This window comes from Paralichthys olivaceus, chromosome 19, assembly GCF_024713975.1.
Source record: "Paralichthys olivaceus isolate ysfri-2021 chromosome 19, ASM2471397v2, whole genome shotgun sequence".
NCBI classification, from domain to species: domain Eukaryota; kingdom Metazoa; phylum Chordata; class Actinopteri; order Pleuronectiformes; family Paralichthyidae; genus Paralichthys; species Paralichthys olivaceus.
In genome coordinates this window covers 10,512,466-10,635,585 of record NC_091111.1, presented here as the reverse complement: position 1 = coordinate 10,635,585, position 123,120 = coordinate 10,512,466, and the positions used below count along the sequence as shown (strand labels likewise).

Genomic DNA, 123,120 nt, shown 5'->3' with positions numbered 1-123,120 from the left:
TAATTTTCCACATGGTTTAAAAGTTATTTTCAGCTTCTGGATATTTTTAATATGTGTCCAGGACCTGGTCCAAGTGTTCCTTCCGACCCTATAAATCTGCCTCAATACTCCAGGGGTGTAATTGTGTGGTCAAGACTAAAGCCTTGTGGGTCTGCACTGCACCTTCCTCGTCCAACAAAAACAGTCTGATTCAGCTCTTATTTCCGCACCATTAAAAATGTGTCATTGCTTGTGAGATGTTTCCCAGAAAATCACTAATGTTAGTCAAGGAAAAGTCTCACTTTGCAAAGGGTCAGAAATGAGGGAATTTTGTCATCACGTCGTCTAAGTAGATCTACAATTACTGCATTTTCAACCTCCGGCATCTATTTATTTAATCTTTCTCTGGACTGTAGCGTTTTCTTCTCTAACAGTTTCATGCTTGAAGTCAATCTTTGCCGAGGTGTTATGTACCGAGACACTCCTACACAAAGACGCGGTCTGAGATGTAGTCTGGGATTCTCGCCAGTTCACCTTTCTGACGTTCCAGTCAGCCAATCATGCTTGAGCGAGCAGCTCAGCTCAGTCATGGTGAGAAGTGCCTCTCTGTGGTGTCACATCTGTTATATTCCTGCTACAGAATAACACCTACATTTGTGAACATCAGAAGAAAAAAAACCTGTTGGGAAGACGAACGGTAAAGACAGCATTTCAGTGAATGCATCTCAGGAGGAAAGCACTTGCACTGCATTGAATTACCCTAAAGCTGCTCCTTATTTAAATCCCCATCATGACCTCATTCTGGCTCCAGGGCTGCGGACACTGGTACAGTATGGTCTCCATGCTTCCACAGCAGAGATAGCGCTCGATTTCAGGCCTGTCAAGTAATTTTGTCATGCAAATGAGATGATCTGGGCATGAAATTAATAAAGCGGTAAACTCCAGGGACAGCTGTTGCTGGCAGAACTGCAGTATACAAACCACACAAAGAACTTTTTGTTTTTCCTTTTCTGTGGAACAAACTGTTTCTGGAATAAAAAAAAGGAACGCTTCATGGCACTAAATTCATTATAATGGTCGCCACATCAGCAAAAAGAGTAATCAAAAACCACCTTGATTACCAGCAGCTTGTTACAAAATGTATGTGATGGCCTCTTTGGCAGCCTTTCAATCAAGAGGCGCTGCGGCTTTCAGCGGCAGTAAGCCTCCATAAAGCTGGAGCTCATGCATGAAAATCTCAGGCTCAACAAAGTCATTCATTACATGCCACTTCAGGCTATCTGGTTTGAGAGGGACACAGGGATCAGCGAGTGGGGGTACACTGATGCGCACATGCACAATCCCATGACCCCTGTGCTCATGTCTTCACACGTACACCAATCTGTGGGACTGGACCCCAGGCCCAACTGTTTACACAGGTTCTTCTTGTTGAGTGTGCACAGACAGAACAAAGGCATCGGAGCAAAAATGACAAGAGGCTCATTTGAAGGGAAGAGGTGGGACAGCAGATTCATGTCGTGTTTCAAAGATTAGAGGAATAATTCAACACTGCGTTAGCATATAACATCTACATCACTGTTATATCTGATATGAAGCTACAGCCAGTGTCCTGTTCACAGAGGGAAACCTGGGTTTGGTTAAAAAACTAAGTGGAAAAAAACAAGAATGGAAATTGTCCTTTTCATTTCTCTTTTACAGTTTCGCTGTTGTAATATTCTGTTTGCAAATACTTATATTAAGGGTTATCTCATCTCATAATGTATTATCATATTCCATCACTCATCAGAAATCTCCTTTCATTTCATCCAATCTCATTTCTCATCTTATCTTATATTTTATCTCCTCATATCTCATTTTTCTCATACCTCATCTAATCTCATATCTCAGTTTATCTCTCATCTTATTTCATTTTATCAATTCTCATTTTGTCTCCTCTTATCTCACCTGTACTGTAAACATATATGGTTTCATATTCATATTCAATGTACAGTCATTAATCTTCTAGTCAAAGTCTCTCAGTATTTGCCAAAAAGTCAAAATATTCCTGGATATGTGTGAGTAATGTTTCTGCCATGCCAGAGGAAACTAAAACAAAATTTTAGGAGCAGAATGACAAAGATAATCCGTTCAGACATTTTGTCAAAACCCCTCAAAGCCATGAAGAAGCTCATTAGTAACTCAAGGTTCTTTCCATAGTTCAGTGAGCACTTTAGCACATAGTGTTCTGATAACAGATTTATCCTACGAAACACAAAGATCCATTGATAGAATTAAAAGCAGAACATATCCACTGTCTTGGATGGATTATTTATTTCCTGTACAGTTGTACAAACAAATTAGCACTAACAACGACCCACTCAGGGTATCATGTTTGTCCAAAACCGGTTTAAAGGTACAGTTTGTTCCATTAGATTATAGGATTATTAACGCAAGATCAAGTCAACAGAACAAAGCAAACTGAGACAGAGGCCAGCGTGTCGTGTTGGTAGAGAACACTGATGTTGGAATACCACGATGCCGATACACACATCGGCATCATAATCATAATATCAGAGGTTGATGTAAGACTTATCTGTTCTGTCTGTACTGTTGTTGAAAACGTGTAGAGCTCTGATCAGATTGTATTACAGCAGATCAGGAGGAGCATCTCAAACCCTGAAACTCATTTTCCTAGTGCTCGGTCTGTGCGTGACAACGGCTGACTCGATTCTCATGTGCTTACATTTCAAATGCAAGGCCCCCCCCCCCCCCCATGTCCTTGTTATGAAAATTAGCACATGTCCGATGTTATATCCAATTATACAGTAAATACCAACATAGATTATTACTTTCTGGCTGGAGTTTAACTATTAAAAAGGCAAAGCTCAGGATTTTGCAAGACATCCTTATTTATTACGACTGGAAACCATCATGACTGCAGTTGCTATTGTGCAATTTTTTAGTCATCATAATCATTATAAAGAACATATGATTTCCTTCATTCTGTACAATTATGCAGCTCCCTAAATAATTGGTACTACTTAATGCTGCATTATATATATATGGTATATTGTGAATCCATAAAAAGGCATCTTTTTAAAAGCACAAAACATTTAGATTAAGATCCGGGACAAATGATACTCAATGAAAGCACCATATAAAAGTTTATATGCAGGAAACATATGGTTAAAAATGGAGAAATATATAAAGTAACAGGTAACAGTAAGACTGATAAGGCTTAAAAACGGACTGGAACAAGCTTGAGATGTAGTTTAAAAGCTGCAGGTATTGTATTTAAAGTCACGCTGGCCAAAAGGTTTTAAAACAGAGAGGTTGCTGTATATAGCTGCCGTGTAGCTTAGAGCCATAAACTTATAAGTACTAACTAAAGTCAAACTCTATCCCTAAATCTCTTTGATTTAAAAGAACTGGCTTCACCCCCACAAAAATGCGATCAAGCCCTGCATTAAGAGTTTCACTACTATCAAACATGGCGGACTAGTATTGAGTTTTGTGTTCAGGAGCCACTAGCAGAGCGAGAACCGGCGAGAATTAATGTTCATCTTCGTGACGCCGATGAGTCTCAGCGGGGCCGAGAGGCCCAGGCCCGGGGTCACCGGGCACTCGAACAGCAGGTCGGACAGCTCGTCCTGCTCCTCCAGGCCGAAGGTGGCGTCATTGAGCATCCTACGGTGCAGGTGGCACGTCTGCTCGATCTTCAGCTTGTTGATATCGTTGCGGAGCCGCATGAGCTGCCTCGCCAGCTGCTGGTCCTGCAAACGCATGTCAGTCTGCAGAAGAAAACAGACAGAGAGGACGGGGGCACAATGACTGAAACACATAATCAAACCCCCTTTGATTGGTCAATAAACTAGCTAGAATGATTAAATGAAAATATTATTTCATGTGCTCAGTTGTCATGGAAATAGGTTTGATCTTAATAATTCGGTCACATAACAGGTGAACAAGATCTTAATCTTATTACAAGATTTTTGTCAAGTTAATATTTTTAAGATTTAAACATTTGTTGTGATGTTTGATAATTAACAAAAAATATTTGGAAACTACAGCTAGTTAGCTTAGCTTAGCATAGGAAACAACTAAACTTGCTCTGTGAACACCAACATCTCTAGAGCTGTAACAACTAGTTGATTGACTAATTTGTATAACTTTTATTATCAAAGCAGATTTTTATTCTAAACTTTAGACAGAGCCATGTTACCTGTTTTTCTGCTCTAGATTCATACTCAATCTCAAAACTCGTTTTTTAGTTAAGTGGGTAAAAGATAAGTAGTGCCTATTTTTTATTTGTGCAAGTCAGTGTACATTGGTATTTTTTGGGGTCATAATTTAATGTTCACAAATTAATGTACAACTTTTTTTATTATTAATTTCTAATTATTGGTAATTTTCCAACAACACATTAAACACGATCCAAACATTTTTTAGATTCCCTGGAGGTCCTTGCCCTCTGTCCTTATTGTCTGACAAAATCTAAAAAGAAATCTCACAGTGGGGAATCCAGAAACAACATCCTCTCAGTTTTTTCTCTTCCTTCACTGTGTATGTGCAGAAATTTTAGATGATTACAATCATCTCTCTTGTCCAGTGTCTTTGTGCAGAATGTTTGCGGCCATACACTGTGTGAATATGAGTCGGCTTCCTCTGCCAGTGCCTCTTTGCGTGCTCGGTCCAAGCTTCTGAAGCATGGGCCACTGTGCAGACTAATTGAGCAGAGTAAAATGATTAGACTTGCAGAAACTTGTGTAAGAAACATCTGATGCTGCTGCCTGAGACCCAATCAATCTCTTTCACACATTTGAATGGGGCTCTTCTGGGGAGTAATTGGAAATTGTGTGGATTGTGGAAGTCTAATTAGTTAAGTAGCAGGACGTTAGCGCAGGTTCTTCTCTGGCCTGTAACATACATCTTAATAATAGAATCTCAGCGATATGTTGGACAGGATGTCTCACAAAGGTGCATTAATGGAAAACACGAATGCCACAACGTGGATTCAAATGCCACTCAACGGAAACACAACCACAACAGAAGTGAGCGAGAATGGATGTTGACCATGATGAGTTACTTGCCACAGTGTATGGTGCCTTCTTCCTTTTTGGATGCTCCCATCACAGACACCGTAACACCTCAAATAGAAAAGCATCTCATTTTAAGCAGCGACTGATTAGTTCAGGTTTTCAACGGCAGCTCACTTGACTGTGGGAAATAGCTCTGCTCATTTCATGGTCAACATTCATTCTCACTCACTTCTGTTGTGGTTATGTTTTCCATTAATGCTCTTGACCACCATACTGTCTTCAACATGCAAAGAAATGTATTCATATGTACGTGTGTGCGCATGTGTGTTGTTTATGCAAAGGAATGTCTCACCAGTTCTCTCCTGAGCCAACTGAGAGCCTCGTCAATATTCCCAAATCCTTTCAGAACACCCGAAGGCAGCTTGCACTGAATCACGTCAGGGTTCACCGCACCCTCCTTGGGTGCACCTAGTTTCCCTTCAGGTTCCTTCAGAATCTGGCTCTTCCTGGTTCCTGACTCTTTGAATCTGTCCACCTCCAGCCGGGCTTTCCACTCCAAGTACGAAGGTCTCCTGGTCTCCAGTCTCAGCTTCTCCGTCAAGGCCTTCAGGGTCATGAGATGATCGTCTGTTGGCTGCTCCTCATCTTCCCCACATTCCGGGACACCAACCCCAGCCACCGTGATCTGAGGTGGCGTGGAGACGTCCATCGTAAATGTGCCAAATAAAAGTTTCTTTAAAAATTTGTCAAATTAAGAAAATGAAAATATCTAGCTTTCATCTGACAAAAGAAAAAAAAAAGTTTCTATCCTTCCTGCTTTTACTTTCTCTGCTTTTTGTTCTTCAAAGGATTTTCGGCAGATCCATTGGTGTTTCAGAGGCTGATAATATTAGGAGCTGCAGAGAAGAGAGGAAACAAGTTAGGAAACATTTGCTGACGATACCACTGACCATCTTCAAACGATGAGCATCAGGCTTTGCACGTGTCGAACATTAAAGGGGCAGCACTCTGAGGTAACACATCTCCGTTTCCATAGCTACAACACAGGCACTGTCAATGAATCAGCAATTTTCCAAATCCTGTCCTCAGGGCTTATTGCCTGAACCAACCTTATGTGAAAAACGACAGGCAGTGGGACACGATGGCCGGTAGTTCTGTTCTCTAAGCTCAGAACTTAGTTACCTTTACTATTTTGGACCATAGACTGTAAAGATGGACGACATGACTGCTCCCCAAAAAGTCAAGCCAAACTCTATCTGGATCATAAACCTTGCCTCATCCATGTTAGAGTATGGGACATGGACCAAAATAAAGTCAGAGGACACCTCAAATAAAGTTTTCTCAGAGATGGTTTCTGTCATTCTAGGTAGTTATTATCACAGTGAAGTGCAAATCTTTCTGCTAAGGTGGATTTTAAATAGTTATGTGAAGCTTTAAAAACGGGTGAAACGGAATGATTGACAGATGAGACTGATTAGTGATCGATGGAGCGCGTATTGACGGGAGCTCACAACTCTGGCTCCATCCCCCGATTGCTACTCAGCAGTCTCTGGCTCCAAATACATGGCAGTGCTCTGAGATATTTTGGTTTTATTTCTGGATAGTGGAAGGAAGTGGAGACGTGTCGTCCATCTTTATATACGGTCTAGGATTTTGACAAAAACACATGATCAAGATCAATATTGATAACGCATGCAGATGATGTGCAGGTATAATGTTTAGTGTATACTCCATCTTTGTTTAGCGTGTTAACATGCTTATCTTATAAGCACTGGACACAAGCTACCTGAGGCTAATCATGGGACTATCATATGGGTTTGCATGAATCGTCATGAACAAAAGAAATGGACAGAGGGAAATTTTGACCTGTCAAAGTCAGTGGATGACCAAATCGTCTCTCCAATCAGTACTATAAGAAGAAATGAACGTTTGTGCAAAATTTCAAGGCAATCCGTCAAGTAGCTATAAAACATTAACTTAAAAACCATAAAGAAAAGGCTGGCTGCTATAGCACGGCTTAAAAGTTATGTGACATTACAGTTTTACAAGGAGCTGCGCTAAATCTTTAATGCAGCCTTTTAAATGATCGAGCAAACACACACTTACAGGCCAACAGAGCAGCCCCTCTGCCAAGCTTCTCCTTACAAACTCAAACACTCAATAAGTGGTTAGTGCTCACTTATTCCATAATGGGTACAGCAGAGCAGCAGTGAAGTCATTGCCCTTGTATGTAATGATAGGCTTTGGCTGTTTTTGCAAGGTAAAATCAAAATAGACCTCTGAATGTGCAGAGTAGCTGACTTATGAACGCGCAGGGATGGATCCTCAGTGAGAGACCACATTGTTACAGGACACCGAGAAGGAAAATCCATGCCCTATGCATTTTTAAAGAGTCGGTATAGATCATACATGTACAGCAAGGAAGTCATTTGAATTGTGAAAAAATGGAACAGCAGGGCTCAGAGGATTAAAAAGGTGGGGAAAGTGTGTGTAAGCAAATATTACATCATGATTTATGGTCACAGTTATGAAGGAATAAAGGGTTTAAGGTCTATTCAAAAGTGGCTGCTTGAACCCAACTGCTTTGAATAGACCAGCAGGAAATCTTCATCAAGCAGAGCAAAAATTTGCTTCCTGAATATCAAATGCAGCGTGGGACAAGTAGAAACACTGAAGGAGGAAAAAGAAAATGTATCCCCATTATCCAAATATCTAAAAGCTGGCATGCAAATCTTAGAGCATCAACCACACACTGGTTTCAAAGCTGCAGAGATTGAACATCCAGTTGCAGAGGTGCTGCACCAATAACATTTATTTTTGCCGTGTTGGAAATAAAAATCACCAAACAACCTCGTCTGGCCAAAGAGCTTGGGAAGCCTGGTGCTCTGCATAACAAACATGAATGCAGAGTAACGGATCAGCATCTGGTTTGTGTATCTCTACAATCTATAACATAACCCTGTGTGTGAGACACTCCCATTCAGAAGTGCTGAGTTTCAATCTGCAGGGGCTTTAGAGACATTAGAGAATATCAGCATTATCTATGGAAATCATTGGCAGGATCAGAGGTTATAGCTCAAAGAGATGAATGGCCTACATTAACACAAAAGCTATTCATACAGATATAAACACCAAATTACTGTGGCATATTGGATTCCTGCATTATGGCAACAGAAACTTAATAACACAGTGTTTAGTTCACAGCGTACCACCTTTACGGGCTGAACCAACCACAACAGAGGGAGGGAGAGAAGAAAACATGTTGGCTATCTGTATCAACAGGTACTTTTTTCTGATTGTAGAGAAGAAGGGATGAATTTAAATTAAAAAACATAAACCAGACCTATCTATGATACAGTATCTAGAAGTGTCAGGTAACGTAATTCTTTCTATCTTCATTTGATTTCTTAAACTTTATTAGTATAACACAACCAGAAATTGTAAGTGTGCTCATTTTTGATGGAACAGCAGTGGATCAGGAGATAGTATATGTTGATATATGTTGTATATATATACATATATATATATAAATATATTTGTGTGCAAACAATAAAACTGCAATAAAGATAAATTTTGTGTGATTTTATAATGATGAGTTAGTTTTCAGTCTAAATTAAAAATTGTCCCTGTTGTTTTTATTCACTGTTATTTTTTCTCCTGTCTTTCATTGTTTTGCTGTTTTATGTACAGAACTTTGTAACTTTGTTTTGAAAAGTGCTATATAAATAGTTAATTTAATATATAAATCGTCCATGTGATTATGTAAAGTTATATTTAAACCTATATAAATAATAAGTCATATACATAACCCATGCTTGTGTCATAACAACAAAAAAACTGCAATAAAAGACACATTTTATATATTTTCATAATAACAGTTACCCATCATAAAGTTGTGACCAAGTTTATTTATTAATGGATAATTTCATGCAGCACATTTGGTCCTTTTTAATATACTCACATACTCGTAAAAAAATTACTTATTTAATTTGACTGAATTTACTCATTTAAATTGGGTGGTGATACTTCAGCATACAGTGCACATTCACTTCAGCCTCCTCTGGTTTTCCTGCTGCAAGGTGAGAAAACTAACCTGCACCATGTGAAATAGACGGAACACAAACTGCGTAAAGGCTCATTTACCTTGTGAAGAGTCTCTCAGTGGAAACATGTGCTCAGCCTCCCTGGATGAGTGCAGATCATCTCCAGCTCTAAGTCTGACTAACCCAGGCTGTGCTGCTCCACGGTCCACTTGTTTTTGAGCAGGAGGAGGAGGGAGGAGGGGCGGAGATGGAGCTTGCGTCAGGTCGTGGTTGCTTGGAGACGCCCCAGGAATCTCTATGAAGACTCATGAATATCACTGCAAGTGCGCCACCACAGTCTGACAAGCAGCAGGAAGCAGTTTCCCTTTTTAACCATCATTTATTTTCATTCATACAACAATACAACACATTTTAAGAACTTCGTGTTATTTAAAACATTTAATACCACTGGACAGAAAGTAGAAAACATGAAAAATTCAGAATACGAAAAGTGACGGACAAAGTTTTCATTGGTTACATGAAAATGACTATATAACAAAACTGCTCCTCAAAACTGTGTCAAAACTGAGAAATCTGAATAAAATACACATTTTACACGTTGACTCTTCATTTTATAAATACAACATTATATACTAAATAAACAGATATATAAATAGAGCATGGTAGCTTCTCTTGGTGGTTTGTATTTGTCCTGATTGTTGGCTCAGTGTACCCATGCAAACAGAGTCATCAGTGCAGGGGACATGAGACCTTGGAAGATACCAGGAATTAAGGGTATTCAAAATGTAACAGTTTTTTTTAGTGGCACTCCTATAAATAGGCCAAAAGAAAGCAATATCAATGAAATAATTCTATTAACAGAGATAAACTTGCGGGAAGTTCCAAAAATAGCCCATTTTGTGTGAATGTCAGATTTTCAGAAAGAAGTCTACATATAGTATGATTGTCATATCCCTTGATGGTATATTACTGTGTCTCAGAGAGGACCAAAAGTTCATGGAATACATTTTGTCAAAGAAAGGTACACACAAAAAATAAATAAATCTCTAATTACATATGAGCACAACAAAATATGGCAAAGCGCTGAAATGTGAAACGTATTGAGACGATTTTTATCCAGTTTCAGAGTCTGTAATTCTTGTGTTTGGTCTTTGTGTTTATTGGACAAGATGCAGGGATCGTGTGTGTGTGTGTGTGTGTGTGTCTGTGTGTCTGTGTGTCTGTGTGGCTCTGCTGACTTTGTGTTTCTCAGATAAACTGCCAGGAAATCTGAACTAAAGCTAGTGAAACACGTCTTCAAATTGTTTAACAAATAAAAGAAAAGTCTGAAAACTATAATGAAAACACATTTTCTGTATCACCACTTTCAGTTACATATTTCCTACATAATGACAATTTTAAGACAAATAAAAAGCTGAAATATATTATAATTTATAAAGTCATATAGTACTTTTTATACTTTGCAGTTTCTTCCCTTCTATGTTTGTTTTTTTGTTGATAATGGTACTTATTTAATTTCACCCCGTGTCGTTTCTACGTGTGGCTGACAGACGTGACGGCCGACTGTGTGACTGACTACCACCCGGCGAAATGACTTTCATAAAGTCAGTTCCTCTATGTCGTCATCGAATGAGGGAATGGCACGGATGGCAGGTCTGCTATCGGCCACATGTAGGATGCTGAAAGAGGATGCAGGAGGAGTGGAAGACCCTGAGTTGAAGCTGTGCAGTTTGTCCCTTCTTGAATGTACCCCATTGGTAGTTGGAGGACTACTGAGGACCCCCATTTTATTGGAGGAGCTCACACTGTCACCAGCGGGTGTGGCTATTGCTCCAAATAGCTGCTGCATGAGACTGGACTTTCTATCCTTGCCTGTCCCTTTTTCTGTGTCCTCTTTTTCTGTCTCCACCCCTCTGAGACTAAAAACACCTATTGCCTCTAAAGCAGAGTCCCTGTCCTCTCTGGATGGAGGTGGAGGGAAACCAAAAGATCCGCGGGAAGTTGAGAGCCCGAAAGAAGGTGCGTAGCTTCCGAACGCCAAATTGTCATTGGAGATTTGAGAGCGTAGTGCTCTCCTCCCTACCCCTGTTGTCGCTGCTCCACCCTCTATACCTGCAATTCTCCTTCCACCTACTCCACTTCCATCACCAGCGCCCAAACTGGCCAACTCCTCTGGTGCCGTGAGGCTGAAAATCGACGAGTTGTGGTTCCTGTGCTCAGGAGCACGAGGAGAAGAATGGTCACTGGAACTTTTGTTGGACTCCGAAAGACTCGACTCAGCAAACATGGAGTCCTGGCCACCCTGGTTTTGACGATCTATATCGCGCATCTTGGCCAGCAGCTGCTCTTTTTTCTGACGTGCTTCCTCTGCTGCTTGCTGATTGCCCAGAGACTCCTGATTCCACCTCTCCACCTCCTCCTGGACATGACCACGCTTCCTGTTGTTCTCATTCTCCCTCAGGTTCAACAGTGAACTTGTCTTCTTTCTGTCTTCCTCAGATTCTTTCTCACCGCCTGTGAACACAGATGGTTTTGAATTTACATTTAAGTTATTTTCATACAATAAGTACATGTTCTGTGTGTATCTTGTCTTTACCGTCTCTTAATCTCGCCGCCTTCTCTTCATGCACATTCATCTTCTGGTTGAGTTGCTGCTTGTCTTTCTCCCTGTCTCTTTCCTTTTCCTTGTCACTCATCTTCTGTCGTTCCCAGTTTTGATTCCTGTCTTCAGTCTTCGCCTGTCTGTCCACTCCACCAAGCTCCTGTTGACAGAAAGAGTTACCACAGGTGAATGACAGACTGTGTGCTGCATCAAAAGATGAAATGTGGATGGTGAGAAAGGTGAGGAGGAGACACTCTGCCTTGAGTGATAGGTATTCATCAGGTCCCTGCTCACTGTAATCATTGACATCAGTGATGGCGGGGGGAGGTGTGGGGAAACCCAGACTGGACACCCTGTCTTCAGTCTGCACTGCCTTGCTGCTGTTCCTGCTGGGGACTATATGTGAAATAAAAGCAGAATATATATCAGGGTAAACATTGCTGTTCATAAGCACCGAACAACCAACCAGCACCAAAAACAGAATAACAATTAGCAAACTGAAGATCACATACAAATGTCCATATGTATGAAAATGCACAACAACACAAAATCTTTGAAATGGTCTTCATTTTCAAGTGTTACCTTTCCGCTTTGTGCAGCTGTCAGCATCTGTTCCACGTGAGGATTTCATCATGCGGTTGGCATAAATGTTCTTGGTGTCTAGCTCTCTCTCCTTCTCCTGATAAGAAATAAATAAACCAAATGTAAATTTCATACATGGGCCATCCCGCTTTTAATGCACAATCATAAAACATTTTGTTTCAGCTATTATTTAAAGTGCATTTCTGTGTATATGCACCTTAAGTTTATTGGTCAGTCTTTCCAGCTCCTCCTGCAGGGTCCTGATCTCCTCCTGGGCACTGATGGTCTTCTTCCTCTCTGCAGCCAACTGCCTCTGGTAACTGCTGTTGCTCAGCTCCATGCTGCGCTCCAGCTCCTTCAAATACACACAGATTCGAAAAATCTGTCAAAACTCTGAATTGCATCTCAAGAAGACATGGGAGAGCTCGTATTCAGAAATTAAAAATGATTGGTTGTTTTCTAAATTCTATCACAGCTGCTTTATAAGAAGTTATTAACTGTAAATTATTGTTGTTGTTTTTGTGTCAACAGTCAATAAAGTGCATAACTTATTCACAAATTGAATATCAAAGAAAAATCTTTAATTCATAGAAAATTTCTATGAATTGAATATCAACAAATAACCAGGTTTTACATTTACCTTAATCTTGCGATCTGCCTCCTGGGCTCTTGTCTTTTCTTCCTCCAGCTTGCGGCTCAGCTCGTCCCTGGCTCCTAACTCTCGCTGGTCGACCAGCTTCTTTAGCCGGATGATGGTCGCCTGACTTCTCTGCAGCTGCTCCTCGCTGTCTTTCAGCCTCCGCTCAGCCGCGCGTTCACGCTCTTGAGTGCGTCTGACTCGTTCGCGCAGCACGTGGGTCTCGTTGGAGTGGCGTGACAACAACTGGGAAATCTCGCTTTCTGTGTCATCATAACGCTGCAGGGCTTTCTCTTGACGAAACTGCAGCTGCAGAATAGAAAAGAAGACATTTTGATCTTGGGATGCAACAGATGTTGAAGAAATAAACCCAAATACCATTCCGAGTCTCATACACTCAATCCCAACCAAACTAGAGAATAAGGCCTACCTGTCTGAGAATTCGGTTTTCTTTCTGCAGCTCATCAGTGCGCTGCTGCAGCTCAGAAAGCGCGTTGCGCAATTCATTGATCTTTAGCAGGCGGGCCGAAAGCATCCTCTTGGTCACAAGATCCAGGTCTTTTGGAGTTGTGGACTCGTTGCTTTGTGATCGCACTCCCCTCCGATGCTGCTGCGTCAGGGGTTGGCGACCTAAACGCTGTGGACGGGACATACCCTTACGCCCCAATCCACCTATGAGACAGAAATACACATGATGGAGAAATTATATAAAAGTAAAGCAGTAGAAACTGCTAATAAACGTCCTGATTCATACATACATACATTCAAGTTTCATTTATTGGTTATCCATACTTGATCACTTGCTCACTTTACACACCTGGTTTGTAGAGGGGGCTGACAGAAATCCTCTTTGCACGCACCCCTTTTTGAGGAGTAGGGGATGGCGTCCGGGATTGGGAATGAGGTGAGAGCGAACGCTCTGAAGGAGACTCATTCTCATAGTCCTCTGAGTAAAAGGACCCACTACTTCTCCGACCCTCACCATCTGATACCTGGTCCCGATCAGGATCTGAACGCCAGGTTCTAGTTTTCGATCTACCGTCAGCACAGGAATCTTTTTCATCCTTATCCTGGATCTTGTCCTTGAATTTGCTTTTGTGTTTTTGGATGGATGATGCTCGGGAATCTTTACTTCTACTCCGGTGGGACTGGCGACTTCCTTGCTGGTTGTTTTCATATTGGTCAGTGGCATTATCAGGCTCCATGTTGTCACTTTGAGGGAAAATGCAGTGTTCAAATTAAACACAAAAAGTGGGAAAGAAACAAATCAGACATTGAGTCATATTAGGATTTTCTGACTTACAAGTTAACAGTAACAAATGCCTACTTTTGCAAGTGTTACACCTTACATGATTTAAATAAAAAATTGACTGGTGACATGACATGATATAGCATTTATAACTAAACTGAAAATCCTCAAAATTCCTCTTTAACTGGAATAAGAAGTTCGGCCCGTAGGTTTCTCTCAGGTTGTCTTCACTGTGTGTCCTGGTCACTAAGCAACAATACAAATGAGGTGGAATTTTCCATGAGGCTGAATGATGTATTATATCACTATTCCACACAACCGTTGCTACGAAAGCAATACCAGCCTGCCCCTGTCTGCATGGTGACTTATTAAACAGCCAGATTGTCATTACAGTTAGCTGTGCTACATAGATAGATAGATAGATACTTTATTAATCCCGAAGGAAATTCAAAAAAATTCAAAAAAATTTGAAATATACATTTTATCGCCACTAAAAACATTGTCTCTTTTTAATGTAAGATATCAAATAACCTCATTCATTTTAAAGAATAAATGTATTATTTAACCCTATACTGGGGAGAGAGTATTCTCCATAGTGTTTGTGTTAACTGTACATAAAGGTCATCCATTAATCTATCTCCTTCATCAACTCTACAATAATAGAATCACTTGATGGACAAGTAGCTATGGCAACATCTACCCCACACATCATCAGGATCACCATAAATGGACAAGAGCATCATTATAACTCAAGTAGGGCAGAAAGGTTGCACACCTGAAAACAAACCTATTTCTTAAACCCAATGTATAATCACAGGGAATATATACACACACTATACTTCAGAAAGATCATTCATTCAGATTTTGATAAATATTAATATTCTCTTAAATTATCTGTGATTTGAATTTAATTGAATTGACGAATTGAGTTTAGATGATAAAAACTCACTACTGATGATTAGATCATGAGTACTTTTATCTTATTCTCATTAGGAACTCTAGCAGAAGCTGAAGAAAAGGATGATAGATGTTGAAACTCACCACATACATCACACCCCAGTCGCCTCTGTCTTCTAAACCATATTTGATCGTCTCCAGGCTGCTGTTCTGTTGGCTCCTCTCAGTCTCTCTGCGGCGAAAACAAATGCACAAACAGCTGCTTGTTACCAGAGGCTTACCTCAGCGGAAGTGGCAGCTATACTTGACCGGCTCTCTCTGACACGGACAGATTGGATTAAAGAAGGCCGTGTGCTGTTGACAGGTGCTGTGCCATTGTTGACTGCCTGTCAAATAAGAGCATCAACACAACAGCACCTGAAGGCAGCATCGGGCCCGTTACTCATATACAGCACGATCAGATGCATGTAAACAAAACAGAAAAAATAAACTTTGGGAGAGGATTGCAGGAGCATGTCAGTGTTAGCAAACATCATCAGTTAAGTATCTCCACAAAGCTAACGGTGCTAGGTGAGCTACCTGATATCACAAGCATGGCAACAACAAAGCTAGCATCAACAGGTGGGGTGGGTTGTAGCTTCACGGTTCAGGACATGCTGAACGACGTTAACGCGTTCACGTTCAAATAAACATTTCTAGCGTTTGCTGGTTTCCGGTCAACTTTAGCCTCCCCTGGCTAATGTTAGCTACATAGCTTCGATTGTTAGCACGCTAACTAGCATGGACTTTAGCGAGCGCTGCTGCGGTTACATAAGAAGCGGAGACGTCTCCGCTCGTTTGGAGGAGAACGCTCGTGGCTGTCATTTTAAAAACGCACCGACCTGTAAACATCCACCGGGAAACAGGAGGAAGTCTGTGGGTCAGAAACCTGTTGGTCTGTTTGCGCTCCACGTCTGTAGCTTTGATTCAGTCCAGCGACTGACGCCGTACCATGGCAACCGCAGTACTCCCTGCAGTTACACTACACCCCCAGAGGGGCGCTATAATGCGGTCCACATTCACAGCTTCTATATATAGAACTAATACTTTCTAATACTATTATACATACCTAAAGTTATCATGTAGTATCTATAATATCATTATTACTTACATATATATGTATAAGTACAGTAAATCAATTCCATATATAGACCTAATACATTCTAATAATATTATAGATACTATCAAGTTATTATGTAGTATATATATCATTATTATTTACATATATATATATATATATATATATATATGTACAATACAACACTTCAATATACAGGCCTAATACATTCTAATAATATAGATACTATAAAGTTATCATGTAGTGTATTTTACTATTATTATTATTATTATTAATAATATTATTTAGTAATAGGGCAGGAGGCATGGTGGATGCATGTTTATCTAGGTACTTCAGCTAAACCTACATGTCCAATGAAAGGCTGCTCATAAATATCTGTGGGTGGGTTCATTTATGTCACTCTCTCTCTCTTTTCTAGTGCATTTCTCAGAAAAAGGGGTAGACGCCCACATCCCATGTTTGAACAACACAACAACAAGTGTTATTTTATTGAACATATAAGTTCTGTTGCTATGGTTCTGATGATAAACATAATTTAAGCTCCAAGATGTTTTTCAGGTCCAAATCATAGGCTGCATATAAAGAGGTCCAAATGAAAGTGTAGGAGACATAATACAGCAGAAAGGACAATAGTGCCCTCTAGAGGACAGAGAAGGGGGTTATTCGTTTTAAGGAGCCACAACAGTGATTTTTGATTCTTGATTTGAAGAGCTCAGTCCTTTGGATTGAACTAGTTCGGTGCACTTTACTGTTAACATTGCTTGTCTAGTAAACCCTGCTTGTTTTTGACAAATATTCAAAGAATTTCCAAATTTCTTTACGTCCAAGTTTGGCTGCACAAAATTTCAAACACTTCTCTATGTTTCCATTGTTGAAAATAAGTCATCCTAAATAGCAGTTATTATTATTATTATTATTATTATTATTATTATTATTATTATTATTATCAGTGCTTTACACAAATGGGCAATCAAATAAAACAAGAAAACAATCAAAATCAAAGATGAAAATGATTCTGAGTTGTATCAATTTGAATGTTTATCAATAGTTGTAATTTTTTACAGTGTACTTGGTTTAAAATGTTTCACAATTAGCCGTGTCTAACATATTGTAGTTTGATTTAAATGTATATGTGGAAAATTAATGGAATACTATGCTACCAACTGACCCACCAGAAAATGATTAGTGTTCAAGTTTAATGTTATGAGACATTTACTCACTTATTTGTTAGTGACGATATGGTCTCTTACTTCTGCTGTGCAACGCATATTGGAATGTGCTGTTGTTTCTTAAACGAATGACCCAGACAAATACATACATGTCATTTCTCTTACTGAAAGTAAAAGGAGAAAAAAAGGACTTTTTATGGTTTTGGCATACAGACAACATGTTTGTTTAGATAAGAAATTCATACTTTTCAATACGTTCTTAATGCTGTATTTGATTACAACAGAAATGTGTACAGGCCTTGGTTTGTGGGACCTATTGATGATATGGACAAAATTTAAACACAATCTGTACCATGACCTCCATCATTGCTGCATATCATCTAAATTAGGTCAATATTTTAATCTGCATTTTAATCTCCATCTGGATCCAAATCTGTACCAAAATGTGCACAGCAATCAACACTCACTGGATCACATTGACAGATTTTTGTTTATACAATTATGCAATAATTTATGTTAAATTTGAAAATTCTCCAAAACAATCAACACCACAAACAAATGCATAAATTCTCAATTCCTGAGATTTGCTGCAAATAAAAATTGAATTCAACTGGAAACAACGTGATCTGACAGAAACTACAGAAGAACTACATTTCCCTGCTCACCTTAGTGCGCCCACCTAAAAGTTTACCTGTGTCAAGTAAATATTTTAGGCAGTAATAATACACTTTCTTATTTTCACAATAAAAGCACGCTAATATAATTTATGTTTTAAAACAATAAATCAAAATTGGACTCGAGCTATTTGTTGATTATTTGCATGACTAAGCTTTCGAATGTGAACAATGAAGTGCCATGTTGACAGCACGTTGTTTATTATTGTGAAACGTAGCGAGCGGAAGTCCAGGCTTGCGTGTGTGTGTGTGTGTGTGTGTGTGTGTGTGTGTGTGTGTGTGTGTGTGTGTGTGTGTGTGTGTGTGTGTGTGTGTGTGCAGTGAGCGTCAGTCTGGAGCTGCAGCAGCTGAGCGCCTTGTTTTACGCGATCATAATTCAGTGTAACTGTTGCAGACGCGTGTTTCCTCTCATCTGATGCACAGGCTCTTCTCTCAAAGTCTCCAGCTTCAATCCAGGGAATACACGGAGGTCGCTGCCTGCGGTCAGATTGCTGTGGAACTGCATGACATATATTCAGGATTAAAATGGTCATCAAGGTTTACATCGCGTCCTCGAGTGGCTCTGTGGCGGTGAGTGCTCGATGCAACCACTCAGATGCGTGTGTTCCTTCAGCCTGTTGCATTTGCATTTCAAAAACAGGATTGTGTTTAATAATCCAGCTCGTGTTGCAGCCACCTCACCTGCATTGGCTTTAAAAATGCAGGAGCAAATAGTAAATCCTTGTAAAACTTCTTTCTCCAATATATGCAGAGCAAAATACAGTGTTTGGTGTGAGTACTCTTAGTACTTTACACTCCTCCAGGATGTGAAACAAAAATCACAACTGTCAGATGCATAAACATTTGAAACATGTATTTGTGTTTTATTGTGTATTAGAGTAAGAAAACCCTGAGGCACATATAGTTTTTGAAGTGTTACTGTATTTAGTGTTTACTTTTACACTGGGACTATCATCAGGAGCAGAAAGAGGACTCAATTCCAATTTAGTCTTGCATTTGTTAAATAACAGTGGGTCAACCTTTGAGGATGTTCAGTCAACTTGTTCAACCTCTGAGTAATGCAGCAAGTTTAAATCTCAACACATAAGACTGATTAGCGTCAGTATCTATAGTAACTATCAAAAAACGATTCGATCAATTAAAATGTTGTGAATATGTTATATTTTAAGCTTGTCTTGATGTAAGTGAGGAAACTTAGGAAGAAGTGTGTCGACGTTTACATGAATCTGACATGGGAACATTTTTTGGTTTCAGCTTCCCATATGTGTGGATCAGGTGATTTTCACTGTTTTTATTTTATGAATTAAATATGTTTGTGGATTTGGATCATTGGTCGAAAGAAAAAAAGCTCCTTCTGACATTTCATAGAATTAACAAGTAACAGTTTCATTGATGAAGTAAAACAATCCTTCAGCTCCATTGTTGCAGTGCAGAACAACCTCCACATTCCACAGGGAAAGTCCAGCTGATACTGAGTTTGAGCAGAAAATCATCAAACAACACTCACACTCGGATGCTCAGAGTCTTAGGTAATGGGACAAATGAGTAATATATTTATTTTATCATCCTGTTGGAAGAGGGCAGCACAATCTCTGAACATTTACAAAGGAGTTATTTTTAAACCTATGACACATACATTTAAAACATAGACACACACAATCTCTCTGTATGACACACACACACACACACAAAAATACACACACACACATTCATACACGCTTGAAGAGCTTCACCATTTGGGTCAGTTATGTGAGTGTTGAGCTCATGTGAATGTAATTCACTGTGAATTGAGTTACAATAGATTGAATCAAGAAGAGTGGTGAGGCCGGATCCCTGCCTAGATTTAAACTGATGGGTGTGTGTGTGTGTGTGTGTGTGTGTGTGTGTGTGTGTGTGTGTGTGGAGAAAGTAAAACCCTTCACTGTGTGGGATGTAGAGATGGAGGATAATACAGTTGAATAAAATGAAAGGGAATGTGGAAAACAAAATGCAAGATATATGAGAGGAAAAAGAGACTCGTGGGAAAAGCATCAACAATTGAAGGACAAAAGTGTCCCCATAAAATGAACAGTACACATATTTACAACAGGCGGATTAGTAGGGCGGAAATGATCAACACAGAATGAATAGAAGTGCAAATTAGGTTATCCCCCACTCCTCAATAGATGTGTGTTGGGTTCAGCCTCATCAGATTTTACATTTTGTAAATCCCCTTGTCCTAATTTCAAATGTCAGGTTAATGCTTATGATTAAACACAGCCACATGCTTAAATGGTAAAATGTCAGCATTATTGTTCTCTGCAGGTGGAATTGATCCATTTTGGTTTATTTGATATTGATTATCACAAGTCCTCCCTTGCTGTCTGTCTCTTTCTGCCTGTGACTAAAGGATTATGTTCTCTCTCAACCTAAAGCTAATCCCTGCATTTCGGAAAGGGCCCTCAAATAATCTACTCCCATACTGTAATTTGAGTGTGTGTTTGTCTTTAATTCCAAGGGGTGCATACACACAACAATCTGTACAATTCCCTCGATACACACACCCAAACACACATTCACTGGGGGCACCTGTTTCATTATTTAGACCCATGCAGCCTTTCAGCTCAGAGGAAGACCCAGGTGATCACCAGCAATGTTCATACAGTATACACTCACTGTAAACAAATGGTTCCTTATAAAGTTTTACCATCTGACAGACATTTTTCTCTTCAAAGACACTCAGTATTCTTGCAATAAATTATTAACTTTACTTGTGAGCCACAAGATGAAGCCGTTTGAAGGCCACACACACAGAGATTCACTGTTTGAGAGACACAACAAACTTGTCTGGGTGTGTGTGTCCATAACTGTCTGTCTAGAACAGTCCCTTATTGTCTTAAAGGTAGAACAATGGCTCCACTGGGGGTGATCAGGATCCGTAAACTTAAGGGCACACAGGCACATCTATATAAATCCTAAACACATAGGAAAGACATAATTCTGTATTTTTTAAAATCTCATACATCAAAGAAAACATTTGCACCAAACAGTTTTCAGGATACTGGATTATACACTACAAAATAAAAGTATTTGTTTATATTGAGTCACACTGTAACAGGAATGGATCCAATCTCTTTGAAGTACACAATGTACTTGTACAAAAAATGAGTTTCTAAATATATGCAATTATATGTGACAGATGTTGGACATGTAATTGTCCCCTCTGTGTAACATGTTGCCCTTGATCCCTTAAAAAAAAAAAAAAAAAATATATATATATATATATATATATGTATTCACATACAAGGTAGATGTGAATGAAAAAGAACATCAAATAAAAGTAATATGTATTGTTTTCCTCTGCATCCAGGCGACTTGTGCATTAAGTTCAAAGAACAGAAAGACACACTGTGCAGCTTCACGACATTTGAACTGTGGATTTAGCGTGGGAGATCCTCTGCCTTTCTAAAATTATCCTTGGATTGTTTTTCCGCAGAATTCATAAACACTGTAACTCAATATTACACACACACACACACGCACGCACGCACGCACACACACACACACACACACACACACACACACACACACACACACACACACACAGAACCATGTTGTCCCAGAGTACATCAGGACAGCACTACAGCTGGGAGCTGTTACATCCATCTCATAGACCTTAGCTGGGAAAGTTGACTCTTAAATATGGGTTTTGTCTGTTTGCTGCCGCTGGCTTTGTCATTCCTCTCAATTCTATCAAATGTACCTCTTTATCCCCTCCCTCATTTTCTTCACCATCCCTCCCCTGCTGTACTCCGTCCTTCTCCTTTCATTCCCCTTTGGACCGTCCCAGGTAAAAAAGCATCAGCAGGCCATTGTTGGTTTCCTGGAGGCCAATCGTATCAGCTTCCAGGGAATAGACATCACAATGCTGGAGGAGCAAAGACTCTGGATGTACCGCAACATTCCCCGGGACAAGCAGCCAGAGAAAGGCAACCCGCTCCCTCCTCAGATCTTCAATGATGACTACTATTGCGGGGTATGATGGGCGGGGTATGGGTTGATAATGTTTATAATAGTGTTGTGATTTTTAACGGACCCTTTTACAGTTTTTATGGTCCCACGCTAAAATGCATTTTATATATATATCATACCCATGGATTAAAAACACATTAAGTGCATTTCCAATGTCATAACTTTACATAGATGATGGTTAAATTTTGAAAAATAATGCCAGAAAATGGGTCACACCATTTGAAGTTAGCACAAAGCTAAACTATCTATATGCTGGTGAATGAGTTCGATCAGTCGGAGGTTGCCAGTTTCTGTCCTCTACTGGGATTGCACACTTCTCTGTAATCCCGTCGTAATCCAGTTTCATGGACGAGGCAGATTATCCGCTCTGCCTGCCGTTGCTCTCACTGGCCAAGGTAATCCACCATTACTCTGCAATGTCATGGTCACTGAATTATATGCAAAGCAACAGTGGGAGCATATGGAGCATTTAGCATGTTTACGTCCACCATTCAAATTGTAGAGATTATATAACACTCAACAGACTTTTTTTTCTTCCTCCTCCCTCAGGACTATGAAGACTTCTTCCAAGCGAAGGAGAACAACACTGTGGTTTCATTCCTTGGCCTCAGTTCCAAACCCTCAGTGAAAGTGAGTGAACGTGCATACACAAAAACGCACACAAACTGCCACTGTGCTGTGAGTCATACATCCACCCAACTTCCTCAATCAACACTGCCACCATCTCTCCATGATGCTGGGTCAGCAGCTCCAGATCCCGCAAGATGCTTTTGAACTAAGCGTTTGATTGATGACTCAGGTTGTTGCTGTGAGAAAAGGAGAAGTCATTATATCTAGATTCAGCAGCTTTGTCTCCTCATATCCGTCTGTTTAACAAATATCATGAGAAAAAAATCCTCTTGATCATACTTCCTGCACAATCTCAGAAAATCCAGGAATAAAAATAAGGCTGTTACTCTATTGTGGGTATTTTTTTGTGAAAAAATGCTTTTTCAAAAATATTAGTGTCTAGATAACAACTCAAAATGACTACAAACACTCAAACGAGCATGCTGGGCCAGTAGCTGGCAAAAAGTCTCCATCAAGTCTCCATGCTCAGGGAGCTTACTGTGCATTCATGTGGTGTCCAAATAATGGGAAAACTTAGTTCCTGACTGGGAAAACTGATCTTATTGCCACCTCATCTTGGATCCTTGTCATCCTTGATGCAAATAGGTGCACACAAATACAACTTGTTTGTTTACAACGTAAACAAAGCCTAAATTGGCCGAGGCAGGCCATTCTTGAAAGTCTGCACTTTAGAAGACCCAAATGTATCTTTCACTTTCATGTTAGAGCTGGAACTACATTGTTGCTTTTGGAAAAATACAACTGTCACAACAGTGAAGGAGCTTCCAGGAGTGTTTATTCGATTTTCCAACAGCCATATCCTTTTCCTGCTCTCTTTCTTCTTGAGGTCCATTAGATAATTCAGTTAGAGAAGATACAATTATGTGTAAACCAGCAGCATGTAGTCTAGTCAGCATGTTCCTGATGTTTAGCAGGGATGCTCTGATCTTGCTATATCATAGTCATAGTCTTAAAGAATTTTTGAGGACACATTTCATGAAATGCAGATACTGTAATTCGATTTTAACTGTTGTTCTATTTTTTCCCCCTCAATTTGTCCAGGATTCGGAGTCATAGATCAAACTGCAGGTGGTGCCACGTCCCAGTGACCTTCAAAGATTAGGACACGAACCGTTTCGCTCCCTGTGTTGCATCACGTCCTCCAACAGTGATCCTCCTGATTAGATGCCAGCTTTTTGCCAAACCTCACCACCCCCTTGAGGGCTTTTCCCTACTGACTTTAAAAAAACAGTTTAAGCAACATTCCACCATCAGTGAAGTCCCAGAGACGTGTCTGACTCCCAAGAGGCCACTTTATCTTGGAAGAAGAGTCACCTTATGATGGAAGCAGCTTGTGTTTCCTACTCGTCTTTAACGCACTGTGATAGTAAAATGCAGTAGCATGAATTCGGTGCAGACTACACGACAATGCATCAGTGCTTCAATTATCAGGTGCAGTAGTGCAGCACAAGCCACCTGAATACACACCTGTATTGTGTGTGCATGCCTTAGTATGTGTGTGTGTGTTGTGGTCTGTATCAGCAGCTGTTAATGAAGGCTGTGTTAAGTGAGGGGGAGCTGAGAGGTAGCACTTCACGCAACCTGAAACAACCCGAGGTCGACCAATTATATCTGTGTGTGTGTGTGTGTGTGTGTGTGTGTGTGTGTGTGTGTGTGTGTGTGTGTATGAGGATGCCTCCCCAGAGGTGACAGTGACACTGCAGCTTAACACAAAGCAGAAGAGACCATCCTCTTATTCTGATTATACATCGTATCGTTGCCAGCGTCTATGTTGAGTGTGTAGTTACTGTCATCAAATAAACACACAACTTCTTTTTTTTATCATTCCACTGCCACCTTGACTAAAGTAGGGTGGTCAGAGACATCCCACATATGCAGAAGCCACAACACAACCACAAAAGCCACAACACAACTGCAATAGCCACACAACAGAAACTCAACCAGTTGTGTTGTGGCTTTTGCATTTTTGTTTTCTGTTGATGCGCTTTTTTGAGAAATCTTTGTCAACGTTTTGAAGCACAAGGTCAGCATGTTTTTCCCTATGTCTGCAAAATGTAAATCTTTAAAAACAGTTTTGAAACATAGAGTTAATTAAAAATAGCTGATCATCATTTTTTTTAGCAAACATGGCTAAAACAGGGAAACAGCAAAACACACAGCAGTTCCCAGGTTTATAATAATGAAGGAACATGTCACTCAGAGCAACAGTGCGGCCCACTGACTGTGTTTCTGAAAACAGTGGCACAGAGAAATAATCCACATCAGGCTATGACAAAGGCAGACAGCACTTGTTGTGGTATTTGTTGATAACAATAAAAAAAATTGGCAGCTTCAGACTCTAATCAAAACAACAATAGACCGAGAGTAATAGATTACTCCAAGTGTTGCCACAGAGGATCTAAGAGATTGTTGTCGCTTCGAGGTCAATGAGTGACAAAGCTCCCAGCCTCTGCTGCCCTTTTCTGTGCCTCCACTTCTCACTCCATATATTTCCAATGTCTGAGTAAATAGTTGCAAAAATATGAGCAAACATCGTCCTCCTTCCTGCAGCCCTGTTGTTTGCATGCTGTGTCTTTCTTTAATGTCAACACGAAGCGTTATCTCCACCCTCACAAACCATTTCTCCTGAATGTTGTGCCATCTGAAAAAAAGAAGGATACGCCCTCACCCTTTTAATAGTTTCAATTCAAACAGGACATCACATTGTTGCCGTGGATACTGACAGCATTCCTATTTTTACTATTGTTAGATCATGACTTGAATTTCTTGCAAAGTTTTTGTGAGATATTAACATCTGTTACACCTCTGTCTGTGACTGTTGTGGTTAACTGTGGCATTTTGTTTTAGTTTCATGAGAGCATCACACTCACTGACACCTCACTGTGTGGTTATTTTGCACAACAAAGCCAATTAAAGTACTTTTGAGTATTTTTTTGCCTCAGTGTTTTTTTATGTGTCTAATTGTTTACATAGTGTTATTTCTTTGCATAATTGATTAGTCCATCTAAACTGCTGCAAGTAAAAACTACAACCTGACGATCTAAGAGGCGGAGATCGTGTGTCATGTTAAATTCTGTGTGAGAGCACCGCATGTGTTTATGTTCATTTAGAACATTAGCTCACTGCAGACGTCTGACTTCATGACAATTGATATGATGTCAACAACAGCACGATAAATCTAGCTGTGGTGACGTTACTTATCACTACGATGGGAAAATTACTGCCGCAATTCAAAACACACAACAGCAACATGTGAGCCAGTTTTCTTGTTTGCGACATGATCGTCCTGCCCCCTTGCCCTGTGGTGTAAAGTCATTTCCCATCAGACAATCGTGCCTATCTTTGTGTCTGTAATCATTTACTCAGACATCAATATGTGTTTAGCCCACTGTCCTCTCCAAACCTCAGTGCTCTGTTCTGCCATGGCTCTTCTCAGTGTTAGAGCTGTTATTAATAAGAAATTGTGGGTTTTCTGTCTGACTGAACTGTAAAGCTGGAAAAATTGGATATGTAAGTTCCAATTAGCATCATAAGTGTAACTTAAAGTGTCGATCATGCTGTCACAGGCTGTTACGGCTTACAAGGCACACTTAAATAGAACAGAACCGTCATTCATTTTATTAGTAGAGCTGTCAAAAGTAAAAATTACCTAGTATAAAAAAGGTATCGAGCTGAAAATAAGTCAAAAAGCCCATCGATGAACAGCATGGTCCATGTGTGACGTCCCTTGTGAACAGGCATTTCTATGAGATTCCTTCAGAGCGTGATTGCTAAACATAAACTTAAGGCCTAAACTGAAACCTAGTTCTATTCTAAGTCACTATTCAACATTGATATTTTGGAGAAAGCTTTAACGTCAACCTCTAAGAGAAAATATTTGAAGTTTGAAGTTAAAGTGACTCAAACAGCATCAAGGGAAGTTCCAGATTTGATGTTTTTGTGAGGAAGTAGTGAATTGCATCTGGGGCATATAAAGGAAAGTCATCAAACTCACTCAAACAGATGGTCAAACCAGGCGACTCAAACTGCTGAATAGACAAGTCAGTTATGCAACATCCTGTACCTGGAAACTTTCATGTTATTGGACAGAATTCTTTTTATAAACAACAATCAAAGGAACAACATCTTGAGGAAATAGCCAAGGTGACTTTTATCCACTCTTTAAAATACATTTATCATAGTTTTTTCTTTATTTGACAGGGATAGTGTGTAATGATTACCAAAAGAAATATCTTATTTTCATAACTTTATTATCACGTACAATAGCACGGACCACTTCCACCAATTCCACAGTGTCCACAGTGTCTCTATGTATAAATCCCCATATCTTCCGCTGGTTAACAGTTTGTAACAGGTGATAAATGATGGTGAAACATTACATCTCTTATTTTGCATGTCATCGCTCCACATATAATTTCAACTGGGGCTCCAAAGATGCAGTAGAAGTAATATAAGCAGATTCTTGTTGCTCCCACCAGAAAACAATGTAGGGTGGGTAATATTTTAAGATCCCTAACAAGAACTGAATGAATACAGAAAAAAAACGTACTGTTGCTCAAAGCTTTGCAAGGGGAAGTTATGCTTCATTCCCGCAGCCATTGAGAAAAGGTGCGGCACAAGAGCTGGATCTGTCGAGATCAATGTTACTCTGGTGAGCACAAAACTGTCAACTCAGTTTGTAAGGTAAGAACATTTAAATTATTGTGACATATTATTATTATTATTATATGACATAATATGATGAGTTTAAATAGGTAATAGGTAAATAGATATGCAAAGTAATACTTACTTTAGATATAAAGCAAAAGGCTCACATAGTGACAACCAAATGTAAGATTTACATTAATTAGGAGGACCATTTAAGGGCATGGTAGAATTTAATGTCATTTAATTATTTTGTTTAATTCTTCATTGTTCTGCAAACCAATGCTCATATTTACAGGACGATGCAAAAATAATGTGGAGATGATTCTGCCTTGATCATTTTTTCAGATTGTAAACACAAAAGTGAGGCATAATTCTGTGAATGCAAAATCTGTCGTCTGCCCTGTATGTTTATATGTGTTGTATTAAGACTATAACACAAGAATGAGGAAATGGCCTTGCCGCAAAGCCAACATGCAAAGGGTTTGAAGTGAGTAATAACCAGAGGTGGGTGAGGATGAGGGCAGCGTTAGGAGTCAGTGGTCAAGTTCACCTCTTGACATTCGCTCATAACAACTCCCCTTTTGATCTGTGTTACCCTTTTTGTTTTTCCACATCTCGCCTGTAAATCACTTTTTTTTTTACCCATTATATGAAACCTATTGCTTGTGTTATGTTACATTTTGCAGTGTTTTCCTGATGAATATGTCTCCAAATATAGAAACTGTTTAAAAACTAAATGAAATCTCCTTCTGATCCTCCGCCTTTAATGATTGATCAAAATGTCAACAAGCATTCAGTTTGCAGTCCAAGTCCAGGCAGTTCCCTTTTTATTCAATTACTGGAAGTGTACATGGGGACGTCTATCCTCTGGTGATTTATTTTTTAATTGTGAGTTTGTTTATAAGAGCTGCCCACACTGCTTGAATTTAAAAAAGGTAAGACCTGCTGCTAAAACAACAAGTTGTGTTTTTTTGCTATACAAAAAAAGGCTATACAATACAACACACATTTAACAATACTTTTTTATTCTGCCATGAAAGCTACTCTACTCTGCTCCGAAGACACAAAATGGTCTTCATTTCTACTGACAATCTCCATTTTGTTCTTTATTTGTCAATAGGTGAGTCTATTTCATCTATCTGTTGTACAGTTGTTTGGTGGGTTCTTCAAAACTACAAGAGAGATAAACAGAAGTGAAAGTCAGAGAATCTGTATAAGATAATTTTTTTTTCACTGTGTCAAAGTCGATGCTAAACGATTGTGAGTCACTTGTTTTGAGCAATCTTGAAAATGAAATTGTAGATCTCACAGGGGCTCCTCATGAAATATGACAGAATATAGCACTGACTGTTATGTAGGATATTGAGAGCATAAGTCTACTTAAAATGTCAGTGACTGTGAGCATTTTATTTCTGTATTTCTGCTGTAGGTCTCCTGAGTGTTCTGCCACTTACAGGTCAGTAAGTTTAATTTTGTCACATCTGAAAACCCTGTAATATTGTTTAGATTTTTATATTTCTGCACCACGATAGAAAATAAATTAACGTTTTGCTTTTTCATGATGGGGCAGCCTCTGGTTATTTGTGCTTTCATATTTTTGATTTCCAGAATGTGGTCAAATTAGGCTTATCGGGCCCACACGCTGCTCTGGTAGACTGGAGGTCTTCCACCAAGGCACATGGGGAACAGTGTGTGACGATCACTGGAGCATAAATAATGCTGACGTGGTGTGTCGAGAGTTAGATTGTGGGACGTCCCTTGAGGTGAAAAAAGGCGCCTTCTTCGAACATGGGAAGGATGAAATCTGGTTGGATGATGTGCAATGCACTGGCCATGAGAGTTCCATCCTAAAATGCCCCCACAGACCACTCGGAGAAAGTAATTGTGGCCACAATGAAGATGTTGGGGTTATCTGCTCGGGTGAGACGAAGTCCATTCGTGCATCTCAGTAATGTTTGCTTCACTTGACCCACTTTTGCTTAATCAAACAAACATTTTTTAAATCTACATAAGCAAAAGTTGTACAAACTAAAACACAAATAAATATGGTATGGAAGACCAGTCAGTGAAAGAAAAAATGAGACAAAAACTATGGAATTAAAAATGAATAGATAGTAAATCGCTAAATTTTAAAAATATTAAGTCATAATTATGAGATAGTAAATCAAAGATTAAAAAGTCAAATTTAAGAGATAGTTAAGTCATAATTATGGAATCTTTGCATTTTCTTTACGTTGTCTGACCATATTGTTCACAGATAATGTGAGGGTGATCAATGGAAGCAACCGTTGCAATGGCAGAGTGGAAGTCTTTTATGATGGCCACTGGAGTCGAGTGTGCAGCAGTGACTGGGGCACCCTCGAGGCCGACATTCTGTGCAAAGAGATTAACTGCGGCACTCCTGTTGCTGCAGTTGTAATGCCACATTTTGAAGGGACACATGACAGAAGTGGTGTCAAAACCTCCTGTTTCGGAAATGAGAGCACTATTGCACAGTGCGCACTTCAAGAACTCAAGCAGTCCTGTGAAGACGCTACTGTTTTCTGTTCAAGTAAGTGATCCTTGTGATCAAATTATCCATCCACTAGACCAAGACAAACAACCTACACTCACATTCATACGTATGGAAAATTTGGTGTCGCCAATTCTAACCTGCATTCCTTTGGAATGTGGGAGGAAACCGGAGGCACAAGGAAAAATCTTCTGTGGTGAAATCAAACAAACTGACTTTTCTTTTTCACCCTAACAGACAGTAAACCAATTCGATTGATGAATGGGACTAATAGGTGCTCTGGTCGAGTGGAAGTCTACCATGATGCAGTGTGGGGAACAGTTTGCGATGACAAATGGGGGATACAGGAGGCCTCCGTTGTATGCCGAGAGATGAACTGTGGAAATTCCCTCGGAGTCAAGTACAAGGCGTTCTATGGGAGAGGCCATGATCAGATTTGGCTGGATGATGTTGAGTGCCTCGGTCATGAGAAGTCGCTCTCTGACTGCCCTCACAAAGGTTTTGGAAACAATGACTGCGATCACAATGAAGATGCTGGTGTTGAATGCTCAGGTAACATTCTAATCTTCTTAGATTAGTCAAAGCCTGGATGAGACCCTAATTTTCAAATGCCAAACTGAAAAAGCAGGTTGTAGAACCCGTGCCTGAAATTGATACTGAAGTGAAAATCCAAGAAAATCCTTTATTTACATGGTCCAAAGGTGATAGATAGCCATTTCTGGAAAATGGGAATGCTAGTTTCCCAATGATGTATGTTTGTAAACATATATAGCATTAATATAATGTCTAAACTAAACAGTACCATCTGTTCTCTTTGCCACAAAGCCTGTGATCCCAAAAGGCAACTGAAAATGTGCTATTGCTTCAACATTAAATTTCTCTCATATAATACCTCTTCTTTTAACAAATTATTTTCTAGAGAATCTCAGATTGACCAATGGAACGGACCAATGCTCCGGCCGAGTGGAGCTCTTTCACAATGGCCATTGGGGGCCAATTTGTAATAATAACTGGAGCCTTAGAGAAGCTACATTAGCGTGCAAGGAACTTGAGTGCGGAGCTCCCAAAAAATCCCAAGAAAAAAGTTTTGGTCGAAGTGGAATGAAAGGCTTTACAACTACATGCTCTGGAGATGTGAGCTCTATCACCCAGTGCGAAATTCATGAGTCGGGGGCATGTGATGGTGTTTCTCTTTCATGTGCAGGTAAGAAACAAGGAATAGACATATGTGGCAGCACTGCAATAGAATAACAAAGGTTGTATGGTAGTTGAAAGTAAAGATTGGAAAAATGTGCATTAAATTTGGCAATATTCTAGATATCAGTTTTAGAAAACAGTAGTGTAAAACACTTTGATTGGATAATAAACGTATAGTAAATAACCAGACTTATTTTGCCATCTCTTGATATTACAAGTATGGCAAAATATGTATGAGACAAATATAAAATTGTTTCAGGCAAACCATGATATTTCATATTTTAGCTGAGGTTGTGTCTATTTTCACAATATTCAGATTCTTCCTCAGGTATTCCACCACTCAGGCTTGTCAATGGCACTGGCCGATGCTCTGGCAGAGTTGAAGTTCTGCAAAATGGCTTGTGGGGAACAGTGTGCGATGACGAGTGGGACTTCAAAAATGCTCAGGTGGTTTGCAGGGCCATGGACTGTGGAACGGCTCTAACAGCCAAAACTAATGCCTACTTTGGTAAAGGCCATGGAGACATCTGGCTGGATGATGTCAAGTGCATTGGGAATGAGACGTCCCTTTTCCACTGTCAACATCCCAGTTTAGGAGACAATAACTGTGGCCATGAAGAAGATGCTGGTGTGATTTGTTCAGGTATCATCTCAGTTATTATTATACTGTGTGGATCACAAAGCCTGGAAGGCCTGAATTTATCTATCTCCTCTAAAACCTCAGATGGATATTTTGTTGATTATTGTTCAGGATTAAACAGGTAGATCACAGTTATTTCAAGTAAAGTTTATCCATCAGAATATCACATTCAGTGTGAATCAGCATTGCTTTGAAATGTGTCCAAATACCAAATGACTAACAGCTGATTCTCTCTGCATTGCTTCACAGATACCATTAGGCTGATCAATGGGACTGACCAGTGCTCAGGCAGGGTGGAAGTCCACTATGGTGGCCACTGGTCTCCAGCATATAACCTTAACTGGGGAATGAATGAAGCTACAGTGGTGTGCAGAGAGATGAATTGTGGGGATCCTGTGAGGGTCACAGGATCATTTGGTCAAGGCAGTGATATGAGAGGGTATAAGATCAGTTGTGGTGGAAGAGAGAGCTCTATAGTACAGTGCTCGCTGAGAGAATATGTCAGAACGAGCTTTGATACCATTGAAGAGGCAGCGGTTGAATGTTCAGGTAAGACTTGAAGTAGAACTGGAAATTATATCTTGGGTTTACAGAGAATTAAGCAATGTTACAAACTATATTTTAGAATGTGCAGTCATATACATTGGGCCAATCAAATTACAGAACTCATATCGAAGGAAACACAATGCAGGCAAACATGCAAAACTAAAACCAAACAAAAATGTCCATAATCCCAACACCATCATGGCAGAGAGGTTTATAGAACTTGACTTTCTTGTTTTAGGTTATTTCTTAAGTCAAGAAAAATGGCAAGCATGTGTATAGCATAATTCATTTTTTAGCCAAAATAAATTGTAATTTCAGTTAAACCTTGAAACACCTAGAGTTGGACTGAATGCACATTAATATATAAACTCTCCTTTCCAGGCAATGTCAAATTGTCCGGTGGGTCCAATCGTTGTGTTGGAAAAGTGGAGTTTTACAACAAAGGCCAGTGGGGGACTGTGTGTGGTGACTCCTGGGATAGGAATGATGCTGCAGTGGTATGCAGACAGCTGAACTGTGGTGGGGCTCATAAGATTACCACCTTCACCGAATATGGACACAGCACTAGCCATACCTGGACCGATCAAATTGGATGCAATGGACAAGAGTCTACCCTGAGTCAGTGCACACAAACCCCATTTATAGACAAAACCTGCAACATCACCTCAGTTGCCGGTGTTATCTGCACAGGTAAGACTAAGCCTTTACAATAAAATGACCTGAATCACACTTTAAGGATCAATAATGACCTCTGAAGCCAAACATACGTTTTCCAGTGCTCTCAGTATGACATTAGTTTCCTTCTCTGACTTAATTACTTTTGAGTCCATCATAAAGTGCGAGAGAAAACATTTTTACTTTAATGTTTTAATACAGTTTTAATGTTTTATTTTGTTTGACTTCACAGGAAGTTTGGAGGTCCGATTGACCAACGACAAGGACGACTGCTCTGGTAGAGTAGAGGTTCGTCAAGGTGATGTGTGGCAAACAGTATGCGATGCAGACTGGACCCTGAGTAAAGCTGAGGTTGTGTGTGAGCTGCTGGAGTGCGGACGTGCCATAAACGTATACGGTGCTGCCCATTTTGGCCAAGGCAGAGGACCAGTAGTGGAGGCCAGCAATTTGTGTTTTGAAAATGTGACATCTCTTCAGCAGTGCTCACTCAACGGTTTCAGAGCAGCAACATGTGGGCATGACCGTGATGCTGGAGCTATTTGTGCAGGTAAGTGTTCAAAATCCTCACGTGTAGTTGGACGATTGATTCCAAGTAAAAGCAATGGAACAGGAAATCATTTTATTTACTTTTTTCAATCAAGTGCAAAAACACTCTAAGCTTTGTTTCATTGTTCAATGAAAAATTTAATTTAAGTTAAATTTGGAACTAGAGCCAGCAGGTGGTTGTAGTGGGACAATGTGTAAGATGCATTTACGTTCAGTTTCTTTATGTGTATGGATGCACTCACGTCTGAAATAAAAAAATAGGTGTCAAATCAAAATTGCATGTAAATGTATGTCTCCAGGATTTTCTTCTCACTCCATTTCTGCTTTCATATGCAGCACAGCTTCGTCTGGTCGGTGGCTCCGGTGAATGCTCGGGACGAGTAGAGATTTTGTATAAAGGCATGTGGGGAACTGTGTGTGATGATGAATGGGAAATGCCAAATGCCGATGTGGTGTGTAGACAGCTTGGCTGCGGTCACGCTGTTTCTGCTCCTGCAAGTGCTCACTTCGGTAGAGGATCTGGTCCAATATGGCTGGATAACGTGGAGTGTTCAGGTCAAGAGACTGCTCTGACATACTGTACTCATCCTGGGTTTGGAGAAAATAACTGCGGGCACGGTGAAGATGCTGGTGTCATATGTTTAGGTAAGAGGATCATTCTGCTTTGGCTGTGACCATAGACTCTATATAAAAGTAAACTTGAAAGCAACCAAAAGTGAAGGCAAAACATTTCAGTCACCCCCTGGTGGTGAGCTGCAGTATAAGTCATAAACCCTGCCTCCCCATTGTTACCAAAAAAATAAACTCATGCTAAACTTTTGCAAAGATGGTTTTACGTAGTTCTTATCACACTCAATTGTGTATGTTTCCATTTTGTTTGATTTAATTAGTTTTTTGATGATAATCCAAGTCAAACCTAATGTCATCGCCATTTCAAGATATTTGGCTTCATTATTGTACAGTGGGAGGAAGTGGAGACATGGTGTTCATCTTTATATACGTTAATTTGTTATGACACACCAAACTAATTACAATTTATTATCAATTTCAGGAGCTCTACAGAAACCTGAAATCTCCATTAGTCCTGGGTCAGAGGTTAACTGGGGTGACAGAGTCGAAATCACCTGCAGGATCGTAACAGAACAAATGGGTGGGACATTCGCCCTGAAAAAGCTTCAAGGATCGTTTAAAATGGAAAAATTCTCAGAAAATGAAGCGGCAACCTTTGCTTTCCCGACGGTGGACTTCAACCAAAAGGGATCATACTTCTGTGAATATCAGAAGAAACTGGTCGGTCAACTCATCTATTATCCTCAAGGAAATACTGCAGAGCTCTCTGTTACCGGTCAGTCATTTTTCCCCCTGAACATAAATGTGTGAAGTAGGGATTTCAGTTCTTCCAATTTCAGCAAATTTGATATGACACACGATTCGTACAGTTTTGCTCCATTTTCATTGCAAAACAATGTAACATTACTGGCTTGCTCAAGAGGGCACAATGGCCGCCCTCTGCTGGATCAGGAGACAAACTGCTTCAGACATTTTGATGAAGCGCTTATAGACTGAATATTTCTGATTTTGAACAGCTCATTACAGACAAAATACAGACTTCACCACCTGAATAAAAAGTGACAGACCTATAGTGAGAAATGTTTGTAGTGTGAGATTGTAAAAATAATGTGTTTCTGTTCTTTAGTGAAACTGGAGACACCGAGCATCTCGCTGACTTCCCCTCACGCGATGGTGATCTACAGCCCTGTCAAAATATCGGTCCCCGAAGGCAGCAGCTTCTCTGTCACTTGCTCTACTCATTCCAAATATCCCGCAGGTGTCTTCTATCTGGCAAAGTCCAACAAGAACACCACCGAGATGAAGCCAGCATTTGGCCACTCTGTCTTCTACCTTGCATACTTTGAATTTCCTGCAATAGATTTTATACACCAAGGAGAATATAGCTGTGTCTATGCTGTTAACCTCTCCTCTGTGGTCTTCACTTCCCCGCCTTCAAAGTCACTTGAAGTTGCTGTAATTGGTAAGATTTGATTAATGTTTGAACAGAAACTGGAGCCACATTTCTCCTTGGCTATACCTACTAAATGATCGTTCATGCCTACAGCATCTTCATCATCATCGGTCGTCACAGGAGTTGTGGTCAGTCTAGTGGTGTTGGTAATTGTGCTGGCTATAGGCTACATGGTTTGGAGAAGGAGATGGCGCGGTGCTGGTAAGTGGCAAACCTATTACATACAAGGTATGTGAGTACTGTGTTTATAGCTAATTATTATGCTGCCCTCAAGTGGCCAAAAAACCCAACACATTCTGAATTAAATTCATGTCAAACCTGATTAAAGTTTGACTTTCGGAGTTATGATGATGTTACACTCACTTTACAGGTACCATGGTTCAGTTTAGTAACAGGTTTGGTGGAGCGATAAAACAAGATGCAGAAGACAGAAGCAACGGAGCACCTAGTGGCAGGTGAGGAAAATGCCAAAACATACACAGTCTGCTACATTTTATTATAGATCGAACAACACTTGTGACCCTCCCTGTCTCTGCCAGGGGCCACAATACCCTGGTGAATGATGAACCTGCTGGACACAGTCATAGCCCGGAGGAGAAGATTGCAGATGTGGACTTTGATGACTCTGTTGAAAAAGTCCCTGAAGACCTGGCTGGGAGAGTGTGTTACGAGCTTGAACCACTCGTTAACTCATGATAACAAAATGACTCCTGGGACAACCTGCGTTATGCGGTTTCGATAGATTTGAACACGCAACGTTGTTCTAAAAAAAGCAGTGTTACTCTGTGCAGGTTACACTTCTGTTGCACCTGTAGCCACAGCTAACAGTGATGTTACAGTGTACTGGTACACTCTGGGGTACACGTCTACATCACAGCAGCAAAATTTAATTGTTAGCGCTCAGAAAAAAACAATCAGCTGGTGTTATGTTGCTCTTACTGTCAGACCATAGGAACATTAAGGAACTGGGTTAATTGTGTTTTTAATCCTCTTTTTATGTAAACAAATGATTCAGAAATGCACAGACTTCATATTTCCTCAAATACATGATTTCTTCCTCAAATTTAATTTCTCTATAAAACATATTTTCCTCGTCTTGAAGCCATTTTTATTTTTCCAGTAGATGCAGCCGATCACAAAGCACAGTTTCATGGACCTGTTGGAATGTACCCATATGGATACGACAAAAAATGCTTCAGTTTTTACGTCTTTTTACTGCATGGAAATTTATCACCCCATTTTATCATTATTTGTTTTGGTGTAAATGCTGATCAATAAATTTATATTTCATACAACACTTTCTCCTTTTCATTTGTAGAGTTTTTGATCCTGGTCACACTTGCCAATTACATCCTCCTGGATAGGAAAAAAACCTCTGCACAACATTTTTTTGAAGACTCTTAAAATGTAATACATGGAAGAACATAATATACATACACCCCTCTGTATATATACCTACACCTATATTCATATACACACCCACAGACATATACATGTAAACATCCACAAACATGACACTTATTCACATATATTAATATTTGTATGCATACATACATACATGTAGGGATAATAAGCCTATTTTACTGCAGACATTTTTATTTTTCATAGTAGGAAACACAGTTATTGTTAATAACATACACAGTGATTCTATTAAAGTGTCACAATAACAACAAGAAACCTGGCAGTTTGACACCAGATAATAAATTCTACACATTGTACCTATAGACTTAAAGGTACAGTATGTAGAATTTAGTGACATCTAGTGGTGAAATTGCATGTTGCAGCTGAATACCCCTCACATCACCCAAATATGACAGAGAACCTGTGGTACCCTTCAGTTGTCATAGAAACTTAAAGGTGTTTAGTTTGTCTTGTCTGGACTACTGTTTAAAACATGGCGGCCTCCATAGAGTGGACCCCTTCGATGTAAATATAAAGTATTTAAATATAAAGGGCCTCTTCTAGGGTGAACAGTCCATACAATTTTGATGAAACACACTAGTGAAAACATCATGAGGATAATTTTATATTCAATTTTTGCCAAAAGATCCCTTTCACCTAAATCATACACACTGAACCTTTAAGCAGTGCAATATGGTTCACAGGGCATTAGCACTTATTATTCCAGTTCCATTGTTTGAATGCTGGGTGGTTTCCGACCAGTGTACATCCCTGTGCGTCTTGAAGCCTGCCACTGTACAGATATGGTACTACCACCTTTAGAGAAGGGCTCCCCCCCATCACTCGTCCACACTCTGTACAATAAGACTTGGTGCCGTCCAACAAATTAGTTAAGACGGGCGGTTGGACTCTGATTATTTGGGTTTTCCTTTTAAGTCTTCTGTTATTTGCATTTCACATTACAATATCTGATCTTATCTAATTTTCAGTTATTGGTGTGTCTTTGCTCCATTATTGTTATTACTATTTATTTATTGTTAGTACCAAAATGTGTCCTAGCTAGTATTATGTCATACATGTCTCCAACCAATCTAGTTTCCAATAATCCACTCAACGTCTTTTGCAAAGTAAAAAAAACCTCTTAAAACGTTTATTTATGAAGAGTTTTATTATTAAGAGTCATAAGCAGCTGTTGATCCAAAGAATCGTCTTTGCTGTATAAACAACTATGACAGGATATGGTATGAAAACCATGTGACTCCACAGCTGGTCTAGCAGATTCCCCCGCTCAACCCCACATGCCGCAGGCTGTGCTCCATTAATTAAAGCAACACTATGTATTTTTCAAGGACTAAAGGAACATTACACGGTTTTCAAGACCTTAATGAAAAAGCTGTTAAATAGCTATTAACTCAAAGTCAAATTCAATGGAAATCATTTTGTTTTTATTAATCCACTGTAAATATTCCAAATATCCAAAAGCTACAACTGAAAGTATAGATCTTCTAAGGATTATGTTAGAACAAATATAACAATATTCAACAAAGAAAGTGTCCAAGTCTTGACAGTGTCACAATGAGCCACAAGAACAATTTTATCTTTTACTTTAATTGCAACAATAAAGAAGAACAAATCGTTACGTCTAGTGCCAAGTGCACTAATTACTTTCCACCACTGTTATGTGAATGTCTGTAATTTCACAATCGTTGCAGTCAGACAGGTTGTGACTGGAATGGTAGCTCAGATGAGTGGGTGTGCCCATGCAGGCACGTAAGCCCTGTCCAAACCTGCTCACCTTGTCTGCTGCTGCGACAGCAAACCAGCAGCACATTCCCACATGTAGGACATTCTCCGTCTGTCTCCTCTTCTCTCTGCACCTCTCTCTGACTGTGTCTTTACAAACCTGTTATTGTGTCGACGTTAAGGGGTTACCATTAAAATAGCAGATATGCCACTCAAGGTGTATTATTCCAGCGTGAGCAGCTCCTTGGAGGTAAAGTAACTTACTTCCTTCTTTAACTTGATGCCATATATTTGAGACATTAAGCAAAATCTTGTGAGGTAATTTGAACATCATAATCTTTGTTAATCTGTGTGCACGCAAACAGGAGCTGCTCATTGTGAACAGTCTTAATTGCTAGACAGTGCTTGATTTTGAATGTGCATGTCAAGGCCATATGCATGAATTTAACACTGATTCAAAAACTTTTTCTCCAGATGAAGAAAAATCAGCAGTTAATCTTCTCTGTCCTGGACTCCAAGAGTATCCTTTATGAAAGTGTCGACATTTCTCAGAATGTGGACGATAAGAATAAAATGAGGAAGATTGCAGGAAACCCAACTGCGCTGCCACCGCAAATATGCAATGGTGACATCTATTGTGGAGTAAGTCTTGAGCAATAACCCTCATTCACACCCTCTACATGTGTGACACGGGGGGAAAAAACCTGTGGTAGTCTGTCATAAACTGTTTTTAGGAATTTCTTTCCGACAAAAAGCCTAACTATAACCACTAGGCCTTCATCTTATACAAAGCCTTGTCCCAACATTAACTAAGTAACCAACTAATTAACTAACTACTATGAACGAACTAACGACCTAACTCAACCTCTGTGTTTTGACATACAATCAGCATTTCGCTCAGACTTCCCTACAATGGAAAAATTGCTCTGGGTTTTATTGTAGCGCCACCTGGAGGTTGACTTTTCTTGTTCAAACAGAAATATCTTGACAGTTATTTGATGGACTGAACCACCACTCAGTACAGACATTTATCAACTTCCCTGAGGAATGAATTTAAATATCTTTTCAGGTCAAACTTTTTATCTCCAAATAGCTAAAATGATAAAACATTCGCATCAGCTTCTGCTACATTTTTGTTTAAAGGATCAAAAATGCTAGGACAGGACCTTTTAACACTGAGAGGTGGTATAATAGTTGTTAACTCTTCTTCTTTCAGTGTCAATGTTATTGTATTTGCATGTGAATTATTGCATAGACTGCCTGTATGAGCCTCAACACAGGACACAAGCTGTTGAAATATATTAAAACATGTTCAGCAGGATATATAACATATTAAAAAATATCTAGAAACTAACTATTTTTCTCTTTTCTTCTGTCTCTCTGACCCACTCACCTGTTCTTTCTCTCAGGACTTCACTGCTTTTGAGAACGCAATCGAGATGGAACAATTAGAGCAATTTCTAAAACAGTGACGGCTATGGGATCAACCACATCACCTTGCACACTGGAATATCTAAAAATATCCAGTTAAATATGGATTGACAGATGTTGTGTTTGGTCTGAACTATAAGTTTAAGGATCTGTAAATGAAAAATGCATTTTTAATTTGTGAGATTAAATCAAATCTTTGAATCTCTGAATCTACCTTTGTCTTTTCTGATTTTTGGTTTGAAGTGGTTTCTATCTACAGGTTTAACAGTGAGGAGGTCAGCACAACCTTTAAAATGTTATAGACTTGTAACAATCATGTAAATACATTATCAAAGAGGTGATGATGTCAGAAACAGACTCAACATGGAGCTTGATTTAGACCAGAACATGAATAACACAAATATAAAAAGTGTCACTAAACAATGTAATCTCATGAAACGGTTCATATGATATGTTATGAAAAGTAATGCTCACATATTTGTGTATAATCCTGTGAAAATGTTCAGCAATACAAACGATGAGTGCACCTGCAAAAACCTGACATCATATTCTTGATGGAAAATTTAATAATTTAAGAAGGAAATTAGTTCTGATGATTTACGTTGATTTTCGGACTAAAATGAAATGAAATAGAATATAATACTGCTGCAGAAATGTCCTAACTTGGTGCTTGGTAGGAGCGGTTTGAAGTAATCTACCCATCGGTTAAAGTTCAAATTCAAAGTATTTTATTAAGTTATACTATTACAATAATAAGCATTTATCAAAGTACTTTAAAAAGCACAAGCACTTCAGATGAAAAACAGCACTGCTGTAATACCAAATTATTTCTTTTGAATTTTCTTTCCTTTTTTTATAGCCCTGTTTTGTGTGCCACGTTGTTGTGGTCCTTTGTACGTTTGTGTTTTATGATCTAAAGCAAAAATTCTTGATGACAACAAAAAAAAAGCAAAAACACATAGACTATCCAACACAACCCTGTATCAGTAACAGTTCCAAATATACACTGATAGATTAAAAAAGGTAAATAGTGAATAGATGTATTAAGCTCTTATAGTCTGTAAATTGTGAAATGAATCAACTGAATAAAGTGAGTTTTTTAAAAAATATATAAATATATTGCAACACTTCATATTGTTGATATATTTATAATTATTTTACACTTTACATTTGTATAAACTACCCAAAAGTGTGTGTGAATGAAAATTCTGCACAACAAACAAACTGGTTCAGGCAGCGCGCCGGCCGCCACCGGGGGCCTGCTGCTGATAAAGGAATGTCGCGCACTGGTGACGTCCTCTTTACCCGCTGCCCGAGAGGAGGATCGGGTGCGTTCACTTCTTCATCGGCTCAATCTGCCGGATTAATCAAACATCTCAGTTTATAAAGTCATCGCGGTGACATGTGCGACATGAATAATGACTCTCCTCTCATATCTGTTCTTCATTGCAGAACTTTAAGTCCCCCATCCATCGAAATTCTACAATGGCCGAGGAAGGGTGAGCATGATGCTTCTGTCCGCCATAACGTTTTAATATGAACCCGATACTCAGCAGGGAAATGTGTACACTACTTTACAGATTGTTGGTCGGCTTCATTGTTTGTGCTAAGTTTTAGTCTTGTCTCTGAACCTGCGCTACTTCAACTCATGTGAGATGAAGTAGCGCAGGTTCAGAGACAAGTGGTTAGCTTCGCTGCAGGTTAATTGTTTAGCTAGCATCTTTGCACACGTGAGAAGTTCATCTCTTTCATACATCGATAACAAATGTTGTATAAAGTTATGTTAGCTTGTTGTGCTTCTCAACATCAAGAGAAATCCATCACTTCACTCTTGATGTCAATGTTAGCTAAAGTAACGGAGGGAGAAGTGTGTCTGATCTCTAAAATGTAATGTGCCGGTTATCTTTTGAATAAACTGAATGTAGCACAAGCAGAGTTTAGATGGTGTACTGTGTATGTTAGCTAGGATACTGCTAATGATATACAAATGCTACAGGTACACCTTGTTGCAGGGATGTCAGGTGTAGCAGATCTCTCTGCTACTGGGGGAAACTTAGTTTGAAATGTCCACCTGTGTAATTATCACTATCACGTTGTGTTGCACTTGTTTCTCACTTACTGTCTGCTGATCCTCGTATTGTATTTGACTTGCGAGTGTTTTTACATACTTGCCTGGTCCTTTACAACCGAATGAACTGTAAATGCAGATTGTTTTTGGCATCTGGAGTTAGTGACTTTCAAGGGAAAAAGTATGAAATAAGAAATTCTGACTTGAATCAATTCTGAACATGTAGTTTGCCTGTTGATTATGATCTCAACATGTATAACTGCATAGTTGCGATGGTGGGAATCATTTCAAACCATGGGTACATTTTATCTTGAATGTCCTGCATTGATAAGAGTCCTTGTTTTCATGAGAAAATAGTTTAAATGTTGCTTTGTTTACAGATGTGAATCCTTTTCCTCAATAAAACAAGATCACCTCAGTGGTATTGAAGGGTCAGCTGTCTGTAGAAGTGAATTTTTGAATGTTAATGCCAAACCTTTCCTCTAAATGAGCTCTCCGGTGCTTGAATGATGACTTACATTCTTTTGTCGGATACCCCTTCACTCTTCAATGAGTGAGATCCCCAGTCTGACGTGCTGGAAGCTCAAGTGAAATACGCTTGAATTCTTCATTGCCATTTTTTTGTCAAATATTAATCTTTTTTCTTTGTCCTCAACCATTTTCCATAGCATTGCTGCTGGAGGTGTGATGGATGTCAACACCGCTCTCCCAGAAGTGCTCAAGACCGCACTTATCCACGATGGCCTTGCTCGTGGTATCCGTGAAGCCGCCAAGGCTCTGGACAAGTACGTATTTTAAAATGATTTCATTTGATAAATACTTTGTCATTGATGGGTGGATCGCTGATGATTTTTTGGCTCCCTCTACTGAACTCCATGTGGAAGACTGCCATTGTTACCCAATTTTTGTCTGAGATGTGCCTTAAGATTTTTCCCCCCAAAAAACTCAAATGTTGCATAGCCCCTGAATTAATGAGCGTTGTCCCGCAGGCGTCAGGCCCATCTGTGCGTCCTTGCAGCCAACTGCGACGAGCCCATGTACGTCAAGCTGGTGGAGGCCCTCTGCGCTGAGCATCAGATCAACCTGATCAAGGTAACAAGCTTCATGAACCTGGGCATTGCACCAGTCATGTGTTTACAAAAAAATCCTTTCACATTTAATGTACTGACACTGGAGTCGAAGGTATCATGCCACATACTGCTGTATCGCTGATGATACTATGGCTCCCTCTACTGAAAACCATGAGGAGATCGCCACTGTTACCCAATTTCTGTCTGAGATGCAGTCAACAGTCCTGGCATTGCTACCTTCTAATTTCACAGAAACAAACTGGATAGAAAAGCATTGCACTATAAATATTCTATCACACAAGTGATTCTTGATTAATATCATGTTAACATTAAAACTAAGATCCTTCACCTATTACTTTTTCCCAGGTTATCAACATTTTAATTTTCTGAAAGGACGTTAAGCAGATGTTTTATTCGTCATTTCTCTTAACTTCAAGGTTGACGACAACAAGAAGCTCGGCGAGTGGGTTGGTCTATGCAAGATCGACCGTGAGGGCAAACCCCGTAAGGTGGTGGGCTGCAGCTGCGTCGTGGTCAAGGTACATTTTGCCCTTTTTAAAGTTTAAAGTAAAGTCTATACCTTATTTATATTTAACAAGTCCGAACCTCGTGTGCTGTTAAGTAGATTGCACTTTTTTGCCAGTCAAGTCCAGGTGCTGTGCCTCGTGCCATGCAGCTGTTTTTTTACTCCTGGCTAAATGACAGCCTGGGTACGAGCCCCTTCATCTATCTGTGGTGTCTGGGGTCCCTGAGAATGGCTACAAACATGACATGGCAGCACTTGCCATTATTTGATAATGGGACATCCTGTGATTAACCTTTTATACTCCTCATAACATGTTGCTTTGGAGTCTGTATTTTGAGAAAGAAATTGTAATGGTTCGGTAATTTCAACATGCTTTGATACTGACACACGACGCAGCAGGTTTAACTTTTTAGAACATGAGAACATCCAGAGTTTGAGGATAATTGTGTTTATACAATGAACTGGTTATGAGTGTTTCAGTGTGACACTAATGTTGATGCTGAATCAGATTTAACATTCAAAGGTGTGAGCAAATTGTGTGCACATTTGGAACAATATATGCTTTCTGCTTCAGGACTATGGCAAGGAGTCTCAAGCCAAGGATGTGATCGAGGAATACTTCAAATCCAAGAAATAAGGCCTCAATAAAAGTTTGAAATGAAGCTGTTGTCTCAGTGTCATTTTTTATCCTTTACACATTTAACTGACCACTAAGAAGTTTGTCCAACTAAAGTAATTGACTGTTCAGTCCATTCAGTCAGAGATCCCATCCTAAGTGGTCGGGGGGGGGGGGGGGGGGGGGGGTATCGGATCTCGCATCTCCTCTCGATGCAAAAACTCCTATTCGACTAAAAACACATCATATTCACTGTTTTTATCGACAAGTTACTGCTGCAGGTGGTGTAACTGATGTCGAATTTGAATGTCTGGTTACGATGACGCCACAGGAGCATTATGGAGGAATTTTATGTTTGACGATTTCGCGGCAACACTGTTTACCCCCGACACTCAAAGTGTAATGTCTGACCACTGTTTGTGAAGTTAAAGAACATTTTACTGTTAATTATTTAAGAAATTTAAAGGTGAATTTGCTACTTTTATATTATGGCATGTGTAACTATTATACTCATAAATAACAAATCCTTGAGAGGTGACAGATATTTCACCTCACCTTGGTTCATGGTGACCTCCACTGAGTGTGAAGTTTCAGAACCTTTTACTGTGGAATTTCTGAGAATTCAAAACAAAGTTTGTTACTTTTTATTATGGCACTCATAACTTGCCCATATTAAATATTAAAAAAAAGACAAATGACAGAAAACGGAGAGGGCTGGCTTCAGGCCTGGGTGTGTTATGTGCATGAGACTGGATTTTACCATGTGCTCTGTCAAAAAACAATTGTTTACAGTAATCAGAAAAATGCACTGGGTTCAGCATTATGCAGTACTGCATTAGTGTAATCAGTGCTAGATTTCATCAGGGACGACAAGATGCATATAGGTCATTTGGATAACGTTTCTCCTTTATATCTACATACATAGACATTTGTTAACAAAGAAAAGACATTCAAACACATAAGGCACAACACATCATTACGCACATTCTCAGTTTCTCAAAAAAGAAGGAAAAATTACAAAAAATCCAGAGGCAAAAAAAAACAAGACCCCAAAACATAAAATATATTTTCCATCACAAAAGCATCCACCACTGCCCTTTAAGTTTTAATGTTAATAATTTACACAAGTTTTCTTGCACAGACTGCATTGTTGTGTTGTGATTATACCACCAGGAAAAAAAAAACACAAAGCAGTTATCCCTGCACACAAACTGCTACCTGTATAGTGACGCCCTCATTGAGTGAGGATGGTTTAACCCCAGGTGACCACGACAGTCCTGAAACTAGCCTGGGTGCTCGAAAACAAACATCAAACTTCCTCCCAGGCCAGGGGAGGTCTTCAGCCTGTGCACACGGAGGTCCGTCCTCAGCTTCAGGGCCAGAGGAGGGGGCCGAGCAGCGGTGTGTTGGATAGCCGAGTCATCTCTTGACACCCACTGTCCTCTTATTCACCTCTGCTTTGCTTCTTAAGACCGTTCAGAGTTTGTAAATCCAGATGTTAAAAAAAAAAAAAAAAATCACAAAACAGTTGCAGTGTATTGTTTGTTCTTAAATAGTTATACAAAAGAAGGGGAGGGGGCGGGTTGCTGCCTGGCTGACCAATGTCCATGGTGACATTGCTTGAGTCCATATTGCTTATAATAGCTACAGGTACTCAAACTCCAGTGCTTGGTGTAACGCCAGCAGGTCAGAGTGACTGGATATCCTCCAAAAAGGCATGTTGTGCTGTGGAGCAAGATACACACATGATTAAAAACCAGCAGCACTCTTGTTAGAATTCAACGCACACCACCACCTGATATCATGCAAGCTACACTACAGTAGCTTGTAGCTGCTTGCTTTGCAGAAGCACTGCAGACAAAATCCATGCAATCCTAAAGGCGTAAAGGAACGGCTCGGCATTTTTCAGGAGAAACACTCATTTGCTTTTCTGCTAGTCGTCTAACTCTGCAAGCAAGAGAATGAGATATTCCCAGAAATGTCGAACTATTCCTTTCACAATCCCAGCACCCAACATTTATATTCAACATCTCCCAGTATATCACTGCCTGTAATCTGCTTTCTTGTGATATAACTTCACCCACATGAACTACAATACCCAGACTCCACACACTGCTGGATTACAACCAGCGTGATAGCTCTAAACCAATGAGATTGCTCAAAGCTTAATTGCTGTGTACATTTGGGCATCCATTCTTCTTCTGAGGACCATCAAATTGATTTTAGAAATACACAATACAAATTGATTGATTTAGATTTTCACTTAAATCTTACAGTGCAAAATGTACAGTTTAAGCCAGGCTTCAATCTCACATTTTCACTTTTAACACTTGCGATCAAAAGTTTCCCGTCACTCCGTAAAAAAAGCAACAGAAAACGATCAAACAACAAAACTGCTACAGCAAAGAAAGGCAGGCTTCGTCCAATCAGAGCTCACACTGTGTGGAGAAGGCGGGGGGGGGGGTTTCACGGTGAGGTTGCGGGTCCATTACCTTTTTGGCCGCCTGCTCCTCTTCCACACCGTCCCCAATAACAACATACACTACTTTCCTGCCAAACCTTTGCATTATGCGTTCAAAGCAACTCTCTTTTCCTGCAAAAAAACAAATAAACAAGGGGGGAGGAAGGAGGAGGGTCACATGGTCAGAGGGGTCAGAGTTCAGGAAGTAGTTTGTTTACCTGGCTGGCCGCATGCTCTTCGTCCTTCCCATCGCCAATCACAACATATGTAATGTTAGTGCCAAAGCGGGAGACTATACGTTCAAAACAGCTCTCTTTGCCTGGAGACAAACAAATGGCTTTCACAGGGTTTTTTTTCTCTTTGTTGTTTGGATGGAAATGAAACACAGGAAGAGGCAGAGCTGTGTGCAACACATGAAAAAAACACAACAACACCAGTTTCCCACAACCCATCGATCACTTTGATTACTCCTGACTGTGCTGCATCCCGAGTTTCATTTTAGGTAAATATAATCAGCCTGGTTGCCACAACAACTCGAGGAGAGGATGGGCCTGTGAGTGATGTCAGTGACCTTTTTTTCCCCTGTACAAATACACATGATGTTCAATACAGATAAAGTAAATCCATATGCAACGTGATGCTTCCAGGAATGTGAGGGATACGGCATCTGTGTCTTAGACCTCAGGTGGTTGTCATGGCAACCACACCGCTATGTCCATTTGAATCAAGGCAGCGTGCGGTTGAATTGGGTGTAACATTCGTTTTTAAACACACACATGCATACACACTTGGCTTGAGTTTTCTTCCCTAAATATTTTGGCTCTGTACCGCCCCTGATCCATAGTTTTTTTATTTCCTGTGGTCAGACTTGATGCTCAGTTATAATATAATTTAACGCTGGCCGCAACTGCAGTACATTGGAATAACCGGCTGAGGTTCGGGCTCACAGAGTGCGTTCAGAACGTGGGCGTCCGGCCTTCAAAGTCCCATGGGTGTCAAAGAGTTGGTTCAAGGACAGATCAGGATTATGTGAGGTGAGCACAGATATAATGTTTAGGTTTGAGTGTGAGCGAAAAGAATTAAGTCTGGGATCTAACAAAGCAGATTTAAAATGGCTTTAACCCCTGAGTGCTCACTTGCAAGGTCGACAACTGCAGTATTTCTAAATAGACATTTTACAGAAGCTCAACCTGAAATGTTTATTTCATTAAAATAACATAATTTATCAACATTTTATGAATGAGGACAACTCCATTTCAGAGATCTGTTGAGCAACCGACACAGTCTACAGACCAAATCACATCCTTTGAAAATCAAAGCTCTGTGATTCAGCACAGTATAAAGCCTTGCAGCAACAAAATGGACATTGTGCTTTTACTTTGAAAACAAAGAGGAAGTGATTCTACGAATGTTGCGGCCATGACAGAGATCAGCACCTGCGACACCCGTAAATAATCAAATTGTCAAAATGATCTGGTTATGATTTTAACACAGGGTTCGGCCCAGTTGTCGACCTCTGCTAATAACAAATAACAGTTGATTAAAAGAGTAACAGTTAATTATATTTAACTAACACAATATAATAAATCATTATGGTCATTTTCATAAACTGAAAACTACACTGCATAGGCTGTGTGGTGGAAAGTGTGACCAGCATGATCAGATTTCCTAGAGCAAAGGTTTACTTTCCCCCCTTTCTTCCTCTCTCTCTCTCTCTCACACACACACACACACACTATAACTGGAAACATCCCGACCAACCGTTCAGTGAACCTGAGCCAAACTAAAGCCATAAGTTAAATATCTGGACAGGGAACAGGATATCAGTCACACATGGAGTAGATGAAGAAACATCAAAATAATGCATAACCAACTAAATACATATGACTTTAGAACTGTTAACATATCATACAATCAAATACATATACAATCAATTACTGTTTCCATTCGCCATAATAACTATTACTTCCACTGATGAGTTGAATGAATATTTATACATTAGATTATTGGTTTATGACTGATGGTGTGGTTGTGCGTTTGTCTTACCTATTTTCGTCGCACTGTAAATATTCTCGATAGGGAAAACAGATCCCAGACTATATAAGAGAACTTTAGCCAGAGCTGGTATGAGCTGCGTCGTGGTCACCAACACATTTACACAGTTACTCCTGCGGGACAGAGACGAACAGAGGGAACAGACCATGTAAAGAAAGAATAAGTGACGGATAAATGGAATATTAATCAAGGTTTGATGCTGATGGATGGATAGCTTCCCACTCTCTTTACTTCTAGAGAGTTGAAAGAATACAGTTAATGTAACACAAAGTGGCACCTGGAACTGATGATGGACAAGGACTTGAGTGCGTGGGTGAGCCAGGAGTCGGTCAGAGCCTCCACCTCCGCTCTGAGCTGCAGCCAGGCGTCTCTCTTGGCGGGACCGAGCAGCCCTGAAACACAGAATAGACTCATTTAATCCTTGGAGCAACACACGTCACTAATCAAAGCACACAAAGCAGAACAGTAGAGGTCAGGACATTATCAACAATTATGTCCTTTGTTTTCATGGGGTCTTAAAACATTTTAATTCAATTATCAGAATCATAGGCCTTAAAAAGTCTTAAATGTGTTAAAATATTAGGTCTTGATTTGGTAGATTATGTTTTTAACACTACTTCTGTCGTACTTTAAGATGAGTCTTCGTGTTGTAGTTCTTTCTCAATGATACAGATATTAGCACTCTAATAAAACTACAAACAAGACCAACGTGGTACCCACTGTTCGGAAGTATCTCAGTACTCAAATGGTTTGCGGGAAAGACTATAGACACCTACTGTCTCTGGGTGTTTGAAAGATAATGTGATGTTTAGAGGTTTATTCTCTACTAGTAGAGTAGTAGTGCTTGACATAGGTCTTACATTTCATTCATTTTGTCTTAAAAAGTCTAAAATACAACTTAACCTGCAGAAACCCTGGTGACCAAAGCAGCTGTAGCGATCATCAACTGAACAAAAACTCGTATTTTCACCACTTGCTCTCTGTTAGCAGCTGCTACATAAAAAAACATGGTGTTTATCCAGTGAGCTCCCATCTGTCTGGCTTACCCCCCACATTGTTTTTGTACGTGCTATACATCTCTTTGACCCGTCGGTAGCGGAAGGCCAGTTTCCTCATCCAGTCGACCCCGCCGCGGACACCCGTAGCCAGGCACAGGTTAGCGCTGGTTGCAGCTGCATGGAAGCCATCAGTTGCAAAACTGTAAGTACTGTCAATAATAATGATATGTTTTATTTGAAAAATCTGCTCTGGTAGAACAAAAAAGATCAAATTGTTATTTTTTTTATGATTCAGTATTATAAAAACACAACTTTGAACTCTGCAATTGCATTCCATTATTTCCGATGAGGGCTAGAGTAAAATATTCACATTTTAATGTTGTAATTGATTTAAGATTACTTTAACAAAAATAAGAGTTGCAAATGATAAAAAACTAGTCATTTATAAGTTTAAACATAAAACATTATCAGTTGTTTATGTTGTATACAAATGCTCACCTTAAGTCCTGGCCATTGTCATCTGATGACACATCATCAATATGTACCTGATCACATTCCTGTTTACACAAATCAAACAAATTAAATGATGCATGGATTTATTGATCAATTTATCAAAAATAATAACAATAATGTTAACAACAACGCACTTAAATGTAAATATAAACAGTACCATGTTTTTCTTTGAATTAAATATTTTATATAAATAAAATCGCCATTGCCATTACAGTATGTTTTACCACATTCACACCACTAGAGAGCAGCAGTAGTGTTTCACTGAATGACTGTGGTGCTTTTATAATGTTCTTGTTGTTTGTGGCAAAATTGAATCATTCAAGGATTGAATTTTTCTAAATGTGGTTTGCGTGTGTGTCTGTTGACATCTGCTCTCTCACCTCCAGGTCATTAAAGAATAAGTGTGTGTCGGCCAAGTTGAAGATCATCTCCTCCATCCTTAAACCCAACGTGACCGCCATTGGAGGGTCCTGTCCGAGGAAGAAGATATCATCATCATCAAGACGTTACCGTGACAACCAATTATAACCATATCTTTTTTACTCTCTTCCAGACTTAATTGATTTCTTAAAAACCAAAATAACACCAAAATCATTCTAATCAGTCTACCCAGATCCATGTCCGCCCCCTCACATTAGCAGAGTTGGTACGCTCCACACATCACAGCAGATGCTGACAGACAGGTTGCACTTGTTCTGTCCCATCAACATTCCTCAAGCTTGGTAGGGGGTTGTGTTAGTGGGGGGTGAGAGGAAGAATGTCTGTCTTCATTTGTGTGTATGGCAGAAAGTAGGTACCCTCAAAGGGACTGATATGTGGTATGTGAATCGTTAGTGTGTGTGTATGTGTGTGTGTGTGTGTATGTGTATGTGTGTGTGTGTGTGTGTGTGTAGAATGTGGTCTATTCTGCCAGCCCCGGGCCTCAGCTGCAAAAACCATCATCTGTGATAGGTCAGCGAGGGTCGACAGCTCGCCCCGCGATTCGCTGACGCTGTCAGAAGACCAGAATAGAAAGACACTAACAGGAAGGAGAGTGAAAGTGAGCAAAGAGGGCACACACACACACAAAGAGAAAGAGAGAGGGAGAGAGAGACGATCGGCATTCCTGAGTGTGAGGAAGTGCCAAAAAAAAAAGTGATTGCCCCTTAAAGTTGAAAGTTGTGAAGTGGGTACGGCTTTTCAAAAGTTAACAGCCGCTAATAGTGATAGGAGCAATTGTGACTGTAGTTCATTCCTTGCTTTTCTGTCAGTCACACAGACAAGAGGCACTTAGCTTTGTCTCTCAGGTAATGATTATGCTGGCTGCCGGCCAGAGGAGAGTTACGGACAAATCCACGTTTGTCAAAACACTTGCAGCTGAAATGCGTTCGTTCCCTCCGCACGGTTGAATTTGGCTGCACTCGGGACTCCAAAAAGGCTGAGGTGGCTTTTAACTGCAACACTTTGCCAGACAAGTTAAATCAATCACGGAGAGTTGAAAATATTACTTTGGTCTGGCGAGGGTCGCCATGAAAAAAAATTCCTCTCTCCACCTCAGCTATTATCAGCCGAGCTCTGGAAACTCAACACTTCTCGATGATGTAGACATTATTGCGAACGGTTATAACAACTCCTGTAGTTTGTGTCTCTGTGAGGTAAAAAAAATACGTCCATATGTGTATTCATGAGAACATCACGTAGAAGAGACATGTCCTCAGATAGCTCCTCGTGGTTGCTATGTCAACAGTGTAAACACTATTTTTGGAGAGGTGTGAACAGACACAGCTGCTACTCCACTTCTTCAGGCCACCGGCAGCAAATGAGGCGAAAAAAATGCCCCAACAAATATTTTAACGAATGAAAACAACTTATTTATAATTAGATTGCATGTAAAGAGAAATGTACAACTTATGACGTATAGTACTACACACACACACACACACACACACAGTTGTGTATCCATGTCCTCAGGGGAATTACGTTGACTTACATTGATTCCTTAACCCATTTTAATAATAGTTACTATGAGTCTAATCCCAACCTAACCCTTAAACCTAAACTTAATCTAAACCTAACTTTGAAAAAAGTCTTCACCTATGTTATAAGGACAATTAGATGGACCACACACACACACACACACACACACACACACACACACACACACACACACACACAGAGTTTTCCAACACACCAGGGTCTTTCTTACACCCATTAAATCCAAATAGCCAAATATTAAATTCCCCAAGTGCAGAGTAACTAAGTTGTGCATCAGTGCCCACAAGCTCTTTCTGTTAAAAGCCTATGTTCCTACAGTTCTATTGTGTGTGTGTGTGTGTGTGCTGGGCCAGTTTTTGTTGCTCTGCCAAAACAACATGTCAGAACAGACGCAAACGCCCGCACAGGCAGGCTGGTGGCGATGCCGGGGCCCACAGGAAACGACGTCACCCAATAAAAATCTGAAGCCCCGGCCACAGAGGATGATCCAAGATCAGAGCCAAGAGCCATTAAAATAAAGGAAACTATAAACAGGGTTGATGTTATGAAGGTGAGACCAGCTAATAGGTCCACAGTGAAGTTTGAAATAGAAAAACTGTCCAGGTAGAAAAATGAGCAGGTTAAAATGTGATTGACTTGAGGGAAGCATGATCGAATTATTAACGGACTTAAGATGTGTTCTTAATAAGTAGTACATTTTAAGACTCATTAATTTTTATTATGTATGTGGTCATCGTCATAAATTGACTATAACCTAGGTGATGTAATGTTAATAATGTACTAAGGAAAAGGAAGCTTTTTGTGAAAGTATAACTTGATAGATACAAATGTACTCAAATAAAAGTAAAATTACAATGTTAACATTTGTACTTGAGTACAAGCAAGTAAGTAATTTTCTTTTAAATATGTATTCAAATTAGAAGTACAGTAAAAAAAAATACTGTATTATTAATGTACTCTCTGTTTATAATCATATTGAGTTCAGTAGTGGAGGATCTTGTTTTGGTATTTTAAGATAACATTTTTGGCCATAAAATATGACTGATGTTGAAAATGAACTTTGAGGACATTCTAAAAAAAAACATCTGAAAAATGATAACAGGATGTGGAAATACTTCTTAAAGCCCTGAGTAATGTTTGCACCTCTGCCTACAGGCGACCCATATGCAGCCTGTAAGACAAAGCCTGGGGCTAAAAAAAGTCCACAGGTCACTCTCTGCAGGAGTAATTGTGAGGCTCATAGTTGTGAGCTCATGGCAAGAACTGGAGGCGAGCAAGATGAGTGTATCAGCAATATTCTCATCTACTCCCCTCTTGTCTTGTTTGGACTTTGGCAGCTGGACAGATAGAGAGCTGTTTAAAGAAAGACATTAAACTCAAACTAAGTAAAAGGAGAGATCGCCCGCCCCTTCACTCTTATTCCCAGTGAGAATTATGCCCTCGTCTCAAAGTGCTCTCTTGGGGCGCTCAATAACAGGCTGTTGCATCACCTCTCCCAGCTTCAGTAGAGCGGCAGCCTTTTGGGATTTTGAAAACTGGATGCTTTGGTTATAAAACAACCATTTTGCCACAGCGTCATTTAATCAACATTAAACCAGTAACCTGGGATTCAACGTTTGACAGGAAGATGGATAGACTGATGGAGATGATGTTGGGTAGATGCCACAGTAAACACAGACAGACAGTGGAGGCACGATGATGATCTTACCTTTCCATATTTCTGTGCGTAGGAGCCGGTGAGCAGAGAGTGGAAGACAATGATCGTCTCGTCCAGATCCCACACAAACACCCTCTTAGAGAGCAAAAAAGAAAAGCAGACGCATTAAAGGAGGCTTTTTTCTGAAATGATACATCCATATGCACATGCAAGTTCGAGTGGACAGTGACATGGGTGGTCCGGCTCTTTATCAGCCTCTCCCCTCTTGTATTTTGAGACTCAGTGAGCAGAGGGGATGAAGACCAGAGGGATGAAGACCAGAGGGAATACCACATATCCACCGAGAATGAATAGAATTGTTGGTCAGTAATGTAAGTGAGCGTTGTTTTACCTCCAGGTCACTATCAGGGGGAGGGGATGGGTTGTTCTTGCGACCCCTGCCCCGGGACTTGGACCCCCCACTCCGGCAGGCCCGGTCGTCCAGCTCTTTGATGGGCGTTGAGGGGCTCTGCACCGTGTCAAAGTCCCCTGAGAGAGAACGCAAACACATACAGGACATTTAAAAACATTTTTGATTTACAAAAAGTTTTGGAGTGTTTGAGCGATCACAAACTACACTTAGCTTCGCTGCATTAAAGCGACAGTAATGATGTGGTTTGTGCTGCTGATCCCGCAGGTGCTCGGGAGGAGTATCCACTTCAGGAAAAAGCAATAACTCAGACTCTGTACACTAATAAGCCATCTTGTCAGGTTTAATAACTCAAGGTAATTGGCAGCACAGATCAACGTAAAAACTGACAGAGAAACCATGAACAAAGGCACTACTGCTGTTCTGAGTGATTCACGTGCACATGTACAGATTTAACGGAGGAAGCAAAGACAGAACTATGCGGTAAATCACAAAACGTGAGGTAATCCATCCTTTTCGCAAAAGATACTGTACCTAGAAAAATTTTGCAGGAGCACACACACAGAGAATAGTGCGCCTGCACACACACACACCCTCATACTTATGCCATATGCTCCCACTGCTGTGTGGTAACTAGAACCAGACTCTAAGCTTCAGCTCTCATATTGTTATGTCTCAATCAGGGAAGGAGGGAGGTGGAGAAACAGGGAGGGAGGTGGGCTAAAGACACAGGGAGCGACCAAAAGAGAAAGATATCGAGCGTAGAAAAAAGAGAGAGAAAGAGAAAAAGTGAGAAAGGCAGAAAGAGGCAGAGCGCCAGTGACAGGAAGAATGATAAGCTCCTTTAATCAGGCTTCCTGAATTACAGCCAAGACAAACCAAAGAAAAATGTGAAAAAATATGAAGCCATATTTCTGCACATATGGGTGCACTTTAGCTCTTTATTATTTTCTCTTTACTCCACTTTCTCTGACTTGTCTCTAAAAGTGCAATATTTAACATAACTCAGCTCTAATCAAAAACCTCTCGGGCTAATGTCAACACACACCGATTCTCCAATTAGCAAGCGTGATGCCAGGTAACTATGGCTACGGCCTGAACTTACTTCCTGTGCTTCATCATAGGCGTAGAAAAGAGGGTGTTGAACTTAGTTACCCAGAATCTGTGGTGTTTATTTCCAAGATTATGGAGCCACGATGCAAGCGGTGAAAATGCTGACATTTTGTTTGCATATTTACAAAGTTTCGGGCGGAAAAGTTGTATCTTCTGAACAATGTGTTTCTGTTTAGCACAAACCTGGGTGAAGTTCAGCGGCCTGTCCAGTCATGGCGGGGGCGGGGTCCTGCAGCTGGTAGGCCGCCGTGGAGCCTGTGCCATCCACGCTGTTGGAGCTCATATATGTCCCGTAAGTGGAGGCGGAATAATACTGGGCGTACTGGTTTTGGCCGAACGTTGTATATGAGGGGTAATCCTGCAGAGAATAACATCAGTTATAAGTAAAGAAGGAAAGAAACAGGGAAACTGAGATGTTTCACTTTTCTGGAAAGGTTCAGTCTGACTTTTGAAGATTTTACAAGTGTTCCCTTCCATTTCTCTAATCTTTTATTCCCTCCATTCTGTATTTTATATCTTTTTAAGACAATTAAAGCCTTGTGTTGCTGCATTTTACAGACCCAGTGGAGATGGGCGCTTTTATGAGTCAGCTCTCTAAACCTGTCACTACGTCCATCTGTACGAGTCCTTATAAACTGGAGCACACCACATGAATGCACAAACACACACACACACACACGCTCACAAACAGTTGGTGTGTAGTCAGCAAAGTGTGTATGCAAATGTGCGTATTCACACATACTGTACACATACTTGCTTTCAATCAGTCACTCAAAGTTTCTGTCACGCTTGCTTTCTCTTTTTCTGTTAAACTCATACACTTGCGCGCACACACACACACACACACTCCACACACACATGTCCAATTTCCCTTAATCCACCCACACGGGCCAAAGCTTGACTTTCTTCCTGTAAACAGCCACATCTATCATGGTGGGACACTGAAATCCCCCTATAAGCATTTTACTACCACAATACAATTCATCATAAGGACGAAGAGAAATATTCAGAACAAAACGCTCTTTCACAAAGACTAATTCTCTGTTTCTCTCCTTAGTTTTTCCCCCATTGCGACGTCACAGTGTAATTACATTTCATTTCTTAAAGCCACCGCGAGCGAGGAAAGTTGTGTGGGTTTTGTGTAACTGCAAAACCACTTCTGGTCTCGAAATGCTATCGCAACTGCTGCGCACAAAATCCCCGGTCTTTTGTGTGAGCCGGCGTAATGAGGAAAATGACGTCCGCTTGACCACTCAGACCAAACATGTGACGTGGTTGATCCGCTATGGCAAGAGCTCCCTTAGGAAATGAGCTGCTCTTATTGGCCTGGGAAAGTGAACGCTCAGGGCTTAAGCTGATGAAGCAGCCAGCGTGCACAAAACTGACACACACAGACACACATGTACCTGCTGTGTGGCAGTGTAGTTGGCGGGGTTGGACACTGAGTTGTTGGTGGTGTAGAGGCCTGAGGAGGGGGTGAAACTGGAACCTGGAGGGGGATACGAGAGTGACAGTCACAGCACAATAAAAGTTAAGATCGTTTTTCATCAGGATTTCAAAACTTGGATGATATTCCCCCAATCTTTTTTTCAACATCAGAAGAACTGCATGAGTTTTCTGAGTTGAGGTGACAAGTGATGCAGGTTTGACAGACCTGGCATCTGATAGGGTGAGTATGCCGTCTGTCCAGGCTGAGGCGTGGTGAAGCCGGGGCTGTAGCTGAGGCCTGTCTGCAGAGGAGACTGACTCTGGGCCAGGCCGCTCTCTGTCTTGATGCCCGGCAGCATCACCCCAAGGTCTAGGACGAGACAGAAATATTGAATATTGTACAAAAGATTCAACATAAAATGAACATGAGAGGAGTTTATGTTTTGTTTGTGTTTGTTTGTCAGTTAGCAGGATAACACAAAAACTGCTGAACTGATGTCCATGAAATTTGTGGAGGGGTGGGGGATGAACAGGGGACAGATCCTGGAATTTGTTTTCACCTTCTTTAACTTTGCGATTTCAAGATTTTCCTAGTTTTTCAGAGAATAATTCATGGATCTTAATGTAAAAATAAAGGTCTGCAAAGGAAAAATCTCCGTTATTGTGTTACATTGTTTTAAAATAACAATTCATTGACTTCAGCAAGACATACTGATACTTGATTAAAAAAACAGGTTATATTTCTAAAATGGGTTAGTTCATCTAATGTATATCACTGTGAGTCAGTGTATGTGTGTGTTTGTTCGTACCGTAGGTGGACAGTCCATAGGCCTGGCCTGTCTGGGAGTAAGCGGTGTAGACGGACGACTGCTGCATGCTGCTGAACTGGGGTTGGCCGGCGTACGTCGGCATGGGAGGGGCCGCAGGCGTGGAGAGGATGTGAGGGTAGGGCCTGGGAAAGACAGAGAGACAGAGAGGTGATGTAGGTACTGGGCAGATTATAGCATACAGGGGCTTTAGAGGGTAAATGGGTGAAATTTGAATCTAGATATCTGATAAGGATTCTCGGAAAGCAGTATGAGACTTACTTTGAGGGGTAAAGCGGAGGTGAGTACTGATGGGCTGAGCGAGGGCTGTATCCACTGCTGGTGATTACTAAAAACAGCAGAATGATCAGAAACAACAAGTCAAAAACAAAGTTCCGGATGGTGTCGACTCAAATCTTCTGTTTTATTTCACAATTCACAAAAACCACTCCTGAACAGCACAATTCAAGGTCCTCGGCTCGTCGGGGCTGAAACTCTGTTCCAGTAAACACAATTTGAATCATTTTGAATGGCGGGGAGCCAAGTTATTTCTCTTTAGAGAGCACTGTCGAGCATGAAACCCTCAGAGTGGGCCTCATGGTAAAACACAATGTCTGTTTGTGGTCATTGAGATGTCAGAGCTCAATACTGACAAACACCCCGCTGCTTTCTAACCCTTGCTGTGTGTTTCTTAATGGTTTTGCAGATCAGAGTCTGTGTGTGTCTCGCAGTGGAAAGGATCACGGGGTCGTGTGTGAGTCTATAAAAAAACGACAAGTGTAAAATTGTCCCTCCCACTCCCTCATCCCTCTGCCAGCCTTTGATGACGCAATCCAAGGACAGGCAATGCTTCATGGGATTAAAGTTTTCAGCGGGCCGACCGCTGAGCCGCAGCGGACGGTGGTGTTTGTGTGTGTTTGTGCGACTGAGAAAACAGAGCGAGAAAGCGCTGAGACGAGAAGTTCGACACATGGAAATCTCTTTGTGTGTATGCAGCAAATAAGTTTATATGTGTGTTACCTGAGCCGGCGTATGTGTCCAGTGCTGTGTCGCCTGTTGTGGTGACTGTATCGTTGTTGTTCATAGGCTCTGTTTTCACTTAAGGAAGAGGGAAAGGATCGGTGTTAGGGGAGGCCGGCAAGGAAGTACCATCACACACAAAGAAAGCCTTATTGAGTCCAGAGCAGGAAACTACCATGCAGTTCAAGTACGGGTGCAAATATTGTGTGCAGGGTTCCCACAGTTTTGAAATGACTTTCTGCAACCAAGTCCAAACATCACAACCACTGTAAGGTATTATTATTTTGTCTCTTTTATCCCAGGAAAAATGTGAAAATTAAAGAAGTATGAAAGTTTAAAAATATAATCATGCAAGGTAACACTTTGTTTACATCCCCAGCTAATTTGTAAGATTCTCCTAAATGTGTTGACTGGTGGGAACCCTGCAAATCTATAAAAACTCCATTGTGATGAATTCACACTGTAATCCAAAGACAATAGAACACTGCACAGCAAATGAAAGAAATCACAGCAATTCTGACACAAGAACGCCCCGTGTATGACGAGCCTAAACTGTATGAACCCATCACTTTTTGCATTCAGCTTATATGACTTGTGGCCTGGGATTTACACACACATGCTCCTCTGTACCATAGTCCTTGGAGCCCGGGGCGGGGGGCGGGCTGCTGCAGCCCAACAGCCAATCAGCCGTGTTTAGAACGGTCATACTTTCACCTAAAGGGGTGCAAGGTGGGAAGGTTGTGAGGATACGATACACCGAGAACCTGGCGTGTCTCAGGTAAATGTGACATGGTGAGCATTTTCAACAGTGGTAGCATATTTGTATCGTGAAAGGTGTTTTTAACTGAATAGTTTTAAATTTGGGAAAATAAACGTATTTGCTTTTTTACTGAGGGATAAATGAAAAGCTAAATATGACAACGGACCTCCGATGGTCATGAATTTAAGCATCATTTAACGAGGTTGCAGAGGAACTAGCAGATACTAAAGAAGGTCACTATACCTAACCTTGAAATATAAAAACCACAACTTAACTGGAAAATCTTGTTTTGTTTTCCTCCAGCTCCTGAGAGAAATATCTGTAATAATCTATGAAAACAAACTAAAATGACAAAAACCATCTTCGAGAAAATGTTGTGACTTCTTGGGTGGCATTTATAACCTATACTGCAGCCAGCCACCAGGGGGTGATCGAGACGCTTTGGCTTTACTTTTGTGGAGCTGTCATGTCATCCATCTTTACATACAGTCTATCTTCAGTGACTTCAAGTGATATAATTAGATTAGAAGTAGTCATGTGATCCACCGTAAATATAGAAATGCTGGTTATAGCTGCTTTAACGAACAGTTATGAAAATGATATCAAAGTTCTCATCCTAATGAAGTGAATAAAAGTATTCACTTCAAAATGTCGAACTAGTCCTTTAAATAACAGTTATCTCTCATCACATGAGCACATCTGTTGACCACCTTTAACATCTAACATGCTGTTTCTCATTTTCTCATCACTCTCTGAACATGATAAAGACTTGTCATTACTTTTGAAGGCGCCGTTTAATTCGGGACAACTTCATTAATCCCCTCGGGGAGCAATACAATCAGACGAGCCCTAATGAAGACAAATGAGTTGCTATGGAGATGGCCCACGGGCTGGAGTGCCGGCTGATGTCAGGTGAGGGGAATGTTGGGTATGTAGTTTGTTTTGGCTGCGAGCTTGTAGATCCAGTGCTGTCTGCTTAAACCATTAACTGTGAGCTCATCAAAAAATGATTTAACATGCTCTAATATGGTCTGAATGCACCGTTAACTCCACTCTGAGCACAGCTATTTCTGTGTGCGGCTCTGTTTTGACAAATCAAGTTGACCGAATGCAGCATCTCACTTTTTCCATTACATTACTATTAAAAGAAGTCTCCGTAGCCTTTTAAATCAGCAGTAGATCAAAGCCCTGCCCTCAACAAAAGCACTTACATCCAGCGCTATTACATCAAACCGCCCCATCAAGAACAATCCCACAGTACAGAGAATGAGAGAGGGGTACATCAAGGGTGACGGGGGGGAGATGAGAAGAAGGAAAGAGACAGACGGACAGAGAAAAATAAGGAGAAACAGAGAGAGAGTGGGACAAAGGGAAGAGAGGAGAGGGATCGCTGGTGTTGACATCTAAGAGAGCAGTGAGGCTTTAATGCTCTTGTAGAGGAAATAGTTTCCAGTGGGATTTTAGGCTTGCACCCAAACATATATACAGATACACACACATATACACACACACAGTTTGCCAAGCGGTTAGCAGAGGAGAGCTTCACTGTGTGTTTGCACACATTCTCCAGTGGTTTGCTCGAGTGTTCATGCCAGCGCACATGTGTGTAAATGTGTGCATTTGCATGTGCAAAGTTCTTATCTCTGCATGTTGGAAACGTTCTGACTGATGATTTTGCAACTGGTTTCATTTCATTACATTACACTCATCAAATACTTTACTCAAAGTGAGTACTCACAGTCAACCTCTGATGGAACAAGAGTATAGACATATATATATATATATGTCCTTCTGTTGCCATTTCAGATATAGAGGTGGATTTGTCCAAATAACACTTGCAGGGAGCTGAATGATAAGTCTGACACTGCTCTCATGTCTGTGGGGTAAATATAAAGCCATAGCCAGTTACTTTAACTCAGCGTAAGGACAGTAAATGTGGATGTGTAGATTGAATTGAATGGTTCTCTCTAATAAAAACAAAATCCACTTTCTAGCAGCTAAACATATAAAGTACAATGTTAAAAGTGACCAGTTGTTAACAACTCTATATAAAGATGGACAACACACCTCCGCTTCCTTCCACAATCCAGAAATTAAGCCAAAATAGTGTCTACACAGAAACAATCGGGGGGGAAGGAGCCACAGTATTGAGATCCTGCCAATACACGTGCTCGACCAATCGTGAGTCAGTCTCAGCTGTCAATCATGACATTTACAACATTGTGAGGAGAACTACCGAAAAATGACAGAAACCATCTTTGAGAAAAAATGATTTGACCTGTTCTTTGACTTTTTAGTTTGGTCCATGTCCACTAACATGGAGTAAGCTGAATTTATGTCCTGTACTGCAGCCAGCCACAAAGGGGCTATCAGGACGCTTTGGCTTCACTTTTTGTATACATGCTGGCAGGTTATGTGCCAAACTATTTCTTATCCGTGTGCATTGACTCCATGGGGGCTCTGCTGGTTCCAATTCCAGAAATAACCTACAACCATCGTCAACTAAAACCACAACTCATTTAAAAACAATATTTGAATGTGTATTGTTGCTCTCTGGGGTTTCATATTCATACAGATATGAAAGTGCTATCAATCCTTTCATGTATCGTTTGATAAGAAACTCAATAAGCTCTGTGTAATTAATGCAATCTTATTCAGTGGTTGACTTTGTATTTCTAAAGTTTAGGCCTTTCATTAGCTGACTATAATTAAAATAGAATTATCCCTGAAATACTGTGAGTTTAAAGGAAAAACATGAAAGTAAAACTTTATTTTGAACTCTAAAACTATACAACTGTATTAATGTAGCACTAAACATGTCCTGCCCTCTCACCTCCTGTTCCATTGGTGGTGATGGAAGGGCTGCCAAGGCTGTTCTTGTCGAGCTTGGAGCCCGTCGAATCCCCACCTCCCACACGGTTATGAGGACTGGCTAGGTCCTGCATTTCCATAGACCTACAGGAGGGGGGAAGAGGAGGAGAAGATGGGATGAACTGTGATTTTTGAATGGATAACAGTTCAACAGCGATACGCTCACACAGCTGGGAATGTCCCACCTCCATTTATTACGTGAGGATATCAGTGAACACATTCAGTGACATGCTGTGACACAGTGACACACACACACTGAGTCATAAACTTCAAGCTTCTCCGTACCACTTAGCTTACATGGGCATGTGCTCAGGGGCGATAGACATTGTCTGCGGGCCTGCTCGCTCTTTTATAGAGTGTGTGTCTGTATTTGTATACGTGTGTGTGGGTGTGTGCGTGTGTGTGTGTGCGCTCACTTCTGGGCTCCAATACAAACCCACAGGCTGCCAGCATGCTTTACTTTTACAATGTGTTCCACATGCATGACTGGAGAAACCAGCACACAAGGTGGTAATGATAAAGTGAGAGTGAGTGTGTAATAACCTGAGAGTGTGTGTGTGTAAAAACCTGTGTGTGTGTGATTGGCTGCAAGTTAAATTAAATATAGAAAGAAACAGGATGAAGGTTTGTGTTTATGAAGTATTTATTTAGTTGTCTACCTTTTCATTTATCTGTGTTTATTGTTGATTAGCTCCCCATTGGCTGTTACCGTGGCAACAACTAACGGCCAACGAGGGTCCATAACGGCCAGTGAGAGGTGTGAATGTTTTCAATACATTTCCATGCATGCGCTCAGGAAAAAAAAGTCAACATAAAACACTCGCTCATGACTCTTCATCACTGCTGCCACAAACCCACACGCTGACGTGTTCTTTGGTGAAAGACAGTTTAATGTTGAGTCAGTGTGTGTGTGTGTGTGTGTGTGTGTGTGTGTGTGTGTTTGTGTGTGAGAGCCCTGACTCAGGCTGCCCACAGGTTGGTCACACTCTTGCTCTTGTGTGAGACATCAAAGCGAGAAATGACAGAGATGGAGGGAGAATTAAACAAATGCGGGCTGCCGGTCTACCACTGTGTGCGTGTACATATGTGTTTGTGTGTGTGTACGTAAAAAAGAGAGAGTGCACATCTGTGTGGCGGTCTGGAAGCAGTCCATCTCAATGCTATGGGCAGATAGCATCGCCACACATGACTGCAACCCACAGTCAGACTGACAGGTATAAACATATAGCTTTCAGTGGACGAGAGAGAGACGTGGCGAGAGGGCGCAAAAGATGGAACGCACAAAAAGATAAACACTATAAATCAGCTCTCTCTGTGTACTCTTTTTTCTATTTACAGCTAAACATCCATTGTGCTCGGCTGTAGACTAAAAACAATGATCACTGTTTTAATATCAACAGCGCTCTATTGAGATATCGAGCCAAGCCCTATAACTCCAAACATAATGTCCTAAAATATCCCTGCCGTACATGGCAATAAAAGTTTTTACAGATCATGCAGCCATTCTTCTTTTTCTTCTTCTCTTGCACTCGAGTGCTTCAACACTGTTCTTCCATCCTTTTCTTTTTTCATCAGTCAACAGCAGGAAATGATTCTGTCTCCACTCCTTTTTCTATTTTTTCCTCTCTTTGCTCTCTCGTTCCTCTTGGGAAGCGATGGCAGGAGTCGGTGTTTCATAAACTCATCTCTGGTTTTCACATCATGTCTGCTCATTGAAGAAATATGCTGCACCCCATTAGAATTAACTATAGATCTTGTATGAATAAATTGTTATGCACCTGTAAATACATATTATTGTCTGTTATTACTGGATAATCTGTGTCACTTCCTAGAGTTTCCCAAACCCAAAGATTTTCATTTTGCAGTGACGTACTGTACAACTGCAAATCATCTTATTTCAGAGGCTGGAACCTATTTATTACTTATTAATAATTAAATGTATGAATAATTATTCATTTGTACTATTCTTACTTAAGAGAAGGACAATAAAATAGCTTAGGTTATTTCTCTGATGAACAATTTATCAATTCAATTCGTGTAAATGATCAATATAAATGAATTACTGTGTGTGATCCATACCTCCTCATCTTGTGATATTGGATCAGTATATGTTTTTGTGTGTGTGTGTGTGTGTGTGTGTGAGGGGGCTTAAGAAAGTGTTGATTACCTCATCACTGCTTGCAACTGCAGTGAAACCTCACCTCTCTGCACCATGACCAGAGAGAGCTGGTACACACCACACACACACGTTGGAAGTCCACACACACACACACGACGTTCTTAAACCCCTGATATTGTCATATTACGCAAACAACCACATGTGAGCGTACCTGGCGTCCGAAGGGTCTGGAACATGAGATTCACTGTTTGATTTCTTCACCTGCAGAGTAACCAGAGCAGAGGAAATGTTATGAAACATGCTCACACACACACACACACACATACAATAACATACAGTGTTACGGTGTTTAGTGTGTCATACACTGTCCTCATAAACAAGTATTTATGTCAAATTTATGACAAATTATGTTAATATCTTGATGCAAACGCTTAAGAAAGAAGAAGAAATAATGGATTCAAACTAACATCTGATCTCAAAACACCTCCAAGTAAAGAAAACATCGGAGCAGGTCGGATTCTACTTTTGAAATGTTACTCAAATGCAAAACCCACAACAAATCAGAACCGATCGCTGCAGCCACCCCGCTGACACAAGTGCTAACGGGCATCTAAACGACAGAGATTAACTTTCCCTTGTTCACCTGTGACCCTGCTCCACCCCGAGCTCCAGCCCCTTCCTCAACCCATAAAGAGTGGAGGGGTCACGGCGGGGTCATGTTAGGTCACCGAGCTCACTCTTCACCCTTAAACGGGTCAGCATCGGCACTAAATCGAGCATCGACTTTGGGGGGTAACCGAGACATTTGGTCCTGTCAATCACTCCTTTTTTTCCCCTTCATCACACACACAAAAAAAAGAATTTAGAAAAAACACTTCAACCTTCAGCCTCGGTGCCTCACCACCCTGGAGTGCGCTCGCCACACTGATTTTTTTCTTTACATTTAGTGTGTGTTGCTGCATGTGAGGGTACGCGGAGCGAGACAACAGACCAGCGGTTCTCTATTAAAATTCCTCTCTCTTATTTGGAACAGGAACTAATTAGAACAGTAAATGCAGGGCGGAGCGAGGGCCAATGTGTACCAGCTGCCCCCTAATCACTGTGTCAACACACTGTCGAGGTGTAGGGCACGCGCGAGGTGCCAAACACACACACACCACCCATGAAAACGCACATACAAACACACGGTCCAATTCACCCAGGCAGCATATATCCAAGCCATTTACACATTATCGCAATCACAGGTAAGTATACAGAGAAAGTGCATGGCCAAGCAGACACTTAACTCCAGGTTTGTGGAAACTAGGACATTTTTGTGCGTGTGTAGAGTTATGGTTCTGATTAGAGGATCCTGCTGAGAGCGAATAAGAAGCAGCACTTAGCTGTTTAACACAGGGTTCAAAGGTTAGTCGGTGCCCTTGTATGGATCACTTTACACACACACACACACACACGCACACACACACACACACACACACACACCTCACAAAGTCGCAGACACACACAGGCCACTTTCATGTCATGTTTCATGCTTTACCGAAATTTAACAAGGCTGTCAGTCACGGCATCAACAGCATGGCCGTGAGAAACTGCAATCCACATGTAACGCGCACACAGAGCTGCGTACAAATGCGGGTGTGGGTGCGCAGCCCGCATGTTCGCACGCACACACACACACACACACATGGAAACACACAAACCCGGCTGTTTCTGTCTCAACATGATCTGTGAAAACACAAGCACACGCAGGCTTTGATCCTGAAAAGCTTTCATCATTGTGCTTCATCCGTTGCACACTTTCTCTCGCTGACGACATCTCGGAGCGTCTCACCTCTTTAATCGTTATTTGTGCCACATATTCAAAACAAGAATTTATACATTTAATTTATTTAACTGCTTTTCTAGTTTGAACATTTCTGTGTATATCATATTTTTTTATTTTTTTACTTCTCTCGTGCTAAAACTTCTTTCATTTCATTAAACGATACTTTAACTTTATCAGCTACATTATGTTTATGATCCAGTTGGGACCCATTCAAACTGCACCGCACAAACTGAGCTAAAGAAAAACCTGTCGTCCAATAATAAAGCTACACAAATGGATCTTTAAAAAGAAGGAGCTCAGCATTCATATACTCTTATAGCCTTATTCTTCTTCTTTCCATATCTCGCAGTAAAGCAAGCGCAATTTCATCTCCAACAACAAAATGAAGGGCCTCTAAGTACACTCTGAGGTGGCCACAATGCCTGAAGTACCTACTTGTGTCACCTGAGCCACTTTAATAGGCGACCTTTGACCTGGTTGGCCGGGTGACCGGACTAGAACACAGCCTGCCTGCCTCAGGGACTCCCTGAGGGATAAATACAGGTACCCGCGTTAATTAGCACTAATAACAATGATTTATTTAAGGGGACTACACACTGATGTGTTTGTGTTGTTACTTGCTAATGACATTTATCATCTAATGGATGTTGAGATAATGTGACCTTAAAAGGCAGGGGAGAAACAGTAAGTGTGGGTCAGAGATAAGTAAAAGCAGTTTTAGCTCTAGGTTTCTTGTTGTCCCCTTTTTTGTTTTTAGTAAGTTCCCCCACGAAAATAAAAAAGGTGCATCGACACAGTTTGTGTTATTGTTTCTGGCAAACTGCGAAAAGCGCTATGTGTTTCTGGTAATAACCCAACCCATCTGCAACGGGACATCTGATACCATGCATAGAGTTGCACACACACAAAGAAGAGAGAGAGAGAGAGAGAGAGAGAGAGAGAGAGAGAGAGAGAGAGAGAGAGAGAGAGAGAGAGAGAGAGAGAGATGCACACACTATTGATAAACTGTATGATGGCTTTAAGACAATCTGTTGTATTAGTTTCACTCTGCTATGTAAGAACAGCTTGTTTCATAAGCAAATCATTTTTTTTCAAAATAATCTCCTTGAGTTAAAAATAAAAACTGCTGTCACGTATAATCCTCGTGCTTTGACGTGAATTGTGAATTTACAACACATTTTTTCGAACATGAAAAAAAAAAGACGAAGAAGAATCAGACAAATTCCCATAACCTCAAAAATGCTACAAATCCAAATTAAGAATATCAATTAATCAAGAATATCTCATAATAATGATAATAATAATATACCACTATCTGATGTAGGTAAATCAAAAGCAAAACAAAAATATATACTTTTAAAAATCAAAAGAAATATAGTAATAGTGTTAATAAATTCAAATTGAATTTATAGTTGAGTTAGTGAATAGTGGAATGACACTGCTGTTACCATAATCTAGTAAACCTATTTTTTCCTAAATAATATTACATCAAGTATCAATAACATTATCTCTCTTTCTTTTACATATAGAAGTGTTTATTTAATGAGGTAGTGTGGCATAAACATAGAATATTAAATACACTAATACTACAGAAAACACTACAAATGGCTTATTTAAAGATAAAATGAATTTAAGTATAAAACCCATTCACACACACACACACACACACACACACACACACACACACACACATACACACAGTCTCTCACTCACTCACACAGAGTTAAAGATCCATTCTTACCTCAGGGTGTAATCAGGTCAATTAGGAGTCCTATACTTCCACAAAGCATTACAGAGTTGTACGATCCCACCAGCTTCCCGTCACACACAGTCCCTCTGGTCTCACACACACACACACGCCTCCAACACAAACACACCTCAGCTCGGCTCTTTCTACCTGCCTCTCACTTTGCACTTGAGGTGCCACGTTTTTCTTGTTTTTTAGTTTTTTCTGCTCTACAGGAGAAAATGCATTATTTTCTTTCTGTCTCCTTCACTCTGAACAAACATGCAGGGTTTAAAAAAAAAGAGACAGCGTATTAACTACACTCCTCCTCTGCGTCTAATTCTCTGCCTCTGAGGTCAATCTACACACAGCTCCTGTCTTCTTCGAGTAATGGGGAACATTTCACTCGTCCTGTTTCCTTCCACCTCTGCCTCCTCCCCCTCTTTTTCTCTTCTCCTCCTCCCTTCTCTCTCTCTCGCTCTCTCTGTCTCTCTCTCTCTCGGCTGTCACTCACTACACACTCACTCAAGCTAAAACCAAAGAACTGTTTAAATATGTAAAATGTGGTTCATTGTTTCGTGAGTCTGTGTGAGTCCATCCTAAAATAGACACAAATAAACTCCACTCCACATTGTGATTATAGCTCGTGTATGAAAATATCACAATGATGAATTTCACATGTAAAACTCGAACAAGCTGGAGCCCCTAAAATCCAAAACACGCGTGTCTGAGCTCTCGCGTGGTTTCTTCCAGTGAGTTTGAACGGTAAACAGACACGTGGGGAGGATGTATTGGTGACGTCTTGCTGTGCAGTAGAAAGTACATGCCACACCATAAACTTCACACCATGCAACTGCCCCCCACCACACACACACACACAAACACACACACAGACATGCTCCCTCAAGTAACCACATCGCACATGTACACCTGAACACACACATTCAATCTGTACTAATTGGAACCACATGGGCTGCACGTGTGTGTCATGTGTGAAGTGTAGCCATGTCGGAGGGCCGGGTGGAGGTGGAGGTGTGAAGGAGGGGGGTGCAGCGTCAACTAGGTGCACAACACATTCAGTTTTCCCAGCTGACTCGGTCTGAAGATGGCACTCTTTCACTATCGCTGTCGACGTGTTATCAGGGGAGGTAAAAGCTCAAACACACAAACATAAGTTACCACAGCTATCCTTGTTTGCATTGCCTCCATTTACTGTGGACAACCTATATGTTATAACCAAAACCTTATCTCTAACATTGACCAAGAACAATTCATGCCTAACCCTAACTTTAACCCAACCATAAACTCAGCTGAGGTCCCATACTGGTCCTGAAAAACGTAATAGAGAGGACAAAAATGAGTACACACACACACACACACACACAGGCACACACACACAATAAGGGAAATGACGTGAAACAACCACACACTTTCTGACTCCTCTTCAAAACTTCACCAGAACGCCACCTCACTAAAAACATTTCAAAGGGTCAGTTCACTCAACTTGTCGTGCCATTAATTCAGACGGAAAGTTTTTGCCTCCACCTAACACACGAGTGGTGAAGAGTTAATTTTCATTTGTTGTACCTACACATTTAAAGGTCCAGTGTGTAAGATTTAGTAGAAAGGGAACTACTGGCAGAAATTTAATGTAGAATAATCCTCATGATGTTTTCACTAGTTCATTTCATCTAAATTGTATGAATTGTAGTTTTCTTTACCCCAGAAAAGGCCCTTTATATTCAAATACTTTATATTCAAATACTTTATATTTACATCGAGGGGACCCTCTCTACGGAGGCCGCCATGTTTTTACATTAGTCCAGACTGGACAAACTAAACACCTTTTGAGTTTTTATGACAATTAAAGGCTGCCACAGGTTCTTTTTCATGTTTGGAAGGAGAGGGTGTGAAGGGGTGTTCAGCTGCAACATGCAATTTCAACACTAGATATCACAAAATTCTACACACTGTACCTTTAAAACGTAGCATTAAAAAAAATGAGCAGCAACAAGTCTTAACAGAAACAGTCCAAGTTAATCAAGTTAATCCAAAGAGCTCACTATGAACAGTTAGCTTAACAGTTAAGAGGAGCTACTGCTATGAAAACTGTTGCCTGTGTTCCTGAACTACTTGTTTCATTCCAACTTTCACACTTGCATATTGCGTAACATAGCATTTGTATTGTGTCTTTAAAGGGTAGGTTTGCTTCATAGTCTAATAAGCTTAGTTTATTGTATTGTTTTTAAAAGCACCACTGTGCTTTGGTCCAACTTGGTTGTCTTTGTGGCCGTGGTAATGCCACCGAGTTGAACTTATTATTTTAAGTTCAAATCTGTCTTTATTGACAGGATAGTAAGTATTGAATGGAGAGAGATGCAGAAAAGGGTCGGGAGCAGAACCCTGAGGTTGACTCACGCCTATGATTCAAATCTTTGTGTGTCAATCTGATAAAAAAGTCACGTATAATGTGGATCGAGGAAAATATGGGTTTAGAGTTTAAAAAATAAATTTCCGTGCATCTGAAATACACTAAACATGTGTTAATGAATTTGAACAGACACCAGGCATTGTCCAGTTATAATTTACAGCCTCACTCACAAAACTCTTTAATGTTACTGTACATGTACAAGGCAACAGAAAACAGCTGAGAGGAGTGACAAATGAAAACAGGCCTAGAGACCAATTTGGAACAGGGCCACTGTCTCCAACTGTGAACCAGCCACCTTTAGCTCAGTCACCATGGCGACAGCATGCAGCCCCACCCTACCACATTTATCCCCCAAATTCCCAATAAACACGTTGATTGATAGACTGCCTGCAGGCCTGTGCACACATCTATCTGTTGCCGTACGTGCACGTCCACATGCGTCCGTGTGCCGGACGTCAGAGTGCACGCGCAGGACGAGCTGTCAGAACAGATTAGGGTGTTGCCGAAGCGCTTGACAACTCAAGCACTTTATTATTAGCCAGGCAGGACCCAATCGGGAGGGGGTCGTCCAAAAACATCCCCCCGATGAAATATTTTCACAGCAAGCGGAGACGGTGAGCAGGGGAGGTGTCCCGAATCACGCCTGATGAAATAGATTAAAAAAAAAAAAAAAAGGAGGGGAGAAAAGAAAAACAAAACAGTAGCGTGGCATGGGCACAGCAGAGCAGTGAACTGTGCCAAGAAAGCAGGTAGTATATTACGACAGCTAAATGACAGGAGTTGGCTTTGGTTTTTGTTGACTTTAGGAGTGTTTTTAAAGTGTCTGACAGAGGGGCCTCGCTCCTTTTAAGAGGCCCTTGAGAACAACTTTGTTCTTTAACAGGAACAACAGCACTTTATCTTCCCGTCAATGGACAGTGAGACAGACAGATCCTCTTTATCTCATCTGTCACGGTGGAGGTGGTTGTACTCATTTGGATTGAATGTATTTCATTTAATTCTTTACGTGCATTTTTAATCATCTTTGTTTTAAAATTAATTAAATTCTTGTGAGAGATACAGTTTGCGAGTGACATTAAAAGCTACTAATTAAAGCTCATGAAAATCATGTTTATTTGTTCATGAGTGTGCCGACATTCCGATTTCTTCCAACTTCAAATGGCATTCACATGAATTTTCCGAAATCATGAACTCCGAAGCCATATGGACGCATAATTAAAAGTGTGAGGGTCTCTAAAACTCACTAATTTAATTTCATCATGTCTGCTCATACACGAGAGTGGTAATGATCTTCCGTCGTTAAAAACCAAATTCCTTAAAATGTTAAAAAAAAAAAAGGTATAGCCACATACACAAACCACACACACACACACACCTGTGCAATGTGATCACCCCCCACCCCCCTCCGCGGCACTGACTGCTGTGTGTCGACCACAGAACACACTCATGAAGGATGTTACTCACCACACAAACACATCCTCCACCTCTATCTCTCCTCCACATTATCTCTTTCTCTCACACTCACACACACACGCACCAAGTCTCACCCGATTACCTGCGGGCCCCCCCCTCCCCGTTCAAAGCTCTCCTCTCTCCCCATTTGTATGAGTGGTTATCGGTGCTGTAACTCAATCCCCTTCCTTTCATGTAAAATACATTGTGCTGAGCCTCCTCCCACCCTCCACCACTCCTCCTCCACCTCCACCTCCACACCCCCGGTCCCCCCCCCCCCAGCCCGGGGAGGTGTAAAACTATCCCTCTCTTTATGCCTCCAAAAATGCCCCTTTTTCAGGTGTAGTAGGAAGCTATAAAAGAAAAAAAAAAGAAGAAGTGGGGGAGTGAAAGGGAAGAACAGGGTGAGTCTGTGGAGCAGGGAAAAGGTGGGGGAGGAGGAGAGGGAGGAGGGAGGTGTTTGGTTGAAAAGGTACTCTCCAAAAACATCTCGCCCTCTCTCACCCTCTCCCTCGGTCTCTTTCTAGGTGTACCTCTCTCTACCCTAATATGCTCACGTGAAATTGCCGAGAGCGAGACTTGTTGTTGCTCATGATTTGATGACGCAAAAATGAACGTTTCTGTACCTCAGGTATCACATGGATTTGAACCTTCGCCCAGGGAGGGGGGGTAAAGAAACCGGACGAAAATAGAGCTCAAACTATACCCTGTGCCTCTACGTTGAACCCCTGAGACGATATGAACAGTCTGAGAAGTGAGGGAACAACATGCAGCGCTCCGAGACATACAGCACAGAGATGTTATACCATTCAAGAAAGGCTTATTGGGAACATGAGCTCATGCAGCTTAAAAACAGGACTACGTTTTTTCCAGTTCATGGGCTCTTCCATGCGACGTTAGAAAAACACTACACTGAGTTTTTTAGTCTAAAAATAACTTTGAAAACATCTCAAAAGTTTAAGGCTGCAGAAGTGTGAATTCATCTACGTTTAAACTACAGCAAAGATCAGTTTAGAAATATCTCCAACCAACCAGGTTATGTGGATGTCTCAACATTCTCCAATCACACTCAATGTGTTTGAGGTGGAGTGACTGGTAGATGGGATTGCCAAGAAATAGGCATATTTAAATAGACATATAAAACCCCCAAATGCATTTCATTATTTGCATTGGATTAACTGTTTCCTCTTTTTCCAGTGTTTGTGCAATCTCTTGTTTAATGTTTTGCAAAGCATGTACCCCTGTAAGAGCCTTTGCCAAAAGAGCGATCTATGTTGAATTTATAGATAATAACAGATCTCTTATAGGCTACATACAAACTGAGACTTCAGGGGGAAAAAGAAAGCAAAAAGCCTGAGGCCTCTGCTCCATGAAATCAATTTTACTTTCCCTAGTTATTCCTGAATCTCTCTGTTTCCATCACATTCTTAGCAACTTGCCAACAGCCATTGCAGAACAAGTTACTTTGCACACTGTAATCAATTACACATTAGTCATACAAAAAATAATTAGGCCTATATAATTCCACTAATCACTCATTACACTACTTCCCCCTGAGAAAAAATTAATCACATTACTCTAATGCATTCATGAGGAATGTGTTGCTTCCCTGCAGTGCCGACAAAAGACAGACTAATGATATGTGTGGGCTGCCTACACTGGACCAATGGTGAGCCACTCTTCTACATATGCTACCATGGTAACTACAGAATGTTTCCTGGATGAATTTCCAAATTTTCACTACCACCTTTTTTTGATTAGCATTACATGATGAATTTCCTCTGCTGAAATTACAAGCTCATAAATAATAATGAAAATAATAAAATAAAACAGCAGGGGTGGTCAGTGCACCTTAGCCTCAGAGATTTTTTTATTTTTTTTAAACGACATGCTGTGAATACACGTTTAGGGAGGAGAAGCAGTAAAGGAGAACTTCAAGTAAAAGGCTCCTCTCCATCCTGGTGGTCTTCATAGCTGCCATTTAAATTGGCTCCTCATTGTCTAGAAGAGTGAGGGGATCACAGACATGATTTAATGCAGCTTTACTCCGAGGAGACAAATGAAAAGTCACTGACGGATGTGTGTTTGTGTGTGTGTGTACGTGCGCATGCGTGCGTGCGGGCCGGTTCTGCACTGTTAATTGTGAAGCGTTTGGCCTCGACTGCCCCTACTCAGCTAATCTGATGAGAGTGATTAAAAAAACAACTGGGGGAAACCTAAACCAGTCCACGGCTGACCAGACACACACACACACTCACACTGGCCATCACTCAGTGGTACAGAAACACACTCAAGAACACACAACGTGAGATGTCTAAAGACACAATGCACATGAGTAGAAAGTCAGAGTCTGGGGGTAGATGAGAGTGAACTGAGTGCATCAGTGTACAACTGAAATAATAAGTTGATTAACAGTTCATATTTCTTTATAGACAAAATGATTCATCAATGACCTCAGCTGCCCTAAATAATTGATCTGAATGACTCAATGCACAGGTCAATAGATGACTCCATGTTGCATGTGTATGAGTCACAGCAGTCAGGGCAGGGTTTAGTCTCAAAGGTAGATGTTGTCACGGTCTAAAGGATATAACCTTACATATATGTCCTCATTCTATACCTGTTTGTTAACAGTGGTGATTTAGGTTAAGGTTTTTTTCCGATATGCTCACCTTTATTGAGAGGTTAGTGTGAATTTGGGGAAGACACGCAGAAAGCCTGCGTCCGCTGCAGAAGGACTTATTCCTTTGTTTGTTCAGAGGCAAGTTCACCTGGTAGCGCGGGTGCCCCCGAACAAATCTATCTTTAATCTGTTTTAAAGTACAACAACCAGCTCACAGAGGGGTGAGTCAGCACAAACTCTTGGTGTGAAGCCAAACTTTATTTCTAATAGTAGGGCAGCTAACGAGGGTTGCAAATAAAGATGTCAGACTGAATTCTGGGAAAAATGGTACAAAATGAAATACAAGTCATTTAAATGATTTTTATTTGATATTTGATGAAATGTTGCAGCTACGAACATGAAAAGATGGGGCAAGAATCTAGTGTTAGAAATCTTACAGCTATTTAAAGAGGGAATTAAGTGCATGGGGTTAAATATAGTTAAACTCAGTCCAGTTTTAAAAGAAGGCTAAACATCGTTGATGGCTTGTGTCTTTATTATCTGACCCAGAAGCAATACCGAGACTTTGGACACTAGAATGGCTCTCGGTGGAGGACATACCTCCGCCAAGGCTCGACAGCCCCCTTAAGAAAACACATTTAAATTCACTAGATCTGGATTTTTATTTGGATTTGCACCAAATGGCACACATTTTGCACTCATAAACATCAGTCCCCTTAACATAGTTGAGTTTTTTCATCGTGAAGTATTCCCTGAAAAAAATCAGGAGAAATGTTCTTACAATCTTAAAGAAAGTGAAATTCCTGGATCCACCCACTGATCCGGTCCACACCAAAATTTTTGGGATTTCTGATTTACCTCCCTGGCTGAGGTGGAAAAGGATGTCCTACTGATTTGAGAAATTTAATCAAGCTTTTACAAATGGATCAACATCTTTCAGGCCTTCTGCTCTATATATAACTATAGGAATTGCAGTCTGTCGACACGGGGGCCAAATCCTGAGCCACCATGGTGTCTCACTATCATGAGCTTCATTTTATTTTATCTATTAATTATAGGACAAGGATCAATTCTGAATGGGAATTAAAATAGGGTGTTCTAGGGTTAAGTAAGAACCTACAGTGAAAAGGAAGGGTTTTGAAATACATCCACTGGTATTCATGTGGACTCCATGTCCTCTTACTAGAACAGTGAGAGCTCCTCTCTCTGCTGCTGTGTGAGACCTGAAGAAACACAACACCGTCCTCCTGCAGCCCCCCACCCCACCCTGTCCTCATCTCCGAACCCGACCGCAGCTACCGCACCCCTCCCACCCCCCAGCTCGGTCCCCCATCCATACCGCATTCCCCCTTCTGAATGCACCGACCCCTGAGCACCTCTACATCCCATCGAGAGAAATCAATGAGGTGTGTGTGTTTGTGTGTAAGTGTGTGTGTGAGTGTGTGTGCATCAGGAAAAGAATCACATAAGAGTGCAAAGGACTGAAAAGCAAAACGTTTTTTGTGTGCTAGGATCGGGTCTAAGAAAGTCTGAGTGTACGTGGTGGTCAAAACTTGTGTGTGTGTGTGTGTGTGTGTGTGTGTGTGTTTGTGAGCCTGTGTGTGTAAGTGCGTGTCTATGGCAGCAGCAGCAGCACCATCAATAATTAAAGCTAATCTCATTAGACCTCAGATCCCTTTCAGACGCTTTTAATTAAATGATGAATGGCCTCCCAGCTGCCTGTTAAATAATGCTGCTCATGACATCACAGAGTGTGTGTGTGTGCATGTGAGGGCTACAACATAAGGTAGATGTCCTTAAGACAAAACACATGGGGAGACACATTAAGACAGAGACAGAGAGGTACGCTGTCCCATCACACACATGCCATCTGCTCTCAGATCCAATATGCAGCCGATTATTAGAAGTTACCGCTGCCCTGCGCGCCGATGAGAGCAGGAGTTGAGTGTCTGAGAAGTCGCAAGCTGTTCCGTCATACCAGGCCCTGAAACACTTCATATCGTCTTCCTAATAAAATCACTCACAATACCATATGTCTGCGATGAGGGAGAGCGAGTGCAGTGGCAAAGAAAAGAGAGGGAAGGGCACGAGAGTCCATGACGGGACAGTGAAGAGCTCCGAGCTGTGAGAGAGATAAAGATAAAGGAAGACAAAGAGAGGGGGACCACGGGCCAAATTCGAGAATGAGAGCAACAGGTAAAGTAGAGGACAGGTAAAGGGTGCCAAAGCGCCCCGGGCCTCCAGACAGTGTGGACCTGGCTATGAGAAAACTCATAATCCCTTCTGTTTCTCACTCCCCCCTCCCTCCTCTCTGCTCTCCCTGTCCCTTCCTCCCTCCCTCCCTCCCTCTGCTCTCGGGCCTGGCTCTGTATCGGATTGCTGACTTCACAATAGGCCCTGAATCATCACTCCAGCCAGAGACGCGCAGGGAGAGACGAAGAGGCGGGCGGGGCCGGCGGAGAAGGAGAAGAAGGTGGGGACGGGCAGACAGAGAGACAGGGAGATGGACAAAAAGAAAGAATCAGGGACAGGGAGGATAGAAAGTGTCTCTCTGGACATCAATGCTGCTTAGATCCAGTTCAAACATGGTCACAAGGACAAAGGTGATTCATGAGAAATCATGGCAACATAAACTAAAAAGCTTTAATATGTTGTTCGCTCTGTGACACTTCATGCTGTCCTGTAGACTGTAATCTTTTACCACCTACTGTCGCCCCTGTGAGATGCTAGCACTATGCAGAACGTTGGAATACTGCCACAACTACGAATACGAGTTTTATTTAAACGAATCAGAGACATATTATGTTTTGATTTGAGTTGACTCTTCATCTTCTTGGTTACAGTTGTAAAATCAAGCCAGTTACAATGCACAGCAGAGCATTGAATTAAAAATATGAAGTCTTCCTCTCTTTCATGCTTAACTGTCCTTCAGGCTTAATCCCAAAATTGTACCTTAAAATATTCATCAATAAATGATTGAGCACTCCTTCATTGTAAGGGTCTGATGATTTGTTCTAAAGCTAGGGTTGGTAATCCAAGAGAAAGGGGAGGCTAAACTTTGAAAATGTGCAACCGATACATCCCACCCCCTCCCATCGACCCTCTCAGCAAAACTATGCCCCCAAAACAGACTGAACAAAAACTGGTCTTTCTTTTCTTGCTTTGTTTTGCAGTGGAGGTCATTGTCTATAGCGGAACTGGGAATTTTGGCTGCACAAGTGGTTGCCATTATTGGAACGATTGGTTGTGTTCATTACATTCCTGAGTGGGCTCCAGACACTGGGGTTTTTCTGTCTTCTTTTACTTTGAGACAACTTTAGATATTTTTGGCTTTTTGGATGTGAAGAGTATTACAGAAAATAAGATTAAAACAAATGAACAACTCTATACCTTTCAGGATTAATGTTAGACATCAGATTATTAATGCATTGATCTGATTTACAGGATATAATGGACCTTATCCACTAAGTGACAATGGCTCCGCTTTTTAACAGTCCATGACCTCATATTACAATATGTTAGAATAGAGAGCATTGGCATTAGATGCTCAGTATCAAAGAATATTCAAAATGTATGTTTTAAGAAACATAGTTGGATTGGTGCATCTACAAAGCAGATTCTGACAAATTCAACCAAGTCATTTCTCCAGTAGTGAGATTTTATGCAGGTCTATGGTAATAATTTGTCAATTAATCAATTAAATGATTAATTGCTACAGAATTGACTGAAAACAATGCCAATCATCAAGATTGTTCATTTATTCACAAACAAAACAAGGAATTCATTTGAAATTTTGTAATGTCATCATCCAGAAGAAAATGTTGTTTGTGTTAAACACACACGTCACACAATCTGTAGCAAATATGTACATTCAAAAAAATAAAGTATATGTACAGAGACAATTACAAGGTAAATTTAGTGGTATTAGGTCAGTCAGTACAGAGACCCCGGTTACAGCCCATCTGGCCTCAGCGACCCCTCCGCTACCTCTGATCCGACGCTGCCGAGAGGGAAACACAATCTCCCCGCACAGCGGCAGAGGAAGTTCTCGCGGCAGGCGTATGAGGCAGGTTCCTCCGTAACCAAAGCACAATTGTTGCAATTTCATTTCCTTCCCAGCAAAATGAGGAAATATGCTCCTTTTTTTGGTAACCACTGGCAGATGAGCAGAGCGCAGCGAACAAAAGGTGGGCTGTGCTATCAGGGGCTCTACGAGTGGAAGTTACTGGGAACAGAGAATAAAATGTTTTACGAGCAACAACTTCTGCTCATTTAATTTTTGGAAGCGTCGGAAATCATTGTCATCGCGTTCTTTAAGAATTGACTTCATCGTGTTAAAACCGAGAGAAGTTTAACATCTGGCAATAATGTGATCAATAAAGCTAGGAATGTTGGCGAGAAACGATGAGCTCTGATTGGCTGCCATTAAACAAGCGGGGTCACAATATGAGACAACCTGCACCCTCCACTCAGATGACCTCAGCTGTCCCACACCACAGAAAGTATATGTTTAAAACAGAGCAAGAAACACCTACACACACACACACACACACACACACACACACATATACTCTCACACAAACACACACCGCAGACACTCAAGCACACATATCATGTGGTTTCCTGTCTGGTGCGTTCCTCTAGAAAGCCCACGCCGGTTGCTCCGGGTTTCTAGATGGATTCTCCAGTCTGTTTGGGGGGTTTTTGACTCTGTCAGACGGTGATCTGCTCACAGGCCGTCTGTGACCCGCTGACCTCACACCTAGCTAGCTTTCCCAGGCCGACCAGACTCACACTCAGCTCTCAAATATGAGTTATAGATGACCTGCACCAAGCCGAGACTGAATAGTTCTCAGCGAAAGACAGATGTTTCAGTTGTTCCGTGCACCTTCAATAAAAGTAATGTCAAAATAAAGGCTTTTCATGAAAGTGGGATCATTTATCCATGGTATTCACTTGGGCTGTCACAAAACTCAAAAAATCACCAGTGGATAAATCTAATACTTTTTAAAATTGTAATAAACCGGAGAACATACACTGTAACATTAGAAATGTTGAAGAAATAATTGATCATGTTGGGAAATGCATTTATTAGCTATACTAATAAACCTTATAGGAAGTTTGGTACCACAGTCAGTAGCTGATTAGCTCAGTATGAAACCTGGTGGAAGGATGAGATGTGGGCCAAGAAAGACACCATTTGATGAATCCAGGAATTTTTCTGTTGGACCACATTCGTTACATTTGAGTGATTTCACTTATTTTAGTTTTAGATTCCATTTGTCACTATATAACTTGATTAAATATCACAGATACTGTAAATAAGTTCAGAACATACAGTATAAATACATTAGGCGAACTGCTTGAACAGCTGTCTGTGGAGATTATGCTTCTCTAAGTATGTCAGAGGGAAAAAAACAAGGGGCATCTTAGGATACACAGTTTTTAAACACTCTTGTTTTCCTTTCTTTTCACGCTTCTCTTTGACTTTATCTCCCTTTTTGCCATATAATGAAATCAAGAATCGTGGCTTTTATTTCATGATAATATTAAATGTCCCATATCTTTCCTTCCCCCGGCTCAGACGGAGGTGACCAGGAGTCTGAACGTCAGACCCTCCCAGCAACGCTCAGCTGTCAACTAAACATAAATCTTAAAAGAATCACTGTACACTAAGCTGAAATTGAAGTGCGCCTCGGTGCCACAACCAGGATGCCAGCCTACTAGAGGGGATGCCAGTGGGTAGCTGTTACACTCCACACTTCTGTGATCTGTGCACATGCCTTGTCGCTGGGCAGACTGTCCATGACGCCAATGCAATCTTGGCAATCGGGGTTGGGCTGTGCTCGTATTTAGCTACTGCTGCTGCATGTAACTTTGTGTGAATGTGTCTGTATGGGGTTGTAGGGGTGAAAGAGGGGTGCAACCCGACCCCTTTTCCTCCTCTAAATCTCCCTCTCTCTCTCTTTCTATCACACACACACACACATGCACACACATGCACGCACACACACACTGGGACAGCTGCCATACTCAGGGCCTCTCCCAGTGCACCAGAGGAAAAAAGGCTATGGCTAAAAGGGCCTTTTTTCTCCTCTTTTTTCATCATATCATCCCCCTCCATCTTTTTTGCTTTTTTTCCTACTGGTGGTCATACGTTTAAATTCTGCAAGGCCCCCCGGGGTCAACATATGCCGCCGCTGCCCCCCATCTTTCACTGCTTCCTACACAAGCCAACAGACTGGAGACGTCAATCAGGGCTCTGTCGGATCAAGAGTCATTGAGGGACCGTGTGTGGAGTTTGTGGGTATTTGGACTTCTGCTGGTCTATGTTTCTTCAAATACAAATCAATACCAATGATTTCAAATAAATGAAATTAAATAAAACATTTCATCCAAGCTGAATCACTCTCGTCAGAATCCTCCGAGCATCACTCCAATACAACGACGTCAACAAAACAGTTATCACTTTTCCTCCGAAGCTAAACAAGTATGTGACAACAGGTGGAGTGAGACACTTAAAGGGGCTAAAAGTAGCATTACAGGGTTAACCACCGTTGGCCCTGCCTTGGGCTCCTTCCAAGCGCTCCCAGAGGACCCCAGACGGCAGGCTGGCCTTCGGCGAGCAGGCGGCCGGATAGGACGCCTGACCGTAACCCAGATGATGTGCGATGGACGGGGTGGGTAAAAGGGCTGGGGGGAGGAAGTAAAGGGACGGGGTTGACTATAAAGGGTAGAGGGGAGGGGTGGGGGGGTGTCAGGTATCAACAGACAACTCCCCGAAACTTTGTGTGTGAGGTCTGCGCTGTTTTCTCAGTCACTCGAGACACGCCTGCTTCAATGAAGTGGCAGAGAATGGACCACTTTCAGTTAAAATATTCAACAAGAGGGAAACACTGAAAGGAAATTAATTGTAACCGCTGACATTACTTCACAAATTGAAACATTCATGTTCAGTTGAGGTTGAATTAAATTAGTGAAAGCTGCCATATAATGCCATATGACAATTGACTGTTAACTGTTCTGACATAGTTAATCATAATAACTCAATTTTGAAGCTCAAATGCTATATGACTCTTGACATCTCTGGGTTTTGGAATGTCAATGGGACAAAACAATTTCTATATATCAGCTCAGGCTCGTAATTGTTTGATGTCGCCTTACATGGCAGCTGCAAACATGTTTACTTTCTACCAAGTAGTTTTCACCCCTGTCTGTTTGTTTGATTGTTTGTCAGCTGCTTTGTTCGTTTTGTAAAAACTAGGTTTTTCATCAGCATTTTTGTTGAATAATTTATTGATCTTGATGAAAAATATCAGGCATGCTTAGGGGACTAATATTGATGTGTGTACAGATAAATTTAGTGCAGATTTAAATTAAAATCTGGATCTAATGAATTTAAATATGGTCTCTTAATAGGACTGATGGGTCTTGGCACTGTTGGGCCATTCTAGTTTCCTTATATTATTGTGGTGCTCTTGTATTTGACACTCAGCGTACCTATATAACTGGAAATTGTGGGTTTATTGTACATTGTATACACAAATGTCATCAGATCATTGATACCTGATACAGATTTAATGATAAATTCAAGACAACTAATCAAAATTAATTGACCAAATATCAGATTTTTGTAGTAAGTTTGAGCAAAACAAATCTTAGGTCTCTCATCGTATAGGTCTGTGTGGTATATGATTAAAATCTGCCCTTGTTCTGAGGTCTCATTTCCAACCTGAACAATTAATCAATGTCTTTGAGCCGCAGCTCAGATTCACATTATAAATGATATCACTGCCCTATTTAAAGCAGGTGAAGTAATTGTGGAATATGGACATCAATATTTGATCTGTAGATGGCAGCAGGACAAGATGGATGCTCCTCTCCTCATCTTCTTTCTCTCCGGCTTTGTGTCTTAATTATTCACTGCATGTTTGCGTTGCCGCACTCGTGCGCTGTACAGTTCGTGTGAGTGACAGTTCTCCAGCGGGGTCAGCTCGTAATCCAACCCGGGGCGAGTCTGACAGAGCAACACAAAAAAAGTGGGAGAAAAACAACATACTTCATGTGCTCTGTCCCACTTCGTTCTATTATTACTGTCGAGGCTGGCAGGTCAGAGAGAGAGAGAGAGAGAGAGAAGGAAAGAGAGAGAGAGAACCAGGCTTGATGGAGGAGGAGGAGGAGGAGATGAAATTACACCTGTTCTGGTGGCTGACTAACGACTTTGAAATGCGAGTGGACCTCGCTCGCCGCCAAAATCATTTTCCCAACAATACGGCCTGATCTTTAAACAAGCAGAACTGGGACGCTGTGCTGACGCAGAGACGGCGTGCTGAAGTGAGACACTAACCAACCCTCAGGCTGTGTGTGTATGTTTGCATGTGTGTGTGTGTGTGTGTGTGTTTGTGTGTGTGCGGGTGTGTGTTTGTGTGCATGATTGAGGTTTAAAAGATATGGAAGAGACACAAAATAAATCCAACTTTTGTAATCATGAATTGACTTGAATTACATGCACACATTTGTGCACGCTCACCCACGGTTCCTAAAGTGATGTATATGTCCAAGTCACATTCACACCGACTGCTGCCATATGGTTACTGTGGCCTCGCTGAACCACATCTGCTGTGTGTTAGCACACACACACACACACACACACACACACGGACAGACATGCATCCCTCCACTGCACCCATTCCTCAGACTTGTGTGGCCGATACAAGGTAAACTCAACCCCCCCCCACCCACACTCACATGCATACAGTAGCCTTTAACTCACCATCTGTTCGTTGAGGTCCTGTGAGGCCTCCATGGCTTCTTGGGTTGTGATCCACTGCACACTTGAGGGGCAGAGAAGAAGAAATATAATGTGGGTCAGTGGATTGATCCATTTTATTTACTGATGCACGTCTATGAGCGCCAACTGTTTTGTGGGGATTCTGATGAAGAGTGTTTTTAAAAACAACATCTGGATCTCACTGCCAAATTTGATAACTCATCCCAACCCAAACCCATCAAACTGTATTAATTTTTTTTCATGTCTCTGGGCATCTGTCGGTCAGGCCGTCTGTCAGTGTGTTTATGTGTGAGCAACAGGAGACTGGAGGAGGGAAGCAGCAGCTATAACTTCAGCATATCATCTTCGGGCGAGGGTGAAGTGGAGAGATAATTGTAGAAGTAAATATCAACAATGAAAATGGAGAAGTGTAAACGATACGTCGGCTTGGCTGGCTCAGGACCACAGACACAGTGGCTGGTTAGTGTACGAAGATGGCAAGTGACCCTATTAATACTAGACAAGGGACAGGTTGGTGCTGGAGTCTGGAGCGACACAGGGGCCAAGGTGATCGTCTTCGGCTCGGAAGAGATGTCGCAATGAGAAAAAATGCAGAAATTACATTGTGACGTTGCAACAAAAGGCTGAAAACAATCGTAAAACAATCATCCCAACGGAACGGCACAAAATGGCTCCTCTCGGCTTTATCGTGCAAAGGCCGCTAGAGCGTTTGACGGTCAAACAAAAGAGTGGGCTGCAAAGATACGCACTCTCATGAAAACACAAAAGTCCTTCCCTGTCATTAGAGCTGCGGTTCCCACAAAGTGTGGTTAAAGCGGCACTGAATCATTTCCAGTTTTTCCCCTGCGAAAACCACATTTTTAAGCATTTGATCTATTTCACCTCAGCTAAAGTGAATAATATTTTTTCTGCACCTGCACTTTGAGGGACTGAGAGCGAGCTGCACATGATGTGCTCGCTGCGCAATGTTATTGAGGATTTATGCCATAAAATGTGGTCAGCGAGTGAAAGTATAATGAAACTATATATCATACAGTTCAAAATGGTGCATATGTGAATGCAGTTGCATTCATACTAAAGGAACATGAGGGATAAAGGAATGTTTTACTCTTCATTAAACACTGGTCAGGTTGGTTTGTCCCAAAAACATGGGTTATAAACATTAAATTCGAGGATTATGTGACTTTTTAGTTACTTCAGTGTGTGTGTGTGTGTGTGTGTGTGTGTGTGTGTGTGCGTGTGCATGAGTGTGTGTATGTGTGTGTATGTGGGCACGATCCTTTAAACTCACTGGCATCCTTTTAATTTTTCATAGCGTTCAGCTCCTCCTCGCCTGAAACCGAAGACAATAATGCGTCTCTCAGGTGAATTGATTTGTGCCCAAGCCTCCCTTGACCCCCCCACCTCAACCCCTCCCTCCTCTCACCCCCCCACCCCTCTCTCTCTCTCTCTTCATCCCTCTCTCTCTCACCTTTGTGGAGGGCAGAATCAGCTCTCTATCTGGTTGCCTTTCACTCTCTCCTTTATTTTCTTCTGGAACGGGGATGTGTAGTGAACCATGCGCACACGTAAACCACCCAGAGGAACATTAAAGTGTTTAACTTATATAGGCTACTATATATTTATACGCAAGTTTAATTCACATACTATAAATTAAATGTAACACTCATGGGGAGTAGAAGGATTGTGCGGATTATGATTTCCCTTCATAAATAATACACATATATCATAGCTGGTGCTTTTTAAAATTAAATAGTGTGAATTGCTGACAGCCTACATGGTTTGATGCCCACCACCTTGTATAAGTGCATGTGTCCCACTGCACATGAATGCCTCACACGGCCCTTTACAACCAGCCAGCAGTTACCTGACACTGCACAGGGAATCAATAATGCCTGCCATTTCCTTCTGAGTCCCAGAAGAGAGAATTATATTTCTCACTATGGTTATTGACAGCGACTTAAGAGACACGCACGGGGACTGCGCAGGAGCAGAGGGTGGACTGTAACATTGTGCTCTCTAACAGGCCTGTACTGCGGTAATTTCACGCTATAAAAGCCGAGGAGAGGCGCACGCAGGACAAACCGCAGACTGCTGCTGGCTGCAGGGACCGGTTGGAGCGAAAAGTCTGACACATATTACATTCGACTCTTAGTTTATTGACTTAATCGCATTTTAAGCACCAATCGATTAAAAAAAAAATATGGCACAGTCAAAGGAATTATCATCCCACATGTCTTTACAGTTAACATAAAAGACACACGTCTTCACCCGTATATCTTTAATTAGATAGAGTTGTGGGAATAATTGTGCCTGTCGTTAAAAACATGTTTTATAAATAATACATGCGAGAGTCAAATTCTATAAAGGCTGTTTTTCTAAGTCTTATATTGAATTTATTTTAAATGAATAAATAAGTATTTAACTGCAAGAATAAAATTATATAGATAAGTAAGAAAAAGAAGTAGAAGAAGATATAAAGTGTGAAATAAATATGACATGAAGAGAAATGATTTTGAATTAAAAAAATCATACATTTATACAATTGTTTTCGAACATTTTAAAATATTTTCCAATAGGACAGTCATCTGTTAATTTTTTCAGTTACACCATGATGCAAAAATTACGCACAATTTCTTGTTTGAACTTTGAACTGAATTGGAATTTAATTGAAATTTTAAAAAGGCCTGATATTAATTAATTGTGTTGGCTCGATGTATTTATGTCTGCAGGAGTTTTATGATTTTTTCCAAATCTCCACCTCTCCTCCTCTCACGCATTAATGCGCGTTGATTAAGTATGAGTCCTTAATGTGAAACCCGACCTGTGTGGATTACGGCGCAGCAGGCCCTATCAGATTTTGAGTCGACGCGTAACTTGTCATGTTGTTAGGGACCGGCCAATAGCCAGAGGCAACTCAAGCCCCGGAGAGCCAAGTAGGTATAAGATTCCTATTTCCCACATATCAAATATAAACACAAACTCCACGTGGGAGCAGAGGTGCACGGGGATGATGGGGAGAAAAGACCCAGTGGACTGGACACAATGTGAAGAGTGAAGCCCTCCATCAGTCCACTGATGAAATCTGGACGCTGATGATGATGACGCAGTGACACTGACCTCCATGTCTATTAGGGATTCTCATGTGGAAACTAATTATCATATTAAGACCTATTTTATTTTTATTAATGGATTTTTACTATTTTTTCCTTATGATAAAAGTTTATCCAGTTATAATGAGGTTGATAAAATCCTGATTAATGTACTGTTATTGTCCAAAAAGGTATTATGTGAAAATGAAAATGTATATATCACCTGAAGTGTGTTTAACTGAGTATTGACTACATTAAATTATATATCCTTTGATTTATTAGCAAATATCACTTTATTACAACAACAACTCACATTAATAAATATATGATATCGTAATAATTGTCAAATTTGAATTATATGGTATATTTAAATTTTTATATTATATTATATTTAATAATATTTAATCCATATTTCTAAATAAAAATACTGAATGGATCAAAGGCAATACCTGTGTCAGCTGTCAAGTTATCATGCACAGAGCTCAGAGACGGTCCTGATATTTATCAGAGTAAAACCACAGGTGTGCAGCCGTCTGTAAAGTTATAATTAAAGTGAAAATTTAAAAAAAAAGAGGTGACTGTACCTGTGTCAAAATGACGTCCGTCACAGCGAGAAACCAGCTCCCAGATTTCCTTCACTTCACTTCCTTCGCTCTCATGATCAAATGCAGCGTGCGTGCGCGTGTGTGTCTGTGTGCGCGTGTGTGTGCACAGCTCTCCCTGCTGTCTGCAGCCTGTCACTGACTGGACCGAGGCGCCTCACGCACTGCTGCCCATGACCAGCCAGACACAAACACACTGAAATATGTATAAAAACACACACACTCACGAGCAGGAGCGGCAACTCCAACTTGTCTAAACAAAACAAAAAATTACAAAGTCAACACGCGCACGTCCCGGGGCTCGGTGTCGGTGAACCGAGATCCGCTCACTACTGCGGGGAACACCATTATTTTCAGTCCGCGTCCAAGTTGGAGCAGCAGGCTGTTCACAGGCATTACACTCAACTTCATTACTGGAGACAAGAGGCGCTGCGCATGCGCACAGCTGCCCTGTGGACGGTGTTGGGCAAGTGACCAAAGGATGGGAAGGGGGGGAGGGAGGGTGATAACAGTTTGTCGAACAGTTTTATCTATCTATCTGTCCTTCTGTCTGTCTATCTATCTATCTATCTATCTGTCAATTGTTTATTTGTATATCCATGCACTTGTTTTTGTTTGGTATAATACACACTGGGGGATCATTGCGTTATTAATTTGATAAATGTGGCATTGACAATATATGGACAATATACACATGTTGCTTTCTCCTGCTCCCATACTCAACAAGTGATGTGTATGTTAGTGTAAATAAAGAGTCTACAATTCATTCTTTAGAGGCATGTATGTGTGCATGAATGTATATGTATTTATGTATTGTGTAGGAATATCAGCAAATATACAGGTCTAGATATACGTTTTTTATTTTATTCATTTTCTTATGTTTGAATAAAGTTTGATTTAAAGATTTGATTCAATTTAGTTTACGTTATTGTATGTTTTTCCTAAAAATGTATTACTATTAAGATGAATATGAAATCAAAAATCAAATCAATCTATATTTAGGAGAACACAGAAAAGATTAAAATATTTTTAGATTATATTATATCTAATATAGAAAATATATTTGACTTACAGTCCACAGGTGTTTTCCTATAATAAACAATAGGATACTACTGGATACCTGGTGGCCGACATCATAGCTTCTAAACCCTGCCTCCTCCATGTTAGTTGATGGAACCAAACTAAAAAGTCAGATGATTTTGGGTAGGTCTTAATCCCATATTAAAGTGGGAGGAAGTGGAGACACGTCTTCCATCTTTATATAGAGTTTATGACACAGACAACTTCTGTTTTGAAGTGATGAGAAAGTCAGTCAAAGAGTCATTTGGATGTAAGAAATATAATGTACATACGAGGGGAGACATGACAGTCACACAGACAGAGAGTAAACATGGTGCTATAGATAATCTGTAGACAGAAAACAATTACACACAGGGAAGCCAGAAAACATGCTGAATGTACAAAACAGATATCAATAAATCTTCTGAGGGTAAGATCAGACATCACTGCTCCTCAGTGCCCCCCCCCAAAAAAAAGATGACAGGTTTGGCCTCAGAGTTTAGTTTATTTGAAAAATGGAATGTTTGTTATGGCTTATGGATTCTGTGACTTTCGGATCCCACTGGCCTCGGCCCAGCGCTCTTTCACCATGCTGTCATTTATTTGGGATGGTGATGTCAGCACCGTCTCTGACTGATCCGCGATTGTTGTTTCATAGACACTGCTGACACACACACAAATACATCTCTCTGTCTCTCTCATGCACACAAATGCAATTTATTTGTTTATGCAAAGACTTTTGAATGTAATATTGTGGAGAATGAAAAGAGCTTAAGTTTCCCTGGCATCGTGCTCTGTACACAAACACTGAGAAAAAAGACTGATGTTCTTTGTGGCATTGGCTGGCAGGCCTAGAGAGAGAACTAGAAAGTCACTCACATTGCATTTCCAAGGCAAAATAAAAACAGAGGGAGCAGAGAGTAGAGGAAGCTGACATGTTCATTTTCTGTTTACCCTCACTACTTTTCATCCTTACATCCCTTCATTTTCCTTTTCCATTTGTCTGTTTCACTGGGCGCTGGAGCTGATCCCGGCAGCAGGCCACAGGAGAACATGGATTTAGTATTAGTGACGTGACCCAAGGTTTGGATTAATCCCTCGCCACTGTCTTGTCAATTATGAGAGGCGAATAAATTCCACTGTGGTTGGATCCCCTCCAAATGAAACAATAAAATACCTTGTAAGCCCGTGCTGTCTACAAGACTATGCATCGAGGATGTTTCTGGTATAACACCTCTGTACATCAGGCCGACATCATGTGTCTGTGCCCGTCCAAACCGCTGCAAGTCACCATTGAAGAATAAATCAATTTTATGAAGTGACAATGCTATGAAATGACTTGGTTGTGTTAAGGGAAAGATCATACTTTGGTTAGAATAATTACTTTGTTAAGGTCAGGGAAACATTGTGGTTTGGGTTAAAAAGACTTTGTTAAAGCTAGTTGAGCTTCGTCATCATGGTTGCAATTAAATACGTGGTTGAGGTCCAGGATTTATTGTGGTCACGCTTTAAAAAAGAGAAGTATTGACTGTCTGGTGGAAACGAGAAAAGGAACAGAGGTCCCTCGCATTTGAGTGCAATGTTTCACGAAGGGGTGCAGTGACCAGGGCCCCATTGGAAGTGCGTTTCTCTTGACAATGGGTTTGTAGGACAATGTTCAGGAATCCATGAAATCCAGGTGACTGTTAATCTATGATGATTAACCTCAAGATGAACAACTTCTTTTATAAAAATCACAGTATCTATTTTCCAGTGCAATTTACCACTCTTACCATAAACTGTATATTAAGATGGATCACGTGTCTCCACCTTCTCCCACTACAAGCCATCTTGTACATTAGGAGCTAGATTCTGCGCTGTAGCGTTTAGGGGATGGAGCCACTGTATAGTGATGTCAATGTCAGCTGTCAATTGTGATGTTTTAAAAGGATCAAATAACACATCACAACCACACCTATTAAAACCATGGACATACTTCAGTGTAACAAGAACTACTTAAGAGTTTTCTTTTCTCTGTCTTTAATATGAGGAGATAGGGCATTAGCATTGGCGGAGGTGTGCACTCTCCAAGTTTCCTCTGGTAATTGTACAGGAAAAGTGCTGCAGTCACACTATGCCATGTTGACTCTGGGGAGGCGCCTAAATGGCAAACAGTTGCCTGATGCTAAAAGAAGGAGAATTATGGTCGTATAGTGTTTTATAGTATGTACAGTATATCTCCCTGTGCCGTTAGTCTGTTTTTAGGGCTGCAGACACCGGATACCTCAGCCATTTCTTTTCTCCTGCAATTACATTGATGAGCTTCCCTAGGAAAACATAACACAGAATACATCTCGCACCACAGGTGCCCCATCCAAATAGTAGGTGGCGCAAGAACAGTGTTAAGCACAAGATCCCTCTCTGGCTTCCCACCTCATTTAAAATAAGTTATTTCTTGCTTGTGAATGTCTACAGTAAACCAAAAAAATCATGACGTATAATGTTTTTGCCATTTTGTGCATGTGTTTGTGTTGAGTGTGGGCATGGTGAGTAAGGGTTGGAATGATATGATATTAATATCAGTTTAATCCTTCAGTAAAAGTAAGGCCTAACCCCTGGTGCCTGCCCCCTCCTCCTCCTCCTCCTCCTCCTTCCCCGCAGCAGACTCAGGCCTGAACCCTGCTCAGTGATCGACACATTCTGGCAGAATAAATTAAAACCTCAAGCTCCGACAGAGCCCAAAATAGCAGGAAGCTGTCGCTGACCTGCAGTCTCTAGTGCCACATGTCAGCGAGCTTAAAAAACTTGGCAGAACATTCTGCACAAAGGAAGCACGTACAGGTGTGTGTGTTTCTGGCGTGTGCATGTGTGTCTGTGCATATATATACGAGTTGACATGTTCTGTTGTATGTTGATACATTAACTACATTTATTATAACGACTCTGCATGTTGTTTTAACAGATCCATGCATTAATGTTTATTACTTCTTACTAGACCTCGTGAAAACCAGTTTCTACTTATTAGACTGAAACCACTTTGGAATTTGAAGACAGTGGCAGATGGATCTATTTTTTTGTCCAGCTGTTCTCCGGAGGGTGAAGCTTGGGTGGGTGGGGGGCTTAGCCCCAAGATGTTTAGTGGTGGAGGACTGCGGGACCCTTTGCCAAGTCACAGAGCTCCTGGTTCTTGCCAAGCTGGGGGTGGGTGAGAGAAAATGCCATTTAGCTGGCTGGTATTTATAGATATGCGAAGAACTTGTGCTCAGGCCGGGCTGAGGTGCTGACGAAGTAAAACGAGAGGACGCTTCCAGAAGTCGAGTGTCAGGGCACACAGATAAAAATACCCGGTGAAAGATGGGGCTGGTCATTAGTGGCGCAGTCTGGCATGTGACATGGCAGCATTTCAGAGGTGATTTATGATTATTACTACAGCTAACCTATACATCTCCCTTTCCTGCCCCCACCCTCCATCCTAAATTGGTTTTCTAAATGGAATGGTGCATGGGGTTTATTTCAGGGGGCCGAGTACACAGGGGAAAAAAACTGCTGGCATTTTAGACTCTGGCAAAGTGCCACAGTGCGGTTTCAGATTTGACCAAGATATTGAAAGAAAAACAGACGCAATATTGAATTAATATAAAGATGGTGGTGGGACGAATGCATGCTGGTTTAATATTTTTGACAATGTGACAAAGATGCAAGTGAAAGCATTATTCTTTATGGACATGAAAAAATGGTGCAGATTGGCTGGACGTACATAATGACTTATTGCAGGAGTTAATCAATCAATCATCTACTTTCACTCAAAAATGATGTTAGAAGAGTGTGAGGAATAGAACAAGGGGTCAAGGGATGTAACAAGCTCATCGCGGGTCGTTGCCTTCCATAATTGCCGGAGCGAGCTGTCACGGGGAGGAACAAAGGAAACATTTAACACATCGTAAATTCCTGTAATGTTCGGCCATGAAGCTTACGCTTGGTCTACATCTTGTTTTATTTTTCACCCACTCTTTACGAGCGTCCAGGCACCAACAGAGACACTCTTTGCACAGTAAAACAAAAAAAGATATCAATTCAGCTCTTTCTGCAAAAGTTTAGTTGTGTGTCAGGCCTCCTGTAAACAATTCATTTTCAATTTGCATCACAGCAGCAGGTTGTCTCAGGTGCTTTTAACCCACATAAGGCAGGAAAAACAGTTTCAAACTGAAATGAAGATGTATAATATTTACATTTTGACATATGCCCTCACAGAATGATTGCTGGTATTAACATGCAGCTCCAGTCATAATTGGAACTATATATTACATAAAGGACATGACTAATGTCTTCTTCTCCTCATTCGAAATACTGTACATTGAATATCAAGTCCAGATTTAGACATGTATAGTATTACACAGACAGGAAAGCTGCGTGGGTGAATACTGCTAATACACACAAATACAGCACTTCTCTCCAAGAGTCTGCTGAGCAGTGCTGCAGCGTCTCGCTGAATTCCTTCCCAGTCTTTTATCCCTCAAGGCAAATGATGGAGCATATGTCTAACTCGGCGAGATGGTGATCAAAAGTGTGTTTGAGAGTGGTGGAGGGGGAAAGATGGAAAGAGCGAGAGAGACAGAGAAAGAGAGAGAGCGTGTGCGATTTTGTCCCACATCGAGAGTCCTAAGAGAGAGTATAATACAATACAGGGTGTGTGTGCCAAATAAATGTGTATGCCGTGTGTATGAATGCAACATGCACTGTGTGTGTGTGTGAGGAGGGGGGTAACAAAATTAGTTTACCATCAGCTGTGCTCTTGGTCCCAGCCTCTGTCCAGTATTTCTTCCAGCTCCCTCCACCTAATGGCAGCTCGGGGCGGTTTTTACTGCGCCACCCTTGGGAAGCTACTGTGGCCAGATCCAGAACACTTGGCTTTATGTGGATTGAATGTTTTATGGTTATAGACATAATATTAAGTATAGGAACAGTCTCGCAAGAATCCACCCCCGCGCCACTATCCTCAGGCCTAATAATTACACCAGCCGAAGAGAGGCAGTGGGAAAAGGGCATATGGCCGTGTGAGAGACATTATCGCGAGGTTATGTAACCGAGCGCACACTATTCACTGTTTCCTCTGTGAGAAATATGGATGGGCTGATCACTGACCTCTATACTGACGGTGGAGGTTTTCATACAGTGACAAATCATATCAAACCAAACTGAAGCAAAAATGACTGAGGCAGAAGTTTGGCAACATGTAGTTAAAGCATTTGGCCGAAAACCACTTTAATATTTTAAAGTTTTAAATTTACTTCAAGACCACGAGTCTAAAAAAAGACAACTTTGGAGAAAAATATAAGCTGCAAATGTGCAAAATGTTGTTCTCTCTCAAGGTAAATATCATGTCCACAAGTGGATTTATTAGTATTTATTCAGCCAACAGTTGTTTCCTAATCTGTGTTATATACAAAATATGTTGCATGAAACTGGAGAAACAGTTGATCCAGATTTTACAGATAAGCTAAGTGTAGTTTAGAAAAGAGAGAGAGAGAGAGAGAGAGAGAGAGAGAGAGAGAGAGCGGGCCACATGTGTGCTGTCATGTTAAAACAGTTAGCCTTTGATAGCTATTGCTGCAGCGGTCAGGGGGCAAATCGCTTGTGATTTTCACTGCTGAGAATCTTATGCACGGAGCTTGTGTGCACATGTGCTAGAGAGTGAGAGAGAGAGAACAGGGGGAGAGAGAAAGAGAGAGGGAGAGAGAGTGGACAGGAGGAGAACACAAATATACTGAAATTAGACTCAAGCAATTGTATTTTATTCAAAAATTTCAAACTACAATAATTGCATAGATCTATTGTGCATGTATGTTTTTCTTCTTATAGTCCAGTTAAAACCCCTTCCTATATAATGTTATTCTGGTGGCATTCATTCATAACAAAGACAAGTACATGGACAATTATTTATATGTACATATGATGAGTATTATAGCAGTTACAATGATATAGTTCTCACCACATTACTAAAGTTTCTTGCACAACATTTTCAAAGTCCTGATAGTTATGAAAATCTGGTGCTGATCAGCCAACTATTAAGTTGTCTGTTATTTGTGAAACCTAAATTTTAACTTAATAAACTGCTTCACATTCTGTATTTTAAAACAGGTGAGTGGCTGATATTCTGATACCTATGTTATTCTTGTAAAATTACAATTCTATTCTTTTAAAAATACAACTTTTTTGTCATCATTACAACGTTTGACTTCATTTTTGTAAAATTACAATTTTCATCAACTTAATTATAACTTAAATTATAATTGTATTCTTATATAAACACAACTTTTTTGTAATTATTACAAATGATGCTGTTATTTTTCTAAAATACAACTTTATTCTCTATGTCTCTCTATTTATTTTACTTTGCAGTGGCCCTGATACATTCTCAAAACACTCATGGAAAACAGAATCTTCCTCCTCTCATTTCTTTAATGTGTGGCACCGACAATCTTCCATACTTGACTGATTCTTTGGTTAGTTTGAAGCTGTTTGTCTCAACAGTGATCGCTCCTCCCTCTTTACAGTGAAACAGGAAGAAGAAACAGGAAGTCAGCGTCTTGAAGCTTCTCTCGCTTTCTGAAGAAATCCAGGACTTTAGCGCGCGTGTGTGTAGGTTTTATGTAGAGTTTAGAGTTCAGGGGAGATTTTTGATATTACTTGATGCAAAAAGCGACTTAATCTGAGCACTGGCTGAACTAGTTGACGTGACTCAGTGACTGAGAGTGCGCTTCAGGAAAGAGCAGGAAGAGACAAGACAGAGTAACATGGCTGCTAATGTATCACAGTCTGAGGTGGTTTGCACCTGCCCCGTGTGCTGTGACATATTCCAAGACCCTGTGGTCCTGCTGTGTGGACACAGCTTCTGTAAGCTCTGTCTGCAGGAGTGGTGGAGACAGAGCAAAGTGCACACGTGTCCGCTCTGCATGGAGATCTTCCCGATGGCTCGGCCCGCGCGTAATTTGGCGCTGAAGGACCTGTCAGACAACCTGAGGCAGGAGGTGAGTGCGAGAGCAGCGTCAGGAGCCCAGGATCTGTGCGACCTGCACAAGGAGAAACTCAAGCTGTTCTGTCGGGACGATCAGCAGCTCATCTGTCTGGTTTGTAGAGATGCACAAAAACACAAGAAGCACAACTTCTCCCCCATCAATGAAGCAGCAGAGGAGCACAGGGTGAGCACCGCTGTGTGTTGTTTGATTTGTTGTTTTAAAAGTTGTTGTGAAATTTAAAACATTTTCAAATTATTCTTCCTATAGGGCGGGGAAATAAATCAATATCAATAACCATCCCAATATAATTATCATCAATGGCAATATAACAAAAGTCTAACATATATTGATATGTTGTGCATGTATATGCTAGCACAGAGATTCAATTAATCTACCTCTATGATCGATCTAAACTAGTATAGTGCTCATTCTAAACATCCCTGTGTGGAATGGCCTCCTTTCAGACATGCACTGGACTCCGGATAATCTCCTGACATTATCCAGAGGGATTGTGTGTGAGAGCGCAACTCTGAAGAAAAACACTGAACAATGTCCGAATGAGCCAAAACAGCAGGAGGTCGTCCGAAGGATTGATGTAGACATTTCTAACACTTGACTGAAGCAAAACTGTAAAAGACCAAATATCTAGGAGTTCATTTCGAAAATGGCTTTTCTGTGAAAGTGACCTGCAGTAATTATACTGCTTCAGGTCTCAGTCCACAGAACGCTGAAGCCAGCGCTGCTGCTTCAGTACTCAGAACCCGAAGTGGAGAATCAGTTATCTTTGATGTTGTCGTGAACACTTTGTTGCTGTGATCGACAATGTGACTTACCTGACGCAGCAAATAAAAGTGTTGTCTACCTGAGCCACTGATGTAAAGTAACATGTTCCACTTTTGTTTTTAGACCAATCTCAGAATTCAGCGGATGCATTTAAAATCCAAGCTGGGATCATTGAAAGTACATAAGCTCAACTGTAATAAAATGGCCAGCCACATCAAGGTAAAGTACAAAGTACCATACAAAGTACCATAGTGTTCATAAACAAGCCTGACTGCTGATATGTCCCTTACATCGGTATCAGTGTTTATGCTGATTCGAAAACTTTTATTTTAAGAATAAAAATCACTGCTGAAAAGATGTGTATTTTGGTATTTATTTAGTTGTATTTGTGTTTTCTTTTTATTTATAGTATTTTGGTTTAACTGTAAAATATCAAGCCTCAATTACATTTCTTTTTCATAGTAATATCGGGAAATCAGCACATTCACATGCACAAACATCTGCCCCCATGAATCCATATTGGTCGGACTCTAGGTCATAGAGACAACATATGTTTTTTTTTCTCAGCTCCAGGCTCGGCAGACAGAGGCAACAATCAAAGAGGAATTTCAGAAGCTTTACCAGTTTCTGAGGACGCAGGAGGCTGCCAGGATAGATGCACTGAGGAAGGAGGTGGCGCTTAAAAGTGACACACTGAACATCAAGATTGTTAATGTGAAGGAAGAGATCTCTTCGCTCGCAGACAGGATCGAAACTATAAATCGGGAGCTGAAAGCTGAGGACCTCTCATTCATGCTGGTACTTAGTGATCACTTGTCTCTTCTGATTTTGATATTAAACATGGAACAAATTGGGGTAATTTATGTTGTCTTTTTTACTTTTTGACAGAATGTCAAGTCCACTATGGAGCGGTAAGTGGATTCTTTGCCTATTTTAAACTACTGAACTGATTTTCCATGAAATGTTAGATTTTGGGGTCCGGCGGATCCGAGCTATGTCGGTAGCCAGGTGCATGTGCAAAAAGGTCGCTCTCGTACATGATGTCACACGGTTAAAGTCTTGTCCATTCCAAGAAATAAATAGAAGAACTGATGCATGATGGGAAAATTAATCCAAGTTTGAGCTTTTTCATAAGCTAAGTTATCCATATATTTATTCCTTGCTTACGTTTTTTGTTGTTGTTTCATGAGTACATTGCTCCAAACTAAAATGCTATCAATACATTATTTCACTGGTTATTCTCTGGCTGCCGTATTTTCTTCCAGATCAAAGTGCAACCTGCAAGAGCCAGAGATTCCATCGGGAGCCCTGATCGATGAGGGCCAACATGTCGGGAACCTGCTGTTCAAAGTGTGGTGCCAGATGAAGAATATGATCAAATACAGTAAGCAATGCATTGTTGTTTCTGGCTCACCACATTTTGAGGTTTTAAATTATTGAGAAAGAAATGCCTTAAAAACAGTCCCATAAACGTACGTTTTCATGTTTCCATCCAGCCCCTGTAACTCTGGACCCAAACACCAGTGGCACACAACTGATTCTGTCAGAGAATCTGACTCATTTGTCAGAAAGTAAGAAGGCTCAGCAGCTTCCCAATAACCCAGAGAGAGATCACTGTAGCGCTGTTCTCGGCTTTGAAGGATTTAGTTCTGGGAAACACAGCTGGGATGTGGAGGTGAAAGGTTTTTGGGCTGTTGGTGTGGCTGCTAAAGCCGGGGATGCAACCCCTTCACTCATCTGTGGCATTTATAATTATGGTCCTGGAGGACCATTGTTTGAACTTCTCACTCACAACAGCATGGATTCAAAGGATGTCTTACCCAAAAAGATCAAAGTGCATCTAGATTATGACCAAGGAACGCTTTCATTTTTCGACCTTGATAAGAAAACATGGATACACATCATCAAACACACTTTCAAAGGGACAGTTTTTCCATATTTTCGATCGACTGTGAAAATCCTTACAGCTGAGGTGTCACTGATGATAAAGACAACCCAGCTGATGCAAAACTCTCTCCGAGAAATTGCACGTGCAGGAGAGCCAAAAAGGCTCCCACCAGTCTCCCATTCATCTCAATGAGAAAGTAATGTATGTATTAATAAAACGTATCTACTGCATTTTCATGCCGTTGTCCAGTCAGCCAAGTGGCAGCAGTGCAGTGCACAATATACTGCAATCAGAAGCTTCAGTTTATGTTCACAGCAAACATCAGAAAAAATCTGATCTCAGTGAGTTTGACTGTGGGGTGATTGTTGGTGCCAGACAGGCTGCATGTTTGAGTATTTCCAAAATCTCCTTGGATTTTCACACGCGTGTAAGGTTTACTCAGAAAAGTGTGAAAAACTAAAAACATCCTGCAATGATTTTCCACCCAGCGGTTCTGTGTACGGAAACACCTTGTTGATGAGAGAGGTCACAGGTGAATGATGGTCAGATTGGCCAAAACCTGAATAACATAGCTCGGTACAAGGGCCCAAGGACCCAAAATGTCTTGCGTCAGTCTAGAGTGGTGCTGCTGGTGATGGTAAAAATGCTCTTTGCTTTTTAATACTATTCACGACCTATCAGAGTTTTGTCACAGACCACTTGCATCTCTAAACAAACAATTTAGCATCATCAAATGGGTACCTCCAACCAAGTGACAACCCATCGTGACGTACGTTTGTGAACCAACTTTTTGAAACCTAGAGTTTGGCGTTTTGGTCAGCACCATTTTGGTTCTCTGAGACCTGAAGTAACCATATTTGGAGGAGCGAGAGAACACATACAAACTGTCAATCACACAGTATCCATGCTCCAATGCATACTTTGATTTATCATCTGTCTGACTCTAAATGTGACCATAATTTACAAAATGAAATGTGCTGCCTTGAAGAGGACATGAAAATAGCAATTGTACGGTGGCCGAGACATCACAACAGATGCAAATACAGAAGGGCATTTGATTTGTGACGTTATTAAAGTCTGCTACTGGTCAGTGGTTATGGAATTTCCGGTGTCGTTTTCGCTATTTGCTGCAGGTTTCTGTTGAGCTCTTTCAGCCAACCAACCGAGACCGTTTTATCGGATAAAACGTTTATCCTTATGAAAATGTTTACTGACGCTATATATCAAATGAGAAGTATAGTCAATCTCTCACACTTCTTTAGGAACTGACTTATTGCAACCAGTCAAGTTGCCAAATTTCAGACACTTGTGTTGACACACCTTTCTGGACAGGGAGTCTACATCTATTATAATGTACAGTCTATGCTTCCAACATGCTGCATGTCACAAAGCAGAAGTCGCTTCAATCCTGTTTCATGAACATGACAGTGACTGTAGGTGGACTTTAAACAACTGTGTGACGAAAAATATGCCTAAATATATTGATCTGTTTGAGCTTTTTTGAAGTAATCTTTGGTTTACACATCTAACCTGTTCTCAGTGTATTTACGCATCATTTTTTATTTCATTTCATATATATCGATTATTGTCTGAAGGCTGATGCAATGACTTATATCATGTTCATGTCTCATTTACTTTGGTAACAAACAAATAAACAATATGCAGCTCTGAGCCTGTGTTAATGCCTATCTCCACTATTCCCATAATGCCTCAGTGTGGCTGACATGTCTGCCTGCATGCACAAATAGTATAATGATGAATCATTATGAGGCAATACCTAATGTCTCTAGTGCACTGCCATCTCTCTCTCTAGCTCGCTCGCTCTCTCTCTCTTGCAGTGTGTGTGTGTGTGCGCGAATCTCCACACTGATACTGAATCTCGGTGGTATTACAGCTGGAATGCCTGCTATGTTTTTTCTACTAATGAAAGAATGAAGGAAAACAAACAGAGGGGCCAAATTAAAAGAGAAAAAGGGTAGAGAGAAGAAAACACTGAAGGAGAAGAGGAAATAGAGGGAACATGCGCAGGCCCTCATACGGCCTCTCATTCAATATGTATGCCTCTGCATGTTTTACATGATGAGTGTTTCTCAGGCCAGTTTTCTCAGGGCTAATGAAGGTTGGAGATCAGGGCTTGACTGACACAACATCTGCTCAAATGGTCTTTAGGGGATTTTTTTTCTCCCCCAGATTACCCAAGATAAATTTCAAACTTCATAAGCCTGTTTTACGAGAAAGCTGGAGGAGAAGAGGTGTCACTTTGAGTGATTACTCTCCCATTAATTTAATTAGGTAAAGTGAATTTTTCCAATTTGACATTTAGAGTTTGTCTTTTTTTCATAACTTTACCCAGAATTTAATTCTAGAGCATTTGGGTGAATTTGGCTGCTTGACATATACATTCTTATAATTAGACATCTTGAATGGGTTCCATGAGTTCAACTGAGAAACAACCTGCTAGAAGTCAAGTTGTAGAATAAAACATTTTCCCCTGTTTTATTTATTTACCCCTCTGCCTGCATATCATCATTCTTTCCTGTTTAAACTGTTGCTTTATCTGAAAGGAATGACAGCACACCAGTGTATCCAACCCAATCCCCTTTGAATGATCCATCATGCCATGTTGACCACAGAGCACCAGAGAGCCACTGAGGTGAATACGTCAGATGTTATTTTTACTTCTCTTAAGTGCCATTTTCTACCAATCGGCTGAAATAAACACAATATTTCTGAGGAATTTCAAAGCGCTGAGTGTTGTTTTTGTTGCCATGTGGGAAATTAGTTTTGTCCCAAAACATTACAAAGATAATCAATCACGTGGAACATGGATTATTTTACTTCAATGAACTAAAAGTCGTACCAAAAGCCAAGTGTGTGTATATATCTTGTACATTGGGGCATTGTGTGTTTGTGTGTGTGTGTGAGCGTGAAACTCATAAATCATACGTGTACCACATGAAGAAGGGGACAGATTGAATCATGACGAGAGAGATCAAAAGCAGAGGAGAATGACAACATGGTTCTGAACTGGAGCCAGAACAGTAGAACGATATCAAGTTAGAAATGACAGAAAACAAGACACAAACAGAAGGAAGGGGGAGATGTGCCAATCGCCTGAAGGTTTGAGAGAGAAGAAATACGTTTACTCTGTCCAGCACCTATGACTTGGCTCAGCTTCTGAGGAGAAGATGTGTGTGTCAGTTTGTAGTGTGTGTGTGTGTGCGTGTGCGTGTGCGTGTGCGTGTGTTGAGGAGTAATTGGCAAATGTGTAGGACTGGATTGATATGTCTGAGGATTGAGGGGAAAAACACCAGTGGCACACATTATTGTGAATGAATAATGAGCATCATAGATTGTATACGAGGCTCCTGTAATTTTTGGCCAAATCAGTGTATACAGTGTAATGTATAGATACAAGAGAGCACACACTTAAACACACACACACGTGCACTTTAATGTGGTTGTTTTTCCATCTGCTCCTTGTTTTCTGGTCCCTTTGGTCAGTTTTTGCTCATGTTATTGAGGTCTGGATATCTTCAAGAAACAGGACTCCATGGCTATGATGCTGTCATCTCTCTCTCCCTCTCTCTCCCTCATCCTCTCTTTCTCATTCTCTCTCTTTATTATTTTGTTTGGCATTTATGTTTCGTTTGGAGGCAATCATTGAAGAATTTGAGGAACACGTGTCCTCAGCAATCATAATCAAGAAATCCCTCCTGGTCTCTCCCTCCCTCTCTCTCTCCTCCTCTCTCTCTCTCTCTCTCTTACTTACACACACATGCACACGCACGCACGCACGCACGCACACACACACACACACACACACACACACACACACACACACACACAGAGGCCTGATTACCACTCAGTCTGGTCTTTATAAAGTTATAGATGCAGATTGGACGTGTCAGTCAGGACCTCACAGGAGGATGCAGGGATGTTGGGAGAAATGATGAAGGAAGGATGGAGGAAAGACAAGACGTGCATTTCTAAGAAAAATGTTTCTTAGAAATGAATGAAACGCACACGGTTAAAAATTTGGAAAATTAAGCTGGACTTGAAGGACTGATTTTACACATAAGGCTAGTTTTTGTTTTTGACAAAATATCTACACATAACAAAGCAGTTAGAGCTCCCTCTTCCTTTACACACACACACACACACACACACACGCACACACACAGCCTCGATGGTCAGGTGCTGTGATAAAGTGCTGTCTGGTGTTCTCTCACTCGCTAAGCCCCCTGAGAGTAGATCAATACTCACTCAGCATCAGGTTACCTCTAATGTCTTCATGTTTTTAACCAGGCAGTGTGTGTGTCTGTGTGTGTGTGTGCGTGCATCTGCCCCTGGTGTGACCCAAGTTATAATTATCATTAAATGTCAATGAAGGAGATAGGAAGAGCTGGACTCTGCAGATGAGTCCCAAAGCCCTGACTCACAGCGCCCCCTAAGGACACCTGTTAGAAACTGTAGCTGCAGTGAAGTGAAGGATGGATTTACTTCAGTCAGAGAAAAGAAGATGATATTGAAAACAGCGATGACCTTGTATGTGTAAATCACTGGATAGTGTCTTATTTATTTACCCCCTTTACCCCCCTCTTCCATTATCTGCCTCTGTTGTGTTTCAATTATACAGTTTATATATATTCATAAAGGGCAGATAACAAAATGTATCCTGACCCTCCAGGTATACACTGACTTGAATAGATATTCTACAAAAATGTGTACAATTCATTCTTGCTAATGAGTTTTACTACATCTTGCCTTGGACGGTTAGGATTCATTTTGCTCATCCATGTTAAAGCTGAGACCTTGGATAAAGTTATACAACCCAAATGAGTGGTTCAGCCTGATTATTAAACCACTTTCATAGAAAGACCAAATCTAAGCACAGTGAAAATGGTGGTGATACAAGAATCCTTCATTAAACAACATGTCAATGTTGAACTACAACAATCCTGCTAAGAATTACATTCTGGAGGAAAGGCATCAGATTATGTTCACTGGCAATCAGTTTTCTTTTAGTACAGCTTCACTCCTTTTGTAGGGACGTCATCGATCTAAGATTTTTCTAAATCAGGGGCCATAAAGGGGCCACATTTTACTCAGTGCGGAAGATTTTATGTCCAACATCCATGCACAATTCCTGATTCAGTAAGGTGCATATTCCTTGTTAATTGTTAGCTCTATAACTTTGAGCAAAGCCACACACCATGAATAGTATTTTGTTCCTCGGTCAAGCAAATTGTGTAATATAAAAAGGCGTAGGAGGATTTAAAAAAGATTGTCACATTCATTGGTAGTAAATAAGAAAATGACAGCTGACAGGACAGAAGCACTTTAGGGACCAATCACATTTAAGCTGGGGCTGGTGCCCTCCCCAGCCCTGCTCCTGGATCCGCCCCTGCAGCGAATCACTTTTACCCAGAATCCTTTGTTATATATCCACCAAAACCAGAGTTGTTTCAATTACAATGTGTAAAACAGATGTATGAGATGTTTATAAACATAATTTTAGGAGACAGGGTTGACCGCAAATTGCGTCTGCAAACTGTGAATGAGATTTACAGTGGATACTTTGGGAATAGATCAACAAGGCTACTTGGGGGTTTCTTGTCTGACTTTGGGGTAGCTGCATAGCTACATTCTACATCTCATCAAATCATTCAGTGAGTGCAACGTAAATAATATTGATAAAAATGAAACCTCAGAAATTTCCCTTAAATAGATCAGAAGAGGAAGAGGTGGAGGAGGCAGGTGTAACTGTAGCTACAATGCTGAATACAAGAGTGTGATGATTAAAAAAGAGAAGAAAGTGTTTTCCCCTGCTCCACCCTGCCCTCTCTCACCTCCACCTCTCTTTATCCATTCCCTCATCTCTCCATCCCAATCAATCTCTCCCTCCCCCACGCTAATGCACTCTTTCATGTGCTCTCCTATTTCTCCCTCTCTCCCAGCCGCCCTCTCTCCCTCACCCTGATGTCTCATGGCCCTTTTGTAGGCCCTCTACATTTTTGGGGGTAATGTGATCGCCCCCATTTCTCCCCAGGGTGGTCCGCTCCTCTCATTCAAACAACAAGCTTGAGCTGAATGGAGCTGGCAGGGAGAGGGGAGGCAGAGAGAGCGAGAGAACAAGACTCAGGGAGAGGATGGAGAGGAGGTAATGCGTATGTATAGCAGCCATTAAATCTCATCCCTGTCCATTCATATCTCCCACCAATAGGTAAGGTGTGCATATGTGATGCATCTCATCAGGCAAGTGTTGTGTGTGTGTGTAGTACTCTACCTGTGCCATCTGTTTGGCTACATCCAGCAGCTGTTTCCAACTTAGTGTTGCCCCAAAGCAACATTTCCATTAAAATTGACTAGTTAAAAAACATCGAACTGTGTATTCAAATGTATTACAAGAGGTATTTTTTAATAACTCTTTTGAATGAGACCACCTGTTTCAGTAGGACTAAATTTGGTCCGTTAGTCCAAACCCTGGTCCAAGGCACCTTTCACATTTATCACTTTGGTTCTATTAAACTGAAAAGTCCAAAGGTCCCGGTCCAAACAAGGTAGATGTGAAAGTGAGGGAGGTTTCTGGCATATTTAACTCTCACATTTTTGGTCTCCACCAACTCCTTTGTGCCTCTCCAGCTGCTCAAGGCTTTCTGCTCTCCAGCTCCTCCCTAGCTCTGTCTTTCTTCTGTGTGGTGCTGGGCAGCGACAGCATGTGGCAGGTTCATCTGTTTTTTCACTGAAAACAGCTGCTCACTGCTGTTTTGAAATGAAATTGATGAAAGTGGTAAGAAAAATTTGACTAGTGATCAGCAAAACCAAAACAATATGCTGAGACATAGCTACGGCTGAGGGAAACTGCAGTCAGGTGATAATGCTCAGGGTCAATCAAACATATTTCACACTACACACAGTCATTGTTATAATAATAGTTATGATTAGTGCAGCTTTAAAGTTATATATAGTTGTATTAAGTTTATTTTTATGGACGCTTTTCAAAGATCATATGCTTTAAATATCAGTTTTCTTGAAACAGCTTTCAAATTATCCTCACAAAGAAATCAATGTGTATATATAAAGTAAGTTGGTTTCTTTGGCTCGTAAGCCGCCAAATGAAAAAAAAAACTCTTCACCGTGGCAGATGGAGGACACGGAGGTCAGAAAATACACGTTCCACATTTCTGTGAGCAGTTTGAATTGGCTCTCTTTATAATGGCTCAGAATATTTAATAGCATTTTAAAGAAGGTGGTGCTCTGGTTGTATCCAGCAACTTTTCCTACAGTGAATTAATTTTGACATCTGCAAAGCGCTCACATGTACAGAGGGAGTAGAACACTGTCTCTCTGAAGTGTGTGTTCACATTTCTTTTACAACTTCTCTGTCTCATCTTTTCTCTTGACACATTATGTTATTGTTCCTCCTTTCTAACATTTTCAATCTCCCTCCCCATCATCTCCTCACTCTTTAATGCCCTCTGTTAACACACACACACACACACGCACACACACACACACACACACACACACACACACACACACACACCTATACATACCACTGCGGTGCCCCAGACAGCCCTCCACAATGTGGATGCCCCAAGGGAGCTTGAGTAACTCAGTCCCCTCTATCTGCCAACTGCTGTGTCACAAAGAGGCTCACGTTACACACACACATGCGCACACACGCACACACACACATACATGCACAAACAAATGCACTCATTCACATAATTAAACACATAGGCCCATACAGATACACACGCTCGATATTTAGGCCTGCAAATACACACACACACACACTCAGCAGATATTAAGCCAAGTCTCTTCATTGCCGTCTCCAAATTGAGAGAGAGGATTAAGCGAAGGGGGGAAAAAGTGAAACTGAGCTAATGTCCACCAAAGCAGCAAGGCCTCACACACATCCATTGCGAACACAACCCCAAAACACACACTCCCGCTCGCCAACAATGCGCCCTGACAAAGTTATTTCAAGGGCTCAGTAATTTTGTCACCCTGGATTAAGTGACCTTTTCATCAAGAAAAACTGCGTTCAAATGAAAATCATTTTATACTCACTTGTCACCTCTCTCAGTGCAAATGTGTTTAACCATGTCTTCGTGTGTGTGTATCCACGATGTGCTTGAGTTAGAGGAGGTTGTTGTTATTGGCGGCGGGACTCAAGTTCAGCTCCAGTTTGGCTATGAGCTCCAAACCTCAGACGCACACACACACACACACACTCATACGTACGTACACACAGTGGTTTGTTGAAGTGCATGGAGGGAATGCTGTGGTCACACCTGGGAATGCTCTTTCAGCTGACCTGCCTAACGTTTTCGCTCTCTTCATCATTTCCTTTCTCTAGAGGTGGAAAGTAACAAATTACCTTTAGTTTACTTTGTGTTTACTTTAAGGCAGAGTTTGGCTTTAGGAATGAGCGTACAGAGTGAAACCTGTCATTTACGAATAAGTTGTCTTTTAAATAAATCGACATGTCAAAAATCATGATTGCAAACTTTGACAGCTTTTTGATAGAGTTAAAAACTAGTAATTTCCCAAAAATTGGCGTTTAAACAATTAAAAGTTTGAGATGAAAGCATCTTAATAATAATAGATATAGATGCATCCTAGCTTGGCTGGGGCCTTTATATGTGGAAATTGCATGTTCTTCCCTTTTCTGGGTTTTGCGTCGGGTTAAATGGAGAGTCAGTAGGTGTGAATGTGAGAGTGAATAGTTTGTCTCTATTTGTCGGCCCTGGTGTTATATATCTGTCTTTTCAGTAAAAATGTACTCAAATTAAACCATGTGCATAATTTAATTCTCATTATAAGCTCAACAGTATTTTGAAAGCTTTTGACTTTCTTGCCAAGAGTTTGATGAGAAGATTGACAACACTCCCATGTCAGTACAGTAAATATTAACCTGCAGCCAACAGCTGGTTAGCAGCTCCTCTGGCTCTGTCCAAAGGCAACGAGATCCTGGCTACCAGCAAATCTAAAGCTCACAAATTAACACATTATATTTGGTTTGTTTAATCAGCTTAAATACAGCTAAATGCTCACAACGGCTTGGGATGCAGTTTTTTGTCTGAACCAGTTTTTTTGTCTGAACCGGTTCAAATAAAAACGAACCGAGCCGAAATCAAAAACATTACAGCGTAAAAAATCAGGTAGACAGCCCTGCCAACGTGACCCAACCAGAATTTAATTTTAATCAAAATTCTTGTCTGAACTCGGCCCAACCCAACAGAGTGAATAAAGTATTATGTACAGAGATGAATACATCTAGCCTAAGTTTAAACTCACTCACTCATCACTCCTCTGTCCCTCCTCCCTGCCACTACTAAAGGGAAGATCCCTTTATTGGTAATACTATAGTTTCTAATAAGAGTACTCAGTAATACCTCTCTTCCCTCAGTTAATGGATAACACCAGTCACACACACACGGGGCTAGACACAGCAGGCTGCCATCACAATGTGTAGGATGCACATAGTTTCACAGTGTGAATTTTAATTCTGATTTGATTGGAATTAAAGTGGTTTTAAGCCAGAGTTAATGGGTTTAGACTGGCTCTAATCCTGGTTTAATGAAGGCCTTGGTGGGCTGCTTGTTTCTTTCATCGTCCTGGACTTCGGCCCATCCATAATCCAAGTGGTGAATTAATCAACCACTTTAGGGTAAGTGGAGGGTGTGTGTGTGTGTGTGTGTGTGTGTGTGTGTAGGGAGGTGCTCTGTGTCTCATGTATGTTTTGAAAAGCATGTGGCAAATAACATAAAATACACGATATCAAGGTTGTCTATAAAAATTTTCGGACAGATCTGGTCTTATGGCAACGTGCGGTCATTCTTGACTTTCTTAGTTGCGTCCATAGAGTGTGTGTGTGTGTGTGTGTGTGTGTGTTTGTGTGTGCGCATTCTTAGCTGTGCTCACCCCGGGTACATGCTCGCTGGCTCACTCTTCTCTCCATCCCTATGTAACCAGAGCCAGCCCTCCCCTGTCAAAAATAAAAATCATTTGTCCGCTGCACGAGTGTGTCCATTAAAAATGCATGGTGGAGGGAACTGGGGGCCGCGGGGGGAAGAAAACCGATACTCGTCTCTCTCCGGAAGGGCATCGGAGTACCAAGGTGGACAAATGGCATCTAGAGAAGAAGGGACGGGATGGAGAGGCAGAGCGAGGGTGAGGTGAATGGGTGGATGAGTGAGGCCGCCCACTCAGAGGACTCATTCTAAACTTGCTGAGGAAACACTCAACTTTTGGGGGCTAGTGAAAGTGCATCTTTCTCTTTTCACGATGACATAGACGCAAATAAACCGTCTAACCAAAGATGCATCACAGTGTGAATTAAAGGCGTGGATAATACAGGAAGGGCCACACTGTGATATTTTTTTAGTTTGGAATCCCCTTTGGGTTGTTTCTCTCTCATAAAACAAAAGCTACTACAGATTTGGAAATATGTCATTGTATTGCGCTTGTTTTTTTCCTGCTATCACACTAAAAAGTTGACTTCGTAGTCGTGGTCACAACAGATCATGACACAAATTCTTGCATGATCATTGTTTTCAATAGAGAATCACTGAAGAGGATAAATGTATTCTAGCTATACAGCAATGTATCTATCAATCACTTTTTCCATTTCCTGTACTGCTTATCCTTTGAGGGTTGCTAGGAGTTAGCTGGAGACAATTCCAGCTGACATTGGGCGAGGTGCGGGGTTCCCCCCGGACAGGTCGCCAGCGTATCAAAGGGCCGACATACAGAGACAAAGAATCAACCATTCACTATCACATTCACACCCAATGACTGCATTTAGGGTCTTCAATGAACCCAACCACAAGTCCATGCAAAACCTACAAAGACACAGGGAGAACATGCAATTTCCACACATAATGGCACTGAGAAAGCAGGGATATACTTTTTTTTTTTAGGTTCTTTTAACATAGTTTATTATGATCACATAGTTTATGCAAAAACCTATTTCTAACATGACTCCTGATTTATTGCTCTCTACAAACCACTGAAATAACTGAGCTGACGTTAGTTGGCAGAATTTTCCGATTTTACTTCACCAATGTGAAACTTGACGTGTCGTGTGACAACTGAATCTCATCGCAGCTATTTCATCGGCAGATTTCAATATTACCACCAATTTAGTTGTTTTGTATGATGGCGTGCACAAGCCTTTGGTCTGAGCCAGGTCAACAAAAATATTTGTGTGTTCTCAAAGCCAAGAACCTGGCTGATATTCAGTCATATCCACACTGCAACCGCTGTAAGAGAAGGCAGTGGAGTCGGTGGGCAGCTGTAAATATCAGGGAATATGGGAAACATAAGGTTTGAGTTGAATTAAATTCAACTGGACTGAAATCCCTCTGCTCTCCATCGAACATGCATGTTAATTTTTTTCAGGCCTTGCTGTTGTGTGGTCTGTGTTATTTTCTCATTTTAAAACGGGAGACGCAAAGATTTGAGTCTTTCCTACTCTCTGTACCTGTCAGTCTGTCTGTGTGCAGCAGTTTCCACCTCTCAGAGCTGTCAGTGTGGATGAGAATTGCGTCACTCTGCTCACCAGATAAACCTGTCAAAATACAAGTGTGTGTGTGTGTGTGTGTGTGGAGACTGGTGGTTTTTCATGGTGTCAAATTTTTCCGCTGGTGTGTGCTACTCATTAAGAAAGGGAGTGATCATACTGTGGAAACTCTCGCATTCACATATTTCGATCTATCAGGTTAAACCTAAAAACATTTAATCTTTTCTCTCATATTTTCTGAGGCTGACTCTTTCAATATTTCACCCTCTCTCTCCCTCTCTTTTGGGACCCACTGTTTTCTTTACTCAGTCCCGTCCATCTGCTTCTTATAACACCGAGGCAGTCGGATCTAGTTTGCAGAAACCCCCTTTGAAAAATCAGACATTTATTCACGTACAACCAAAATAGTCCCTTTTCTTCATCAAAATAACCTGAGCAGTCTATGCACCATTTCAATAGGGTGGTCAAATCTGGACCCAATTAAAATGGGGACCCCCTAAATTTCCTTCACACCCAGCTTGAGGAAGACCCCAGATTAGAGGAATATTTTCCTTATTGCCGACTTTTCTTTTGTGCGGAATTCCATCGGATAATAATTGAGCCCATGTGTGCTTGGTATTCCGGGGTGTTCCCATTCTGGTGGATAAAAATGGCATGTTGTTTCAGCCATTGGGGCAGAAGCAGTTTTTGTCAAATCCATCTTTTCTTCCTCCTTCTCCTCTTCTTTTTCTCCTCCTCTTCTTCTACACCGCAACCCTTGGATCGTTGCTTGGAATTAATAGAAGAGGGGGATTTTTCCCTTTTTTAAGTCTCGGTCAGATTTCCATGTGGGAAGAGGCGGAGGCCTAATTGAGATCAAATAAACAAAAAGTCACCTGTGAATGATTTCAGCTTATAATGAGACACATGCTCGCTTGTTGGAACATGCGCACGAGGCCCCACTTTGCCCATACACACACACTCATACACACATGTACACACACTCAAACGACTCAGTTCGATAAGCACTAAAGCAGGTGTTCTTATCACTCCCATACTCTCTCACACACACACACACATGCACCAAGGATTAGCTACGGCTTCTCATAAACTCTAGGACTCAACAGTGAGAGCTAGTGTTCTGCTCCCCTATGCACTGACCCATCATCATCCTGCTCCCTCTGGCTTTGTGAGTGCTCGGCTCCAACCAGGAATGAATGGCCACTTGTTAAATAAACCCAGGACGCTGCTGGGGTATCACAGTTGTCTGCACAGTATTATTTTAAGTGGTAATATTAAGAAAAGGCATCGGGACGTCGTCTGCCTCTCAGCTGTTATGCAGACGATTTCTCTCTTTACCTGTGAGTGGTCTGTGGAGGACTGCAGGAGCTGGACTTTGATTCATGTCTTCCTAATTGTAATAGACCTGAATCCTCTAAAAACAACACAGGGGTAATTCTTGTGCACACACAGACACACACTTACACACAGGTAGGAGGCTTTTTGGGCACGCACGCTTGGAAACACACATACTCCACACGTAGGTAATTGTGCCCACCTGGGAAAACATCATTTAGTCAGGCGCCCCTTCCTTCTACTAACACTGCTCTTACAGCCTGGATACGTGTGTGTGTGAGTGTGTGAGTGTGTGAGTGTGTGTGTGTGTGTGTGTGTGTGTGTGAGAGACCTCCTTTGCCCTTTTCTTCTTTTTTTTATCCCAAATTGCATTTGACTATTAACACCCCTTAAGCCCTAAACCATCAAATTACAATACAATATTTTATAAGCCCATAGTCTATCCCTGTTTTTCTTTATACAGCTCCAACAACCAACCAGGCAGCTGTAATAAAATCAACCATCGATCCTTAGTCTCGCAGACATCAGACCAAAACGTCTTCTCGTCCGATCCACGCAACTCTAAGTGCAATCTCAGAGTCCATAGATATTGATTTTATTTATTGTAACATAATCACCATGTCCCGAGCTGACAGCCACCATGTTGGGGTCAAATTCCTTCACAGTCTGCTGAATGTAAAGTACTGTAAGTGACATAAATCTGTTTGTGTGCAAGCAGGGACTTCAAGGCAAGAGACACAAATGCCTCTTTGAGCTTGTGTTTGGGTTTCGCACGTGAAATTTATTGTTTTTCACTCATGTGTGGTGTATTGGCTCCAGAGGAGGAGGATGGTTAAAAGCACCCGAGCAGGATGGAGTGAGTTTCCATCTGTTCTACTTGTCTGCCTGACAGCTATGTGTTTGTAAGTCGTGTTTTCTGAGCTTTGATGTGTCTGTGATGAACGATGGGCTGTGACATCACTTTTACACAATTACATGTTGCAGTAATTTAGTCCGGGTGTCTTCTTGTAATTGTATAGGGGGGCTGTATGTGCGAACAGAAATGTCTGAGTCAGAAAACACAAGGAAGAATACAGATATCTCAGAGGAGTAGAAGACGCTGATGAATGTGTCAACTTGGAAATAAAATGAGATTCAGGAGCACATGTCCTGCCTCCTGACGCTCTACCCAGACACCACCCCTCAAATGACATGTTCCTCTTGTTGTGAACTTGGACAATCTCCTGCTGCATTTTTCATATGTGAAAGGCAAACTCTAGGAAAATGTCCAGAACATTGTGTGTGGACATTTTATCAGGGTTCGTGTCTGAAAACAGTTGTAACGTTTCACGGTTTCTGCGGTGAATTTCCACAAAAATGTTAATATATGTAGAAAGTTTACATGATTAATGGAATATTTGTACATTGTGCATTCTTCATGAGAAGATTGATAAAACTGTAATGTCTGTAAGATGGTACATATGAAGCTGGCGTCAAAATATAGATAGTTTAGCATGATAGAAGGAACCACTCAGCCACTGGCTTCATTAAAGTAAAAAAGAAAACTCCAGCACAACATAACTCACATCTTAAAATTTCGTTATTCATTCATTCATTTATTCAACCTGTATTTTAACTTGGGAATACAAGAGGCCTCATTTACAACATAGCCGAGTACAGAAAATAAACAAAACATTTCAATACAGCGAGAAAAAAAAAAAAGTAACATTTGGTAAATAGTAAAATCAAGAGCAAAAGTAAAACCCTCAGCAAAAAATACTCTGCTTTTATTTAAAGCAACTGAATCAACTAATATTAAATGAATCAACTGAAAGAATAACAGATGGTCAGATAAAAAAATTAAGGTTTAGATGGTTCTGTTATTTCATGTTGCAGGTGCAGAATGAAAAAACTGGATTCACCAAGTTTAATAAAAAAAACAGTTGGCACCAACATCCAAATCTTGCCATCTTAGCGTCAAGTGAGACACGTGTGTGGGAGATGAAGACATAGACTTGGCTCCGTAGACGTCCCCTGCATTGAGGTAAAGGCCAGGGGTCTCATGGCAGGCACCTGCTGCTGCTCCTTTTAATAATCACTAACTGATGCCAACAATGACACACACACAGGAGTGCGAGCATGCCAACAAACATGGGTAGGTGATCTGAACAGGCCCCAGCTATCTTTGGCATCTCCACTGCTCCGCCGGCCGCCGTGCCAGGCTGCACAGGCGGCGATGCCACCTGACACGAGCTGACACCACCGCCAGCTGTCGCCCAACCTCAGTCACGTTAGCGTGTCTGCCAGTTGTTTAAATGCATGATGGACATTTACATAATTTAAAGCTGCACACTGGCGTCCAGCACCGACTGTGTCTAATCTTTAAAAAAGCACCAGGGACAAATTGGTCACGGCGGTCGGCTGTCTTTCACCAAATCATTTACACAAATGTAGTGTTTCAGACATTTCTCCTCTGTGATCCTCGTCAGCGTCGTGTTCGACCTCAGCTCCAGCTTGTCCGCTTGTGTCATCGTCTCACAATCAAACATGCATTTTTAATATTTTCCACTTTTGTTCTCACTTAACCCTGAATTTGACCCTGTACTTTTTGCCATGACTGCTTTTCTTGACATGCACACCTTCTCATCATAGGGAATCCTTTTCCGCCACCTACTGGTTTAAATAGATACTGAAGATGACTAAACAGTAAGTGATGGATAGCTCTGTGAGATCAAGGATTGCGTCTCACTGCAAACCCATTGAGTATTTGAATAGTTGGTGAAAACACAATTCGTGGCTGTGATTGAGGACAAGCTGGTGGTGGTACCAGTTAATGTTTGATTACCTCCATTTATCCACCTCATCCATCTCCTGCCATAAGAAATGATGGACTGGTTTTGTATGGCTGCCACCTTCAGGCGTAAACATGCAACATGACATTACATAGACATTATAATAGAGACTTTCAATACTATATGAAACGAAATGGAAATTCTTCTCGACACATAAAACACAGAGGTTTGGTTGAATTGGAGAACTGCAGCATGTGTTTTGCACACAGTCTTTACTTAAACAGTACAATCTGGTAAGTTTGATAAGGAGAGATGGTGGCCATGGGAGGAATCCCAAATGGTGATAAAACCAAATAAAACTGACAGTTTTTCAACTACAAATTGAAATATGCATCAATCTTTGCACATAACATCCTCACACTGACATCTTCTTGATACTGATAAACTGTGAAAATGGAATTGGAAACTTTTTGTAAACACTGTAAACCCCACTCTTAGAGAGGGATTCCAGGAAGAGCACTAAGGACAGTATATGAGTCATGAACACAAAATAAAAGCTGAACTCCAAAACATGGCAAAGAGGTTTATTTACTAATTTTGTAATAAACTAATCAGTTGAATTAAAAGTACAGGAAACTCATAAAATGTCATAAGATTTGTGTCTAAATATCAGTGAGGCCTTTGCCTGCATGTAACAGCCACTATCTGGAATTGACCTCATGTAACAGCCTGTTGTTGATATCTTTGTGCCATGTCATCTTTTTAAACACACCTGCTGCTGCTCTCATGACGGCAGCTGCGTATTTTGCTCTTAAAAAGGAGCCAAGCCACATGCAACTTCATTTTAACTTAAGAGATGTCAATGGACAGCATAATGAGAGCAGCTTCACTTTTGCTGATTGCATCGCTCTGCCTGTTGGCTTCATGGGCTTTTGAGGTGCGAGCGAGTGAAGGAGGGGATCAGGCCAAGTCCGACATCTGGACAGAAGTGAGGATGCTCAGACAGATGGTGGTGCAGCAGCAGGTGGAGCTGAGGAACATGGAGGCCAGGCTGAAGGAGGCAGAGATACAGGCAGGTGAGCAGGAGTTGGACCTTCTCCAAACTAAAACCCACTTGGAGGAGCTGAGACGGGATCATGTTGATGCGGAGAAGAGACTGAGCGCCAGTGAAATACAAGGACAAGAGCTGAGGCAAGAAAACACGGAGCAGGCTGCAGAACTGACAGATCTCAGTGTAAGGCTGGAGGTCAGTGAGAGGCAAGTAGAAAAGCTGAAGGTGGAGCTTGAAAACAACGCAGTTGAGCTTTTGTCCACACAAGCCAGAGTGACAGTGAACAGAAATGACGTGCAGCTCCTACAACGCAGGTTGGACGATGCACAGACTCAGAACACAGCCCAAGATGGTAAACTTTCATCTTTACTGGACAGGACAAACACTACTGAGCAACAAGTGGATCTTCTAATCAAAGACAATGCAAAGGTGGCGTTTTATGCTGCTTTGACGGACTCAGAAGACGTGGGGCCTCACAGTTCTCCAACAGTTCTGAAGTTCAGCAAGGTCTTCACTAATGTCGGCAAAGCCTACAGCGCCACCACTGGTCTCTTCACGGCACCGGTGAAAGGGGTGTACGTTTTTAGATTCACCATTTGTGGTTACATGAAGGAGGGCGTCACAATGGGAGTGCGACTCTTCCACAACGAGAAGTCCATAGTGTATAATTTACAGACCTGGTCTCATGAGCGTTATGGTTTAGACCATTTTGAGTACCTTTCCAATGCCGTTGTTCTAGAGCTGAATGTCGGTGATGAGATACATTTGGTTCTGCCAGAAAACGAGACCATCTTTGATAATTACAACAGTCATAGCACACTCAGTGGGTTCTTGCTTTTCCGTATGTAATGTCAGTCCAATACAAAGACATAATGCACAACCCGCCATGGCCCGATAGTCACCTTAAAGTTAATCAACCTGCACCAAATTTCTCACACAAATCAGTTGAAATATAAAGAAATGTAAAAAATAAAAAAAAAAGGTTTTGTGGTAATCTGTTCAGTTTTTGTTTTTGCAGAATCGTGCTCTAAAAGAAAAAAACCTACCAACCAAAAAACAGACAGAGGGGAAAACTTAACCTTGGAGCGATAAGGTAAACATTTGTGAAAAGAGAAAAAAGACGCAGAAGAATAAAAACTAAATCCAAATTAACTTGCACTTTGCACAACTATTACATATCTATAAATTCACTTGGTGAAGAGCTTTAAATAATTAATCCAATTTAGGACAGAAAAATTAGAAGCATTGTAATAAGTGTATTTTACTGTTTGAATTATGTTGCTCAGTCTGGTGTGAGAATGTGAAAATATGAACAATGTGCTCAAAGCATCTCTTTGTAATCATCCAAATAAATATACCTTTAGTACCTGTTACCTGAGAATATTATTATTTCATTTTATGTCTTATACGGTGACACTGAGCGTCAAAACACAATGACATTTACAGAAAACACGACATGGAATTTTGTTTGTTTTAAGTGTTTTTCAGAGTAATTTTTTACCATTTGTGTTCATATTGCAGACTGTTGTGAAAAATGACATGAGACTAACACGAGTAAAAGGTTGATGGTCAGGGCCGAAGATTTGACCAAAAACACTTCATGTTTTATCCAGTAGGTGGCAGTCTGAGGACACCATAGGCTACAAGCACAGATAGATGGAGAAGAGGGAGAGGCCTGGAGGAACATGACATGTGATGTATATAGTGATGTAACCTTTTCCGCTGAGGGTGTGAGGAGATCTTCAGAATCACATCTTCATAATACAAAACGTTTAAAGTTGATCCAAAAGAAAAAAAAGAATGCAGCTGTATATGTCCATAGCTGAGATATCAGTGTGATGTGAATGTGCAGACAGCCGCAGAGAGAGGGGTCGGAATGTACAGTGTAAACTGTCGATTGAAGCCTCTGTGATATCACACTGGATTTACCATATCAGCCCTGGTAAACAGTGATGCCAATATAACGTAGGGTAAGTAATAAAGGAACAGTGAGGGCAGATGGGAGACATGATGGGATCAGCTGGAACACAATGTAATTTCTGTCCTCCCCTCCGTCTCCGGACCTTTTTCACATCACAGTTTTGGGCAGTTGTCCAACAAAACAATTAGCAAGTATGGGAATCCCAGCCCAGCTCTCATACAGAGGCCCTCCCTCGTTTCTCTCTCTCTCTCTCTCTCTCTCTCTGTCTTTCTCTCCTCCTCTCTCCTCCTCTCTCTTTCTCTGCAGCTGGCCCCAGGAGAGAGGCAGCCAAGTTTATTTTCACCATGGTGGTCCCTTTGGGGTGGCGGCGAGGCCTCTGCCACGCCGTCACTGATGTATTAGGTGCGGGTCCTTGAAGAGATGTCGGTGGGACTCTTTTATTACAACAGCACTCAATCTTATTGTGCAGTTGAAGGATACTTGGTAGTGTCCTTTAAGCATGAAGTGTGTGTATAAGAGTCAAACATGCAACATCATCCTTCCTATTGTTAGCGAAGAGTAGCTTTAATGAATAAACCAACACTACAACTTGACTGGTGAATATTAATGTGAATATCATAATGACAACTGATGAGAAATGTGAGGGGAGACCATGATGTCAAAATTTTAGAGGACCTTGGGGACTATTTTCTACAGTGAAAAATAAAATGTCAGGCTCAGTTTGATTGAAATATCAAATATTAATGGCTATCTTTTTGTGCTTATTTTTTTCTGTTGCAATAACCACATAAAAATTGTGTAAAAGTAAATGGGCAGGATTATTTCCTTTTCTAAGGAGGTTATGTTTCCATCGGAGTTTGTTGGTTTATGTATTTGTAAGCAAGATTATGCAAAAACTAACTTCTACAAATGACCAAAAAGATATGTTAAGGACAGAGAAGAAGGTATCTTTGGTGAAGTCTGCGCAACATGTTGAGCCATGTACAGTCTAAGGTCCACACTTGTTCAGCAGCGTCCTTCTTTACCTCCATCCCAATAAACCACAATGAGAGAGAGGGGGAGAGAGAAAGGGAGGGGGAGGGGGAGGGGGGCGTGTGTCTGACTGCATAAATAACTGTCTGCATGATGTAAACACAGCGGTCATAACCCGAGCGAATTAAAACAACTGGTCTGGGCGGGATTAAAGCTCAACCCGCAATTTTTTCTACCACTTTCAAAAAAAATAAAAATCTGTCCAATCAGCGTTAAATACATGATGTGTACTTGATGATTTTTTTAGAAACAAAAATGTAATTGTTATTGTTGTAATTACATAGACCCAATAATTGGGTGACACCCTTTACCATATTTAAAAGTCAAATTATTCCAGTGTTCCCAAATTACATCTCCAACTTTTTTGGGGACTTAAAATCATTGGAGAACTACAGCTGCATCTTAGAGTCCCAGATAATCTCTGAAGGCAAATGTTTGTTTGCGTAATGACCACCGCGTCTACTGTTATCTATTAGAAACAACAGAGGGAGACTTATCTGCGCTTTGTTGGTGCTCAGGTTCTGCTGATTCTGACGGAGTGGACTGATGAGAGAGGTCAGGTCAGAGCGTGGGCCCACACAGAAATAAAAATAACACTAAGAGAAAGGTGGGAACAAAAGCAAGCAGCACACAAGGTGTAAAAGTGGTACAAATATATATTTATACACATGTAATCTGTACAACCATATGGACATTGGCGCTTAATTGCGCACAGGCATCATCCATTTTAATGCAGCTGCCAGGACAGGTCTGCACTAGTAAAAATGCGTCTGCAGAGTATTAACAAAAAAGCAATTTAATGCACGTTAATCTTTGAACCAGCAAAGACAACAATGATAGACATAATGCATTTAAATAAATTCAGCTTGGTTTTATACGGGAACGAAGGAGAGAGAGGACACACTCCCTCCGTGTTATTCCCACTCAGAGTCTGCAGAGATGAGACGTGTTTCAGTCACTGTTCTGTCCTTTTTTTTCTTTCTTTCTTTTTCTTGGAAAATCATGATTCATTTGAACAAACGTGGCCTGTGGAGGTGCCCGTCTTTCTGCATCAGGAGGCCGTTGTTCCACATAACCTCGTTGCGTTCAGGATCTCCTTCAACTCGTTCTCTGGTTTACCTGCGACCATGAAAGGCCACGTCTGCGGAGGAAAACACCACCAGGTCAGGTCAAACACGAACAAAGAGTTTAAGAATAAAAGAATAGAAAATAATAGAGCTATAATGTGCCAATAATTTACTTGAATTCTGGGTAATGCTTTTTGGAGCTATATCAGTGGTACTACAGTTTTTATGCAGTAATATCCACATAATACGATTTCATATGTTTGAAATGTGCCTAAATTACTTCATAATAGTCTCTCCTGGTTTAAAAACATATTTTATATCACAATAAAACACTAGATATAGCAGACTTAATTACAATATTAATGTGTTTTTATTCTCTGCTTTACATTAGAGGCCTTTATTTCTTGGTCTGTGCATCGATTATTGATAATACAAATCGAATGTGTTGGTAAGCCTAAGTCTGTTTTTATAAATTAATCAGGATAAGGTGAAAAATACTATTTTCTCCCATCCATGCACCTGCTTAGTGATCACACACGTGTGTCACCTTGGTGCTGAGACATGTGGAGGCCTTGTGTGAAGGCCACATTCAAATCCTGATAACTTTAAAACCTCTGAATACAACTTAAACAGAGTAAATTAGATAAAGCTATTGAAGAAAAATAATTCACTCTCGCTTCAGAACATTGGGCCAAATCTAATTAATCTTAAAAAAAAACTTTATTATCACAAACTTCCAGATGTGTTTCATCTCACCAGGTTTACCGGGTGGATATATCCGTTTTCATATTTGTCGTTGGCCAGTATCTGCCGGAGGTGCGCGATGTAGCTGGACGCGAGGCGCAGCGTGTCCAGCTTGGAGAGCTTGGTGTCCGACGGTACCCAGGGCAGGGAGGTCTTCAGCCGGGAGAAGGCCTTGGACAGGACGCGCATCCTGGCTCTCTCCCGCGCGTTGGCCGCGTTCCTCTGCACCTGCTTGCCCTCCTGCTGCGGTGCCACACCCTTGGGCGCCGTTTTGCGCGACGCCGTCTTCCTCTTCTTTCCAGGCGCGTCTCTGCGCTCCTCGCTTGCGCAGGGCCCCTCGCAGTTGGAGCTCTCCTCCGTGCTCTCGTTGGAGTCTTTGCCGGAAGAGGCGAACTTGAGGATGCCGTCCAGGAGCTCGTCGTCGACATCGCTGAGGGACCCGGTGGACATGGTGAGCTGTCTCCGACCGGAGCGGACTCAAAACATGGGAGCTAAGGCTGATGCAGTGTTATGGACAGGGTGGGACGACGCACGCCTGCGGGGGCGATGATGTGTTCTTGGACTCCTGACCGTGCGAGGAGAGGGAGCAAGACTTTTTATCTCAGGAGCAGAGAGGGCGTTACCTCATGCTGGGAGGAGACATGGGTGCTGGTCTCTCTGGGTTTCCAGGGCCCCAAAGGAACCCAGAACCCAGAAAATGCAGTTTATTTCTAGCACAAATGTGACCTTAGCCAGACGCTTGATTATGTTGTAGAGATGGGTTCATCGCTGTAATCTATTATTTTTAGATCCACTTCAACTTTTTCAAAAAGTCAGGGGTCCATGAATTTTACTTTTAGATGTTTTGTGTGAATGATTTGCAAGTAAAACAAAATTATAGAATGAAAAAAGAAGAAGGGAGGCAATAACAATCTCATGTTTTTATCAAAAGTGGCTAAACCTACTTTTATTTGATTATTAGTCTTTAAAATCAACCATGGAGCTTAAACACGACAAAGTAAAAAAATAATAATGGCTTTCAAAATAAAGACAATTAAAACAGATTCTGTGAGGTATCTTGTGTCTCTAAGTGGCCTAAAGATGTTTATATTGTCATAAATTTAGATAAGAAATAAGGACAATTTCAATATTTCTACAAGTTTGTATTGCTTCTTAATTTCAAAGTTATAATCATAAAAACAATGATGTAGTATTTTTACTATTAAATGAATCATTAGATAAACGATAATACAATAATATTTTAGACTTTATCATATCCCAACATATCAGAGTTTTCAGTAGGCTCACAGGAATCATGCAACTTTCAGCACATCTCGCAGTTCAACAGGATAAAGTGCAAGGACAGGGGGGTGTCGTGTCTCAAATCACAAAGTGGCGCCTTGGTCCCCTCTGATGTAATGGATACCCGGCACCCACAATCCCCTGTTTGGCCTTCCACATCATTCCACACTGATGCTCCATGCACTGGTCCACTCAGGGCCCAGTCCAAACAACACAGCCTCTGCATGGAGCTGCTGGAAGTGGAGAAGGTTGAGGAGCAACAGGAGAACGTGGTTCTTAGTCACGTGCATCTTGTTCACTAAATTAATTATTGTGAGCCATGAGTAATACAGTGGGATTTTGAGTAACATGAAGCTCCAGATCTTTCTTGCTGCAGTGCAGGATTGTTTTTGTGTGCGTGTGTGTGTGTGTGTGTGTGTGTGTGTGTGTGTGTGTGTGTGTGTGTGCATGTGTGGGTTTGCATTTTGCCTTCGCCTCCACAGCTGAAGCATGTGCAAGGATAAGACGTGTGTCTCTTGAGTGTTGACCTTAAACCCCTTTGCTTCCGGCGTCACAGTGCATTTAATCAGGTACCACTGCTACGTTTTATCCACCACAAGGACACAAGGAAATGCAGCAATGTTTAAAAGTGTTGTTAAAGGTCTCTCAGGCCGCGTTCGCCTCCTTGTTGCCTGGCGACTCATTTTGTGCAATCAGAAAGCAAGCAGGCCCCCGTCCATTATTCAGTGGCTTCAGGAGGTTCTATGCTGAAAATGGAAAAAAAAAAATTGTGGATCCTTCTAGAAATCAGATGAAACATTATCTCCATTTATTAGTAGAAGCTCATTTGTTTCCTATGAATTCTGTTACTATAATACATATAAATTAGTTGAGTGAAACTGAAAGGGCTTCATTACTCTGGATGTAGATTTTAATAAGTCATTCATTATCATTTTTATAATATATAATGTTTAATATTTTACTTTTTTAACTTTTGTATGGATATCTGTGTATTTGTATGTTTGTTTCTATTACCATCTTCTTTGTTAAGACACATTTTGTATTTGTGTGACCATGGAAGGGGGTAGGGGTGTAGGATCGGGTTAGTGTTGTTGATTAATAATAATAATAATAATAAAAATAACAACAATAATGTAAAAACATGCATCCTCATGTTAAAATGTAGGTGGTTTGCACATTGGAATATCCTAATAAAAAGTGTTGACAAGACCAGAGGAGCTGAAAAATCTGAAAGAACAAGACGTGCACATGGATGTGCTGCAAAGTGAGAGAGCGAGAGATTGTCCTACACTGAGCTGAGAAAATAGCTAGGGAGAGAGAGACAGAAAGGTGAGGCCATGGTGGGAGAGGGAAGAGAGGAAGACAGCGCTTAATCTCCTGGGTGGGCTGGAAATCAAAGCACTTAGTGGAAAAGTAATAATAGAGTCTGCTAGATTGATGATCACCTCTGAGATACATGGATACACCAGAGAGTCACAGAGAGAGTGAGGGAGAGGGAGAGGGAGGTGAACTAAAATAGCTCATGAAAAGACTGCACAGGCCTTGTTTTTTCTCTCTCTCTCCTACATGTGTCGATAAAACACAGGCCCTGTTGTAATAAAGTCATTACTATTATTTGTTCTCACAAAGGTCTTAAATCTTGCAATGAAAAAGCATATTTAAACATCCTAACTGAGCCAAACCTGTTCAGTCACCAGATGCATTTCAGCTCTTTGTGTGAACGATAACAAATGTGCCACAAGTGTTGAGGAAACGTTCTCGTTGACCGTTTTTTGCCTCGGTCACACACACAGTGACATGAGGCAACAGGTGGAGAGAGGAGGAGTGAGAAAAATGGGGAGAGAGGGGGAGAAAGAAAGAGGGGACCCTGCAGTTATGGAGGGACGTGCTGCTAATTAGCCGGTTTGGGGTCAAAGGCTAGGCCGGTTGTGTGATGTCACCATGAAGGGACGGGTTCCAGATGTTGCTCGCAGGGCCACCGGGGGGGTGGGGGGTGGGGTTGGGGGACACCTGACTCCTCGGGGTCATTATCATTTTTCACACAAATACACACACACACCTTTTTGAGACGGAGACTCACTCATGATTGGTTGAGCTTACATATCGGTGGAACCTTGATACCATAGCTCCTCTCCTCGATCACTACTGTGGCTGCAAATGATGTCAAACGTGCAAGGTGGCTGTAGCCTACACATATCTGGGAGATTTTAGCTTATAGCTAGCTATAACCCCCTTTTTCTATAACGAGCCGCTGATTACAAAGACATCAGGAACTGGCAATGGGCCGTAATGGGATTTTTGCATGATGGCCATCTTTGGCATTGCAACTTCCAGCAGCTTTACATGACTAAAGGATTCATAGTTCATAAGAAATCAAAGCTGATGAGTTATCAGGAGTTAAAATAACAAAAGTAATGTCTGTTGTGAATAAAACTGTGCACAGTTGCTGCAATATCACTTTATTCCCTTACAAGAAAAGTGAAGAGAATTCAAATGTTTTGCTTGACTGTAAAATGAAAATAAGAGCCTGCACTTTCAATTTGAGATTGTGGGGAAATGGAAACTTTCATTAAATCTTAGAGCCATGTTTCCAATGAACAATATTAAATGTGGTTGCAGAAAAATTTTTTTTTACCTTTATTTAATCTCCTTCTTCTTTATCCTCTTTCCTCACCAATATTT

At 41.0% G+C, this 123,120-nt stretch overlaps 10 protein-coding genes and 3 non-coding genes across 23 annotated transcripts; 9 read left to right on the top strand and 4 right to left on the bottom strand.

Annotated features, from left to right (window-relative positions):
* Positions 1–3,344: 3,344 nt before the first annotated feature.
* fam167ab (family with sequence similarity 167 member Ab) lies at positions 3,345–5,848 on the bottom strand. The gene is made up of 2 exons (XM_020091691.2): positions 5,350–5,848; positions 3,345–3,749 (listed from the first exon to the last, which is right to left on the bottom strand). Exons 1-2 carry the CDS (start codon positions 5,704–5,706, stop codon positions 3,486–3,488), a joined length of 621 nt encoding a protein of 206 aa, XP_019947250.2. The 5' UTR covers positions 5,707–5,848; the 3' UTR covers positions 3,345–3,485.
* A 3,551-nt stretch (positions 5,849–9,399) lies between these two features.
* Positions 9,400–16,028, bottom strand: lca5 (lebercilin LCA5). 2 transcript variants are annotated; one of them, XM_020091510.2, is made up of 10 exons: positions 15,889–16,028; positions 15,152–15,239; positions 13,679–14,073; positions 13,292–13,533; positions 12,865–13,170; positions 12,442–12,579; positions 12,225–12,321; positions 11,902–12,038; positions 11,637–11,802; positions 9,400–11,554 (listed from the first exon to the last, which is right to left on the bottom strand). In XM_020091510.2, the coding sequence occupies exons 2-10, from the start codon at positions 15,154–15,156 to the stop codon at positions 10,638–10,640; spliced, it is 2,403 nt and encodes an 800-aa protein (XP_019947069.2). In that variant the 5' UTR covers positions 15,157–15,239; positions 15,889–16,028; the 3' UTR covers positions 9,400–10,637. The 2 variants fall into 2 exon arrangements, with proteins under 2 accessions (XP_019947069.2, XP_019947070.2); XM_020091511.2 differs by lacking the exon at positions 15,889–16,028 and adding an exon at positions 15,587–15,692.
* A 2,241-nt stretch (positions 16,029–18,269) lies between these two features.
* On the top strand, positions 18,270–25,536 carry sh3bgrl2 (SH3 domain binding glutamate-rich protein like 2). Its single transcript, XM_020091481.2, has 4 exons — positions 18,270–18,537; positions 21,797–21,982; positions 22,528–22,608; positions 23,650–25,536. Exons 1-4 carry the CDS (start codon positions 18,493–18,495, stop codon positions 23,662–23,664), a joined length of 327 nt encoding a protein of 108 aa, XP_019947040.1. The 5' UTR covers positions 18,270–18,492; the 3' UTR covers positions 23,665–25,536.
* Positions 25,537–26,612: 1,076 nt separating this feature from the next.
* Positions 26,613–36,689, top strand: LOC109632625 (scavenger receptor cysteine-rich type 1 protein M130-like). Of its 4 annotated transcripts, none has more exons than XM_069514574.1 (17): positions 26,613–27,291; positions 28,296–28,375; positions 28,685–28,711; positions 28,864–29,175; positions 29,513–29,806; positions 30,005–30,319; positions 30,687–30,971; positions 31,293–31,607; positions 31,854–32,153; positions 32,532–32,840; positions 33,058–33,372; positions 33,708–34,016; positions 34,423–34,716; positions 35,068–35,403; positions 35,488–35,595; positions 35,765–35,849; positions 35,934–36,689. In XM_069514574.1, the coding sequence occupies exons 2-17, from the start codon at positions 28,324–28,326 to the stop codon at positions 36,088–36,090; spliced, it is 3,813 nt and encodes a 1,270-aa protein (XP_069370675.1). In that variant the 5' UTR covers positions 26,613–27,291; positions 28,296–28,323; the 3' UTR covers positions 36,091–36,689. The 4 variants fall into 4 exon arrangements, with proteins under 4 accessions (XP_069370675.1, XP_019947588.2, XP_069370676.1 ...); XM_020092029.2 differs by having other exon boundaries at positions 27,135–27,291; positions 31,281–31,607; XM_069514575.1 differs by lacking the exon at positions 26,613–27,291 and adding an exon at positions 27,771–28,190.
* Positions 36,690–38,540: 1,851 nt separating this feature from the next.
* Positions 38,541–40,171, top strand: LOC109632419 (SH3 domain-binding glutamic acid-rich-like protein 3). The gene is made up of 4 exons (XM_069514576.1): positions 38,541–38,652; positions 38,721–38,788; positions 39,013–39,180; positions 39,948–40,171. Exons 1-4 carry the CDS (start codon positions 38,556–38,558, stop codon positions 40,008–40,010), a joined length of 396 nt encoding a protein of 131 aa, XP_069370677.1. The 5' UTR covers positions 38,541–38,555; the 3' UTR covers positions 40,011–40,171.
* A 1,014-nt stretch (positions 40,172–41,185) lies between these two features.
* Positions 41,186–44,295, top strand: rps12 (ribosomal protein S12). The gene is made up of 6 exons (XM_020091480.2): positions 41,186–41,297; positions 41,422–41,468; positions 42,706–42,822; positions 43,027–43,129; positions 43,545–43,646; positions 44,208–44,295. The coding sequence occupies exons 2-6, from the start codon at positions 41,455–41,457 to the stop codon at positions 44,268–44,270; spliced, it is 399 nt and encodes a 132-aa protein (XP_019947039.1). The 5' UTR covers positions 41,186–41,297; positions 41,422–41,454; the 3' UTR covers positions 44,271–44,295.
* LOC138405678 (small nucleolar RNA SNORD101) lies at positions 42,538–42,613 on the top strand. The gene has a single exon (XR_011239479.1). It is a non-coding gene; the product is annotated as a small nucleolar RNA SNORD101 (small nucleolar RNA).
* Positions 42,873–42,956, top strand: LOC138405685 (small nucleolar RNA SNORD100). Its single transcript, XR_011239486.1, has one exon. It is a non-coding gene; the product is annotated as a small nucleolar RNA SNORD100 (small nucleolar RNA).
* On the top strand, positions 43,239–43,321 carry LOC138405683 (small nucleolar RNA SNORD100). Its single transcript, XR_011239484.1, has one exon. It is a non-coding gene; the product is annotated as a small nucleolar RNA SNORD100 (small nucleolar RNA).
* Positions 44,296–45,133: 838 nt separating the features above from the next.
* On the bottom strand, positions 45,134–87,386 carry eya4 (EYA transcriptional coactivator and phosphatase 4). 7 transcript variants are annotated; one of them, XM_020092014.2, is made up of 20 exons: positions 86,958–87,386; positions 83,264–83,324; positions 64,645–64,694; positions 62,277–62,398; positions 59,314–59,397; positions 58,684–58,761; positions 57,946–58,012; positions 57,667–57,809; positions 57,084–57,227; positions 56,836–56,918; positions 55,613–55,787; positions 54,299–54,435; positions 53,959–54,042; positions 50,657–50,746; positions 50,262–50,320; positions 49,812–49,972; positions 49,043–49,157; positions 48,757–48,878; positions 46,929–47,029; positions 45,134–45,974 (listed from the first exon to the last, which is right to left on the bottom strand). In XM_020092014.2, the coding sequence occupies exons 2-20, from the start codon at positions 83,294–83,296 to the stop codon at positions 45,894–45,896; spliced, it is 1,929 nt and encodes a 642-aa protein (XP_019947573.1). In that variant the 5' UTR covers positions 83,297–83,324; positions 86,958–87,386; the 3' UTR covers positions 45,134–45,893. The 7 variants fall into 7 exon arrangements, 6 of the variants coding, with proteins under 6 accessions (XP_019947573.1, XP_019947572.1, XP_019947574.1 ...); XM_020092013.2 differs by lacking the exon at positions 46,929–47,029 and adding an exon at positions 46,742–46,842; XM_020092015.2 differs by lacking the exons at positions 46,929–47,029; positions 59,314–59,397 and adding an exon at positions 46,742–46,842.
* A 7,159-nt stretch (positions 87,387–94,545) lies between these two features.
* On the top strand, positions 94,546–99,371 carry LOC109632621 (zinc-binding protein A33-like). Its single transcript, XM_020092024.2, has 6 exons — positions 94,546–95,212; positions 95,936–96,031; positions 96,380–96,610; positions 96,701–96,723; positions 97,078–97,196; positions 97,309–99,371. Exons 1-6 carry the CDS (start codon positions 94,808–94,810, stop codon positions 97,890–97,892), a joined length of 1,458 nt encoding a protein of 485 aa, XP_019947583.2. The 5' UTR covers positions 94,546–94,807; the 3' UTR covers positions 97,893–99,371.
* A 14,691-nt stretch (positions 99,372–114,062) lies between these two features.
* On the top strand, positions 114,063–115,376 carry LOC109632327 (uncharacterized). The gene has a single exon (XM_020091553.2). It carries the CDS (start codon positions 114,199–114,201, stop codon positions 115,240–115,242), a length of 1,044 nt encoding a protein of 347 aa, XP_019947112.2. The 5' UTR covers positions 114,063–114,198; the 3' UTR covers positions 115,243–115,376.
* A 2,608-nt stretch (positions 115,377–117,984) lies between these two features.
* Positions 117,985–119,728, bottom strand: tcf21 (transcription factor 21). The gene is made up of 2 exons (XM_020091666.2): positions 119,170–119,728; positions 117,985–118,487 (listed from the first exon to the last, which is right to left on the bottom strand). Exons 1-2 carry the CDS (start codon positions 119,605–119,607, stop codon positions 118,398–118,400), a joined length of 528 nt encoding a protein of 175 aa, XP_019947225.1. The 5' UTR covers positions 119,608–119,728; the 3' UTR covers positions 117,985–118,397.
* Positions 119,729–123,120: the final 3,392 nt, after the last annotated feature.

Coding starts and splice junctions, on each gene's coding strand:
- sh3bgrl2 (XM_020091481.2), top strand. CDS start 18,493: ATGGTCATCAAGGTTTACATCGCGTCCTCGAGTGGCTCTGTGGCG. Junction 18,538..21,796: donor CCTCGAGTGGCTCTGTGGCG/GTGAGTGCTCGA, acceptor GGACCGTCCCAG/GTAAAAAAGCATCAGCAGGC. Junction 21,983..22,527: donor ATGATGACTACTATTGCGGG/GTATGATGGGCG, acceptor CTCCTCCCTCAG/GACTATGAAGACTTCTTCCA.
- LOC109632327 (XM_020091553.2), top strand. CDS start 114,199: ATGTCAATGGACAGCATAATGAGAGCAGCTTCACTTTTGCTGATTGCA.
- rps12 (XM_020091480.2), top strand. Junction 42,823..43,026: donor GCCGCCAAGGCTCTGGACAA/GTACGTATTTTA, acceptor GTTGTCCCGCAG/GCGTCAGGCCCATCTGTGCG. Junction 43,130..43,544: donor ATCAGATCAACCTGATCAAG/GTAACAAGCTTC, acceptor CTTAACTTCAAG/GTTGACGACAACAAGAAGCT.
- tcf21 (XM_020091666.2), bottom strand. CDS start 119,607: ATGTCCACCGGGTCCCTCAGCGATGTCGACGACGAGCTCCTGGACGGC. Junction 118,488..119,169: donor ATATCCACCCGGTAAACCTG/GTGAGATGAAAC, acceptor TTTCCTCCGCAG/ACGTGGCCTTTCATGGTCGC.
- lca5 (XM_020091510.2), bottom strand. Junction 12,580..12,864: donor AGGCAGATCGCAAGATTAAG/GTAAATGTAAAA, acceptor GTGTATTTGAAG/GAGCTGGAGCGCAGCATGGA. Junction 12,322..12,441: donor GACTGACCAATAAACTTAAG/GTGCATATACAC, acceptor ATTTCTTATCAG/GAGAAGGAGAGAGAGCTAGA.
- LOC109632625 (XM_020092029.2), top strand. CDS start 28,324: ATGGTCTTCATTTCTACTGACAATCTCCATTTTGTTCTTTATTTGTCA. Junction 32,154..32,531: donor GGCAGCGGTTGAATGTTCAG/GTAAGACTTGAA, acceptor TCTCCTTTCCAG/GCAATGTCAAATTGTCCGGT. Junction 32,841..33,057: donor TGCCGGTGTTATCTGCACAG/GTAAGACTAAGC, acceptor TTGACTTCACAG/GAAGTTTGGAGGTCCGATTG.
- eya4 (XM_020092014.2), bottom strand. CDS start 83,296: ATGGAGGCCTCACAGGACCTCAACGAACAGATG. Junction 58,013..58,683: donor GGACACATACGCCGGCTCAG/GTAACACACATA, acceptor TGCTGTTTTTAG/TAATCACCAGCAGTGGATAC. Junction 54,436..55,612: donor GGCCGCTGAACTTCACCCAG/GTTTGTGCTAAA, acceptor GTTCTCTCTCAG/GGGACTTTGACACGGTGCAG.
- LOC109632621 (XM_020092024.2), top strand. CDS start 94,808: ATGGCTGCTAATGTATCACAGTCTGAGGTGGTTTGCACCTGCCCCGTG. Junction 96,611..96,700: donor AGGACCTCTCATTCATGCTG/GTACTTAGTGAT, acceptor ACTTTTTGACAG/AATGTCAAGTCCACTATGGA. Junction 97,197..97,308: donor GAAGAATATGATCAAATACA/GTAAGCAATGCA, acceptor GTTTCCATCCAG/CCCCTGTAACTCTGGACCCA.
- fam167ab (XM_020091691.2), bottom strand. CDS start 5,706: ATGGACGTCTCCACGCCACCTCAGATCACGGTGGCTGGGGTTGGTGTC. Junction 3,750..5,349: donor GTTGGCTCAGGAGAGAACTG/GTGAGACATTCC, acceptor TTTCTTCTGCAG/ACTGACATGCGTTTGCAGGA.
- LOC109632419 (XM_069514576.1), top strand. CDS start 38,556: ATGCAGGCACGTAAGCCCTGTCCAAACCTGCTCACCTTGTCTGCTGCT. Junction 38,789..39,012: donor GCGTGAGCAGCTCCTTGGAG/GTAAAGTAACTT, acceptor CTTTTTCTCCAG/ATGAAGAAAAATCAGCAGTT. Junction 39,181..39,947: donor ATGGTGACATCTATTGTGGA/GTAAGTCTTGAG, acceptor TCTTTCTCTCAG/GACTTCACTGCTTTTGAGAA.